The sequence below is a fragment of the Chelonia mydas genome, chromosome 2 (assembly GCF_015237465.2).
Source record: "Chelonia mydas isolate rCheMyd1 chromosome 2, rCheMyd1.pri.v2, whole genome shotgun sequence".
Lineage (NCBI taxonomy): Eukaryota > Metazoa > Chordata > Testudines > Cheloniidae > Chelonia > Chelonia mydas.
Window position 1 is genome coordinate 103,264,362 of NC_057850.1, and position 121,896 is coordinate 103,386,257.

General features: G+C 43.0%; 3 protein-coding genes across 12 annotated transcripts in view; 2 read left to right on the forward strand and 1 right to left on the reverse strand.

The window, feature by feature from the left end:
* The window catches only part of TDP2 (tyrosyl-DNA phosphodiesterase 2), a 12,724-nt gene extending 11,750 nt beyond the window's left edge, over positions 1-974 (forward strand). For all 5 annotated transcript variants that reach the window (XM_043540034.1, XM_043540035.1, XM_043540037.1 and 2 more), the window contains one exon: positions 307-974. In XM_043540034.1, the coding sequence (XP_043395969.1) occupies positions 307-588 (282 nt within the window). In that variant the 3' untranslated portion in view covers positions 589-974. The remainder of the gene's footprint in view (positions 1-306) is intronic.
* Positions 975-10,679: 9,705 nt separating this feature from the next.
* KIAA0319 (KIAA0319 ortholog) lies at positions 10,680-94,421 on the forward strand. Of its 5 annotated transcripts, XM_043540041.1 has the most exons (22): positions 10,680-11,038; positions 22,493-22,701; positions 26,886-27,050; positions 42,401-43,176; positions 44,505-44,700; positions 49,095-49,199; positions 51,814-51,911; positions 52,914-53,001; positions 54,109-54,201; positions 55,902-56,034; positions 58,300-58,528; positions 61,384-61,507; positions 63,135-63,285; positions 68,598-68,746; positions 70,339-70,490; positions 72,071-72,209; positions 74,929-75,088; positions 78,185-78,327; positions 79,984-80,106; positions 83,955-84,045; positions 86,489-86,580; positions 87,757-94,421. In XM_043540041.1, exons 3-22 carry the CDS (start codon positions 27,002-27,004, stop codon positions 87,933-87,935), a joined length of 3,270 nt encoding a protein of 1,089 aa, XP_043395976.1. In that variant the 5' UTR covers positions 10,680-11,038; positions 22,493-22,701; positions 26,886-27,001; the 3' UTR covers positions 87,936-94,421. The 5 variants fall into 5 exon arrangements, with proteins under 5 accessions (XP_043395976.1, XP_043395975.1, XP_043395977.1 ...); XM_043540040.1 differs by lacking the exon at positions 22,493-22,701; XM_043540042.1 differs by lacking the exon at positions 22,493-22,701 and having other exon boundaries at positions 86,492-86,580.
* Positions 94,422-97,069: 2,648 nt separating this feature from the next.
* On the reverse strand, positions 97,070-113,888 carry ALDH5A1 (aldehyde dehydrogenase 5 family member A1). 2 transcript variants are annotated; one of them, XM_037893043.2, is made up of 10 exons: positions 113,441-113,882; positions 110,952-111,035; positions 110,375-110,545; positions 109,547-109,663; positions 108,914-109,057; positions 107,798-107,941; positions 103,674-103,832; positions 101,230-101,399; positions 100,360-100,418; positions 97,070-100,163 (listed from the first exon to the last, which is right to left on the reverse strand). In XM_037893043.2, exons 1-10 carry the CDS (start codon positions 113,732-113,734, stop codon positions 99,958-99,960), a joined length of 1,548 nt encoding a protein of 515 aa, XP_037748971.1. In that variant the 5' UTR covers positions 113,735-113,882; the 3' UTR covers positions 97,070-99,957. The 2 variants fall into 2 exon arrangements, with proteins under 2 accessions (XP_037748971.1, XP_037748972.1); XM_037893044.2 differs by lacking the exon at positions 107,798-107,941 and having other exon boundaries at positions 113,441-113,888.
* Positions 113,889-121,896: the final 8,008 nt, after the last annotated feature.

Below are 121,896 nucleotides of genomic sequence, written 5' to 3' on the forward strand. Positions count from 1 at the left end.
TAGTCTTGCATGATCAGGTTCAATCACTTAAAAATGCAGTGGTTTCTTACACACACTTTGATTTGGGAAGTGCAACATGAACAGTCAGTCTTAGGTGGCTTATATTTTTATATATTTCTTAAATTCTTAAGGGGCTATCCTATTTTAAATAGTGTTTAAATATTTGTGATTTCCTGTTGTGGCTGGTGCTGTGCAGAAAAACAATGTGCTGTAATATCTAAATTCTAGGTTCAGCAAATGATTGTCATGCATATTACCTTAAAGGCATTAGTGGGTATAATGTTGTTCCATTTTTTCTCTCTTTAGGTTACTCAAGTAGGTGGCTTACCTAACAATATTTTGGACATATGGGAATTTTTGGGCAAACCAGGGCACTGCCGTTATACATGGGACACAAACTGCAATTCTAACCTGGATGCAAGTTACAAATGTAAGTTCCGATTTGATCGCATATTCTTCCGAACTGCAGCAGAAGGGGGACAAATTATTCCACGGAGTTTGGACTTAATTGGACTAGAAAAATTAGACTGTGGTAGATTTCCCAGCGATCACTGGGGTCTTCTGTGTGATTTTGATGTGATACTGTAAAGAAAACAAAGCTTTTAAAGTCTATGTATTGTTGGAAACGCTCTTAAATCTTTTAACCTTTGGATTTCACAAAAATTTAATTCTAAATTTACATAAGATTTATTTTACAATCCTAAGGAGTTACCCACTCATTTAACATTTGCTGGGATATCTGCAGAGTAAAAAGCCAAACCTTTTTATTTTCTTTGTATACATTCTATTAGACTTTTTAAAAATATATTTTAATGTAGCATAAAGCACAGAAATACAAAACAAAATCCATTTTTAAATGGAAGAGATAAAACAATCTCAAATATAATCCATCAAGAATTAAAACAGTCATTCACGCTCTTTTTCTTTTATCACTTTTTGTTGTAATAGTCTCAATAAATATTGATTGTAAATTTTTTTAGTGTAAATGTCTGTTTCTTTCTTTTGTGGCTAATGCCATAAACATTGTCTTATTTCTCACAAGGCACCTAATATCATCTCACATAACTCAGGACATTTCCATGTAATTCAGAGTTCAGTCTTAAAGAATAACATTGGTGTTTTCAAAAGGATGAATAGATGTTAACAAAACAAAAAAATAGTTCAATAAACAACTGAAATATTACACAGAATGGCTTTAAGAACTGAGGATATTGGATGATAAACTTCTTCAGTCATCCATCTTACAATAGACATAAGGAAGTTATGCTCTTGGGCTATTAAATAGCTCACTTTATCAATCTAGATATGAGGAAGAGCTGCATGTTTTAAAACATGAGAACAAATGTTGGTAACTTTTGAAAATTATCTGTTGTAAGATTTCTTAAATCCCTGGAGTGAATTTACCTTTCTGAGCATTCCTCCTTCATCTAGTGCACTTCTGGTGCCACATTTTCATCAACAGAATGTTCTCTTCTATGTAAAGCTGGAGCAGTCAGAAAGTGTAATTGAATTTTATTTCATGCTCTCCAAAAAGAGTAAACAGAAGAGGTTTGTTTTGTTTTTAGGGTGTGAATAATTAACCTCTTGGAGGACATTTTATGGAAGTACAGCGTATTAAGTTGTGTGATAACTAAGGGCTAAAGTTCAGAATACTGAGTGAAGGTGGAGAACACTCGAGCTATGGAGTATGGTATAGAAGCCTTTTATTAAATAAGTTTAGCTGAACTTGTGGGTAATGTACATCATTCCAAAGATGAGGGAAACTTCAGAGGTGGCAAATACATGCAACACCTCAGAAAAGGGAATGTAAGGGAGTCTAAATTAGTGTTATGTACCATGCAGGGACAAGAAGCAAGGGCCAGATTTTCAAAGTTATTTAAGTGCCTATAGGCATAGATAGGGAGTTAGGAACCAAACAGGATTTTCAAAAGTACCTATGTCAAGGTTCCTTCCTCACTCCGAACTCTAGGGTACAGATGTGGAGACCTGCATGAAAAACCCCCTAAGCTTATTTTTACCAGCTTAGGTTAAAACTTCACCAAGGTACAAACTATTTTACCTTTTGCCCTTGGACTTTATTGCTGCCACCACCAAGCGTCTAACAAATATATAACAGGGAAAGAGCCCGCTTGGGAACAGCCCGCCTGGAAACGTCTTCCCCCCCGAAAAAAAATCCTCCCAAACCCTACACCCCCTTTCCTGGGGAAGACTTGATAAAAATCCTCACCAATTTGCATAGGTGAACACAGACCCAAACCCTTGGATCTTAAGAACAATGAAAAAGCAATCAGGATCTTAAAAGAAGAATTTTAATTGAAGAAAAAGTAAAAGAATCACCTCTGTAAAATCAGGATGGTAAATACCTTACAGAGTAATCAGATTCAAAACATAGAGAATCCTTCCAGGCAAAACCTTAAGTTACAAAAAGACACAAAAACAGGAATATACATTCCATTCAGCACAACTTATTTTATCAGCCATTTAAACAAAACAGACTCTCACGCATATCTAACTAGATTGCTTATTAGCCCTTTACAGGAGTTCTAACCTGCATTCCTGCTCTGGTCCCGGCAAAAGCAACACCCAGACAGAGAGAACCCTTTGTTTCCCCCCCCTCCAGCTTTGAAAGTATCTTGTCTCCTCATTGGTCCTTTTGGTCAGGTGCCAGCGAGGTTGTCTTAGCTTCTTAACCCTTTACAGGTGAAAGGGTTTTTCCTCTGGCCAGGAGGGATTTAAAGGTGTTTACCCTTCCCTTTATATTTGACAACCTATGTGCCTATCTGCATCTTTAGGCAACCAAATACTTGAAAAATCTGGCTGTCTCTCTTGTGTAAGCACATACATAGTCCCACTAAAATCAGTAGGATTACTCACATGCTTAGACCAAACACAGGTGTAAGTGTTTACAGGACTGGGACCTTAGTTTCTGCCCTGGATTTAACCCTTAATGTTCAGGACCCAGATTCTGTTTCTGTGAGGCTCATCCATGAGCTTTGAGGATATATCTATGCTGCAGTTAGACACCCCCAGCTGGCTGGAGTCAGCTGACTTGGACTCCTGGGGCTTGGGCTAAGAGGCTGTTTAACCATGTAGATCAGAGGTGGGCAAACTACGGCCTGCTGCCTGCCCGGCCCTTGAGTTCCCGGCCCCTCCCCTGCTGTCTTCCCTCCCCTGCAGCCTTAGCTCGCCATGCTGCCAGCACTCTGAGTGGCAGGGCTGCGAGCTCCTGCTGGGCAGCGCGGTGGCTCCAGCCGGGCACCGTGGCTGCCAGTGCTGCTTGTCTGAGCAGCATGGTAAAGGGGCAGGGGGTCCCGGGGGGCAGTCGGAGCAGGGGGCGGTTGGATGGGGGGGATGTGCGGTCAGGGGATGGGGAACGGGGGTTTGGATAGGGTTCGGGGCAGTCAGGGGACAGGGAGCAGGGTGGGGTCCCCGGGGTGGTGGTGGTTACGGGTGGGGGGGGTCCCAGGAGGGGCTGGTCAGGGGACAAGGAGCAGGGGGGGTTTGATAGGTCAGAGGTGAGGGGCCTGAGGGGGGCAGTCAGGGCAGGGGCCAGGCTGTTTGCAGAGGCACAGCCTTCCCTACCCAGCCCTCCAAACAGTTTTGGAACCCTGATGTGGCCCTCAGGCCAAAAAGTTTGCCCACCCCTGATGTAGATGTTTAGCCTTGGCCTGGAGCCTGGGTTCTAGGAACCTGTGAGGCACCTCAATTAAAGAGCCTGCATCAGCTGGTGTGGGCCAGCAGTGCGTGGCTAATTGTAAAGTAAACCTACCCTGAAAGGAGCAGGGCCTAATATCCTCAGTTTTTGCATATTCCATTGACTCCAGAGAAGCTGTAGGTGCCCATCACCTTAAAAAAAATCAGACTCTTAATACCTAAAGAAGGTGAGTGATGGAGCTATACTGCCCTAATTTCCTAGCGCAGACCAGGCCTAACACGCTTGAAACCATGTTAGCTGACCACATTGTAGCTTAAGGGGAGCCTAGGGTGAGAAACAGTCATGGTGAAGATGACCATATTAAGGAATCATATACACTACAGTTAAGGCTATGATTTTGTCACAGAGGTCACGGAATCCATGACTTCCAGAGACCTCAGTGACTTCAGCGTGCCCCTCTCCCACCCCCCGCCTGTGGAGGCTGGGAACTGTAGGGTCCCCCTGCTGCCTGAGCTGCTGCAGAGGAACCCTGCAGCTCTGGGCCCCCTTGGGGAGTGTGGGACCCTTGAGCTCTGAGTCGGGGCTTCTGCAGCTGCCCAGCTGCTGCAGGCGATGTGAGGACCCCCTACCTCCCCATTTTGTCACAGATATTTTTAGTAAAAGTCACAGACAGGTCACAGGCTTCTGTGAATTTTTCTTTCTTGCCCGTGACCTGTCCGTGACTTTTAGTAAAAATATCCGTGACAAAATCTTAGCCTTAAAAGTTTGCAGGTCAGGATAATAGCAGTGATAAACCTGCTAGCTTGTAATAAGTCTCTCGGGTTCACGCATTCGATTTGGAGGTCAACAGTCTATTGTTCAAAGCTCTCCTTTGTTAGAAATCATATCTAGAGATATGGAGCAGGATTGAAGACGAAGTGATGGCACAGTCTCCTTTTATACTTTTAGGCCAAGTGCATGGAATGTTAATGGCAAAAGATGGAGCCTTAGATCACATGTCCTTACATGCCTCACTGAATCATTGGGTGAGCTGATTGTCCTTAATGGACCATCAAGCAGGCTGGCTAGCCTTGATGCAAATCTGTCTTGGAGCATCATCCAAGAAAACATGTTTGAGATACAAACACACAGCCTATATTCATAACTTCAGATACAACAATGATACATGGATTTAAACAGGATAATAATACTTAGTAGTCTATAAAAACTTTCCATTGATACATACATGACATACTTTGTAGACGATTTATTGCAATTTTATAACAGTGACAACTGTATTAGGGTAATTAGTTATTTTCCTCTTTATACAGCATCACACCAATTATTTTGACTAAGGGGAAAAAAAACAAGTTATAATTATGTATCTGCCTTGAAGAAGGATAGTATGATTTTTATGGAAGGAATGTACTATGTCATTCTAACCTACTTGAAGCAGAACAGCAAGTAATCCCAGCAATCAAAACAAGGCAAGCTTGAAAAAGACAAAATAGACCACCTGAAATACTGCCATTGGCTTTCAAAAGTTTCTACAACCCCTGGAAAGTCAAAATAAGACTATATGAAATAATGTAAAAATTAACCCCCCAATACCCTCCCCTTAAAGTTCATGGGCACCTCTCCTGGCTGAGCCCAACAGATTATACAGAATGCAGAGATTTTTACCATCATTTTTGAGATATGGGGTTCTTAAAATTAATAAATTAAATAGAAATAGAACACTCTAACAAAAATAAAACACCTCTAAGTAATCAAACTGTCAGATCTCACAAACCGAGATACCTGATTACCCCCAAACTTTACAAAATCAATTCCTGGGTAGAGAAATCATAGGAGACATTTCAAGCTGGCTGGTTTAGTTGTGGCCAAATTGGGAGGAGAGTGACAAAATCAGACTTGTGACAAACTAAACTATGGAGAAGCTCCTCCCCTCTCCATTAGAAGAACCATAACCCATTAGAAAAAAAATCACATTTTCCCTAAATCAAAGCAACACAGCCCAGCAGTGCCAGTGTACCACTTAGTTGTGAGGAGAGGTGCACATTAGAATCAAGCTTCCAGAATAACTCTGAATGTTTTGCAGAGTGAACTGTACTGATGCCATATCCTGATTAAATTAAGTAATTAATTGTGGAGGACTGAGCACTGGTAACCTGACCAACTTCACATAGAATTTTACATTTTGAAGCTCTAGCAGTCCTCAGATACGATTACTGCATTCAGATCCTCTTATTTCATCACGGTTATGAAAGGCAGGACCTTGCTCAGCCAGGAAATGTCAACTCGACTTCTACCATCTTCATCAAAAATGCTTTTCAGTCCTGTTCTTCCAGTGCACAGCATTTCTGGAGCTACAAATTTTGACTGGGCAATAACTCTGTAATTGGATCTCTGCAATCAGGACTGTTTTCTCTGACACCTTTGAGTCTGAATGTGACCAGCTGCAACTTGTTCCTGTAATAGAGGGTGGGGGGGGAAACACTTTGTGGAAAAATTAAACACATTGAACCAGATTCTCCTCTGTGGAGAAAGAGAACACATAGCAGCAGGAAACTTCGGAATTTGCTTCTTTATTTTTTCATTAGGAGGGTGGGATTTGCCCCCTTGAAGGATGAGCAGAGTGTTTGTCCCCCTAATCCTGTGGATGTCTCGGGAGCACCAAGCACAGCTGCCTAGGCCATCCAGAAAGTGGTTGAGCATATAAGTGAAAATCTACTCACACAACAAGGCGGGATTTGTGCAAATACGTCTGCCGCGTTTATTAGAGGGTACACCAAGCTGTTTCAGGTGGTAAAGTCAGGTTTCCATAACAATGTAAAACAGCCAGACCAGTGTTTCTCAATCAATGTGTAGCAACACTTGTCTCTCCCCCAAGGCAATCAGGAGGGTCATGAGGCAGTGAAAATTTTGTTCTAAGCTAAAGCCAAGAAAATCTTATTTTTCCCCCCTTCGCCTCCCACACACACCCTTACCTTTCAAGGTCAATTATTCTATGTCAACCTCTTAAAATGCACAAATGATAAAGGCTTATCAGGGATAAAAAAAAAAAAATTCTTACTTTTACAGTAAATGTAAGGGGGTCATGATATTTTTTTTACTTAGAATAAGGGGCTGTCAAGCTGAAGAGTCTGGAAGAACACCGATCCAGACAGCCCATACAGAGAATCACAGAACTATGAAGCAAAACCAGCAGCACAACATATTTTGTATAGCTTTGTAATTTTATTTCTGTGAATGCTAATTGGTTAATCCCCTTAGGCCCCATTCAGATGTTTTTAACAATAATTCAATATTGCAGTTTGGAGACTTGTATTCCTAACTGTCTCACAGAGCAGACACCAGCCTTAGTTGGTCCTCTGGAAAAGTAGATATGAAGCCCCAGGAAATGGCATCTTCCCAGGACCAGCTTAAAGTTGGGAAAACTGAAAGGGAGGAGGTAAAAGGAAAGAAAAAAGACAGAAAACAATTTTCTGTACACTGAAAGATGAAAATGTTTGCCTTTTAGGGCACTCTTTTTAACTGTTATACAGTACTTACATAACAGTGAGCAGTTATAGGTGCCTTAGAGAAACTATAGCTATAGAACCAGGCAGAACAGAGGTAGGGAGGTAGAAGAGAGGGTTTGGCACGTAGGTGGGTTGGAGCAGAGTTATACAATATATTTATAATCAAATACTAGAAATTCAAGTCTCTTTGCACTGTGTTAATTGAAAGTGAAGCTACTTGCTTAAAATGTTGTTAAGGTGTGTGGATTTCTTTGAGCAAAACCAGGTCTATTTTCTGTGGGACCTGATGTTGAGCAGAAATGGACCTGTTTAAGAATGAAAATGGACCAACTATTTTGGAGTGATTCTGTGAAAATTCACATTTCTGCAGATTTTCAATGCAAACATGCCATAGCCATTGAGCTGAAAATGCAAATGAAGCAACATTTAGGGAGTGTGAAATCTCATGAAAAAAATGGTGACTATTTTAGTGAGAAACTCCGTAAAACAAAAAAATTGTGATTTTTACATAGGTATTAGTTGGAGGCACTTGTCCCTAGGACACAGGGATTTGTCTGCTGGGAGAGAACAGTCTCTAATCACTGGAGTTGGGAGAATTTTGGCAGCTGGTGCGGGAGGTTTGGATCGGGAGGGGGACATCCTTGAGGACTAAAAAGATTTGGGCCCCAAGTTCATCTTTCCGGGTGTGGGAGGTTGTAAGTGCATGCTAGAAGTCATACACTGACAGACTGGTCCTCAAAAGTCTTGGGCAGCAATATATGTGACCTCCATGTTGTGTTAGGTGGGATCCTAACTGACTCCCAAGCTATCTCTTGTTCTGGTAGGCTCAGCTGGAGATGTTGGATTTGACACCCTGGCACCTTTCCAGGTGGTCATGTCCATTTTTTTTCAATCTGTGGCAAAGTTAGGCTAATACCTCCCTCTTTCCCAACAGCCATATTGAGAATTTCAGTCAGATGCTGACTGATCCATTACTTCTATTCCAAATTCATAAATCTGAATCATTATTACAGGCTTAAAATTCAGAGGCTCAGTACCTTAAGATTTTTGCTGCATGTGCTTCCTGCTATTTTATCTGCAGCTGCAGAACCTGTGTCCAGTCAAGTCTGTGGAAAGATAAAACTCTTCTTATGATAATCCTATGTGGGATAAAATAACCAAGTTGAAGCTTGTCAGGGACCAGAGTATTATTGGTGCTGATCATTATATAATACTAAATGCAAAGACTCTATAATACTAAATTTTAACCCTCTGGTTTCTGCATTCCATCTTCCGTAGAAGCAAAAATTCAAATCCCACCAGCGTCAGCTTGAACCTTCGTCCTTTTTAGGTATGCATATGCACATTATCTAGCTATCTATGTGTGTGTGTCTTCCAAGCAGTTTACTGTGTCGTCTCTGGATGTGACCTTAAAACCAAAGTCCTGTCTGCTTTGGTGAACAAAGTTGACCCTAGTGTCCTTGGGTGAGATTTCTCTTACCACAGCTCTTTTCTGCAGGATACTGTGTGCCAGATGGCTGCCATGCTTTCCCCTAAAGTAGCTGCATTTCAGTGGTGTTGTATATATGGTTTATGAAGTGCTTTGGGATAAGATTTGCTATATTATTGGTTCTATTAATTATTTGATGTGACAATTTCAAGGGTTGCCATCTCTTGCAAATTTTATCACAAGTCTCGTGCTATCTGGTGGTTTTCTTAAAGCCCCAGCTTCTGGCGTCATGTTAATTTGTGAGAATTTCAGCTTTCATGTAATAGGAATAAGTAAGTTTCTTGCCCTCGTAATTGTGGAGAAAGGCTTGAAGGCAAACAAAAAGACCCCCCCCCCCCATGTATTTTTTAAAAATCTAATAATTGGGAGGGAGGGGCACTGGCTCCTGGCTTTTGCATGCCTGAGGTTGGCAATACTGCCTTTTACAGATGGCAGCTCCCAGAGTGCATTTTGCCCCACGTACATTATTGGACGGTGAAATAACTAATACTGTGTTAAGATTGAGATTTTACATGTACGAAACAGGGATTTCACATGGGGACCCATTCCCCCTTTTCCTCCCACTGTAGTTTCAGTTACCAGACAGAGCCACTGCCTTGCCCCTCCCCTACCTGCCTAGGATGCTTTCTGCCCCTTCCCCTGAAAAACCTATCTTCCCTGGACCTGTCAAAGGGCAGCGGGAGAGGAAGGCAATGTCCTCTTGTAGTTGTTGCTACACTAAGCAAACTGTGGGAACCCCTGGGGATTCCTGACAACTATGTTCTAGTTATCCCCTCCCTGGGCTTAGTGTAGTGTAGCAGTGCATTGCGGGAGGGAGAGAGTGTGTGTATAGGAACAAGGGGAGGTCAGGCCTTTTTCTCGTCCCCCTACTCCCCAGAAAATCCTGGGCATGGAGGAAGACATTGTTCTGCCTGGCTGACACTAGCAGAAGATACAAGGTGGAGGAACACAGCCACTAACCCCTCTCCCACTTCCTTCCCAGACCCTGAAGACCCAGGGAGGAGGCCTCCCTGTTCTCCTTGAAGGCAGCAGTGGTAAAGAGGTATTGCTAGGGCTGCTGTGGGGAAAGAGGATATAGAACTAAGGGTCCCCCTGAGCTTTGAGTCCCTTGTATTTAAGCTTCCCAGCAAACCAACAGTGTTCATTCCACTTCCACTTCTCCATGAACTGAAATCTGCAGGGTTGGCACCCCTCTACTCACACCACCCCTGGGATTATGGACCTGATCCCAGCTTGCAGATGGGGGATAATCACCATGACAGTTTCCCTTCCTTTCACCCCATACTGGCTTTGATGGTTGTCTGCTGCAGACTGAGCTCTGTTGCTTGCAAGCACCTTTTAAAAGCCATCTTTGTCACACCGACACTTCCATTTTGTGTCTTTCAGATAGAGCAGGGGACTGGGAAACCAGACTTCTGGGTACTACTCCCAGCTTTGCCTTGGTCATGCCATAGCACTGCCCTGTGCCTCAGTTTCCCCATCTGTAAAATGGGAAGAACAATAATATTTGTTCACTTTTGAAAGGGGGTTGAGCTCCCTGGAGGAAAAGTGCAACCTGACTGTTAGCCTAAGCGCAGTTTTAAGCCGAGGTGCCTCTGAATCAATATCCCAGCAGGTCTGAAGACCCAGGACTTGGAGGGATTTCTAGCTGCCCTCTTTCTCTTGGGTGGGACCAACTCCCCACCTTTGAGGAGCTGGGAATCTGCATCCATATCTGCTTCTTATTATCGACATTATTTTTAACCATCTGCTTTAATGCGTGAAACACCCTTCTTCCGCCCCCGCCCAGAGACCCTCCCCCTTCCCGCCCCTCCGCTTCTTGCACCGTGGACCCACCCACCCAAACCGTGCACCACGGCTAGACGCCCACCCGCTCTTTGCAGAGGTCGGTCTGGGCGGGAGCGTGACACGCGGCTGCGCGAGCCCGGGACAGGTTCCATCTTCTGCTCCCAGCGCCCCGCCTCCCCTGCTCTGGGCTCCCGGCAAAGGCTGGGCTGACTGTGCAACCTACAGCGCGCCCCGCCCCCCGCGGGCTGCCCGGCGCGGGGCTGGGATAAAGCGCTAGGGGGCGTCTCCGGGCGCTGCTGCTGCGTTAGCATCAGCAGCTGCAGCTGCTGGAAGGAGAACGGAGGAACAGCCCTTGCTGTCTCGCTCCTGCTCCTGCAGCCGCCGCGCTGGGGATCCGGGCAGCAGCAGCTCCCAGATTCAGCCGCAGGAAGAAGACATTAGGCATCTTGGCCTGGTGCCTTGCTACCGCTACCGCTCCCCCCCTCCGGCTCCAGCGCACACGCCTCTCCTCCCGCTTGGCTTCCGTTCCATGGATGGGGCAGCGAAGGATGCTGCCAGGCCCTGGGGAAGCGACAGCAGCAGCATCTCCATCAGCAGTCTCAGGTACGGTCGTCATACCTGCCCCGCTAGCCTATAGATGCTGGAGAGCGAGTTAACCCTGTATGCAACGCATGCCTCGCAGATGGCTATGTTATAGATACAACAAAGGATGCTGTAGATGCTAGCACTTGTTTGAGCTTGGGAGCCGGTGCGTTCAGTGTTGTTTGGGTCTGCGTTGGTGCTGTGCAATAAGTACCTCGTGCTGCACAAGCTAATTGTTGCATAGATCGGTTATTTATTTGAAAGGGTTAGGAAACTATGGAATTTCCCATCCCCATCCCCCTCTGGCTGTAAACATTCAATAACTTCCCAGCCAGAGAATGGATGTTCTCCCCTGCTCTATATATTGCCTGGAAATGTGCGTTACTTGTTAAATAGATTATGACAACCAGTCTACACTGATTGAGAGCTTTAAGTGATTTTATGGTCTTGCACCCTCCAAGAATTTCACAAATATATTACTGGTCTAGATCTTGAACACCAAGACTAATTGGCTGCACTTGTGCATCTCACAGCATCAAGGAAGGAAGGAAGGAAAATATATGCTCCTTAGCAAATATGTTTTCACTCTCTACTCTTAGGAAAATACCTCCCCCCTCTTGCTGAATTAGCACAATGCAATATAATGCCTATGTGTAAAGAAATACTGGACAAAGTGGTTTTATTATATGACTGTGATGGTCATTTGAAAAAATAAAGGAAATGCTATAGCAATTGTTCAGTGTTAGTAATGTTTTATTTCCATAATGTATTTGGCAAATGTGTACCACCTGTTGGATTAGGAAGAAAAACAATTAATATGGATTCACTGCTGTAGTGAGGGCATTTCTTTTCAATTTCCACTTAGGTTAAAAAGGGTCAAAAATGGAAAAGTCTCTTCCAAATGTTGCTTTGGAAGTATGCAGATGTGATGGAGCTAAGAAATCTCAATATTGCAAATGTTACAGTTACAGAGCCTATGGAAATTAGTAATTTGCTACTGAAGTGCATGCTTTTGTTGTAAACATGTATTTACGTTATGGTGAGCACTTATATATTTGCTAAGTGCAAAGTTTGATCCCATTGCAATCTAAGGAAAAATCATTATCGATAATTCCATTACTAGAAGAGTTTGGGTGCTATGTAAATACTAAGTGCTTTACAAACACAGAAAACATTTTTCTGCCCCAAAGAGCGTACAGTCTAAATCAACAACCTATAGATGAAAAGGTGAGTTGGAAATTAAATGCAACATAAGCCTATTTTTCTTCTTCTCCCAATCCATGTGTGTGTGCATTACTTATATTACAGTAGTGCTGACCAAGTCTCTTCTACTAGTTGCTGCACAAACACACATCTATCTAGATAGATAGATAGAGTCCCTGTCCCTGTCCTGAAGAATTTACAATCCAAGCCATTTATGGATTAAGCTCTCCAGGACAGAGACTGTGTCCTATCTCTGTTTGTACAGCATCTAGCACAAGAGGCCTGACCCTGAGCAGCATAACTGTAATCCGTATAATAAAAATCCAGGATTGTTACTCTGTGTGTCACTCTGGAGCCTATGATGTCTGTACAGTCAGCGTGAAGTGATGGAAACAACTACAAGCACGGCTGAGAGCAGCTTTTGTTCAGAGCATCATCAGACTGAACCATCACTCTGATTCACTATCATTTACTGTCCAACTTTTAAGTTCTCAGCCATTTTGATTTTACGGATTACCCCTGTGCATTTTTCAGCTACAGTAAGGCATGTATCTATGCGTGCCCAGAATCCTAGACCATTGTGATATCAGAGGTAATTTAACCAATCACAAGTGTTATTCTACAGCTAATTTACATGCAACCATTTCATTGGTTGTATGAGAGACTGCCCGGATGATGGATAACCTGGCCCAGCTGCCACACCCATGTGCCCAAATGCCACCTACGCAAATCTCCCAGCACAACCCCCCCAGACACAAATCAACACAGCCAGCAGACACAATAACCCCAAAGCCTAGAAGGTCTGTAGAGTCAGTGTTAATCAATGGAAGTAGCTACAAGCATAGAGGACAACTCGTTTTGTTTAGAATATTGCCATGATTCAATCATCACTGAGATCTATGGTCTGTTACTGTCCAGTTTTAAGTTCTCAGCCATTTTTGGCTTTTTTACACACAACTTTATGAATTACACCTGTGCAACAGCATAGGCTTTCAGCTACTAGCACAAATATATATATATAGTAGCACAAATATATTCCTCTTGTTTGCATAATGCCCATTCATTTTTATTAGCTTTTTCATTTGTGGGGTTGACTATTCAAGTGGATGTTCCATAATTTTTGACCTGCTTCAGGACAATTGTAATCTCTTATTAACCTTGTACCACACTCATCTTTCATACTCAATATTCCCTGTAAAAAGGGAAAGATTAATTTAGTATCTTAGACAATGTGTGCAGAGCTACACACCTCACAAAGGATGGGAGATGGGGCAAATTGTGTGAAAGGGGTAGTGTAAGTGAGAGGAATAGAGTATACACACAACGCCCTGGGTTGATGTGCTATCCCTGAGAGCAAAGGAAAGGACGACATAGTAAGGCCCTAATTCTACACCATTAAAGTCAATGGGAGCTTTGCCACAGACTTCAGTGAGTGTAGGATGAATCCTACAAGGGGTATGACCTAAGGAACAAGGGTGTATTCTCGAAAGCACCCTGGCAGTTTATCCTTCCCCACCCTCCCCCAACAATGAGTGTTGGACATGCAAGCAGTGAATAAAGCAACAGCCACTGGATGCCCTAATTTCCACAGGGAAAATGCCTGGATGCAATTCTGTTTTATGACTCTTGGTTGTGTGTGATTCCCTAATCAACTGCGTGGGACCCATGTCTACTGGTGACTTTATCAGTGCTACTTTGTGTGTCTTAATATTGCTATGTATCCAGTGGAGCTCTCATCATGCATGGCCTCTCTCGTCACGGGAGAGAAGCTGTCCATTTGGATAATGTGGCAGGCACAGCTGTTGGCTATGCTGGGCATTGCTGATGGTTCCATTGCATGGTTGCTGCCTGAGCATTGCTTATAGAATGTTATTTTCTGAAGGTATGTAACTTTACATGGTGTGGTGTGGTTGATTGTTTTGGTATTGTTACTACATGTCTGTCCTTATTAGGATCATAAGGATTGCCGTACTGGATCAGGACAACAGTCCAATATCCTGTGTCCTACAGTGTTCAGTACAAATGCTTTAGAGGAAGGTACAAAGCCCCCATAATAGACAATATGTCTATGCAAAAAGTTCCTTCCTCAACTGAGGCAGTTAGTGGTTGGCTTATTCCTTGATAATTTGTTTCCTTATCTATTTTTATGGCATATATTCCTGTTATTTTTACAAATGTCTAATCCCCTTCTGAACACAACTAAACTCTTTGCCCCAATTATATAAAGTAGCGGTGAGTTCCACAGGTTAATTGTGTTTTGAGTTTTAAAAAAAGTTCCTTTTTTAATCACTGCCAAGGGCACACCCAGCTCTGGTTATGGTGCTGTGTGATTTGTACCTGTGGATAGTTCTTCCTTTAGCTTCATTGTCTTCAAATAAACACTTTTGTTAATCCTGCATGCCTGTGGCTATTTATGATATGACTGCTGTTTTTGCTCCAGTTGATTGACTGTATGGATCAACTGCTTCCTTGCCTAATCTCTGAACACCCACATATTCTCCATTTTGCCCCTCAGAATGCTGTTGTGATATGCATCTCCTCCTGCCATGCAGCACCAGTGCCAGTGGAATCAAATTCATCTTCCAGCACCTCCCGAAACCCACTGGTATTTTACCACTTCTCTGAGGCCACTACTGGAACTGCTTATTACCTACATGTGGGGCACATCTTCTTTTGCTATGCTGTGTTGCTTATTGGTAGGGGCTGGTGCTTTATGTGTGGCCTGTCAATCAAGCCCTGGTCACCATGGATATCTTCATGTCCTCTGTCTTAGCCACTTGACCACGTTTATTATAGTTTTGCAGCCTTTTCATAAACTGCAAAATGTCCTAGGACCAGTAGGCTCCATGCCAATTGCCCACCCCTCTATTAACTGCACATGATGTGATTTACTCTTTCAGGCAATCTGATCATGGAGCACATTGCATATAACATTTTCCATACTAAAACAAAAGGTCAAGGTCAAGATGCATCCGATGAAGTGAGCTGTAGCTCACGAAAGCTTATGCTCAAATAAATTCGTTAGTCTCTAAGGTGCCACAAGTACTCCGATGAAGTGGGCTGTAGCTCACGAAAGCTTATGCTCAAATAAATTTATTAGTCTCTAAGGTGCGACAAGTACTCCTTTTCTTTTTGCGAATATAGACTAGCATCGCTGCTACTCTGAAACCTGTCACTTTCCACACTGTGTTTCATGTTCCAGATTTGGGATGATGGGGAATACTGTCCATCTTAGCTTTGAAAAACTGGCAGAAGATTTATTACCACAGGCATGAGATATACTCTCTAGCCTTTACCAGGATAACTGGCGATAATGAATATCATAGTGATATTTTACTTGCTTATAACAAAGAGAAACAAAACATACTTGCCCTGGTTGAGTGGGCAAATAAACTTTTTTGCCAAGGTAATGTATCTAATCTCTCTCCCTCTGTCCATACACAAACTCAGACTCAGAGCTCGAAAGGTATGTGTGAAATCCCTCTGAGACAGGAGTCATGTCTAAAAGTAGCTGCAAGGAACTATGGATAGAATAAGTATACACGTCTAAGTTACAGGATTTTGTTTTTGCTGATAGTGCCCTGCAATATCTAAGCAGTCCTGTACTGAGTCTTTTCTCCTCCAGATCATTTGACTCATTCTCCATCATTAGCTAGATCAGGGGTGGGCAAACTTTTTGTCCTGAGGGCCACATCTGGGTATGGAAATTGTAGGGCGGGCCATGAATGCTCACAAAATCAGGGGTAGGGGTGTGTGAGAGGGTGAGGGCTCCTGCTGGGGGTGTGGGCTTTGGGGTGGGGCCAGAAATGAGGAGTTCAGGGTACAGGAGGGGGCTCCAGGCTAAGGCAGGGGTTTTGGGGTATGGGGGGATGAGGGCTCCAGCAAGGGGTGTGGGCTGTGGGGTGGGGCTGGGGATGAGGGGTTTAGGGGTACAGGAGGTGGATCCAAGCAGGGATCAAGGGGTTCTGAGGGTGGGAGGGGGATCAGGGCTGGGGCAGGGGGTTGTGGGGCAGGGGGGGCAGGGGTGCAGGCTCCGGGCGGCACTTACTTCAAGCATCTCCCAGAAGCAGCGACATGTCTCCCCCAGCTCCTATGCAGAGGCATGGCCAGGGGGCTCTGTGCGCTGCCCTTTCCACAGGCACCGCCCCCTACAGCTCCCATTGGCTGGGAACCATGGCCAATGGGAGCTGCAGGGGCGGGGGTTGGGGTGGGGGTAGCATGCAGAGCCCCCGGCTGCCCTTTTGCGTAGGAGCTGGAGTGGGGACATACCGGCTGCTTCCCGGGAGCCACGACATGTGCACAGCGGGTCAAGCCCCTGACCCTGCTCCCCAGCTGGAACACAGGAACGGGGCAAACCTCCGACCCTGCTCCCCGGCGGGAGCTTCAGGGCCGAATTAAAAGGTCTGATGGGCTGGATATGGCCCATGGGCCATAGTTTGCCCACCGCTGGGCATATTTTTAGCGTCAAATATAATTAATCAGCTATGCGGGCAATAGGACGTAATCTAAACTTAGTCACATGAGCCTGTCTCAGCTAATCAGACTGTGACTGGCCATTGAAGGCTATAATAAATATGTATATTTAAGTACTTACGTAACTTCAGAGTCTGTATTTTACAACATGAATCCTTCAGTGCACTCCCTTAATATAAAAATATCAATTCCCTAAAATTAGGAGTATTCATTAGTTGACAGGTGCATATGGCCTTGAATACCAAAAAGCGACTTCTCATATTTGTTGAGCAAGCTCTATGTTGTCTGACATGTACTCAAATAATGAAAATGACATGAAACATCTTATGTTCATAAAAAGGGTAACCTCACTGTTATATTTAAAATGAGGTAATTGCCAGAAAACTTCTGCAGTAAAACTGAAATTTTAATGAGAAGTGTTTCATATGCAAACCCCATCAATGTGTGTAGTATTATTGCCAATACAATTTTAAAGTAAAAGCCAGAATTTTCTCAACTTGCTGACACTGCAGACTGAACCAGAAAATAGAGCTGTTTGCTTTTTGGTTTTGTGATCACTATCTCTCTGGCTAAAATGTTTTAAAGTGTGTGATTTTTAGATGCCTCAATTTTGGGGCACTCGCCCTCTGATTTTCTGGGTGCTCAGCGCTTCTGAAAATCAGGGTCTAGGAGTCTCAAATGGGGTGCTCACAAACTCAGGCATCCAAAATCGGTGACCACTTTTGAACGTTTTGGCCTTGACAGGTAATGGAGTGTCAGTCAAAAAGTAAGTTGCAGATAAGTAGTTGATTGGTATGATGCTTCCTCAGTGTGCCCAGTACTGTGAGTGACCTTATCACTCACTTGCCTTTGGTGAGAGGAAGTTTTGCTTGGGCTGAACTGGGTGTGAGCTCCCTGATACCACCAGTCAGTTAACTTGCACCCTAACAGTCTTCTCAGGGCTCTGCCAGACCTTACTTTACCTTGCTGGTTAACAATAGGTGCACCCCAGTCCTCAAATCCCTACATGTTCTGTCTGGACACTCACAGAAATTACCAGGTAAGCTGTCCCCAGAGGAATAGTGAACAGACCAGCTTTTATTATTCAAATGAGGATCAGCTCCAATATAACATCACAGCACTGAGATATATTTATAGTGAAAACAATTATCAGTTTATTATCAAAGGTTAAGATTTGAGAGATAGTGAGTAAGGATAGAAATGGAAACAGAAATGATTACATATAAAACAAAAAGTATAACACTGTTCCTAGAGTCTAAACTTAACATTAACAGAATAAACCTTTGTCTGAAGTAGTTTCTGTCACCTAAAGCAATCTCCCGGCGTCTCCAACCAACATGGCTGGGGATCCCCCTTTCATGAATGCAGAAAACGCTGTTCTTTTTGTTTCCTCAGTGAAGGATCAAGATGTGTTCTTTTGCGTTCTCCTTATATCCCCCACAGTTCATTGTTTTGTCCCCAGAGTCAGGATGGTTTATTTGTCGGTGTGCTGACTCCATGATGCCTTCACATCCTCATGTTAACGTCGTGCAAACAGTCTTCCGTTGTGTTGGCTTACAATGCCTATTTTACATATGACCCGAGGCACACAGGTGAATATACATCCTTAGTCTGGTCAAAACCTGCTTGACATCCCTGCTTTGATTCAGACTTTAAAACACATGTTCTGGTGTGTATATATACACAACTCCTTAAATAACATCCATCCATACATCTCATAACAATTAGGATTAGTATGATATTGTAAGTTTTTATTAGAGACTTTTCTTGACCCTCTTTGGATAAGTATTTCGAAAACAATGTGTTAGATGTGGTGAGTTTGTAAGGCCTGTCAATAGTTACTGTTACAGATCAGTGAACCCTTTGCCAATTAGCATTGAGGTGTTCTTTAGGTCATAATCAGACATTATATAACAGTATTGCCAGCCCTAAGTGTTCAAATGAGTCGGGCTCCAAAAATCATGACATTAGCTTAAAAATTATAGGTGAAATCCTGTCCTGTTGAAGTTGAATGGGACCAGGATTTCATCCCCTAGATTTTATTTTTAAAAGATACTAAGTATTGGTTCTTTTTATTTGCCTTCTAGATTTTGAGTCTTTAGGGGGTGTGTTTTCAAACTTTTCTCCGCAACCATGAGGACTAGAAACTTTCTTTTTCTTTTTTTCTTTCTTTTTTTAATGAAGGCTAAGATTCTCACATGATCTCTTGACTTCAGGAAATAGGACTTTAAGAAAAATAGCAAAAATCATGAGACTCATAATCAAATCATGAGAGTTGGCATAATTGAGTAACTTGTTTTTATTTTTAAGGTCTTAAAACTTGATTGTAAAAATATGATCTTCGCTGCAACTTAGTCTATGTCCCTAAGAGTGAAGTTTTCATTGCATTTAATAAAAATGTAAACCATTTTGACAATATAAAAGCACACCAAAAGAAATGCAAAAATAATCTAAACTAATCTGATCAGAGGTAGTGTTTATATATATATATACACACACACACACTAATCAAATACATATATTAAAACACTATTAAAATTAATAATCTGAGCTAATCTGATCAGAGGTAGTATTTTAATGTATAATATATGCAATATATAAATATATTATATATATTTTATATATCTATTAAAACACAACTTAATTCAGATTTTTATATATATATAAATGTGAATTATATAAACATATAATATATGTTTTCTCTTTATTTCAGTGCTCATGAAAGGTATCAGTCTTGGAGACTGATACTTTCTGTTCATGCACAGGATGGGAAGCAGCAGTGCAAGCTTCCCTTGCCCTGTCCCATCAATGTGTCCCCCCAGTCTGACCTGCAAGACCTCTGATATGAAAGGGTAGTTCACTCTCCATCCTCATTCCGACTTTGGCCTCGAAGATGAGGGAGGCAGCCAGTTGTGGCGATTGCTTTTTATGATGAGGACACATCCACTAGGAATTGGACTGAGACCATGTCCATGCAGCCTCATCACAGAGGCCACTGATCAGCCATCAGACAGTCGTGGCTTTCAGCACTGCAAATATGAGCTGGATTCATACCAGGATCTTTGAGGCTGTCTGTCCCATTAGCAATCCCTTGAAACCTGTTTTTTTCTCTTTAGTTTGATATTGACAACTGTATTCCCCTTCATAATGGATGTTCAGCAATGATACAGAGAACTAATAGGAAATACCATTTTCATACAAAAATCAAGAATGTGTGGAAACCAAAAGATCTCTTGATTACAGTCCCAGTTGATCACAACAATCCATCAGTTTTTGTCCTCAGGTGCCTCCCTTCTAAGACTAGGATTTATGCCAAGTGAGGATTCAAAGTGCTGAGATGTTTGGCATCTTTGAGTCTTTATTGATGCATTTATTGAGTGCAGCTCATATTTACCACATTGCATGAAGTACTCTGGCATGTGCATACACTAAGTGCTATGCAAATGATATCTGTATTGCAATTTAAGTGGCAGCAATCCTGAATGATTTTGACTTGTTTCCAGTCACTATATGTGTCACAGTGTGGTGTAAATTCTGACACTGATAATGGCACTTTAATTTTTCATTAGGGCAATTACACCGTTCATTGATTTTTTTTTTTTATTTTATTTTTTTAACTGTAAACTGCTCATGGTACTGTGTAACCTTTTTAAGTGTCTCATTGTTAGGAATTCCTTTGCTGTTCGCTGTATCTGCAGGAATCATAACAAAGTCATTTGTTATTCAGGTAGCTATCATATCTGCTTAAGTATTGTACAGTAAAATGACCCTTTAAATGAATCATTACTTTTCTGCTTTAGCTGTGTTACTTGCATTGGATAGCAGTGATGAGTGTTTGAGCATACCACACAGACAAGTGACCCTTCAGTACAATGTAATAGGGTATTTTTAACTGGGTAGGGAGGTTTTTTTTTTTTCCACATAATTATTTTTTGTAGGAGTTCTGAATTTGACTGACAAAATTGACTGGAATTAGGCTATAAAAACCTACAGCAGTTACTAAACAAGGCATACAGAACTCCATACAAATTGAACAGAGAAAGGATCAGAATCACAGATATGTACTGGAGTTGTAATAACGAAAGTTTTGTCTATAACCCATTTTCAAAACTGGGTGCCTATTATTAGGCATCTACATAAGGGAGCTGATTTGCAGAGGTTTTGAGCACCAGTAAATCTCACTGTCTTCAACAGCAGTTGTGGATAGTTTGAACATTAGCTCCTTTATTTAGATGCTTAATATTAGACACCTAAGTTTGGAAAGGTTTACCACTGTTACACCATCCTTTGGCATTAGAATTATGCCTGCTTGTTCCCCAGATAGTTTCCTTGTGATACTAGTGGTGAGTGCTGCTGTTGTGTTTTTTCTTCCCTTCTGTGTTAGTCAGAGATGCCAGGGGTTACTGTAATGGTGCAATTGGTGGAGCAGTTCTACTTGGGGTATCCCTTTTTTTTTTTGAAGGATTGTTTAATGCTGTATTTAATGGAAAGATTCAGTTTGAAATTGTTTTTTGTTAAAAAAATCAGGACAGTCTAATAAGTAGGAGGTTTCATTTACTGTATCTTCCTGTTTTGGAGAAGGGACATCATCAACATGAAATCTGGCTAGCTTAAAAAAAAGAGAAGAGTTTAAGATATTACTTCTACCTGTTCTTCTTCTGGCAGCATAACCCAAAGAATACAGGGTTCCTGGCAGTGGAAAATCCTCCCTGAGGTGATGTTTACTCCTGGGGGAATTCTGCATCACTGCATGTGCACAGAATTCATGTCCTCTGCAGATTTCTTTGCTTCCCCACAGAAAAATGACTTCTGACGGGGAAGCAAAGGGAAGCCGCAAGAGCGGTCATGCGCCCCTTTCCTGCAGCGCAGGTAGGTCCGTTCAGGCACCTGGGGCAGCCAGTAGAGACGTAAATTACTGCTGGGGGGACAGGGGGCTGGGCAGTCTTGCGTTTGAGAGAGAGAGAGACACTGTCCCTCTCGCTTGCTATTGCGGTACACTTGGTGTGGAGGGGCAGGGCTTTGGGGTGTTTCTGAGGAGGTAGGCATGGGGCAGGCTCTGTCCCCTTAGGCAGAGCAGAATGTGGCAGTCTGCCTGCTTAGTGAATTGTTCCCAGTGTCTTTGTGAATTCCCACCAGGAGTATAAAATAGGTGTAAAAGTTTTAAGGCTCCTTTACATTGCCAGAGTGGTGTAAAGGACAGAATGGCCTTATAAATGCTTATGGTGCTTTAGTGATTAGAACCTGTCTAAATTTTTGGAAAAAAATTCCTATCAAAATGTGCGCCATGAACTGTTTGCTACTGACCTTTCTGGAGATGGTCAGTAGCCAATATAAATTGTGTGTTTGATTGCCCAGCCCTCGTTTGCCCTTCAGTTGCCTATGATGTAACCCTGAGCATATGGCTGCATATCTTTGTTGACTAATAACTAGAAATAAAGGGTCAAACCTAGCTGCATTACTATTAGGCAAGAAGGTTTGGGGATTTTCGTCAGTACTCCCCACTTCCATTCTCCATCCATTGGATTATAGTTTAAATAAATTACCAAAATAATAGAAACTAGCATGATTATATTGTGTTGTTTTGACAAATTTTGCAGAATTTTGCAGAATTTTAAAATATTGACTGCAGAATTTTTAATTTTTTGGCTCAGAATTCCTCCAGGAGTAAAATTGTTGCTAACGAGCAAGGTATTCATAGTCCTGTCATTCCACTGGTGGTCAGTCTGCAGTTCTCCAGAGCTGCTCTGTGACTATCCTAACCACACACTCTTTCCAGTCTTTGATTATTTTACCTTGAAGGTGAAATGCATCAGCTGTGAGAACAAGTACCATCAGAACCAACAGTGAGCTACATTTGAAGATTCTGAGCTTTCCTGTATGGGCCTGACTGAGTCCAGTGGGAGTTTTGTCACTAATGTCAATGAGAGGAAGATAGAGCCTGGATATGCTGCCTTATGCTATATTCACCACTCTGCAGACCAAGGATTTAGATGTAGTCCCTTATCTAGGTAATCCAGTCTGTACAATTTTTTATTGTTCTAACCCTGGGGTAACTTTTATGTGCAGGGAATGTTAATGTGTTACTGCTTGGCTGGTCCCTTTCTCTCTCTAACAGGGAAAATGATTTTAGTCTATGTTAAAACCCCGGAGGATTGAAATACAGAGAAAGGTTCTGGGGGAAATTGAGTTGTTGTTGTTGTTGTTTTTTGTCCTCTGAACAGTCTGGTGCTGGGGGTCTGCCCCACTGCTGAGCATGTTAAAAATCATGAAGCAGAAATGTTTGTCTCGGGCTGCCAGATACAGAATTCCATTTGGCTCAAGCAAAGCTGAAAGCTGGCTCAGAAAAAAAAAAAAGTGGTTTTCAATGTAAGGCAATATATATTTTTACTGTCATATAAACTTGCATACAGTCCATTTTGAGCAGTTCTTCCTCTGAAATGTGAATAAGATTACAGGTCTGACTTAAGCCGATAAAAGCCAAGAAAATTCAAAGTTAATGCTGACAGCATTATCTTCTCTGTTCACATCATTATGAAAATAAAAAGGCTCAGTGATGTGTGAGTGCAGGATAGAGATTCAGCTATAATACCAGATCCCCTGGCTTTGTTGATTTAAACCAGACTTCTCATCCACATCATTTTTTTAAAAATATGCATTTATTGATTTATCTACATCAAGGTAAGCAAGCTCTGATGTAGTGTGTCTGATGTCACTTGTATGTAGACAATGTAATATCGTGGGGTAAATCAGAGGGGTGAAGGTACATGGCATTTCTGAGAAAGAAAATAGTTACATTTTAGTGGCACATGTCTGCAGAATTTGCTTAACCTCAGAATCCTTCCCCACAGCTACATCCTGCCTCCCTCTGGAGAGTGTTCATGGGCCCAGTTCTTTAGACATTTAAAGTCATTATTATTTTTAAAGAGGTTTTCTATTTTTTTAATGGAGAAAAGGCTGTACTCTTAATATTCGCATTATATACATTTTGGATCTGATATTGCTCCCATTGACATCAAAGGTAGTTTTGCAATTGACTTCAGTGGGAGCAGGCTTTGGCGATTTGTTACATAGAAGGTAAATAAAAATAGTTACCTGTCATCAGAAAAAAGCACTGAGTGAGGCAGGCGTCCTGTACAGTAAAAACAGTGTGTATCATAATGCATATGCAAGTTGGGTGAAATTAAGCTTGTCGCCTTCTTAATGCTTATCTTTGACACCTTACTTTCATACTTACAATGTAGGTTTATAAAAACCTCATTTTCTAGAAAAATACAAATTCTATTGTATAAATAACCTTGTTCCACAGGCATCATGAGTAGGGTTTGAACCCAAGAGATTCAACAGTGCAAATATACTAATAATTTTTGCTGAAGCAATATCTATATTAGTTGGCATCAGCATCAAGCTGTTCACCTCTGTGAACCAGCCACTAAAGGGGGAATATAGTACACTGAAACAATGGGTTATGTATACAGGAGGAGCTCCATTTTGAAGCCATCTTAGAACTGGCATATTATTTATGAGAGGCAGTGCAGCTAAGTGGCTAAGTCTTGGGTCTTCTGTATTAGAGACCGGAATTCTATTCCCAGTTCTGCCCGATATGACCTTGTGGAACCCTTACTTACTCCTTCTGTTAAATGAAGGAACTGATACTTGCCTCCTTTTGGGGGCAAGGGTATAAGGCCTTGCTTAATAACTCTGTATACTTCACAATCCTTATTATTAATGCCAGTCAGAAGAAGTGAAACTTGACCCTGTGATGTTTTGATTCCCAGCCCAATGCACCTTCCCCTAGGCCAGAGGAGCATATGTGTCCAGTCTATCCTAAAGAGACACATCTGATTTGTGGGACTGCTTCAGGAAATCTGTGAGGGGTGAAGAACATTTTTACTGGCACAGAAAAAGATCTCTCTCTGACTCTAGGAACCTATCCCTCTGCCAGATTTCAAGTTTCTGTTTCAAACCAGAGGGATAGGTTCCTAGAGTCAGAGAGATATCTTTTTCTGTGCCAGTAAAAATCCATCCAGAACTGGACAAGTCATAAGCCACAGAAAACTGCCATTTGCGCATGTGCAAAAGAACTTATTAGGAGCTTGATCCTAAAATCTAACATCTGGGCATGATACTTTGTTCTTAAGCAGCACCTTTTTCCAAAGGATCTCCGAACACTTACAAGCATTAGTTAATTCTCATAAGACACCTTCCAGCTCCCTGGGTTTTTTTTAAGTTGGAAAAATTGTTAAGGTTGGCAAAACTTCCTGTTTTTCCCTAATCTTATTCTCAAAAACAGCTGAAACATCCCAAAGAAATTAAACCTGAAACAGAGAGCAAACATGGAGAGTTTCAGTCCCAGTAGCTAAAGTTTGACAAAGTTATAAGGAGTTGAACTTTGGGGTTATAATGGGAAATGGTTGGCAACTTTAATAATAGGAGTCACTATCACTAGCTCCTAAAATGTAAAATGGATTTAATAATATTTGCTTAGCTTACAGGTGTCTTATGAGAATTAACTAATGCTTGTAAGTGTTTGGAGATCCTTTGGAAAAAGGTGCTGCTTAAGAACAAAGTATCATTATTTTCCTTCTCAGTTAAGCATACTGAACCAGATTAATTCCTAATGTAACTTCATTGCCCTATGTGGAGCTACACTTGTGTTGAATTTAGTCTATTTGAATAATGACAAAAACTCAAACACCCCAGCTTTGCACGAGCTTTTGCAGTGCTAGATTAAAATAAAGATTTTTTTGTTTAATAGTTGATGCCCAACAAAGGGTGGTCAGAGTGGGAAGAAGAAGTGGATTAATACATTTTCATCCTGTTTCTAGGAATTTCTTTTGGATGGGGAGCTGTAATTGCAAATTTCAAAACACTTTTAAGCATAAAGTAGTGCTGTTTTGTGACGGATAGTTGTTCTTTCCTTGGTTTTGTGTCATTTGAATAAATCATGATAACCATTTTGATGCTTGGTGCCATGGATTCTCTGTAATAGTGTGTCTCTCAAAAAGAAATTTTATTGCTTGTTTGGTAGAATTAGGCTTAAAAATGTCAAACTATATTTTAAAATGAGTGTTGGGCTTCTGAAAAGTGACTAACCTTCCACAGTTTTGCAGGCAGCTTGCCAAATTTATTGCTTTTCACATTTGGGACTTGAGATTCTCAGCAAAATATTTTTCTACTTTAACCTTCCCCTTCTCCAAAACTGCAGATTGTTTGTAGGGACCCTGGAGATTCTTCCTTTCCTAATGAATTGATGCTACATGGCTACTTGGACTGCATGTGGAGCAGATGAAGTCCATCTGGAATCTGGAGCTGTTTCAATATCTACCCTGTTTAGATCAGCCTGTGTAAAAAAAAAAAAAAAAAACATGTCAAAACAGCTCTCTTCTTCCTGTATTTCTCCTTGTTTTGTAGCAGGCCAGTCACTTGCCATATAAAAGGCCAAGTTTTAAGGGGCAAATCAGTAACCAGCTCAGTGACTGACTTGTAAAGGAAACAAACTCCAGTCATTCACTGACTATCAAAGGAAACTAGCTGTGATTCTCTGTACTGAAAGGGCTATACTCAAGCGAAAGGTTCAGCTCCCTTCCCTCAGGAGGTATGCCTCCGTATCCTTTGTATGCATAGTAGATTGTAGCTAAATAGCTGGCTAAATAAAACTTGTTTTTCCTTCTCAAATCGGATGTTGGAATTAGTTCTTCCCCATTAAACCCATATGTTAGTTGCTTAGGATTCCTGGAGGAACTTTGACTGTCCTGAGAAGAAATGTCTTCTTCCTGAAAATCCCAAAGAGGCCCTTGTTTGCCTTACTCACACAAGAAGTCCCATAAATTAACAGACTTATCTTTGAAGCCTGGAATTTTAATATTGAAGATGTTTTTTATGGTTGCATTTCACTTTCCACTTGAGCAGAAATAAACTCCCTTTGTTCAATAAGTGCATAGAGGGGTTTGTAGATACTGGTGCTTTGTAGATACAGGAACCCAGGAGTGTAGGCTATTTCTGTACCTTCAAAGCACAAGAGTTACAGGTAAGTAATTTGTTCTTTATCTTCATTTTGCCCAATCTCCTGTTTCATCCATCACACAGACGCTGGGGAAGTAATTGTCAAGCCTACATTTATCCTCTCTGCTTGTGCTGTGACAGTCTAAAATGCTAACGTCTGACCTATTTCTTCCTCTGCTGTCTATTACAGCCCTTCAAGGCTCCTGCTAGGTACTAAACAGTATTAGAGGAAACCTACACTAAGGTCATATATCATCTCCAAACAGCTGGCCAGAAGCCTGGTTGTCACTGCCTGCCCGGTGTAGAATGGCATTTGGGCTCAGCACTCTGTTCTTGTTGCTGTGGGCAATAACAGGTAGGAGTTTACTTCTTGTGTTAATGTCTGAATCGTGCACAGCGAATGAAGCAAACATTACCGATTTTTGTAATAAGAATAGGCTGAGGAAAGGAGACTGTTACTGTTCCTCACTAAGAAGAGTTCTTGTACATAACTCTATATCTGATAGCCTCTGTATAAAGTCCCCTTTTTGCTGTTCAAAACTGATTTCTGGCCGCTACAGATAGGGTGCAGGTGAGGGTGGAGGAAAGCTTCCAAGAAACCCTTCCCTATCTATTCTGGATCAGCCATAATTAGGTACAGGTGCTGGGGAGTGCAAAGGGAACGGAGCACTATAAGAGGCATATCTAGGGAGGGGCAGGGCCATATACACCAGCAGCACCGTGGTAGAGGAAAAGCACTGACTACATCTGTTGTTTAGATGGAGCAGGTCCTCACAGGTGCCTATGAAAGGCACAATGTTTTGAAGGATGAATGCTTCCAGGCCTCAGAGCTGAGGCCTGATCAAGCCACTAGTGCGGGGGTGGGCAACCGTTTTGGCCCAAGGGCTACATCAGGGTTGTGAAACAGTATGGAGGGCCAGGTAGGGAAGGCTGTGCCTCCGCAAACAGCCTGGCCCCTGCCCCCTATCCGCCCTCTCCCACTTCCCGTCCCCGACTGCCCCCCTCACAACCCCTGACCCATCCAACCCCCCCTGCTCCTTGTCCCCTGACGGCCCCCGCCCGGGACCCTCTGCCCCTAACCGCCCCACCCCCGGAACCCCAGCCCCTATCCAACCCCCCTGTCCCCTGACTGCCCCGACCCCTATCCACACCTCCACCCCCTGACAGGCCCCCCCGACCCATCCAACCCCCCCACTTCTTGTCCCTGACTGCCCCCTCCTGGGACCCCCATCCCTAACTGCCCCCCCAGGACCTCACCCCCTATCCAACCCCCCTGCTGCCTGTCTCCTGACCACGTGCCCCCCCCAACCTCTGTCCCATCCAACCACCTCCTGACTACCCCCCGGGACCTCCTGCCACTTATCCAACCCCCCCCCCCCGCCCCCTTACCATGCCGCTCACAGCAGCAGGACAGGCTTATTGGAAAGCCTGGGAGGTTGGCAGGCGCAAGCCATGCTGCCCACGCAGCAGCGTAACTGCGGGGGAGGGGGACAGTGGGGGAGGAGCCGGGGGCTAGCCTCCTCTGCCGGAAGCTCAGGAGCCAGGCAGGACGGTCCCGTGGGCAGGATGTGGCCCGCGGGCCATAGTTTGCCCACCTCTGCACTAGTGCATGGAAAATAAAACTGCATTTTTTTTTCAGGTAAGTAGAATTTCTTTTTGCAAAGACACAGTTTAGGGAAATGCTACCAATTCTCCCCCACCCCCAGCCACCACTGGTGACTTTTTTTTTTTTAGCTATAAGCAAACAAATGAAAAGTAGTATAGATTCTCAATACTACCACGTTATCATCCGTCATTTTATCTCAAACGTTGGCAGTGTTCGCACAGACGCTACAGAACAAAGGTGAAATGCTCATATAAGGTCTTTATTTTGCCAGAGGGCTAACAGTTTTTGGAATTGTGGCTGTGGAGATACTGGCAGAATCTACATTATTGGAATTCAATAAACGAATAGAGAAATTATTTGGACGCCAGCAAGTCTCTTGAGATACAAGCAGGATTAGCTGTTTAATAAGGGAGATTCTTGCTCGTATGCCTAGTTTTAATAAAACCGCTGAATTTGGGAATGAGATGGCATTAACTCCAGGATATTTTGGTGATAGTTCTAGAACCATCCTCTAGAACACTGTGACACTGTCATACTGTATCTCCACTGAGGGGAAGATGGGCCTGTTTTTGTATAGTAAACAGTGGATGCATGTGTCTACTCGTGTAGTCAATCCTATTTAAGCAGTATTTGAGGTCCTGCTATGTGGCCAACACTAGTATTCTCTGGTGAAGAAAATTTCAGTGGGAGCTCTTTGTGTGTAAGGAATAATGAATTTGACTCATTAAGAGTGTTACCAAATTATAGGAGTGTATAATAATGGTTCTAGTTACTTATTACTAGACTAAAAAGTCCTTCATGACATCTGAAAAGACTTGTTCATTGATTATGTCTTGTAACCATGTCTCAATTATTTTTCCAAATAACAGCAAACCTATTACCCATCTCTCACATCGTAGGGCAGAGGTTCTCAAAGTGTGGTCCGTGAGCTCCATTCAGGTGGTCCGTGGATAGTTCCCTCTAAGGTGTGCACCTGGGTGGCCACACACAAGAGAATAAAGGGCCATCCACCTAATTAGTAGAGCCGTGGAGGTGTGGCTCCACTAATTAAGTGCCTGAACCCAGGAGAAGATGCACATGTAAGGTGAGGTGGTGGCCTTGAGGGGAATAGGGGGTAGGTGGGAGGGGGCAGTAGGGTGAAAGAGGGGGTGGGGGGAATTTGGGATGTGCAGGGCTGTGGTGGCCAGAGAAAGAGGCAGCTTTCCCCAGCTCCAGGGCTGCGGCTGCTGGAAAGAGATGGCCCTCCTTCCCAGCCCCAGCTCGGGGGCTACCGCAGTGGGGGAGAGAGGGAGAGACCCCCCCCCTCCTTCCCATCCCTAGCTCGAGGGCTGCCGTGGCGGGGAGAGAGGGCACATCATTTCCCGCATTAGAAAGGTAAGACTACTGATATTAAAATAAGAGTTGTATGCTTTCATTTGTAGAACCAAAAAAAGTTGTTTATTATTAAGATTTTTTTTATATAGCGCTTTTATCCAAAACGCTTTACAATAGTTAGCTAACGGTACAAACAACATTTGGAAAGATCATTAAGTGGTCTGCTGAGACCCTCAGCAATTTTAGAGTGGACCGCGAAAAAAAAAGTTTGAGAAGCACTGTCATAGGGTATGTATTACAAGCTTCTCTCTGTCCCAGAGGCAATTGTTCCGAACAGTAAATTATGGGTTAACAAATGTTATCATATAGCCTTTTATGTTGATTGTGTCCCTTCCCTCCCCTGCACACTTCCATTTACTTTGGCAGAAAATTCAGGGGCATTATCCCTTTCAGTGCCCTGCCAAAACAGTTCAGTAAGGGTGTGGTTCTGTAAGGTGCCGTACACCCCAATTGAATTGGAGGGTGTTCAGCGTCTTCTAGAAGATGCTCATTTTAATAAGTCAATGTATGCTCACTCCGGTGCATGACAGTAACATTATCTGTGGCTCAAGAAGCTTGTTAGATGTTTGTGCTAAAGATTTTAGCTTTTCTGTCTCTGATTCTCTGAACTACTGATCCTTCTAAAGAATTGTGAAGTGTGTTGCATTTTCCTAACAGTCCTAAGCATGGATTTGTTAGGTCTTCCAGGGCTATTTTTTTTAGTCAAGTTGTTTGCTATTTGAGCTGACTCTTTCAGTAGCTCGCTTGACTTTGCATGGTAAGGGCTTGATGCAGTGTGCTTGAGAGAGAATAGTTGTAATTGGAAGGTGCTAAAAAAGAGGCAGAACAGTCCTCTCCTTTGTCAAAGGCTTTGAGCTGAGCTACCTTGACCTGTATGCTGAGATGGTTCTATTTGTGTTTTTATTAGTTGGCTGAATTAGTTTGGGGTGGCTGTTGTTTGCTGAGAGCATTTTTGGTTTTTGTAAAGAGAACATATAACAGCAGACACTGAGGTTGGTGGGTACTGACCCCTGCTGTTGACCTTATGTAACACTGACTCATGTGATGAGCTTTGAGCCAGGTGTGTCAATGAATATTGGTGTCTTACTATCACTGCTATGTATCATGCCTTAGCACTCAGCACCTCCCATGCTTGGGTCAACTGACTTCATGAAACTCTGGTTGCAACTTATAATTTCTCCTTGTGTCTCACTAAGGCTATGTCTGTACTACAGTCTTAAATTGACCTGTGTTAGGTCAACTTACAGCCATGGCATTAATTACTGTGATGGCTGATGTTCACAGTACCCTCCTCTGGTCAGTAGTGCTTACCAGGAGCACCTCTACCGACTGAAGAGGGGCAGTGTGGGGCACTGAGGGCCAGGGCTCTTGGCTCTGTGCAGCTCCCCACCAGGAGCCCAGCTGCCTCCCCCCACCTCCCCGCTCCCATCTGAGCTTTGGTCTCGCCTCCAGGGGAATGATCTGCACCCGGAGTCCGGTTGGCTGCCATGCTTCCAGTGGGAAGCCAGGATCCTGGTGTGCAGCAGGTCTCCTAGTGGGGAGCCCAAGCCGGGAGCGGAGGCCTGGCTGGGGAGCCAGGAGCCAGCTTTCTTGCCAGGAGCCATGAAATAGACAAGATTGATTGCCAACGACCAATGTAAGGAATGCAGTGTCTACAGAGACACTGCATCGCCTTAACTAAACCGACATAAGCCTTACGCCTCTTGTCAAAGTGGTTTTATTATGTCAGCATAAAGGAGAGTTACATCGGTGGGAGGAGCATTTCAGTGTGTGCACCTCCACTGTTTTGTTGATGAAAGCTGACTTGTGTAGACAAGGCTTTAATGTATGTATGAGTCTCTTATAATGTAGTCTATTGCCACTGATATAAATCCATTAATTGATCAAATTATTTTGTGTTGAATGAGGTCTAAATTATTCTGGCCATTCTAACTATCAAGAGTGGTTGTGCTAATGTATTCCAAAATTGATTTTATATTTATTTATATCTCATATAACTATAAAATGCCATTCCAGCTGAACTAAAGTGGGGAATGTACAGCTCTCTCATTGATAAAGACAGCATGCATTGGTTACCATCATAAACACAACTGTTTAGTTGACAGTGCTATAGGTTGGATTAAATTTAGTATGGCACACTTGCAGAGACATGCTTCAACCTGGCATCACAGTGATCTTACAAACTCATTTTATTGTAATTCATTTCTACTGGCGTAATAAAGCTCAGAGGTGTCATCATGCCTGACTCGCAATATTCAGCTACTGCATTTTCACACTGTGCTACTTTGTTCTGAGATTAGCCTTTATAACAAAATCACAAAGATAGTTTAGTGTGCAGTCACAATTACAGGTGGTGTAGAACTCCCATCTCCTTGCTCTGGGCAATGCAGCCCTGCATGCATAAAGCAACCTCCCAGTGCCATTTACAAAGACGCCATTCCCATTTCTCTGTTTAATAACACACTTCTCCTGAGATTCCTACAAGCTGTGAGTTCTCAGCACACTATTGCCAACCTTATGTGCTCAAAAATCAGGAGTCAAAATATCACAGTGAGACTAAAAATCATAAGACTAAAAATCTGGTTTCTTTCGATTTGCTTTCTGATTTTTAATGCTTTAGGGTTCATGTTTTTAAAACTTTTCTTCACAACCGCAGGGGCTGGAAACTTTTTTTTTTAAATGAAAGCCAGGATTTTCATGAAACACATGATTCCAAGAGCTGGGGTTTTAAGAAAAACTCCAAATATGCCAAGAGTCACAATAAAATCCTGAGAGTTGGCAACACCGTAAACAAATGTCATTCTCTTCTGATCAATTATTTTGCAAATATGGCACTTTGCACACACGAAGAAAGGAGATGTGTTGCAGAGGAAAGTCATAGCTGCTGACTCTAGTGAGTAAAGTATATTTTTATAGCTGTTAGCATTGTGGAGTCAACATAGCTTATTGAGAGGGGCCTAGAGTCTATTCCTTCTTGAGATCATCAACAGAATTGTTTACTGAGTTCCAGTCAGGTACAGCTGTGCAGGCCTACTGATTGCAGTGAGGTTTCACAAGTGTCACTGAGGGCATAATTTAATAATAGTGGGATTGTCCAGTACAACAGACAGTATAATTTGACCTGAAAGCAACAATTAAGAGTTTGATGATGCCTAAAGAGGAAAGAACCCAGCTTGACTTTCAGGGTCTAGATCAGGGGTGGGCAAACTTTTTGGCCTGAGATCCACGTCGGGGTTCCGAAACTGTATGGAGGGCCGGGTAGGGAAAGCTGTGACTCCCCAAACAGCCTGGCCCCTGTTGTCGGTAGCTACCGGTGTGGTGCTCCGCTCTTGTTCGATGATGATAACAGTCGGTTGTGTGTGTGTTCCCTCTATGTGCTGCCCCAGCTCTGCGCAGATAGCTAACACAGCAGACCCCGAGAGAACCCCCCAAAACCACAGACTCTAGTAAGGTACGAAGGAACCCGAGCCAGCTTTATTGTCAGACGAAGCACAGTAATAGTTCCCTGTAGACTCTACAGGGCATACTACGAATTTGTGCTCCCTGGCAATGGACACAGCTCAGTCAGTGGCAGGACACTCCACTGCCCCCTAGGCTGGACAAAGGTATGAGCTCTGGGACCTACTTTTATACCATTGCAGGACAGATTACTCATCATAGTTCAAACAAATCTATCCACCATGTTATCCTTTTGACCCTGTCTTTAAGATGCACCTGCCTGTTCCTTGTTATGTCTATGGAGTGTCTTGCTGCCATTTTGGCACAAGTTCCTCTCATTAGCACTTATGTGTGTGTGTGCACGTGCCTCTAACAACCTTTTCTTGCAGACTTCTATGAGTGGGACCTGCCTCTGGCTCACAGCCCAGCTTTGCTTATCGTTGCCTGGAAGTACTTTGGTTCAGGCTTTACTTTGGTTCAGGCTTCAGGCCTCAGATTGGGCCTCTGATACAAGAATTTATATTTCAGGGCCTTCTCTTACTACAGCCCCCACCCCCTATCCACTCCCTCCCACTTCCTGCCCCCTAACTGCCCCCTCAGAACTCCGGACCCATCTAACCCCCCCACCCCCGCTCCTTGTCCCCTGACCACCCCCTCCCGGGACCTTTGCTCCTAACCGCCCCCCCCGGGACCCCACCCCATATCCAACTCTCCTGTCCCCTGACTGCCCCAACCCCTATCCACATGCCCACCCCCTGACAGGCCCTCCGGGACTCCCACACCTATCCAACTGCTCCCTGGCCCTTGACTGCCCCCCGGAACCCCCTGCCCCTTATCCAACCTCCCTGCCCCCTTACCATGCCACTCAGAGCACCAGAACTGGCAGCTGCGCCGCCCGGCCGGAGCCTGCTGCACAGTCTAGAGCACTGGGGCAGGCTGGCGGTTCTCACAGCCGCGCTGCCCAGCAGGACCTCGCAGCCCCGCCGCCCAGAGCGCTGGTAGCACAGCGAGCTGAGGCAGCAGGGGAGGGGCTGGGGACTAGCCTCCCCAGCTGGGAGCTCAAGGGCCGGGCAGGACGGTCCCACGGGCCGGATGTGACCTGCAGGCTGTAGTTTGCCCACCTCTGGTCTAGATTGTACGTGCAGGGCTTGGAAAGACCAACTTTTTAGTTGTTTGATATTAAACTTATCAAGAGATAATAAAAGGTGAACACCACAATGCCAGTCACTTTTCAGACCAGAACTGCACGTGAAGCTCTTTCCTCCTCTGGATTTCATGGTGAGTCCTGTCTCTGCTGCGTCAGTCTTTTTAGGCTATAGGATTGCAGGGAGGGACTATCTTTGTCTATGGGCTTTGTACAGCACCTACCATATGGACATATGTTAAGTACATTTCAAATTGAATGAATTACTGACAATTGAAAAAAAAAAAAGGAGATTATATCTATTTAAGGTATTTATGTGGCCCCTGTTCTCTGAGCATCTCATAGTCTGTAATGTATTTACCTTCACAACACTCTGTGAGTTAGGGAAGTACCCTTATCCCCAGTTTTAGAGCTGAAAAACCAAAGCAAAGAGAGAGTGAGTGATTTACCCAGGTTCATACAAAAAATCAGTAGCAGAGCAGAGAACTGGATCTATGTCTCCCAAAATCCTGCCCAGTATTACATAGGGATACTGGGGACGAGGCAGGTAAGTAGCCTCTTCCTTCCCAGAGCATAAGCACAGCTGCAGGGAAAGATTCCCACCAAGTGCTCAAGAGAGTACTTGGGGAGAAATTGAATCCATCTGCTCTACCCACCAGTACTTCTTGATTTATCAGCAACAAACAGGGATCCTGGCAACCCGTGAAATGAAGATGAACCATCAAGTGAACCATCAGGATCAGTGAACCAATTAGAGAGGCTCAGCAGCTGATCCTGGGCCCTATAACAGAATTGTAAACATCCTGCAGACTGCTGCTCTAATTACTGTAAAAGCTTTGCAGCCCATTGTTTGTAAATCTAATTGCAATACTCTTGGTTTTGTCCCCATGTCAAGGATTTGCTTTTATGTAATTTAGCATTTTTCCCTATTTGCTTTTCCCCCCTCCCCCAGTGTTTAATCTGCAATTAGAATGGTCTCTGAAGCAAGAAACAGGCCTTCTGCTTTCCCTGAAGTATCTCTGTGTAAAAGCTTACAGGATTTCAGGGAGGGAGAGGCTCTAAATAACATGGAAGCAGCCTGTGGAGAGAGAATGAAGTCGTATTCCTTATGTACAGAGGTGTACGCCATCCCCTCAGAAACTGATGCAGTGACACTTCAGATTTTGATGAACTTCTGGCTAATCTGGCTTCTCTGGTTTTGAGGATAGTGATTTTTATAGGCCCCTGCTAAAGCTGCTGGAGTTAAGCCTTTGTCAGCATTTATGTTATAAATCCTATTCTTCAGAGGCTTATAACTCAGCTGTGAAAATTGGCTCTGGCTTGAAAGTTAGAATTAAAGTTCTCATCTTGGGAAACAACTATTTCTTTTTTTTTTTTTTCCAGAATCTCATCAAAAGTATCTCAGCCCTTTATAATGCTGAAGAAGGATAATAAAATTATAATAATTTTGCACTTCTGTTGCATGTTTTCTCTAAAGCTCCCAAAGCTCTGACCAAAATAAACGTACACATAACACCACTGAAATGCAGCCACCTCTGGATGTGGAAGCCAGCCCACAGCACAGTGGTGTGGGGACAGGAGATTTTGGGCCAGGATACTGAGGCAGACCCCATCCTACCCTGCCCTTATGAAAACTAACACTGGATCTTCCATGTTCATGTAGATTGTGCCCATGTGACCTTGGTTAAGGTCTGTATCAAAAGATGCTTATGTAGTAAACTACACGGAATTCAGTTTATCTACCTTGGAAGGATGGAAGAGCTGAGTCACTCCTTTGAGGATTTGAACTTGTGACTCCAGCAAGCCTAGGGATTGAAAACTAGCTATGGCTAGGAACAGCCCCTCAGCTAGAAATATATGTTTGCAGTTTCAGCTTGTTTTTCTTGGGCATTAGCAGGATTCCTGCCTACAGCTTTAAAATCTAGGTCTAGCCTGGCTGAGTAGTGGCAGCGTGGCCAAGCTTGGGCTTTGAGTCTGTCCCACGTTTCCCACAATGGCAGGAGCCAGGAGCGCTGTGTGTGTGTATGCTCGGTCTCCAGGAGATGGGACTGCTTTGAATTGTTCCCCTAAAATCTCCTCTGCCACAGCCAATTCTGACTGGCTATGGTGAGGCCAGGGCCAAGAATGCTGGAGAGGAAGTAAGTGGGATGGGGGGAATCTCAGAGCATCAGCTTGACAACTAATCAGTTTCTTAAAGGGACAGGGGTTAAAACTGACCCACTCTTCCTTATCAGTGGTTCCCCATTGCAGTCCTTAATGGCTGGATTAATTCCATCTGATATTTCTCACTTAGAACACAGAAAACCCTCCTGCTGCACAGCTTACTGTTAGATCCTATGACCAAACCAGTCCATGTGCACTGTCATCATAATCATGCAGGGCTTCCATCTGCCCTCTAAACAACCCTGATAACCCGCAATATATTACCGTGTGATCACCAGGCCAAACACAATTTGGTGCCTAGTAAATTACCACAATCTCCATGCCATTCATGCCTCAGTTGGCCTATGAAGCTGACAGTGAGAGAATAGGAAGCCTCAGTTAGTTTCTGCCAGAATCCTTCTGCCCCGTTCAGGCGTGCTGTCCCATGCTGCTCAGGCAGAAAGATCGTTGTTACGATTTCAGGCAGTGAGGGCAGAGAAATAAAGCAGGAAGTGTGTGGAGCAGGGGAACCTTGCAGCTCAAAGACGGGCTTGGGGGTTTTCTTATAAGGAATAAGAAAAGGAGTACTTGTGGCACCTTAGAGACTAACCAATTTATTTGAGCATAAGCTTTCGTGAGCTACAGCTGTAGCTCATGAAAGCTTATGCTCAAATAAATTGGTTAGTCTCTAAGGTGCCACAAGTACTCCTTTTCTTTTTGCCAATACAGACTAACACGGCTGTTACTCTGAAACCTGTCCTTATAAGGAATAACTTTACTTTACAAAGTGACTGTAAAAATGGTGCCTTCTTACTCAGCAGTTGTGCTCCCTGCATATGTATGAAGAGCTATGTCCGCAGACTTTAGTGGGGGAGGGGGGGAATTGTCTTTATTAATTTTTCCTAAAGTTAGCCCAAAACAGATCTGGGAGTGTGAGATTATTCTTTACTGGTTTACACATTACCAACAGAATTACTAACATCTGTGACAGGGCCACTTGTGCAACTCCATTATCTCCAAATTATGCCCTCAGTTATGCCTGTGCAAGCCTGCTGCAGGTATAAGGTAGCACAGATGTAGGTGTATTTGGCCTTCAGAACCTTTACTGCAGGTGATGCTGCATGAGCCAGAATGCTCCCAGCATGACTTTGCAGCGCTGGCAATTAGGAAAACCATCTTTTTAACTGTAAACTGAGCACACATAATCTGCAAGTCATTCAGGCATTATAAATGTGGAACTGCATGATGCTATTTTTGCACAGTCGCTTTTCTGAGTGGAGTGGCATGTTACTTTCTGACCACAATTGACTGTAGGCACAGTTTTTAAAAACTACTCTAATTTTATGCCTGCAGTCAATTGGGGTCAGTTTTGCAGGCACAAGTGTTAAAACGTGACCATCTAAGTAATGAATTTTCCGGCAAGTTTCTCACAAATCAGATAGACATCAAAATTCTCTTACTTGGGACCACCGTGGAGTGCAGATAGGAAAACTGGAGATCCAACTGAGTCCCCTTTGAAAGCCGGGCTTTCATATCCCAGCTGAAACCAACCAACAAAGAAATGTAGTATTGAGGCTGAAATTTCATCCTTGCATCATCCAACTGTGCCCAGTTATTGCTTCAGACTCTACAGTGGGCCAGTTGGTGCTCCCAGTGAAGCCGGTGGCAAAGCTTCCATTGACTTCATGGGGCTTTGGCTTAGGCCCAGTGGGCTCAATTGTTCCTTGTCAGGAGTAATGCATATCACTGTATCTCCTGAAAAATCTGCTACTGTGCATCCATATGGAAGGGCAGCAGCTGACTTTCCAAAACACTCAGGCCAGGTCTACACTATAAACTTACATGGGTATAACTGTGCCACTCACACCCATGAGCAACGCAAAACACCCATGAGCAAAATTCACACCCATGAGCAACGCAATTATACTGACCTAACCCCTGGCATGGACAGTGCTATGTCGACCAGGGGGCTTCTCCCGTCGATATAGCTACCGTCTCTCATGAAGGTGGGTTAACTGCTGCTGATGGGGGAAACATCTTCACTGTAGCGCTACAGTGGCACAGTCTGAACTGTTGCATCTTTTTAAGTGTAGAGCTTCCCTCGGTGATGTGTGTTGCTCAATGCTGGGCACCACTGAACTTCTTGAGCTGATTTTCAGATGGTCAGATTTGACACTGTTTTTTTGTTTTGTTGGCCAGATTTGACATCCGACAAAGCTATGGGTACTCGGCACATCTGAAGACTAAGTTACCTACCTATGCTGTAAAGCTTAGACATAACAGGGTGAATGCCTGCTTATGCAGGGGAAATTGTAAAAGATCTAAAACATAAGTGTTCAACCTGGGGGCTGTGAACAGGTCCAGGAGGGTCGTTGCTACTCTTCCTTTTTGAATGAATGGATGAGAAGGGGTCCTGAAACTCCTGCTTTTGTGACATAGAGACACAGTATAAAAAAGGTTGAGAATCACTGATCTGAAACAGCCGCTGCCCTCCGAGAGGCCCAGGGCTGGCTAGGGCATGGAGATTGAACTATAGTTCGGCAGGTAAAACTGATCCATTCTGTACCTGCTCTGTGGGTAAATGGAGGACTACAGTCTGTGGGAATATTGATCTACCACGTTGCATCGGCATGAAATTCACTTATAAAAAATATAGGCCACAGTTTTCAAAAGTATCTAATGATAGGAGAGGCTGTAGGGCCTAGTGGCTAGATCAATGGCCTGGGACTCAGGAGACCTGGATTCTGTTTTCAGCTCTGCCACTGATCTGCTGTGTGATGTCAGGTAAGTCATCTCACCTCTTTGTGCCTCAGTACCTCTACCTGTAAAGTGAGGGAAGTGATGCTGACCTCCTGGGTAAAATGCTGATGCCCAGTGCTATACAAGGGCTGGATGTCATTATTGTTGTTACTATTTTGGGTGCCTGAATATTTGGGTGCCCAGCTTGGGAAGCCTTCAAGGCACCTGATTCAGAGAAAGTGCTGAGCATCCAAATAACCAGTAGTTTTTGAAAGTCTGGGCTTTATACCTATTTTTAATGAAGGGTTGTTTGTTTATTATTGTACACAAACCTGAGGCACACTTTTGTGTTACCCTACAAGAGATTTTGTTGTTTTTCCAAGTTCCCATTTTATTATGCTTTTATCGATGTGGATAAATATGTCTAAATCACACAGCAGTTAAACTGGTTTCCTACCTCCCGGCCCTCTCCTTTAACCATGAGCTCCTGCAGCTGCCCTGTCAGAAGCTGGGTAGCACATTTAAAGTACTGATTTATGGTAAGTGTTTTCATAGGCCTCTGCAACAGCATCCCTGATATTCTCAGAGGTGAATGGGAATGTGGAGGAACTAATTATAGTATACTTGGTGTGGGAGAGAAGAATGAGGGTGCTGATAAGCTGAAGAATCGCACACTGTGGTACAGGAGCTGTTATTTTACGTTCATGTTCCCTTGAATAGAGGTCTAGCTGGAATACAAATACAGGCAAAAACAAAACCCCAGCCCTGTATTAAACTGTAGCTGTAGTCAGAAAAGTGCTGCTGTAAATATAGAATCAAAGAACTGGAAGGGACCTCGAGAGGTCATCTAGTCCAGTCCCCTGCACTCAAGGCAGGACTAAGTATTATCTAGACCGTCCCTGACAGGTGTTTGTTCAACCTGCTCTTAAACAGGGAGGCATTTATGCTCTATTAGTGCCTTATTAAATGTTGTCCATTTGCAAGTCAAAAGATTTTTTTTTTCTCCTCTCAAAGTGCGAGCACTGCAAACTCAGGGCAAAATCCTGCCTTACCATCTCTCTGTCATGCTGCGGGGGGGGAACAGTAGCAGTTGAGCAGAGAGTCTGTCTGACCAAGGATACCATACTCTGCAGTGCACCTTATCCTTACTCGTTCAGGTCCAGTTTGGGATCCCCTTACTCCCACTGAGCAGCACCTCGCTCCACAAGGAGTCTCAGTGAAGTCAATAGGGCTGCTCCTGGGATAAGGTGCTGTTTATCATAAATAAGGGTATCAGAATCAGGTGTAGAAAGAGTTGTGGGCAATTTTCCAGGCTGTTTCTGCCAATTGCAGTATGTTTTCATGAGGGATTGGGCCAGGGTGGATTAGATTTAAATGAAATTGATTTAAATCATGATTTAAATCGCTAGTCAGGAAGACTCAATTTAAATCATGGATTTCTACATAAAAGTGCATTCTTGTTGGTTGTTATAACCTTAATACATATTCTTCACAACTCAGAGATAGATGTAGGTTTCGTTTTTAGAAGGTACACACTATACATTTTTAAAGTGATATATTATGAAAACTTTTCAGGTTAGTTTTACAGCTATATCAGAAAATGAATGATTGTTTGGTTATTTCGTTTACCAAAGGTAATTGAAGCAGATAGTTCACCTCCCAATGACTTCATAAATATCTCCAATTCAACAGGTTAATCATTAATATTTGGAGGATTTTCTTGTCAGGCTGTATTAGGAGAAGAACATAACCAGACAGACATTTAAATTGTTTTATTTAACTAAAACAACGTTATGTATTTTGGATTTTTTTCTTCAACAGCAAACATATAATATTTTAACAAAACAAGCATATGAATTTTTGAATTTAGTTAAACATTCAAGTTTTTTAAAATCAGATTTGTTTTTGTTAAAATTGTTTTTAACTAAAATAGTTAAATGAAATATTACAAAAAAAATTGACTATGTCAGCCAGGTCAACATGAAAAACTTAAAATATTGGCTTCTACAGCTCACTCAGTCGTCTTCACCTTCATTTTACTGTTTGTTCATAATCTGCTTTTTCAGGTCTCAATTTGGAATGAATTAGTCCAAAGGAAGAAAATAATTCTTTCGACACCAGCAGAAGAAACCAGTTTGGGGTGCAGGGACACATGGGGATGGGGGTGGATGCAGGGCCACATCGGGAAGGGGAAGGAGATGCAGCTGAGTAGGGGTTCATGGACACATGGGAACAGGGGACAGGGGCTGCAGGGACTATTGTGGATGGGGATAGATGTGCCTGATTGAATGGGAGAGCCTAGGGGTCAGCCACGGTCTACATGGGTGAGGCTCCCAGACTCCCTAATAATTTCTCCCCCGCTTGCCGGGGAGCGATAAACACCACTTACTTATCACTAACATCACTTATCATGATAAACACCCATTTTTTCATGATTTGTGTGTATAAAAACAAACATCTTCTGTATTTTCCACAGTATGCGTCCGATGAAGTGAGCTGTAGCTCACGAAAGCTTATGCTCAGATAAATTGGTTAGTCTCTAAGGTGCCACAAATACTCCTTTTCTTTTTAGTTTTGATAGTCCTCCTTGATGGGTGGGTGAACCACTGCTCCTGCCTGGGTTCACAAGTTCAGAGCAGGCATTTTTACAGTTATAAAGCAAAAGTTACATATTACCTTACAGCATAGGATACAGACATTACAAGTAAAATTATTGCCTAAACACTGAACACATCTTACAAGTCTAACATCTGTCTTGAACAATACTAACATACATGTGAGCTGGTCTGGTTTCCAGCTCTGAATTTGTCAGTGCTCAGTTGATGACTACAGCCTTGGCAAAACCTGGCATCTGGTCTAGTAGTGTCACAATATGTATGTTGTGCCATCAGGGTTCTTATGTTCCCTGCCCTGCTACTAGCTTGCTGTAGGATGTTCGGCAAGTCATGTAACTTCTTTGCCTCAGCATCTGTATTTGTAAAATGGGATAAGAGATACTTTGCAAGAAGCTTTGAGACCATCAGATGAGAAATGCTACATGAGTGTAAAATATTACTCTTAATGCACACACATATCTTCAAGAATTAGCAAACCTTGTAAGAAAAATAATGGCAAAACTTGTGCATGGTAAAATGATTTATATTTAATCTTAATATTGTTTACATTTTTGCCCTTGAATGAAAAGTCCCTCCAAGGCATGATGGCAGCTTCTAAAGCTGTGTGATTGTAGTTCTCTGCCCAATGTCAGTGTATGTTGTTTCAGGGTATTTCTGTGAGCAGTGCACGGAAGGAGCCACGTATGCAGACGCAGTGATATCTCCTAATTTAGACACAACTAAAATCATGCGAGTTCCCCATGCCATGTCGATGTCAGACTGCACAGCGGCTTGCTGCGATCTTTCGGGTTGTGACTTGTCCTGGATGTTTGAACGGCGCTGCTACATTGTGAACTGCCAGCATAAAGAAAATTGTGAACCTAAGAAAATTGAAACAGTGAAGTCTTATCTTACGTTTGTACTTAGGCCTTCTCAGAGGCCAGGTGCATTGCTAGGGTATGGACAGGTGCTGCCAAATATGGTTCACTCTGTGGGACTACAGAGTGAGCCCTCTGAGGAAGTGAGTAACCTGAAGGAGCTTTCTTTGCTGAGCAAAGATCACAGCCTTGACGAGATACCTGAATACACTGATGACTACAGGGACTCGGAGAAGGACCCCTTTCAGCTGAGCATCAAGCACAAACAGAAAGAGAGCACTGATTACACGGACTGGGGCCTGGTGGTGACCAGTGAAAATGGCTTCAACCCTACATTAGCTGATACTGAAGACAACCATGAGGATTTGGCTGAAAAGCACAGGGAAGGCAGTAGACTGGAAAATCTCATGACTAAAAGTGGGTCCAGTTCAAACTCTGTTCCTATTGAACATGCCAAGGAGAAAATGCCATCTCTCACTGAGATGACACCATTCCCACTGGAGTCCACTGAAAGCAAAGCAGCTGGACAACCACCTGTAAAAGCCATTGACAACCTGGGGAAAGAGGTAGGGATGCCTCAAGGTTCCCAGAAGAAGTAGTGACGTGCGCACTGTAATGTTCTGCTTTATAGGTCCTTTTCAAATCAAAATAGATTAGTATAGTAGTCCCTAAGGAAATCAGTGTTTCATTGTCCACTACTGTCATGTAGGGTGACCAGATGACAAGACCAAAATATTGGGACACATGGGGGGCAGCCACAGGCTCACCCCCACACCAGGGCCAGCTCTAGGTTTTTTGCCACCCCAGGCAAAAAAAAAGCCGGGGTGCCGCCGAAGCAAAATGTCAGGACAAATGGCGTCCCGACCGTACATCGTTCAGGACACGGGACAAACAACTAAATATCGGGACAGTCCCGATTTTATCGGGACATCTGGTCACCCTACTGTATGTGACAGTATAAGAAAAGAGTGTGCTCTTTTAAAAAAACCCAGCCCTCCTGGCTAGTGTTTAATGCAATACAATGCTACTTGGATCAAGGCAAGGCACTCAGATATCTATCAGACAGTAAGGAGTAAAGCTTCTGGTAGTTGGGTATAGGGATCCCAGTTTAAACTTTCAGACTTGTGGACGTGGATCTGGGTTACAATGTGTCTGTATGGTATTCTGGCTTTCTGGCCTTCAAAATGCATCGTCCTTTAACAGCTCCCCATGCAACATGCATTCTAATGTGCACTAAGGCAATGTGGTCTACGGGAGTATGCACAGGGTCGGGACTCAGAAATTCCTTGCGTTTGAATCCAGGCTGTGGCACTGCGTCAGTGTGTGACCGTGGCCAAGTTATTTCAAATCCTGGCCTCTGTTCAATAAAATAAGTCAGTGTAATGGGGATAGTAATACTTTCCTATGTCCAAGGTGCGTTGTGATGATTTATTAGTATTTGTGTAGTGCTTTGAATATGTAAAGCACCATATAAATGCTAAGTATTATTAATGGACGTTACATGGTTACAGAAAACGCTGCTTTTCACCCTAGAAGGTCAGTGTTCAGGTACTTATCAGTAGATAAGGATCATTACCCAAAAAGGTGGAAATGCCCCCTGCCCTGAAAAGCTTAGTCTTAATTTAAGACTAGACACAAATCAATGTGACAAATTGTATGTTAATAGCCGTATTCTTGCATTGGTCTGCATGTGGAACTCCTGTTGAGGTTGAAAGCAGTTTCTTAAAAATATGATGGGAGAATGTGGGCCTTCATTGGTAATGTTTTTCTTCATGTTCAGGATATCCCAATGACACACATCGCTGGGCTCAGTTTATGCATTATAAATAATGTATATCTGACTAGGGAAAATGATTTATTCATAATAATTTTACCCTTACTGTTCCCCTTATAGGTTCTAAAGCCTTCTCATAACCCTCCTTCAGACAATCTGGAATCTACCCAAGCTATCGCAGAGAGAACCCAAATCCCAACAACAGCCCCCTGGAGTCTGACACAAGATGGGATCACACCACTTCCAGCTAGTTCTGTCATCTCTCAGGCCACTGTCATGCAGCAGGTCACATCTCCCACCACTGCTGACAAAGCGGGTAACTTTCTTCTTCAAGGCGGAACTTTTAAAAATAAAGCAGTTGAGAAATGTAGACTCCTCCTAAGGCAAATAGCCCTACTCCGCTGCCCAGACAGTGCTAACACTGAGCGCAATGTTGGTGGCGCTGGTCATTTCTGATTACCAACTTCAGTGGGACAGTGCAGGTTTTATACCAAAACACAGTGTATCAGCACTTTAAGGTGGTGACACAGGTTGCATGAAAAAAAGCCCTGAAAGCCAGAGTTCATTTTGGCAATGGATAGTATGGAAATGCTTAGAAGGTGCTCTCAGTTGAGAAGGACTGGCTGTGAAATGAGCTTCCAGAGGCGAGCAGGTTAATTTAGAGTCTCACTACTTTTACAGTGTGCTGCAAGCCTGGCCCCATTTGATAAAGCTTTCTCACTCTGGGTATATCTACACTGCACTCTGAGCTGGGTCCTGGGAGACCTAGGCTTGTTGACACAGTGTTTCCAAGCCCATGCTTCAGTGTCCACACTGCATTGTAAGCCTGGGCTTACAGTTGCTGGAACCGGGTCTCACAGCCATGCTATCACATCCATACTGCACTAGTCAGAACTTCTGACTTGGGTATGTGGCTTGAGCTGCATCCACACTGCAAAATGACAGGCTTGGACTGAAGTCACAGCGGAACTTGGGCTCTGACCCGCCCCCCCCAGGAGGCCCTAGGAACCAGTCCTGTTTTCTGACCTAAGTCAGATTGGTTTGCATGTGGGCAGCAGCGGGGCTTGGACTCAAACCTGAGTCAGAGCCCAGGCTTAGTATGCAGTGTAGACATTTACTCCCTACCTGCTATGGAGATGACGATGATAATATCAGTGTGCAAATATATTTCCAAAAGTCAGTGTTTTGCTCGACTGTTAGACAGTAAAACTCGAGTTCAGCATGGAGGAGAATGGGAAGAAGGGGAAAGCCTGAACGTGTGCAGTTTGCTCCACTCTGCTCATGGAGTGCCTGACAGAAGAGCCCTGCATATCTCAGTAGAACCATCAGGGCAGGGATTTTTGCAGAATTTCTCTCTTGAGCCAGGAGCAGCCAGCCTGGACCTAAACCCGCAGGAAAGCAGGACCCTGAAGCAGGTGTCAGTCCCCCCTACCATGACAAAAAGATACAAAGGGGGCCCCTGAGCAATGGGGTGAGCCCCAGCTCAGGCAATGGTGTGTGGCTGCAACCACAGGCCAGGCAGCTTTTTCCCTGCTCCCTCCTGCCTCTCCTCAGTAGCATCCAAGGGAGGAAGAGGGCTGAAGAGGACTCAAAATGGGACTTGGGAGAAGTCAAGGGGCAGGTAGCACTGAACCTCCCTCCCCCTGGTGTTTCCTCAGAGCTGCATCGTTACTTCATCCTTTTAAGATTAATCAAGTGCTGCCATGGAACCACAATGTGATTCTTAGTGCACTGACTCTGCATCCCTTTGAACCCCTCAGGAAGGTATCCCTGTATTTCCTCTCCACCAAGGATGGCTTCCTGATGGACATCACCTCTACCCAGAGAGTGTCAGAGCCTGGGGCTTCACCCATTGAGGAGCACTATAGCACATTCCACAATGAAAAGGTGGTTTTCATAAAGACGCAGCCTGTATCCCAAAAACTAACTCAGTTTTTCAGAACTAAAGAAATTGTGATCCTGTCCACCCAAGAGAGAAGCTCTAGCATACATTGGATGCTCGTGGAGACTTCAGCTCTAAATCAGTTGCATACAGGCCTTTTGCAAGTTCAGTGCTTGATCTGCTCTCTCTCATCCAAAGAAAAGAGAGCATCAAAATATTCTATTTCGAGAGGGTTGGATAGTGCATATATGAAGCCTTCCAGACAAGAATCTCTCCAGCAACCGGCATCAAAGCCCACTCGCTCGGAGTGGTACCAGCTTCCTGGGCTCAGAGATCTTCTGCCCCAGATGATGAGGTCTGCTGGGCTCAAAATGTACAAACTGGACATTTGGGCATCAGCAAATGCAGCCTCTGGTAGCAGGGTGTTCCAGGCTGTGGTCTCTCAGTAGTGGGGAAGGATTATAAAAAACCCTGGGTATATATAGTTCTGTTTGACTGAACCCTGCCTGAAAGTGCACGGCTGTGCAAATCCCAGTGGTTAAAGGATCTGAGGACCTTGTAGATGGAAGAGTGGTTTGATACTAAACTGGGAGGAGTGGTAGATACGCTGGAGGGGAGGGATAGGATACAGAAGGACCTAGACAAATTGGAGGATTGGGCCAAAAGAAATCTAATGAGGTTCAATAAGGATAAGTGCAGGGTCCTGCACTTAGGATGGAAGAATCCAATGCACCGCTACAGACTAGGGACCGAATGGCTAGGCAGCAGTTCTGCGGAAAAGGACCTAGGGGTGACAGTGGACGAGAAGCTGGATATGAGTCAGCAGTGTGCCCTTGTTGCCAAGAAGGCCAATGGCATTTTGGGATGTATAAGTAGGGGCATAGCGAGCAGATCGAGGGACGTGATCGTTCCCCTCTATTCGACACTGGTGAGGCCTCATCTGGAGTACTGTGTCCAGTTTTGGGCCCCACACTACAAGAAGGATGTGGATAAATTGGAAAGAGTCCAGCGAAGGGCAACAAAAATGATTAGGGGTCTAGAGCACATGACTTATGAGGAGAGGCTGAGGGAGCTGGGATTGTTTAGTCTGCAGAAGAGAAGAATGAGGGGGGATTTGATAGCTGCTTTCAACTACCTGAAAGGGGGTTCCAAAGAGGATGGCTCTAGACTGTTCTCAATGGTAGCAGATGACAGAACGAGGAGTAATGGTCTCAAGTTGCAATGGGGGAGGTTTAGATTGGATATTAGGAAAAACTTTTTCACTAAGAGGGTGGTGAAACACTGGAATGCGTTACCTAGGGAGGTGGTAGAATCTCCTTCCTTAGAGGTTTTTAAGGTCAGGCTTGACAAAGCCCTGGCTGGGATGATTTAACTGGGACTTGGTCCTGCTTTGAGCAGGGGGTTGGACTAGATGACCTTCTGGGGTCCCTTCCAACCCTGATATTCTATGATTCTATGATTCTATGAAGGAAGAGAGGAAGGACTCTTTGTGGCCAAGAAGTAGAAGGCTGTTCCCAGCAGGAGGGCAGCATGAAATAAGATGCAAAGCATACCGTCACCTTTTAGCCAAGCTGTTTTTTCCATGTTCTCCTGCTGTTTTTATGGACGTTGAAAATGTGACGCTATGAATAGCATATTAATCATGTCAATGGCAGCATCATGCTAATGTATAAACAGTACACAGTTGGTGGAAAAGCGAGCTCCTATTGCATTAGTAAGTGTTATGTTACTTTATTTGGTGTAATCTCTTTTAGTTCTGACTCGGCTGGTTGTGATTTCTTTGGAATGCTTCCAAGAACAAAGCCATTAGAAACTGTTCAGAAGCCTGTCATCAGAATCCCTGAGAGTTGTTTGACTGATTCAAGAACACATGTGATTGAATTTAGGGCTGAATTGTGCCTTTAAGCACAACGGACACAGTTGGGTTTGGTAGTCTGGGTAGAGCTATCAAAGCAGAGCAGATACAATCTGTGGCATCCTGCAGAAAAAGAGAGTGCCTCAGGGCCTGCTAGGGAGAGTGCATGAAGCAGTAGCACTTACCTGTAAAAAGAGTCGGCACTGACCTCCGGGTGCTAGCAGGTCTGCAGGAACTGACTGCTCCGAGTCTGCCTGGCTATGCCTTTCTTGAGATTTAGACTGCTTCTTACTTTGCTAACTGGTTCCTGGTCTGTACTTGGGGAACGTGAGCAGTGGCTTTCTGGAAGTATCATGTATGGGGGTTTGGAGGCTGGAGGAGGCTTCCTTTACTCTCTTCTTTCTCTAGTGCACATTTACAGGGTTAGCCAAAATGTGGCCCTTAGACAGCAAACTATGTCTCCTCTATAGGTATCTGATGGAAATGGAAAACTAGCGACTGGGAAACTTGAGAAAAACTACATAGAGATTGAATGCAGACATGCTCCGGTTCTCATACAAGTCCTTTCTAATTCAGCACTTTTACCCTTTAGTCTCCCAAATTTCCATACTTTTATTAAGGAAAAACACATTGGCTCTGTGGTGGGGAATTATGATTTTTAGGTGTTCAAAGCAAAATGAATATACACGGTGTACGGAAAAATCACAAACATTGATTTAAAACAAAAATGAGTTAATTTTGATTTCAGTTTCAGGGGGAGCCATTCTCAAGTGTAGGCTGGTGAGAGAAGATTAATCTGTAATTATGATTATTCTTGATAATTTATCAAGAAAATGTAATTCTCCCCCATCTTTCCCCAAAAAGTTGCCAGATAATGTACAATAAATATGCAATCCCTATTACAATTTGTTTTTCAAATCCGTTTCCCCTTTATTCTGTTTTTTTTAAAATGTAATGCTTTTATCTTCTTCAGATACAGTAAAAGAACTTGTGGTGTCAGCTGGAGATAACTTACAGGTGACTCTACCAAAAAATGAAGTTGAACTGAATGCCTTTGTTGTGCCACCACCCCGCACAGGTGAATTTAACAATCTTTTCAAACAGGGAGACATAAAATATTGACACATGAACACAGATTGGCTTTGAGGCTGTATGTACAGCCACAACTAGGAGGGGATCCAGGGGGCAGAACTTCCCCTTCTTATCTGCGGAGACAGTTCTCTGTGGCACCAGCTGCAGAGGGGCATTTCAAAGGGGGTTTTAGAGATTAGTGGGTGTGGTTTTTGTCTTCAGCATGCAAATTAATTAACCAGCTCCTCCTCTGGTGCTACACACATTTACGCTAGGGAGGATCTGGACTAATGTGTCCACTTACACTATCTGCTAAAAACAAACTTAGGCTGCGAACGCTAAGATGAACTTTTCTTAATGCTGTCGTCGCCTGGTGCAAAGAATGAATTCTTTGTGCATAAGTGTTTAGCACCAGGACAGTTCAGCAACTGGTGTCAGTGATGGGGAGGAGAGTAAGTACTCATGCTAAAGTACCTGCAGAGTCCATTAATTTGCATCCCTCTTCCCCCACCACCGTTCATATCACTGAGTTACAGCATGTTGCAGCAACTTGACGCATACTATATGGAGCAGTGATTCAGATCACAGACTCAAACATCAGAAGTTTTCACAGGGGAGAGAAGTAAATAGCAAGGTCCCAGACTGATTTGAGCTGGTACCAGTGCTGTTCAACATATTCATAAATGATCTGGAAAAAGGGGTAAGCAGTGAGGTGTCAAAATTTGCACATGATACTGTGACTGGTTGGGTGACAGGTACTCCCTCAAGACTGTCACTAGATGTGCTGGGATACCACTGGGAAAAAACCCCTATGCCAGAGAAGGCTTCCCTCCACTCCCGTCTTGCTGAGCTAGACACTCCAGTCGTCTACAGCACAGACCAAGAGGTTGGGCCACGCCTCCTGCAGTGCACAGAAACTAAGATTCACTTAGTCCAGGGGTTTTTCAGGTAACAAGGACTTTCCCAGCACCCAGTATTCAGTCTTTCTGGGAGTTTAAACCCCAAATAAATCCATTTTACTCTGTATAAAGTTTATACAGGGTAAACTCATAAGTTGTCCGTCCTCTGTAGCACTGATAGAGAGATATGCACAGCTGTTTTCTCTCCCAGGTATTAATTACTTACTCTCGGTTAGTTAATAAGCACAAGTGATTTTATTAGGTATAAAAAGTAGGATGTAAGTGGTTCCAAGTAATAACAGACAGAACAAAGTAAGTTACCAAGCAAAGTAAGACAAAACACACGAGTCTAAACCTAATACATTAGGAAACTGAATACAGGTAAATCTCACCCTTAGAGATGTCCCAGTAAACTTCTTTCATAGACTATACGCCTTCCTAATCTGGGCCCAATCCTTTTCAGACCAACATTGTGGCTTATGGCCTGGGTCCAGTAGTCACTCACACCCCGTAGTTACAGACCTTTGTTCCAGTTTCTTTCATGCATCTCTTTGGGGTGGAGAGACCATCTCTTGAGCCAGCTGAAGACAAAATGGAGAGGCTTCCAGGGCCTTTTATATTCTTTCTCTTGTGGGCAGAAATCCCTTTGTTCTTCTGTGCAAAATCACAGCAACAAGATGGAGTTTGTAGGCACCTGGACAAGTCATATGTCCATGAATGATTCAGCTTTTTGCAGGTTGACGCCATTGTTTACATGTTAGTTTGAACGTTCCCAGGAGAGCTCAGATGTGGACTGGCGTCTCCCAAAGTCCATTGTCAGTTAAGTGTTTCTTGGTTGGGCACTTACTCAGAATAGTCCTTTCTCAAGAAGCTGACCAAATGCTTCACTGATGCTACTTAGAATCAAACACATTGCGATACAAGTACATATCATACATTCATAACTTCAAATACAAAAATGATGCACACATACAGACAGCATAGTCATAACTAGCAAATGACAACCTTTTGTAAAGGCAACAAAATTGATTAGGGGCATGGAACAGCTTCCATATGAGGTGAAGTAAAAAAGACTGGGACCGTTCAGCTCAGAAAGAGACAACTAAAGGGGGATATGGGAGAGGCCTATAGCATCGTGACTGGAGGGGAGAAAGCGAATAGGGAAGTGTTATTTATCCCCTTTACATAACACAAGAACCAGGGGTCACTCAATGAAATTAATAGGCATCAGGTTTAAAACAAAAGGAAGTATTTCTTCGTGCAACACACAGTCAACCTGTGAAACTCGTTGCCAGGGGATGTTGTGAAGTCCAAAAGCATAACTGAGTTCAAAAAAGAGCTAGATAAGTTCATGGAGGAGAGGTCCATCCATGGCTATTAGCTAAGATGGTCAGGGATGCAGCCCCATGCTCTGGGTGCCCCTGTGCCTCTGAGTTCCAGAAGCTGGGATAGGATGACAGTGGATGGATCTCTCGATAATTGCCCCGTTCGGTTCATAACCTCTGAAGCATCTGGCATTGGCCACCGTCTGAAGACAGAATATTGGGCTAAGTGGATCATTGATCTGACCCAGTATGGTCGTTCTTATATTTTTATTAAGTCATTGTTTCTGACTATTTTGCTTGTAGACATTCAGCCTCATTTCATTTTTCCCCATGTGTCTGTATAGTTGTTTATATTGAAGGCAAGGCTAATAATTACTGTACAATTTTTCACTCCCAGAAACAGCCTACAGCTATGAGTGGAGCTTGATCAGTCACCCTGCTGACTATGAGGGTGAAATGGAGCGAAAGCGTACACGGACACTGAAACTCTCTCAAGTAAGCAAGACGTAATTTAGTCCCACTACACTCTCATAATTGCTGCATGACATTTTGCGGTCTGCACTGGAGGCATCTTTGATTTGTTACGAATACTTCAGTTGTGCTTCCCTCAGCATGTTATCAGATCGGCTCTGGGATTGTTGGTTTATAAATCAATTCTATCTGCTAGCTAAAAGGCTACATCCTCAGCTAATGTGAATCAGCAGAGCTCTGCTGAAGACCGTGTAGCTGTTACGTGTTCAGTTTACATTAGCTGAGGATCTGTCCTAACGTTCCTGAACAGAAAGAAAAAGTTGGTGAGCTATAGCGTTAGAGTGGACCTGCGGTCCTTCTAATTTATATGTTATGCATCACAGAGAAGTTTATTCCTGTTTTACTGACTGTCAAGGCTCCCTTGTTTCCTCTGCCCGTGTCAGTGTCTTCACTAGGCATATCAAGTTTTTCAGAGGAGTCTGATGATTTTTTAGGACGGGTTCTCAACCTTTTTCTTTCTGAGGCCACCCCAGCATGCTGTTAAAAACACATGGCGCACTTGTGCCACAACGGCTGGTTTTCTGCATATCAAAGCCAGGGCCAGCATTAGGAAGTAGCAAGCAGGGCAACTGTCTTGGACCCTACACCACAAGGGGCCCTGTGAAGCTAAATTGTGCAGGCTTTGGCTTCAGCCCTGGATGGCGGGGCTTTGGCTTTCTGCCCTGGATCTCAAAGAGTCTAATTCCGGTGCTGCATGGCGGACCCCTTGAAATCTGCTCGTGGGCCCCCAGAAGCCCTCGGACCCTGGTTGAGAACTGCTTTTTAGGCAAAATAAATGTGTCTTAAGTGGCTTCTTCTCAATCCCCACCACTGGGCAATGACCATTACGCTTTGTGCATGCCGTTATAGATGGAGCCCTGGATTTCAAGTTGCTTGTTTACAGTCTGACAGGCAAATCTTTAAATGTTCAGATGATCTCTGTGAAATTCCTGCCTGTAACTGGAAACACTCTTTTCTGTGCTTCAGCTCTCAGTAGGCCTCTATGCCTTCAAAGTGACTGTTTCTGGTGAAAACGGATTTGGAGAAGGATTTGTAAATGTCACTGTCAAACCAGGTAAATCAGTTTGCCGGAATAGTAGCTAAATTTTTCAACACAAGGGCTCGTTCACCACCTTTTTTTAAAGCTTCATTAGTGGTTTAAAAGAATAACTAGTCGCCTAACCACACACACACATTTGTATTCAGTACCACACATTTCGTCAGGGAATTTTTTCTAAATTAAATTAAGTGCAGTGTGCGGAATCCCAAGCTGTTCCAGAGCTCCATGCACCTATGGGGAGGGGCAATATTTCACCTGTCTGTCTCCCTGTACACAACCTTCCCCCCAATAGTGAGCTGTTCGGTGCTGAACTGGCCCCTTTCACAAGTTAAAGCAGCCACAGCACTGATTGAACTTAGGCCATTTGGAAGAGTCTCCAGCCTAGGACTGCTGGAGCACAGTGCACTCTGACCTAACATCCTTTCCCCTGCCCTGCCCTACCGTGCCCCAGAACGTACAGCTGGTTTTCAAGAGCTGCCTGTGCTAGCTTTATGTCACTAGGGCATTCCCCAACATCAGGGAAATTCCTAGATACTCCAATGGGGTGGCCTTAAATCCACTTTGTGTTGCTAGAGTGGCACAAAGGGGACTTCGCCTGGGCTAAGGATCTGGACCAGTAGTGGTATTTGAGCATATCATTCTTTCTCCCTAATCACTCGCACTCTGGATCCTAAATTTAAGGTTAGAGGGACTATTGTTTTACAGACCTGCAATGTGGCTCCAAAACTGCATGGATTACTTCATGTATCTAGCTAACTGCATTGCAGCTCTCAAACTTTGCAGGAAATCAATTTTCTGGTAGTGTTAGACAATATATTGAGCAAAGCTGAGCAGTTTCCTTCTGTTTAATTATCTAGCTCATAGTTCTTTAAGAAAACACCATTTTAAGTGCTGTTCTTTAGCTTCTTACCATAGAAAATAATAGAAACTTTCCACCTAACAATCTATCTGATTTCACACACAACCTCCATTATTTTCCCCACTGCCTAAGCATTAATCTTGCTGCTCACTGGTTGGATGTTGATTTGTCTATCGTTCTGGCAGATAGCCCTCTCAGCAGAATAGAGTTCTATGCACAGGTCTTCTTTAAACAAGAGTTTTCTGTTCCTCTTTTTCACACAGCAGTCAGAGTAAACCAACCACCCGTAGCAGTTGCTTCCCCCAACGCACAGGAGGTGTCTTTGCCTACAACTTCTACCTTCATTGATGGCAGTCGTATGTACTGGACAACTCTTTGTTTTTATGCTATAATCCTTATATAGAATTGTAATGTTGTTTCGTATGGATGGTACATTTAATTTATTACCACCATCTCCTACTTATCATATAAGAGCCTCGGTACTATATGTTTATAACATTACATCCCCTATCTGTGTCCTATTGATGAAGCAACACTTGGTTATGATGTTTGTCAGGAAATTTGAGCCCCATCGTTTCCGTTCTAGTGTTTGTTTACCTTTTTATTTTTTTAAATATGAAAGCTTCTCTCTCTGGATCCATTTTCAAGTGGAAAGCAACATGGCCATATAGTTTGGCCTTGATTCTCCACCACTTTGCAGTCATTTATGCCTGGGAATGCGAGTGGGGAATGCTATCAAGTCACTCTTCCTGGTGGTAGTGTTTTACGTTCGCTTTGCACAGGGATAAGCTCCTGATTCACCTAGGTATGTAAGACATGCCCAACTTCAAGCATGTGAATGATCCCACTGAAGTCGATGGAACTACTCGTGTGGTTAAAGTTAGGCATGTGTTTAAGTACCTTGCTGAATCAGGGCATGTATGTCTAAACAAGGAGCATGCCAGGAGATAATCAGGCTGAATGTGTATAAAATGTGAGTCTGAATGAAGTTCGTTATGGAATAATCCATTCTTGAGCTCTCACTCTTTTTCTTTCCTTCTACTCTCTTCACCTACAGAAAGCTCAGTCAATCAAACTTCACATAATCAAGTTGTATGGGGAGGTTGGGAAGATGAAAGTCATCCTCCAATTTGGGGCCAGGGTGCAGGGCTCTGGTGCAGCCCCCTCAGCTGCTTCTCCACTTGAGCAGTGTGTTGGGGGCCATTGGATCCACAGACATGCTAATCTCATAGCCTGTCCTTCCTCCAGTTCCCATTGTCATCCTTCATGCCAACCTGTTCAGGGCCAGTATGGAAATCTCTCCATGTGACATAGGCGATGCTGAGACCTCTTCTACAACCGCTTTTCTAGCTGTTCCTACTCTTCACAGCTGTAGTATTGAGTTAAGCTTTCTGAAGGCTCCTGCCTGCCTTTGTTAATTCTGCTTTGTCTCTGTTTTGTGTTGAATATCACTCTTCTTCATCATCATCTGAGCTGTTCTTTCTGTTTTTATTGGTGTTATTTAATCGCCAACCCTTGGGCCCCAATCATGCAAACACTTACAGATGTGCTTAACTTTACTTGCACAAGTAGTCTCATTGAACACAAAAAAACACTTGAACTACTCACATATTTTAAAATTAAGCATGATTGAGGTCTAAATAGATAGCTACCTTAAGTGCTGGAGTGGAATTACCTATGGTCTTTTGGTATAATATATCCTTTCATGATTTTTTCCTTTTTAAAATGGAATAAGGAAGCTAAATATACCCCCTTCTCAATGTAATTGCCATATTATACAATTACATATTTATAGACTTGCTGCCATTTAAAAAAATCAACATTTACCTCAACATAACCAGGAGTTATCTTTATCTAAGTATAGGGAAATACTGCTGTGGGTCAGATGTTGTGGTTTAATACCTGTCAGCAAATTGAGATTGCTCGGTGTATTCGTGTGTGTGAACATGTCTGAAAAGATAAATATAGAAAACCAATTAAAGTTTCTTAGTATGAGAGGTTTTTAATATTCATGGTGTTAATACCAGACTCTGGTATTTTTCTTTACTTGATATAGAAAGTAGAGATGACACTAAGATACTGAGTTACCACTGGGAGGAAATTAAAGGTCCCTTGCGAGAACAAAAGGCATCAGCTGACACGCCTGTTTTGCACTTGTCTAACCTTGTTCCTGGAAATTACACTTTCCGGTAAGTGAGGTGCTTTCCCTCCTCCTGTGTTTCAAGCCTCACATCATGATTTCAATTCAAGATTTTTTTTCTTTTTGTATGTCCTTTGGAGCAGGGACCATCTTTTTGTTCTGTTTGTACAGTGCCTGGCACACTGGGTTTCTGGTCCATGACTAGAGCTCTCAGGTGCTATGGTAATACACATAAACAATAATCTTTGTGTTGATGTTTGCCTCCTCAAACAGAGGGCTATGGCTTTGGCAAATTGTACCCCTAAGTTTAGCTTGTTGCAGAATCTGAGGGAGTAGGATAATGCAGAAACACTTACATGGATTTCACAAGACTGACATGTTGCAGCAAATCAAAATTTGTTTTGCAGCGTGGTGTTATGTAAAATGATATATCAGAATCTCAACCCCAAACCCCAACCCCAGCAATGTTTTCTATAATTGAGGAGAGACTATTTTCATTTCATTATTTTTCATTCCACAAGTTGGAAAAGTGTCCTTGGTATCCGTATGTAGTCAACTGTTGTAGTCATGCTCTAGAACTAACTGTAGACAGGATGGGATTAGGAGACTGATCACTGCAAAGCACTCTGGTGAGTCAATATTGCAAGAATCATTAACTTCTTCAGTAAAACCTTTTCATTGTTACCATTTGACTCCCAGCATAGCCTGCTGAAACTGGAGTCAATCCAGGTTTCTGTGCAAAAGCAGAGATTGCCGTTGTAATTCTGAGTGCTTGTTCAGTATGATAAATTCTCCATTTTCTAGCAACTTTCAGTTTAGGACCCAATCTTGCACGCCCTTTATAGGCAGGACTGTCACAGACTTCAACAGGTGATTTGCCTGCTAAAGTGAGTCCTAAATTTGATATAAAATCAATTGTTATGAAATTGCTTAATAACATAACATCATTGAGGTGTTGGAACTTAGAGTTCACATACATGTGTGTAAAGTGTGGTGCTCTGTGCGAGCGTTGTGTGCTAATACTTGCTTTGACATATAGGTCCATATTGTGTTCTCAGTTATACAGATGTAAGTCTTGAGCAGCTCTAATGACTTCATGAGTTACTCCATATTCACAATGGTGTAAATGAGGCTGAAAATTGACCCGTTGCCCATATCGGGGATGCTTCTAGAATGCCTTCCAAGGAAGGATCTTAAAGTGCTCTTCATACAATAATGAATTAAGTCTCAAAAGACCTATGTCAGGTGACCATTTATTATACCCATGTACAGGTAGGGAAACTGAAGTTCAGAGACATTAAAGTGACTTGTCCAAGGTTACAAAGGCAATCTGTCGCAAAACTGGGAATGGAACTCCGAGCACCTACCTTCCAGTCCTTTTGCTTTCACTGCAAAACTATCCTTCCCCTTATGATAAAATTGCTTTATACTGGTTTGCCGAATTTTGTGGAAAGCTTCAAAGTGCACTCCCTCCAAGTGTTTCGTTATGTACATTAGGCACAACTGAGCTCAGTTAAAGATGTGTTCTGATACCACAATGAGGAGCACAGTATAAATACCTAAACCAGGTAACTTTCCCTCAGAATTTCATTCACTTGTAGATTTATATCTCAATCTTAATTTAAAGTATAATGGGATTTCCATTTTGTTTATTGTTAGCAGTAATATAACTTCATTGTTTTGGTATTGTGACTTAGCCTCCATTGACATTGTCTTCAAAAATTTTGGATGCTGCTAAATCCCACTAAAGTAAATAATTTTAGTTCCGCAAAGGAAAAAGAGGACACTATGAATGTTAATTACTTCACCTCTGCTGAGTCTGGTATCTAATTTCAGAACTTCTCAAACAATCTTTTCTTCAGTTATTAACAGGAATTAATACATTTCAGATGGAGAGCTAAATTGTTGGGTTCTTACTCAGTAAGTGTTGTTAGGAATTTGGGACTTGGGATGAAATATTGGCTCTGTTGAAGTCAATGGGAGCTTTGCCATTGATTTAAATGGAGTTAAAATTTCACCTGTAGCCAGAATGGGGAGAGTTTAAAAATTTCAGGTATATTGTCAGTATCGTGCAAGGCAGTGTTTGGAAATCGTTTCCTTATCATTTTCCTGAGACCTGAGTATAGGAATCTGGATTTCCTTTGTAACAGTTCATCACATTAGAAACACTTTACCTCAGGGTAGGAAAGTGCTCTTGACTTTGCTTTGTTTTAGGTGTTATTTTTGCCATCTCCTGTTGCAGGAGAAACATGGGCATCTGAACTTGGCAGAAATCCAAATTAATGGATTTTCAATATCCTCCTTCCTCCTGTAGGTTAACAGTAATTGATTCAGATGGAGCAGTGAACTCCACAATTGCATCTCTGACAGTCAACAAACCAGTGGATTACCCACCCATTGCCAACACAGGACCAAATCAGGCAATAACTTTGCCCCAAAACTTCATCACACTGAATGGAAACCAGAGCAGTGATGATCATGAGATTGTCAGCTACGAGTGGTCGCTTAGCTCCAAAAGTAAAGGCAAAGTAGTAGCAATGCAGGTAAGCTTACTTCTTGTTTAATATCAAAAGCTTGTTTTATCTTTTGTTTCTAATTTGAGCAAATAAATACCTAGAAATTGTCACCACATTTGCTAGTTGTTATTTAAAATGTATGGTTACCCCTTTTGACCTATGCAAAGTATGCAGTTCTTGTATTAAATTCTTTTTAGAGTCTGTAGATCTTGTTTTCATTCCCTTTGGTGGTGTTTTAATTTATTTTGGCCAACTTTGATTTCTGTGAGCAGCTTCATTATTTGTTCCCTCTTGGTTGAACAGGAATACCAGCTCCCAGTTTCTCTCCTTGGATCCAGCGGTTAACAGCAGCATTATCCCTTCTGACTCAAGCATTCAAAGTTTTGCAAGTTGTTTCCATTAAGAGGAGAAATTGATGGTGTGGTCAAGTATTTCTTTGACTCAATCCCGTTTATGTACAAAGAATATACACAAAATCCTGTTTCCCTGAACACAATAGGAACAGATCACAGAGGGCAGTTTCTTTGTTCACATTTCCAAACCTCTTTCCAGCCAGCACTCTGCCCCAAAAGCTCTCACTTGGCTTTCTTTCAGGGCCACATTGTAAGGTGATGAGTCATCGCTGAACTAGAGTCTGATTAAGCCACATGCACTGATGAGTCATTCTGTTGCTCGGCTCCAGCTAGTCCACAAGCCAGGAACTGGCCTGGTGACTTTCAGGGCAGGTATATATGCCTCAGAGGAGGAACAGTAGCTCAGTCTGCTCAATGTCACTCAAGGGTTTAGAACTCTCCCCTACCTGCCTTAGCCTGCTCCAGCCATTGTCTTGCTCCAGCCCTGTTGCTAGTCCTGCTCCAGCCATGGTCTTGCTCCATCCCCATCATGGTTTCTGACACACATTACCAGTGCTTCCCTGACTGGCTGCTTCTCCCACAGAGAGAAAGGGCAATACCCAAACAATACCCAGCCCCCTATGTTTTCATTCAGTCCCCAGTGAAATCCCTCCACCTAGATAGATCAGCTTCTGACCAGCCTGATATGCCTATCATTTGGGTGGTGGCTCCTGTTTTTCCCCTCTTTTACTCCAAAAAGCAGCTTAACTGCTTATTACATTTGTCATGAATGGAAGGCAGCTTTTAGATCCATCAGCTTCAGTCCTCAACATTCATCATAACAGTATCTTCCGCTCTCAGTAAAATTGTGCAGTCATATTAAAGTTAAGCCAATTTACTCTATTAATTTTTATGGCTGTTTTCCCTTTTAAGAACTCACTTTAATGAATATTATCCAGGGCTTTTTGCACTCTGCAAGGCCTCAGATCTTAACTCTGCAGTGAGTTGACTTAATTAATTCCCAGATCATCTGAACCACAGAAGCCACTTTTGTAGGATAGATGTGTTTGTCCATGTTGAAAATGAGGATGTTTCAGAGCTTGCCTACACTCGTTTTGTACCACTATAATTATATTAGTTTAGAAACGGATTATAATTAAATTGGTACAGACCCTTAACATGGACTGAGTTATTCCCATTCATATAAGCAGCTTTCTACTGCTGTAACTGTTCATAATAGAAGGTTGCACTGATTTTAGCGATATTGATTTCTAAATTGATACAGTGGTACAGAAACTGTGCTGACAAGCTCGAAGTCTGAGAAAGCAGGTGTCTGCACAACTTGGAACTATAGGTCTGGGAGTTATTACAGCCCAAAGCAACTCCCCTGTGTGAATGGGACCCTGGCTCAATATGTCTAATGGGCTCATCAATTATCTGATGCTGAAATGCAATGGCATGTTACAATTTCTGCTCAAGAACTGGGAATAGTCTTCATGGCTACGAAGCTGAGGATGTGAGGACTGTTGCATTTGCCAGTAGCTGATTTTTAGTACAGAAATGAGCTCTGGTTAATTAATAATAAAAATTACACTTTAGATAGTTTTAAATGATATCTTTATTCATTTAAAGGTGATGTGTTGCATCATAATTTGCTACAGCGTGCACTGTTACGATGCCACAAATGATCACTTATTAATATGGTGGTTGGGACGTGGGCTATAATGGGCCCTTTACACATTTATATTTAAATATCAGATTACCACGCTATTAATTGTGTGATGGGCATTATGAGAGAGTACCTGATGGGCAATTTGTGGGATCAGGATTTCGTCCTAGAGGTAAAGTCAGTGACATAACTTATTATGATATTAGTGATATTAACTTCAGTGGGCCCAGGATTTGGTCCTTCTGTATATTTTCTTTATTGACATTTTCACTAGAAGACAATGTACAATACACAATATAATGTTATAAGATGTCTTATTGATATAAAATAGATGCCCTCATAAACCTATATTATCTTCCCAATATGAATGCAATCAGATCGGTTTTTTCATTTTAATGACATTTTAGTTCAACTACGTGTTCATATTAACTGAAGGAAGCTGTTCTTTTTACAAATACTACATTTAAACAGCTTTGCTGTGTTTAAATAAAAAGACATATCATCAAGGAAACGAAAGAAGTTATAATAATGATGATCATTTTACTTGTTAGTTATGAATGTAAATATGCTGCACAAGAAATTGTTGTTCATTGTTATTGTTTTTAAAATAATCAGCAATTATAGCAAAATAAGAAATTTAAATTTGACTACAAAGGAAAGACTAGTCTGTTTGCTTAAGAGAGTCTGAATAGTGTATCTGAAATTTGCTTTTAAATCTATTTTTCCCTTGAGACACATTTGAGCAGACGAAATGTTTGTTGTTGTTATGAATTAAAACTGTTAGTTGGCTACTATACCAAATTGTATTGCTTAGACCATTTTGTACCTTTTGATTTTTCTTTCTTCATCTCCTATAATCTTCTGTTTTACCTCATGACTAGGGAGTGCGGACTCCATACCTCCAGTTGTCTGCAATGCAGGAAGGAGATTATACATTTCAGCTGACTATTACAGACTCAGCGAGACAGCGGTCCACAGCTGAGGTCACCGTGATTGTACAGCCTGGTAGGTAGACTGGAAACAGCTTTAGCTTTGTAGCTGATACATCGGCATCATAATTACAGCTGTTCTTGAAGGCCCTGCTTACCTGAGTTGCTTCTGCACTGAATCTCTCAGCTGGCAGACAGAGTATCCAATGGTGGCTGCATCAGAGACTCTCTTGCTATTTCTTTTAAAGGTGAACAGCAAAGTAAAAAATAAAAATAGACTACAGCACGTCTGTGCTGAAAGCTCCCACTAAGCAGACTGCATGAGGCATTCAGCACAGAGGTACATTTTAACTGATTTTTGGAAAGTTGAAATGCAGTTCTGTGCTGAATTTCTTGCACAGCCAGCCCGCTTAGCGAGGTCATTCGGCACATAAATCAGCGCTTCATTCAATTTTTGTTTTGCTCTGCAGTTCACCTTCAGGATTCCTTTTGTGGTTTGAATTCTCAATAGGCTTGCTTGATAAGTGTTGCTGGAAAATTGCACTATGAATTTTCAAAGATTTCCCCTTTCAAATTATCTTCTGGATTTGAAGCTGACTGATGGACACTCCAAATGGTCTAGGTCTCATCAGATTTTCATGAAGGTTTTCTCTGGGTAATGAGTTTGCCAGACTCTAGGCCCCAGCGAGGTGGGAGGGTACCAGAGTCTGGGCTGTAGCCCGAGCCCAGATGTTGGCACCAGAATTAAACAGCCCTATAGACTGAGCCACGTGAGCCCTAGCTGGCTGGCACAGGCCAGCCGCAGGTTTTTAATTGCCATGTAGACATACCGTGAGAGTACAGAGTTCTATGCAGATGACCATGCTGCAGTAAAGCTCTACTATAGCTGTTTACTGCAGTGATCAGGAACACAAATCCCAAATGCAGCCCATGTCTGTGCCTTTAAAATTGAGGACAGCATGACACTATGAAAATTTTGCTCATGAAATGTGGTCTAAGGATGAGCCAATATCCTGGGAAATGGGATCATGACTGTGATCTAACTGTAACAGCAAGGATTGAAAGAAGAATCCTAGGAAACATATTTCCTTATTAAATCCTCAGCTGGCGTAAATTGGCATAACTCCATTGAAGTCAATAGCATTTTGCTGATTAAGATCTGGCTCAAGATTCTTTCTTTTATGATCAAGGGCCATATTCATGTTGGTGGAAGTCGGTGGATTTCCACAGGGCTGGATGAATCTGACCCCACGTGCCCACTAGGAGCATATTTAAGTGGAACACAGATAAAGTAGGAAAAAATACCCCGATGCTGATGGGGCAAAGCATTTTTGAATGTTGTGTATGAGAAGATGCAAAAGCTCTTTAAGTGTGATTGTGCCAGAAAAAGTGACTATAAAGAAGACACTGGGGGGTGGGAGAGATCTCCACATGCCCTGCCCCATTCTGTACACCCCCTTAAATGCCAGACAGAATCTGTCCCACTGTAGGGTTTCTGCAGAACTACTTACTAACACCCTAGAGGATCTTGCAGACTCTTTTATAAACCAGACCCGTGGGATCCTTGCTTTCATATTCTTTGAGCAAATGTGCGCAGCTTATCATATAAAATCTAAATCTCTGTATTCATTAAAAATGGCCCCAGTGATTGATAACCTCCACAAGTGACTGATTAGTTGAATTTTTAAATATGATTTTTACAGAAAATAACAGTCCTCCAGTAGCGGTGGCTGGTCCAGATAAAGAATTAACATTTCCAGTAGAAAGCACTACACTGGACGGAAGCAAAAGTCATGATGACCAAGGCATTGTTTTCTATCACTGGGAAAATATCAGGTATCTAGTAAAAATGAGGTTAGTCCAATTGCTTGGCTGAAAGAGTATCCAACCCTATTATAAAGGAGACGCAAGACCAAGAATAACTTTGGGAAACATGCTGCTTTGCTTGGTGGAGGATGGGATGGAAACTTTATGGCAGTGAGAATATGTAAAAGGTTTAAACAGAGCAAACTAATGCCCCACAATGTTGATTGGAAAACCCTTCAGACTGTTTCTTTCACTGTAAACCAGCCGTGATCCTACAAACATTTACAAATTTGAGTAGCTTTTCTCACAAAAAGTACCACCGTTTGTACACAGCCAGGAAGAAAATGGGAAGAAAGGAAGGATCTCATTTGGATACTGGGTCCCTTTGCCTCCCCACCTCCAACCAAAATATGAAAGCAAAAAGGTGTTGGATTTCCTGGTGCCATGTTATGCTGTTGCATCTAAGTGCCATTTTGCTAAGGGGGATTAGCAGCATGTCTGGTAGTGATCTACAGGAATGTCAGATTCAACTTGAAAGCCTGTGAGATTTCTGCCTATGTCTTGTAATGAGTCATGGCAGATTAGTACAAACAAAGGTTTGTAAAAAGAATGGCAGGAACTCTCACGTCTCCCATTAAAAAGTGAACAAGAGGCTTGCACATCAGTAATGTACACAGTTACCCCTGTATGTTCCTAGACTTCTCAGTGAATACAGTGGACTGAATGATAGCTTAAATCCCCAATATGTTTGAGTCCAGGCTTTCATCAACAGACTGGACTGGACAGTTTTTATGTTTAAGTATTTTAACTTTAACATCTTTTGACAGTGATTTACAAAATTTTGTAATTGCATTTGTCTGTAGCAAGTGACCAAATACTTAATAAAAAGTAACAGATACGAACCCATTCAGCTATCACACTTGTGACGCAGCAGACACATGGTTTGCTGGCACTCAGTATATTTAGTGACAGTGTGGAACTCCTATGATTACAGCAAATGTGGCCGTAAGTGTTGCTGAAATATTAGAGCAGGAGAGTGGGAATCAGTATTCCTGGATTCTTTTCCTGCTCGTGACTTGATGTGTGACCATGGGCACCTCTGCATGCCTTAGGCCTGGTCTACAGTACGCTGTTATTTCGGAATTAGCCAAGTTACCTTGAAATAAAACTGGTTCTGTCCACACGACCAAACCAATTTTTTCGATTTAAAGGGCTCTTTACTCTGATTTCTGTACTCCACCTCGGCAAGTGGAGTAGCGCTAAAATTGAGATCGTAGTTCCGGGTTACAGGTACTGTGGATGCAATTCAACGATATTGGCCTCCGGGAGCTATCCCAGAATGCTCCCTTGTGACCGCTCTGGACAACACTCTGAACTCCAGTGCACTAGCCAGGTGGGCAGTAAAAGCCCTGGGAACTTTTGAATTTCCTGTTTGGTCACCATCAGCACAGGTGACCATCAGCACAGTCCACCATCACAGGCGATCATGCAGAGTCCACCATCACAGGCGATCATGCAGAGTCCACCATCACAGGCAACCATGCAGAGTCCACCATCTCAAGAGACCACACAGTCCTGGATTCGCAGACAAGCTCCAGCATGGTCCAAACGGGAGGCACTGGATCTCATCGCATGTTGGGGAGATGAATCTGTTATGGCAGTACTAAGTTCCAAAAAAAGGAACAGAAATACGTATGCTAAAGTCTCCAGGGCCATGACAGAAAGAGGCTACTCCATGGACACAGAACAGTGTCATACAAAAATCAAGGAGCTCAGGCAAGCATACCAAAAAGCCAGGGAGGTGAACAGGTGCTCTGGGTCACAGCCCCATACATGCTGCTTCTACCATGAGCTGCATGCAATTATGGGGGGTGACGACACCACTACCCCACCACTGTCCGTGGACACCTGCAAGGGGGGAGTTGCACAGAGCGAGGAGGATGAGTTATTGGAGGACGAAGAGGAGGAGGAGGAGGACCGTGCACAGGTGGCAAGTGGGGAATCTGTTTTTCCTCCCTAGCCAGAAACTCTTCTTAACGCTGGAGCCAACAGCCTCCCCCTACTCCCAAAGCATGCTCCCAGACCATGACCCTGGAGGCACTTCTGGTGAGTGAGAGCTTGATCGGAACCACGCGGTTGGGGATGGGGGGAAACCCAGCCGCGCTGGGCTGTTTGCGTTTCGTTTAAAGGACTCATCCCTTCTCAGAACCTCATCGGAGCCACACTGGGCTGTTCACGTTTAGTTTAAAGGGCTCCTCCCTGCTCAGAGCTTCATCGGAGCCCCGCAGTGTGTGTGTGTGTGTGGGGGGGGGGGTGTTGTGTGAAGCGATCATCCCAGACAGCCTGCAGGCTGCCTGCAAGCTGAATTCTGTTGCCTGGCCGCTGCCTGCAAGCTGAATTCTGTTGCCTGGCTGCATGTGATGGCTTACTCACTCCAAAGTGGCAGGCACTTCAATATAAGAGGCAAAATGAGACCTTGTACAGAAAGAATATGTGCTGTGTGCTATGAATTGCCTGTTTCACTGAGAAACAGTGTTCCCTTTGTTCTCTAAAATGTATCTTTTAAAATACTACCCTCCATTTTTCTCCTCCTGCAGCAGGTGCAAATGTTTCAACGCAGCCCCTATCTACTCCGTCCCAGAGGCTGGTCCAGATTAGAAGGCGGAAAAAACGAACTCGGGACGACATGTTTGCCGAGCTCATGCAGTCCTCCCGCACTGATAGGGCCCAGTTGAATGCGTGGAGGCAAACAATTGCGGAGTCATGTAAAGCGTTACATGAATACGAAGAGAGGAGGGATGTGCGCGATGACAGCAGGCAGGATGCTATGGTCAAGCTCATGGGGGAGCAAACTGACATGCTCCGCTGTATGGTGGATCTAATGCGGGAAAGGCAGCAAGACCACAGACTACTGTCGCAGCCCCTGAATAACCGCCCTCCCTCCTCCCCAAGTTCCATAGCATCCTCACCCAGATGCCCAAGAACATGGGGTGGGAAGGCTACGGGGACCCACACAGTCAACCCCAGAGGATTGCACAAGCAGCAGAAAGCTGGCATATCCTAAATTTTGATTTCATTTCTGGACTTGTCCTTCCTTCCTCCTCCACCTCCCTAACCTAATACCCCCCTTCCCCTGTCTAGCTTCTGATTTCTCTCAATGTTTTGTGCCACAAATAATATAGAATGGTTTTTAAACAATTGTGACTTTATTTCCTTTAATATATATATATATATAGGGGGCAGGTAACTTTAAGAGAAACAAACACAACTCTCACACCGTACCCTGGCCAGTCATGAAACTGGCTTTCAAAGCTTCTCTGATGCGCAGCGCGCCCTGCTGTGCTCTTCTAATCACCCTGTTGTCTGGCTGTGCGAAACTGGCCGCAAGGCGAGTTGCCTCAACCTCCCACCCTGCCATAAACATCTCCCCCTTACTCTCACAGATATTGTGGAGCACACAACAAGCAGCAATTACAATTGGAATACTGGTTGTGCTGAGATCTAACTGAGTCAGTAAACTGCGCCAGCGCGCTTTCAAACGTCCAAACGCACAGTCTACCACCATTCTGCACTTGTTCAGCCTATAGTTGAACTGCTCCTTACTACTGTCCAGGGTGCCTCTGTACGGCTTCATGAGCCATGGCATTAAGGGGTAGGCTGGGTCCCCGAGGATAACTATAGGCATTTCAATAACCCCAACAGTAATTTTCTGATCTGGGAAGTAAGTTCCTTCCTGCAGCTTTTGAAACAGACCAGAGTTCCTGAAGATGTGAGAGTCATGCACCTTTCCCGGCCATCCCACGTTGATGTTGGTGAAACGTCCCTTGTGATCCACCAGTGCTTCCAGCACCATGGAAAAGTACCCATTGCGGTTTATGTACTGGCCGCCCCGGTGTTCCCGGGCCAAGATAGGGATATGCATTCTGTCTATCGCCCCGCCGCAGTTAGGGAACCCCAGCGCATTAAAGCCATCCACAATGGTCTGCACATTTCCCAGAGTCACTACCCTTGATAGCAGCTGGTCAATGATTGTGTTGGCTACTTGCAGCACAGCAGCCCCCACAGTAGATTTGCCCACTCCAAGCTGATTCCCGACTGACCGGTAGCTGTCGGGCGTTGCAAGCTTCCACAGGGATATCACCACTCACTTCTCAACTGTCAGGGCAGCTCTCATCTTGGTATTCCTGTGCTTCAGGGCAGGGGAAAGCAACTCACAAAGTTCCATGAAAGTGGCCTTACGCATGCGAAAGCTTTGCAGCCACTGGGAATCGTCCCAGACCTGCAACACTATGCGGTCCCACCAGTCTGTGCTTGTTTCCTGGGCCCACAATCAGCGTTCCACAGCATGAACCTGGCCCAACAGCACCATGATCTCCCTATCGCCACATGCCGTGCTGTCTGTGTCCATGTCCTCATCACTATAGTAATTGCGCTGTTGTCGCTTCATCGCCTGGTTTTGCAGGTACTGCACATACTGCTGGATAACACGCGAGGTATTTACAATGGTCAAAACTGCAGCGGAGATCTGATCGGGCTCCATGGCTATGGCGCCTGCACAGATAATCCTGGAAAAAGGGCGCGAAATGTAGGAGAGCAGAATGGCAGCGGAAGCTGTGCTGTTTGGTTCACGGTAGCCAAACAACAGTGGAAAATGGTTGTCTTCTGTGGCTTTCACGGAGGTGGGAGCCCAGGAGAGACAACATGGAGAAGCTCAGAAGCGTGGCAATAGCAGGAGAGCAGAGTTGGCAGCAGAAGCTGTGCTGCTCGGTTCACGATGGCCAAGTAGAGTTGAGTTGGAGAGGTGGATTCATAGTAGCAGAAGAGCAGCGGTGTACTGTCTGCTGAAAGCAGTATGGTGTCTGCACGCCAAAAAGGCGCGAAACGATTGTCTACCTTAGCTTTCTGATGGCACACACCCAGAAACACCCGCGAGAATGTTTTTACGCCACCATGCACTGGGAGCTTAACCCAGAATTCCAATGGGCGGCAGGGACTGCAGGAACTGTGGGATAGCTACCCACAGTGCACCGCTCCGACATTTGATGCTAGCCTTGGTACTGTGGACGCAATCTGCCGAATTCATGTGCTTTAGTGGGGACACAGAAGACCGAATGTATAAAATAGCTTCCGAAAATTCAAATAGAATAATTTCGAGATAATTTCGTACTGTAGATGTACCCTTAGTTTATCTCTAAAACAGATATAAAAATTCAAATTCTGTGAGCCAAATTCATGCCTGGTGTAATTCCAGTACAGTCAGTGCTTAGACACTGTGATTACAAATACAAATAGACTGAATGACGGAGGGACACGAAGGGGAGAATTTGTCCTGATTATTTTCCTGTGGTGTTTTGTTTCAGTGGTCCAACCACTGTGCAAATGGTGAACATTGACAAAGCAGTGGCAACTGTAACTGGTTTACAGGTTGGTACCTATCACTTCCGACTGACAGTGAAAGATTATCAGGAATTAAGCAGCACAGCTACACTCTCTGTTACAGTTAAGGAAGGTAAGCCAAATCACCCCTTCATGTGCAAAGCAATGTGACTTATGCTGATCATTTAGAAAATGGGAGGAAATTAGTACAGAACTAGATTACAGATTTGGTTTCAAGGGAACTCAGAGAAACCTACTGGACTAAAACCAATATCTAATCAAGAGATATTGTTTCTTATATGACTGTAATATTGTTACTTCTAGGACTTTCTTTAAGGTAATTACATATGCAAATATATTTATTAATTGTTTAATAAATGTCCATGGGAATGTGTTAACCTCAGCATGTATCCTTCGTGAATAGAATAATATTGCACTCTCACAAAGTTAGCAGCAGCTGCCTGTGTGGTTAAAATAATGTTCAAACACAGGCTCAGTTTCCAGCTAAAATCTCACAGTAATTATGTGTTTGTTCATCTGTAGGACAGAGGCAGAGAAACAGTGTTTTGCCCCACATTCATCCCGCAGAAAGCCCTGCTGTAGTTACAATGCTGTTTTTCTGCTGTCCTGCACTATATAACAGGAGTGACCAAAGTACAACTCTGGAGAAAAATGCAATCTACACTTCACCTTGCACTTTACATTCATCTTTAATAGGGAGATGCAGAGGGCGGGGGTGGCCAATCCCAGCATCCCCTCTTGGTCTGAATATTTAGGGGCCGATTATCTCCATGGGCTTGCATCCCTTTGTTAAAGATGCTGTGTTCTATTGCATGCAAATCAGCTGAGGCCCTTATCACAAAATTTGTTTGTGCGTATTCTGCCAAGTTATTTGTTTGTAGCCTTACCTGCCATTCCACTCTGTAAATATGGCACCTTCTTACTCAACAGAGCTGGCTTTAGTAACAAAAATGTGTGTTTAATGCTTTTTGCTCTGGTTAGCACTGCAGCACCAGCACAGCTGGGGGAAAGATCTGGTCTCTATTCCTTCATGTGCATCATCAACAGAACTGTTTACCAAATTCCAATTACACATCCAATCGGTGACACCTGTGCAAACCCACTGAAGGCAAAGGAGCTGCACAGGTATTGCTGAGGGCATAGTTTGAAGACAACATGGCTGCACCGGTGCCCCTGAGGGCCTCATCTGAGCTCTGGAAGGCTGTACAAGTAGTGATGACCAAGAAGAGAAGAACCCAGTTTGACTTTCAGATCCCAAGTTGAGTTTATGAGGCTAGGACTTGTGAAAAAAAATCTTTTTCTTTGTAAACTGAGAAAATCTAATCTGGAAATTGAGAGAGAATAAATATAGAACCCCAGAGTGCCGTATTTACAGGGTCACTTTTCAAAGTGGGAGCACCCTTCAATAGTAATCCTGTCAGTAATGTAGCTCTTTTTCTAGACTCTAGTAATCCTGGGGTCAAATTCAGCCCTGCCGTAACTGCTTCATTGACTTCAGGAGAATCGTAGGCCTCCTCTCACTGGGGCTGAATTTCACCTACTCCCTTGCTGACACTTTTGAACAGAATTATTTTCCTTGTCTTTGGCTGTCTGAAACGCAGAGTATTATACTATGGAGAGGCTGTGTGCGTTTGCACTTGTGTATCATTTACATCTTGCACCTTTTGAGAGAAAACTCTCCTGCTTTACTGTCTTTGTGGTTAGAAAACAACAGTCCTCCCCGGGCTCATGCAGGAGGCAAACACATTCTTGTGCTTCCTAATACCTCTATTACATTGGATGGCTCACGGTCTACTGACAACCAAGGGATTGTATCATATCTGTGGATTCGGGATGGCCAGAGCCCAGCAGCTGGTGTAAGTATTTTGAAAGTATTTAACTGGAGACAAAATCTGCCCTCGCTTGCATGCATGCAAGCCCTCTGACTTCAATGTACCATGCTGGCAGATGTGCCCCGTCAGTCGCTATAGGGATTGGTGTTACATCTGGTTTTATTTCACAACTCTATATTAATAAACTGGTACAAGGGGTCAATGGCACTTTAAGTACATTTGCAGAGTATACTCTGTTTGGAGGGCCAAAGCAGTCAGGACAGAGATGCCAAAGACACTAGATAGAGAGCTTAGAAATATGGCCATGTGATAGTAAAATGAGACTCATCTGGGGAAAATACAAGCTAATGCGCCTGAGGGAAAATAGCGTGAAACCCAGATATTCAAAAAGGAGGAAGATCATTGTAAAGCAAAAGTGCTGATAAAGCCTGAAGAATGAGGGCAGGCAGCAAATCTGATAGGAACTTGCAATGTGAGATGATGACAAAGAAACCAGTCTTGTTTTATCATAGACCAAAGAGCTGATGATCTAGCTCAATAGGACACTGGTGGAACTACCCCCAGAATGTTGAGTGTGGGTCAGAGCTCTTTGGCGTCAGAAAGATGGTGACAAATTGGCAGGAACTGAGGTGGGAGGAGCAAAATGATTATGGATCTGAAGGGAGTGATTTATGTGAGAATATTAAAAGAACTAAATAGGCTTCGCATAATAACAACAGAGAGTGATGACAACAGTCTGCATATAAAGGGCATAAACACCAAGGAAGGAGAGGAATTGTTTAGAGTCCAAGGAGATAGAATTAAGAATATTGGGATAAAATTTAAAAACAAAAATGTAGACTGAGTCTTATATTTTCAAACAGATGTGCATCTAAGTACTACTGTATGTCAGCCTTGAACACACAATATCCTTTTACGAGCTTTATCGAAGGTGTCCACGCTGCATGGGCATGTACACAGCACTAAGGCTACGTCTGTGCTGCAACTGGAGGTGTAATTTGCAGTTTCTGTAGACATACCGTACCTGGGCTATCTCTAATCTACTTAGCTTGCTAAAAATAGCAGTGAGGAGGTGCAGTGGTGTGGCTTGTACAGTCCATGCTGAAACCCACTGTGCTGTGTCCTCACTGCTAATTTGAGAGAGCTAACTAGATTAAAACTAGCATGGGTATGTCTATACAAACTGCAATTACACCTCCAGTTGCACTGTAGACATAGCCTGATTTAACACCTCCAAAACTTGCACTGGTCCATTGTAAACCCTGAGAATTCTGGGAAGGATTCTTTCAGGGTGGTCCCTTTGTTGTTTGTTTTGAAGGTCTGAGGGCAAGCTTTGTGGTGGATTTTCCATTGCAGACAACTGTTAAATCAGGATTTGATGTTTTTCTAAAAGATTCTGCTCTAAGAATTATTTTGGAGAAGCTCAATAGCCTGTGTTATACAGGAGCCCAGACTAGATAATCACAGTGGTCCCTTCTGGCCTGGAATCTATGAATTCACATTCTGCAGCTAGACGGATGTACAGCTTGCAAGCCTCTGTCCTCTCAAGGAGTATGACCCTCTGCTGCTATCTCTTTTTTTTTTTTTTTTTTTTTTTTTTGCAGGATGTGATACATGGCTCAGACCATGAGGCAGTTCTGCAGCTAACCAATCTTGTGGAAGGACTCTATACTTTTCACTTGAAAGTCACAGATGCTAAAGGAGATTCAGCTATTGACACTGCTACTGTTGAAGTGCGGCCTGGTATGATCATTAAAAGGTCATCTATAAGCTGTGTATACCTCCACATCTCTTCTTTCCTGCTGGCAAGATACTGTCGGGTTATAAATCATGGCTCTGATTCACCACCGCCTTGCATTGTTATTTACAACGGTTTAAAGTGGATGTAAAATACTGTCACCTGAATTCTCCCTTTACATTGTGACAGGGTCGGGCTAGATGGCTATAGGAGAGTAGTAGAAGGCAGATATATTAGCCCCAGGCTAAGTAGGTCCCTTTTCCCTGGGTAAGGTAACAGGGAAGGTTCCAGAACAATCAGGAACCTTATGGAGACAATTAAGACAGGCTGATTAGAACACCTGCAGCCAATCAAGAAGCTGCTAGAATCCATTAAGGCAGGCTAATCAGGGCACCTGGGTTTTAAAAAGGAGCTCACTTCAGTTTGCGGTGTGCATGTGAGGAGCTGGGAACAAGAGGCGCTAGGAGCTGAGAGTGAGAACGCGGACTGTTGGAGGACTGAGGAGTACAAGCATTATCGGACACCAGGAGGAAGGTCCTATGGTGAGGATAAAGAAGGTGTTGGGAGGAGGCCATGGGGAAGTAGCCCTGGGAGTTGTAGCTGTCGCACAGCTATTCCAGGAGGCACTCTAGACAGCTGCATTCCACAGGGCCCTGGGCTGGAACCCGGAGTAGAGGGCGGGCCCGGGTTCCCCTCAAATCCTCCCAACTCCTGGTTAGACACAGGAGGAGTCGACCTGGACTGTGAATTAAGAAGAACGGCCAGGCTGAGGGCTGCCGTGAAGCTCCAAGGCAAGCACATCCGCCAATAAGCACAAGACCCACCAAGGTAGAGCAGGAACTTTGTCACAACGTGCATTGGTGATACTGTTGTACGTCCACTTTGCACAGGTATAAATGCTTGCATCCTTTTCAGTCAGTGGAGAATCAGGCCCCATAGTTTAAAAAAAGTTGCCTTATTGATTATATTACAGGTAACAGGTTTTGTTTTTTAAAACTGAAAGACGTATCTATATTACTTATTTTCCATTATTTGTTTCAGTTTTGCATTTCAATCATTTTGGACAATGCAAAGAGACCATTCACTTTTATTTTTAGTCACTTACCACTCAGTTACACTTCCTGGTTCTAATGTCCAGTTGCAATGTTTGGGTGAAAAAATGCTTCCACGGAATCTTCATTTGCTTAAATAAGATTTCATTTCTATTGGAATGTTTCCTCTTGGTTTTAAGATGACAGGTTTCAGAGTAGCAGCCACGTTAGTCTCTATTTGCAAAAAGAAAAGTATTCCTTTTCTTCTTGGTTTTAAGTTTTTTGTAAAACTTATTTGGGAATGGATAGTTTTGTGATGAAGGCCTGGGGCGGATATTTGGGAGATCTTAATTCTAATCCTGGTTCTGCCACGGATTTCCTGTGTGATTGTGGCCAAGTCACTTAGCCTCTATGCCATGTGTTCTTCATCTGTACAATCAGGATAATACTTATGTCCCTGGGTTGCTGTGAGGCTTGTGATGTTTGTAAAGCCCCATAGAAGGGCAAAATATTATTACCTATTTTGTTCATTTCCTCTGGGGCACCTGGCATTGGCCGCTGTCGGAAGACAGGATACTGGGCTAGATGGAGCTTTGGTCTGATCCAGTATGGTCGTTCTTATGTTGTTATTATATTTAACAAAACCTACAATTACCGAGTTAAATTTGCCTCAAAAATGTGTCTAACTTTTCTGTCCCAAGTTTATATTCTTCATTTAGATTCACTTGAACACATGCTGTCCCAGTAGTGATGGATTTAAGCACATGCTTAATTGCTTTTCCTGACTCTAGGCCTTAAAGACTGATAAAACCCTCCCTAAATGTGGTCTCAGGAGAAGGTGACATCAGGGTTTTTTTTACATGGATGACATATAAATGAGTGTGAGTTCACTCTCATGTTTTAAAGCATTGAACTCAAGCACTGTGACTTAACTCAGTGACTTTCAACCTTTCCAGACTACTGTACCCCTTTCAGGAGTCTGATTTGTCTTGCCTACCCCAAGTTTCACCTCGCTTACAAACTACTTACTTATAAAATCAGACATAAGAATACAAAAGTGTCACTATTAATGAAAAATTGCTGACTTTCTCGTGTTTACCATATAATTATAAAATAAATCAATTGGAATATAAATATTGTCCTTACATTTCAATGTATAATATATACAGCAGTATAAACAAGTATATAGTATATAGAGCAGTATAAACAAGTCACTGTCTGCATGAAATTTTAGTTTGTACTGACTTCGCTAGTGCTTTTTATGTAGCCTGTTGTAAAACTGGGCAAATACTTAGATGAGTTGATGTACCGCCTGGAAGACCTCTGCTTACCCCTAGGGCTACACGTACCCCTGGTTGAGAACCACTGACTTAACTGACTGGGTCTGGTCTCTTTATACATGAGCAACCCCTGCAGGACAGCTGGTGAAGAGACTTGGCATTAGCTGTAAAGGTTTGTTGATTCTCATTCCTGTATGTAGAAACAGTGCTGGATTGTAACCAACTGGAGTAGAGGGTAATGAGATAGAAACTTAGATATTCTGGTATGTTTCAAAATTAACTAAGTACCCTTCCAAATTACCTTCTCTTATAGAGATCAAGGGTAGGGGAACCTGGGTTACTAATCACACCTTTCAGTCCATACTGAAATATTTGCCTGTCTCTGAAAAAACAGTGTTTTTTTGTTTTCTCAGACCCTAAAAAAAATGGTCTGGTGGAGTTGATTTTGCAAGTGGGAGCTGGCCAGCTGACTGAGCAACAAAAGGACACCCTGGTGAGACAGCTAGCAGTGCTGCTGAACGTCTTGGATTCAGACATCAAAGTTCAGAAGATACAAGCCTATTCAGATTTAAGGTATTCAGATATCAGGATGTGTGGGATTATGGAGGTGACAGCTCCCCTGTGACATCCTAAAAGAAAAGTTAAAATATTGTGATAGATGCTAACGGGTTGCGTGTTAGGGGTCACTTGTGTATAGGTACCTAGGGAAACTCTACAGTAACTGCACCCAGAAAGTCATTAAAGGATACTGTGCAGCTTAAAGCACTCTTCTTTGTCTGGGCTGTTAGACCTTTCTCAGTTTCTTTTGCGTTGCAGAGAAGCCGCACAAAATTGTCACATCATCTTTTCCAAATCTTGCAGTCCAAGGGGGAGTATTGGACTAGGGGCTTCCCAAGTGAAAAGTGATGAGGCTGAGGGAGGGAAAGGAGCACTAGTGAGAGAGGCAGCCCAATGTAAAAAGAAAAGGAGTACTTGTGGCACCTTAGAGACTAACCAGTTTATTTGAGCATGAGCTTTCGTGAGCTACAGCTCACTTCATCAGATGCATGGATCCGATGAAGTGAGCTGTAGCTCACGAAAGCTCATGCTCAAATAAACTGGTTAGTCTCTAAGGTGCCACAAGTACTCCTTTTCTTTTTACGAATACAGACTAACACGGCTGTTACTCTGAAGCCCAATGTAGTTGCTTCTTGGGACAGGGCAGTTGAGCTTTATGTGAGCTTTTTGCAAAAGCGAGATGTCTGTATGCCATTTTTTACTACCTCTGTGCAAGGAAATAGGACTTGTATACATTTTATAAATAAATAAGCTACACTGAGGCCAGATCTACATTAGAAACTTTTGCTAATTAAGCCATGTCAGTTAGGGGTATGATCTTTTTTGTGTGTGAGAACATTTCTATACCAGCAAAAGCCTTACTATAGGTGCAGTTATGCTGGCATAAAAGTGCTTTTGCCAGTATAACTTATTTTGCTTGAAGAACTGATATAAGTTATACCAGCAAAATACTATAAGCAGATTTTCCTTTCAAGATGGCTTTTTAACTGACAGTATTTTGTGGGGCTGCAGGATGGCAGCAGTTAGATTTTAAAAGACAATTTTTACTTTTCAAAACTAGTAAATGAGCTTTGTGATTCTTCTTGGCTCTGCCAAAGCTCATAATTAGTAGCTTTTTGTGCAGCTGCATGGAAGAGTAAAGAGAAGTTGAGATAGATTTCCCTGGAGCATATGCTTTAGCAATATTAGTTCTTCTACGGGTGGTAAAATCCCTGAAGTAGGAATCTGGAACTCGAGAACCTCATTTTAAAAAACCTCCCTGCAGACACTTCTTTCACATCTTTCGCTCTATTTCAAAGAGACTGCATTTATTTATCTTGATGTCTTTGTTTCATTTACTGTCTTTGTCCTTCCAAAGGCTAGGTGGAGTGAGACAGAGAGACTGTCACAATAAGCAAATGTTTCATTAAGCAAATGTACTTATCTGGGCCAGGTCTGTGTGATCAAAGCTTCTTTTTGTTTCCCCTCTCAAATGTTTGATGCCCCAGGTGCTTTAGATGCTTTTTCACAATCAGTACTGGGGACCCCTGGGTAAGTGATGAGCAGAAGGTCACTGAGCATGCTCAGCAGTCTACCTGGCTTCTGAGTAGTATGGAGAAGTGTGTATATAGGGCCCTACCAAATTCACGGTCATAGGATTTTTAAAATAATAAATTTCATGATTTCAGCTATTTAAATCTGAAATTTCAGTGTTGTAAGTGTAGGGGTCCCGACCCAAAAAGGAGCTGTGGGGGGGTCACAAGGTTATTGTAGGGAGGATTGCAGGACTGCTACCCTTATTTCTGCACTGCTGCTGGCAGTGGCGGCTGCCTTCAGAGCTGGGCAGCTGGAGAGCGGCGGCTGCTGGCCGGGAGCCCAGCTCTGAAGGCAGAGCCGCCGCCAGCAGCAGCACAGAAGTAAGGATGGCAGGATATGGTACTGTCACCCTGACTTCCGCACTACTGCCTGCAGAGCTGGGCCCTCAGTCAGCAGCCGCCACTCACTGGCTGCCCAGCTCTGAAGGCAGCAGCGCAGAAGTAAGGATGGCCTGGGTATGGTATTGCCACCCTTACTTCTGTGCTGCTGCTGGCAGGGCACTGCCTTCAGAGCTGGGTGCCCAACTGTGAAGGCAGCACAGAAGTAAGGGTGGCAATACCACGAGCCTCCTAAAATAACCTTGCGATTCCCTCAGCAACTCCCTTTGGGTCAGGACCCCCAGTTTGAGAAACACTGGTCTCCTCCGTGAAATCTGTACAGTATAGGGTAAAAGCACACACAAGACCAGATTTCACAGTCTGTGACGCGTTTTTCATGGCCATGAATTTGGCACGACTCTACGTATATACAATGGATGCATTTGAGTGGCAGATTCAGAGCAAAAAGACTGGAAATGGTTGCACACAGCCGAGCCTACCACAGATTTCTGTGTAGCTTGCACATCTACTGAGACCTGACAATGCAGTTGATGGAATCTATTCAGATGACTAGTCTTTCAACTATCTTCCTAAATTAACTAATTGATTTTTTTTTAAATAATTTTTGGCATCTATTCAGAGCTCTGTGCACCTCCCAAAATTTAAAAATACACTATTAGAAAATGTAATACCATCACTACAATATTTCAAATCCCAATGACTAATTTCCAATTAAAAGACTCTCCCCCCCGCAAAAGAAAACCCCAAAGCATCCCATCAAATGCAACATAACATGACATAATGATTTTAGATGGACTCTCTCTTAATTGCCAGTCCCCCAGTGCCCTGATCCAGTCTTCTCATTGACTGCAGCAGGTGTTGGATCAGACCTTAGATGCTTGTGGGAAAGGGGGTGGGGGCTTTGCGGTGGGCCTGGAAGTTTAACAAATGGGAGGACAAGGGAAGGAAGAGTGTGTCCCCCTCTCCTCCGCTTTCTCCCATGAAGCTGAGGAGCTAGAGAACTGTTACTGCTCCTGAACTGCATGGTAGTGCAATGGCCATGTCACTGGGAAGAATTTGGTTAACCCAGTGGCAGATTAAATAATATCTATACACCAAACTTCTAATTTCCAGAGTATGGGCTCTTACAATCAAATTGAAAAATATTAGCTCCTTGGACAACATCAATCTTAATTTTGTTTGTGCGTTTTCTCTGCAGCACAGTGGTTGTCTTCTATGTGCAGAATGGGCACCCTTTCAAAGTAATAAAGGCTTCAGATGTCGCACGGATGCTGCATGTGCAGCTGCGAAAGGAGAAGGCTGACTTCCTGCTTTTTAAAGTTCTGCGGGTTGACACAGCTGGTATGTTCTGCCTGCTGCTTCCTATTTCGTGAGTTTTACAGCCATCAGAATATTAATTAGCATAGGCAACATGGAACAGTGTGCAGGAGCTTCCTCTCTGCACAGTTTTGCATTTGGTTTTCTGAATGATGAGGCTGATAATGCCTGAAATATCTGGTTATCTAGGGCAGATTTTTGCCCGTTACTTGCTTTCCTTTTAAAGATACAAGTGGCAAAGAGTATGATGGCTGTCAATCATTTTGTAAACTAAGGCTCATTGCTGTATACTAGGAAATGTACCATGTTGGGAAACTATGTTGTAACACTATACTATCCCAGCTGTGATATAACACTGTTTGTTCTTACTCTGTGGATGGGACAAACCGTGCTGTAACCGTAATATAGAATTTGTGTTATATCCCTGGTTCCTTTGAGGTTATTACACTGTTCCCCAACAGGATTATAATATGATTCGTTTCTACCTCCCCAGGCAAAATGGTCAGGCCATCATTGTATTATAACCCAGTCCCCTAATGTGGTAAATAGTCTAGTGTAGACAGGCCTCTCGTATTTCTTCATAATGAGAGATCTTTTCATAATGATGGTTGGGCTTTCAAGTCAAGTTTTAATCTGCTGTAAAGTTGCAGTGCTGCTGGGAATTAGAACACTTCATGACACTGGGGCATTACAGATCTGAATTTGTTATAATTTATAGCCAAAGGGGAGTTTTTTGCTGAGGATCAGAATTCAAGGGGAGAGATACAAGCTGTAGCTCTAAAATAGTCATTTATTAATAGGGTTTATTTTTGAATTTACTCCCTGAGGAAAAAACTACAGCTGTTATACTGTAAAAATTAAATGTTTTTTTTTTCACTTTGAAATAGAAGAAAACTGAAGGTATAATTTTCAAATTTGCAGTCACTTACTTTTTATTCACATAGCAGGTTTTAAGGCAAAAGAAAGCCGCTGCAAGTTTTATGTATTTTTTTGGAAAGTAATTTATTTTGACTGTTCTACATTTTGATAAAATGCACACAACCCACTACCTCTTGGTGCATTTACAATGATTAAAACTTAAGTATGTGAATGCTGTACCCTAAGGAGTTCTGATGCTACATTTATTTCAGGTATTTGTATGATGATCATTATGGTGGTATCTGGGAACATTAATATTTCTCAAGTACTCCGGTATTCTGGAGAATATACACCATAGAAATACCAAGAAATAAAACATAAACAAATAAAACTGAACTCCTTGACTCAGGTCGATCTCCAGGTCTAGTATCAGTAAATTAACTTTGGCTCGCTGGCTGGCTATTCAGTTGGATAATATATTTTCATCTTTCCAATCTCGCCCACCAGGCTGTGCCTTTAAAGTAATCTTCCTAACTCAGACCACCCCGCAAATGACTGGAAGATTAGGAACCAGCAGTGGTTCAGTTTATTAATAAAAGCAACGGTTTGGGGTACATATGTCTACCAATGATTCATGGAAACACATCAGTGTAATTTCCACTGTTCGATTTCTAAGTGACCTTTTCATTTGTCAGTCTCTGCACTGGAGTAGTGGGCCAGGAAATGCACCATGCACCACTCCCACGTTAGTGCCTCAACAGAGTGTGCATTACAAGTTGCCCTTTTACACTGTAATTATCTTGACCTTTATTTTATTCTTAGTCTGCCTTTTAAAATGCTCTGGACATGGTCACTGTGACCCCATCACAAAGCGTTGTATTTGCTATCAGCTGTGGATGGAGAACTTGATACAGCGTTACCTAAATGATGGAGAGAGTAATTGTGGTGAGTTTGGATGGCATTGTGTGGTATGTTCCAAGAATGATTTCCCTTTCCTGTGTGTAGCAGTTCTGTAAACATATCTATGAATATTATGCATGCTGAAAGTCAATTAACAATACACACAACTGTTCTTCCAGAACCAACCAACCAACCAACCAAGGAAATGCAGTCATATGACATGAAAGAAGCAAGTGTGTATGAGCTTCATCCTGCACGTTGCCAAGCACTCTAGCCCAGTGGCTCTCAACCTTTCCAGTCTACTGTACCCCTTTTAGGAGTTTGATTTGTCTTGCGTACCCCCAACCCCAAGTTTCACCTCACTTAAAAACTTCTTGCATATAAAATCAGACACAAAAATATAGAAGTGTCACAGCACACTATTACTGAAAACTTGCTCACTTTCTCATTGCCATATAATTATAAAATAAATCAATTGGAATATAAATATTGTACTTACATTTCAGTGTATAGTATATAGAGTAGTATAAACAAGTCATTGTATGAAATTTCAGGTTGTACTGACTTCGCGAGTGCTTTTTATGTAGCCTGTTGTAAAACTAGGCAAATATCTAGACCTCTGCGAACCCCCAGGGATACAGGTACCCCTGCTAGAGAACCACTGCTCTAGCCTGATCCATCAAAACACTTAGGGGCCTGCTTAACTTGAAGCACACGAACAATCTCATTGACATCAGTAGGACTTCTCATGTGCTTAACTGAAAGCATGTGCCTAATTGCCAGATGGGACCAGAGTGCTCACCACCTTGCAGGATTGACCTTGATGTAACCACTTTTTTAAAGGGGAAATTATTTTTATGTAACAGGCTAAGCCTAGAAAAAAAAGACAGAGGTAAAGCTAGTATAAACCTTTGTTACCTGGTAAAACTGTTGCTAATGTATATCGGAGAAAGGAGACCAATTTTTCTGGAATTATTTTCCCTCTTGACTGTTTACTAACATTTTTTTTCCCCCAAAAAGTTTGTCAGAGTTCCATTTGGTAACGTGCTGAACACCTCACTACCACTAACTGCAGTCAGAGTTGAGGGCACTCAGCAACTTGCAGGACATCTCACAGGCCTGACACCTCCATGTGTGTGCTGTGACCCCATTACTGGCATTAGCAGTTACATGCACAGAAGGAAGGAAGAATACGCCTCACAGTTGGAGTTGTATTGCTTGTGGAAATGGAGAAAATTAGGAAATGAATAATGAAAGAAAATTAGGGGACTCTCTGGCTGTCCAGCCCCGCAATATTACCCTGTGGAAGATATGCATGAGAGTTTAAAGTGATTGAGAATCTTCTAAGTCAGGGGTCCTCAATGTAGTAGTGCCTGCGGGTGCCATGGCGCCCACCGGGACATTTTTGTGTGCCTGCAGGACACCGCGCTGCTGAAATGCCGCCGCCGAGTGCGGGCGCCGGAGAACCACCCGCCAAAATGCTGCCGAGATGCATTGCCATTTCTCAGCGGCATTTCGGCGGCGATGCTTCTTGCCGCTGCCGCTTCTCGATGGCATTTCGGTGGTGCCGTGTCCGGCACCCCCCACAGTCTTCTGGGAGTAGCAATATGCTATTCCCACAGAAAGGTTGGGCACCACTGTTCTAAGTAATACTAGACGTTGTCATTTTAAAACATTTTTTTTCAAATTTTGCATAAGGGTTTTAGGAGAAAAATATAAAAATAGCTAAACGTTACTTCTCACACTTTGAAATTATTTTGGTCCAGATGGATGTTTCCGTAGATAACCCTTGTACTGAACCTGCTATTGCTTGGGAGTTTTTGATTTTTTGCTCAGGTTAAGAGGAACAACACAGAGATAACACCCCACAGGTCTCTTGCGGATGTGTTTTGTGCATCATGTTTTAATACGGTGACCTAGATAGTTGTAGCAGTAGCTACGAAATGCATGTGTCTTATACGAAACAGCCTTGTCAGTTTTTGGCTTGGCTTTTTTATTTGACCACTTTCACCATTTTCTTAATTGTCTTTATCTCACCTGTATTACAGTTACCTCTGGAAAATACAGTTTAATTGTCACTGGTTTACGTTTTATTGTTTGACAGGACTGTCACTTCTCTGTTAGGCATACGCACGGCATACCCCTTTGACATCCCATTTGAAATCTCCTCTACTGTACTTAGTTTTCATAGCCTTAATTTAATTAAAATTTTCTAATAGCATCAGTTTAGCCAAAATACAATTCAATTCTCTGCATGGGACAGAGTCTCCTTCTTTTATGTTGAGAAATACATTACTCCTCAAGTAGTCTGATTGATGGATTAATTTCTATAAGATCACTCGAGGAATAAGATACTATTCCCCATGAGCAAAGGTATCAGAATCTGGACCCATGTGTTTGTACATAGAGTTGCCAACTGTCTAATCACACAAACCCAAACACCCTTGCACTGCCGTTTGCCCTGCCCCTTCTCTGAGGCCGTGCCCACTCCATCCCCCCCTCACTCACTTTCACTGGTCTAGGGCAGAGGTTTGGGGTCTGGGCTCTGTGCTGGGGCCGAGGGATTCGGAGTGTGGGAGGGGGGCTGAGCCCGGGGCAGGGAGTTGGGGTGCAGGAGGGGATGTGGGGTGCAAACTCTGGGAGGGAGTTTGGGTCCTGGAGAGGGCTTAGGGCTGGGATGGGGGTTGGGCTGCAGGAGGGGGTGAGGGGTGCAGGCTCAGGGAGGGAGTTTGGGTACAGGAGGAGGGTTCGGGCAGGGCATTGGGGTGCAGGAGGGGGTGCGGGGTGCAAGCTCCAACCAGAAGGTGCTTACCTCTGGAGGCTCCCAGTCAGCGGTGTAGTGGGGGCTAAGGCAGGCTCCCTGCCTTCCCTGGCCCCGCACAGCTCCCGGAAGTGGCCACCATGTCCAGCCCCTGTGTGTGTGTGTGGGGAGAGGACAGGGGGTTCTACACGCTGCCTGTGCTGCACGCGCTGCCTGTGCTGCACGCGCTGCCCCCCGCAGCTCCCATTGGCAGCAGTTCCCAGCCGATGGGAGCTGCAGAGTTGGCGCTCGGGGTGCGGGCAGCGAGTGGAGACCCCCTGCCCTCCTCAGGGGCCGCAGGGACATGCCTGTCACTTCTGGGAGCGGTGCAGGGCCAGGGCAGGCAGGAAGCCTGCCTTAGCCCCACTGCGCCACTGGACTTTTAGCACCTAAAATCTCCTGGTTTGGCTTCACTAGCCTCTGGGAGATAGGCCCTGATTCCAGAAGACTCCCTGCAAAATTGGGAGGGTTGGCAACTCTATTCGTACATCGTCTATCAGAAATCCAAATAAATAAAATTAGCACAAAAATTTCCCCACAAAAATAGCACTGATCCTTAGTGCTACTTGAGTTCCAATGATAATAAATATAAATACCCTAGAGAGTGGCTGTAAAGATGGGATCCTGGGGTTTCATATTTGTTTTGTCTCCCTGATCCCATATGATATTTTCTCAGTTTCTTCATATGAAGGAATTCTTTTTCTAACGGCACGCTATCATCAATCATGTGCCCTATCAGAGCTGTACTGAACCAAAGGTACATAAAGGTACACACCTCACCTTGGTGAAATGCCCAAGCTGAAAAGAACCCAGTCTGACTTTCAGATCTCAGGCTGAATTTGCTGGGCTGGCAGGAGAAAAAATATATTTTACTTACAAATTGTGACTATTTGATCTGGAAGCCTACGTCTCAGCAATGATAAATAGGGACGCTGATGATGTCATTTTTACAGATTCCCTTTTAAGAGAACAACTCTCAAGTTCCAGTCAATCTTAATGAAAAATGAAGTCACACTTCACTTCATGGGATCAGTTATTGAGACAGTTTCATTCATGATACCTTTGCATATCACTCTCTTGTTTTATTTTCTAGAATGGAGCATACTCTACGTGACGGTATCCACTTTAATTTTGGTTGTGCTCATGGTAAGCTTGGCGTGGCTCTGCATCTGCTGCTGCAAGAGGTATGTGTGTTATATTGTTTTCACTGCGGTATGTGTTTATCATTGTCACTGCACCCTGTCCAACCCATATAGTCAGCTTCTCAGCATTAAACCACACTGCTCTTCTCAAACACACTACTGTCCTCTGTAGAGATTTCTTTCTGTCTTTTGGGTTAGATACTTATCCCATTGAGAAGTAGGACCTGTCCTTTGCCTGAGGTGCTCCTTGACACACTTTAAAAATAGTTATAAAAAGAGACCATTGCTGGAACCACCCACCACCTCTCCACCTAATAATTCATGTATGTCCTAGCCCAGCGGCTGAAAATATATTTAAGATCATTACAATCTTCCCACTAGAATCTTCTCAGTCTCTCACACCAAGATAAAGCCATATGTCCTGGAGGTCACTTAACTACGGCTGTTTTGGACCGGGAGGAGGGAAGGAAACTCTAAAGCAGAGGGTACCTCATGGAGAATGGCCATAGCTTGGCAGGTTGGGTCTGGCTTAGGTCCAGGGAAACTAGTCTATACAAAGTATGCTAACGCTGTCTATCCCAGGAGTTCCTCCCCGCTTCCAGCTCTTTTTTTTGTCTGGCTTGTTAATATGCTTTTTCTGATCTCATTATCAGTCTCAGGTTTGGCTACACTAGAGAGACTACACTGATTTAGCTACATCAGCATCACTATGCCAGCATAATCCCATAGTGTAAAGCAGCCTACTCTGATGGAATGGATATTTTTCCCATTCATATAGGAACTGCAGTAGCTATGAATGAGAGTAGTTATGGGCAAAGAAGCATTCTTCTGTCGACATATCTGCATCTGCCCTGGGGGTTAGGTTAGCATAGCTATGGTGGTCCAGGGTGTGATGTTTTGGGTTTTTTTCTCGCCCCTCACCGACATAGCTATGTCAAACTAACCTTTAAGCGTAAATCACATCAGCAAGACAATCAGTAATTCTCTCCCAACTAACATATTTGTGTATTTGGTCCTTGCTGGTGTGAGTCATTGGTGTGAATGTTTTGTTGCTTATCAAACCGCCCAGTAGAGAGACAGTTTGTTTTGATGAAACAAAAAATGATTTGTCTGGGTGTTTAGTCTTCCCCACAATGACATTTTGGTGAGACTTACCAAATATTATATTTTTTGAAAAGCTGTCCCCCTTGGACTGCTTTCTCTGACACTGGGTGGGCTGGCGTTGGACCTCCCAGACTGGCATGTGGCCGGGACTGGTGGAACTCCTGCACGGAACTGGGGCTCAGCTGCCTCTGTGACTCTGTCCTCACTTGCCTCAGACTCTGCAGAGGGTATCTGACTGGTCCTAAAATCGACGTGGAGAGAAGGGGCAGGGACTGTGGAGTGGGGCGCGGGGACAGAGGTAGGAGATATCCTTGGCCCCGTGGAGTTTATAAGAAAATGATGGCATGGCTTCCAGGGACTGGATTGTTTTTTAGATACCTTTATCGACATCTCAGATTAAATCAACCTGTCTGGAGAGTGCAGAGTTCAAGTTATTTTTATTACTATTTATTTATTTAGATTGCAGTAGTGCCCACCATGTGCTACACGCTTATCAAACAGGGGAGATCGGTCCCTGCCCTGAAGAGCTTATAGTATAAAAAAGACAGACAGCAGAAAGGTGTGGGAAAAGGATACAGCATACAAGCAAAGTGATCAGTGATAGTAATGCACTTACTGTTAGATATGTCCCTGATTGTACATGCTAAAATCCCCTCCCCATTCCTCTTTCTACCATTCAACCCCCTCAGCTTCCCCCAGGCAGCAGTTCTCCACTTCCCTTCTAGTGTTCTTACTCTTCTCTCTGACATTCAGCCCCTTCCCTCCATGTGAACAAGCAAGTAATTTTGAGGATAAATACCTTACATAAATTCATAGGGGATATAGTTTCTGTAGGCATTGTGGGAGAAGTGAACCTTGAGGAAGGATTTAAATGAGGAGACAGTTGTCTTTGCAGACCAAAGCAATAGGGGGATTCCATGCCTAAGGGGAAATCTCCATTTTGATTGGTTATGGTTAGCGATGGGCCCAAACCAAACTTGGTGAAAATCCAGATCTGAAATCTTCTCTCTGTAAGGGCTAAACCAAAATGCTGGGTTTGGACACACCCCTAAGCTTTGGGAAAGTTTTGTCCTGAAGCCAAACTGTGTGCCTGAGGCCCATTTCTAGGTAGTATAGAAGTCTGTTCCCTAGTTAAGCAGGCCCAATTTTGTCCACTTTCTGCATATGAAAGAAAGACTTGTACTCAGTGGTGCAGATTCTGCTCCCATTTACATCAGTATAAATCAGGAATGACTCTTGGAATCAGTGGAGTTATATCTGCATAGAATTGGTGTGAGGAAAATTGGCCTCTCTGGAACAAATTGTCCCTGTTCAGTGTATGTGTGTGAATTTATTTACTGTGCATGAGAACTTGATTTACTGGTGGTAACTTTCCTTTTAGCAGAAAGAGGACAAAGATAAGAAAGAAAACCAAATACACTATCCTAGATAACATAGATGACCAGGAGAGGATGGAGCTAAGCCCCAAATATGGTAAGATTTATTTTTTAATTGGGACCCTTTTTAGCAGTGGATCATTAAACTCCTATGTTTGTCTTAATTTTTGTTAAAGTTGTTTACTACTTCTCATAACTCAAGAACTAGGGGTCACCAAATGAAATTAATAGGCAGGAGGTTTAAAACAAAAGGAAGTATTTCTTCACACAATGCACAGTCAACCTGTGGAACTCCTTGCCAGAGGATGTTGTGAACGCCAAGACCATAACAGGGTTCAAAAAAGAACTAGATAAATTCATGGAGGATAGGCCCATCAATGGCTATTAGCCAGGATGGACAGGAATGGTGTCCCTAGCCTCTGTTTGCCAGAAGCTGGGAATGAGCGACGGGATGGATCACTTGATGATTGCCTGTTCTGTTCATTCCCTCTGGGGCACCTGGCATTGGCCACTGGGCTAGATGGACCTTTGGTCTGACCCAGTAGAGCCATTCTTATGTTCTTAATTTGATGGCAGTTACAAAGTTCTCTTCCATACATATTTTCTTCATTTTAAAAGAAAACATGAAAACAGCATTTTTTTTTTTTTACGTTACAAAGTTAAAACTGCTTTTCCTAATACATAGTAATGTTGCATGTCCCAGATATGTCCCATTTAACTTCAGTGGGCTTTGGAGCATGCCCCTAGTTAACAGCTTCCCTTCACAATGAAAGGACTTTAATTTTGATTTCCCTCAGTCTAATGGGGAGAAACTTTAAGTGCAGCGGAGGAAAACCTCCTGAACAATAGACATCCTAAAAAGTAATACATTCACTCAGAAGCACAGACTTTTCATGATCAATCTTAGAACTGTATGTGCGGATAGATTTAATGGATTGGTTCAAGCTGTTAGAAAGGACTGTGGTGCGTGATGAGATGCTTTCAATGAATTGTGAACAACTGTAGCAAAATAGAGGCAGAACAAGGCACACGGCGCCAGCTGCTCAGGTGGTATCAGTAGGTGAATCTCCATTGCGGTCACTGGAGTATCTGTCCCCCAATATTTAGTGTTTCTTTGTCTAATCTTTAATATGGATGGTGGTCTGAGTAATTACTCTTAGAGGTAGTGCAGCACAGCATCACTGACTTTGCACAACACGACACAGGGGAGAGGTTACTAAATTTAAAAGTAAAACTTTCCGGAGACTCTTTTTACTGCTTGATTTACTTTCAGGTATAAAACACAGAAGTACAGAACACAATTCCAGTCTGATGGTTTCAGAGTCTGAGTTTGACAGCGACCAGGACACTATCTTCAGCAGAGAAAAGGTTGAAAGAGAGAATCCTAAGAACATCATGAATGGTTCTGTCAAAAATGGAGTTTCCTTCAGCTACAGCTCGAAAGACAGATAATTGAATGAGTGTAAAATGAAAGGACGTGCTGATTTGACACCCCAAGAAAGTGTTGATCCACCTTTTGTTTTTCAGAATCAAAAGCTTCCTAAAATTTATCCTAACAGCAGATGAAGTAAAATTCCAGTGCAGTGGAGGGGGGATTAAACAAACAACTAACTCTTGTCATTGGTGTCAGAAGCACATTTAATTCCTCGTTTGCTCTTTACTGAACATTTATGCATAAATGTCAGCAGACATTTTTCCTATAGTAGACCAATGAATCACTGCTATGACCCCAGCCAGGAGTGTTCTCTTACTAACAAAGGTGACTGTCTGAGGCTATATACAGGCTGTGTCTTTACTCTGTTTCCGTCACTCGGAGGAGCACTGTTTTATGTTATGTTATGTAGCTAATGTAAAACAGTAAAAGCCAACATTCAGAGTTTCTAGCTGCAAAGAGCAAAGTTAGGCTACAAGCTCCATCTTCATATACAGTTTTTAAGTTGGATACAGAAAGGGGAGGTCCGTAGCTAGCATTTTTAATACATAGTATTTACCTCTAAGCTCTGCTTTATGACTGTGGTTTTTAGGGCAGCATGCCTAAGGTGAAAATGCCTCTGTCTTTAAGGACATTTGCTATCTAGCAGTTTCACTTAATCAGCTGCAAGCTAATGTGATACGTTTGTATCCTGTACAAAGCACATGCCCCCTATATTTACGTCAAAAAAATGACGGCAGCGGAGGAATCCTGCCTTTTATTCTCTTCCGTTATGATGACTGAGGCATGTATTTCTGTTCCCTGTGGGGCCTGAAGACCCAAGCGAGGGGTATGTAATAAAGAGGAGAGAGGGGCCGGGAGGACTTAGCACCTGTATGCCTCCTGCTATGTGTTGAGCACCCTAAACTTCCTTTGGCTTAAATTGGAGTTTAAGGTGCTCAGGACCTTGTAAGATTGGACCCTTAATGCACTTAAATGGAGATGGACACTAGAATATGTCAGGCAGGGAGGTTTGTAATAGAGTTAGAATGTGTCAAGGCTGTTACTGAGCAAAGGCTTTTAACAAAGAGCCATATAGGAAGCAGGAGCTTTGATCGCACAGTAAGGGTTAGTTAGGGCTGACTGAAACTTTTGCTTGAATATTAGAGGGTTTTTTTGTTTACTCTTTGCTAGGGGGTTGGCTGTCTTGGGTCAGGAAGAAGGGCAAGACTGTCTGGGTTTTAGCTCACTGTTGTTCATAATTATTGTTCAGCACCCAGGTATAATTCAGGGGTGCCAAATTAGAAGCACCCCATCACGTCCTTGAGATCTGTGTAAGGAGAACCCAGGTGATATGTGGACTTCATTTGTTCATGGCTACGGTGGTGAGGGATACAGACCAGTCAGCTTAACTTCAGTATCCAGGAAATTCATTGAGCAAATAATTAAGCAATCAGTTTGTGAAGACCTAGAAGATAATAAGGTGGTAAGTAATAGTATGGATTTGTCAAGAACAAATCATGTCAAACCAATTCAGTAGCTTTCTTTGACAGGGTAACAAGCCTTGTGAATGGGGCAAGCAGTAGATGTGGTATGTCTTGACTCTAGTAAGGCTTTTGATACTGTCTCGCATGACCTTCTCATAAATAAGCTAGGGAAATACAACCTAGATGGAGCTACTATAAAGTGGGTGCAGAACTGGTTGGAAAATCGTTCCCAGAGAATAATTATCAGTGGTTCGTTCACAGTAAAGCTGGAAGGGCATAACGAGTGTGGTCCTACAGGTATCAGTTCAGGGTCCAGTTTGGTTCAATATCTTCATCAGTGATTTAGATAATGGCATAGAGAGTACACTTATAAAGTTTGCGGGCGATTATCAAGCTGGGAGGGGTTGTAAGTACTTTGAAGGATAGCATTAAAATTCAAAATGATCTGGACAAACTGGAGAAATGGTCTGAAGCAAATAGGATGAAATTCAATAAGGACAAATGCAAAGTACTCCACTTAGGAAGGAACAGTCAGTTGAACACATGCAAAATGGGAAATGACTACCTAGGAAGAAGTACTGCGGAAAGGAGTCTGGGGGTCAGAGTGGATCACAAGCTAAACAGGAGTCAACAACAGTGTAACGCTGTTGCAAAAAAATCAAACATCATGCTGGGATGTATTAGCAGAAGTGTTTTAAGCAAGACGTGAGAAATAATTGTTCTGCTCTACTCTGCACTGATTAAGCCTCAGCTGGAGTATTGTGTCCAGTTCTGGGCGCCACATTTCAGGAAAGATGTGGACAAATTGGAATAAGTCCAGAAGAGAGCAACAAAAATGACTAAAGGTCTAGAAAACATGACCTATGAGGGAAGGTTGAAAAAATTTGTGTTTTTTTTTCTTTCTTGAGTGGTAACAGCTAATTTACAACCCTTCATTATACATGTCTAGTTGGGATTATATTTTCCAATGTGCATTATTTTGCTCTTATCAATGTTGAATTTCATCTGCCATTTTGTTGTAATTCTTTGCAGTCAGCTTTGGATTTAATTATATTGAATAATTTTGTATCATCTGCAAACTTTGCCACTTCACTGTTCACTCCCTTTTCCAGATCATTAATGAATATGTCAAACAGCACAGGTCCCAGTACAGATCTTTGGGGGACCCTGCCGTTTACCTCTCTCCATTGTGAAAACTGGCTATTTATTCCGACCTTTTGTTTCTGATCCTTTAACCCAGGGTTGGGCAAACCTTTTCGCCTGAGGGCCACATCGGGTTTCTGAAATTTGTATGAGGGCCAGTTAGGGGAGGCTGTGCCCCCCCTCTCCCGCTTCTCGCCCCCTGACAGCCCTTCCCAGGACTCCTGCCCCATCCACACACACACACCCTTGCTCCCTGTCCCCTGACTGCCCCCCCGGGGACCCCTGCCCCATCCAATCACCCCTTCTCCCTGACTGCCCCTAGAACCCCTGCCCCTTATCGCCTCCCGCTGCCCCATCCAACCCCCCCCTCCTTCCTGACTGCCCCCCCAGGGACCCCTGCCCCCACTCAACCCACCTGTTCCCTGCCCTCTGACCGCCCCGACCCCTGTCCACACCCTCACCCCTGACCACCACCCCGAACTCCCCTGCCCTCTATCCAACCCCCCCGCTCCCTGTCCCCTTACTGCGCTGCCTGGAGCACTGGTGGCTGGCAGCACTACAGCCGCGCTGCCCAGAGCACCAGGACAGGCAGCCGTGCTGCCGGGCTGGAGCTAGCCACACCACCACGCAGCAAGAGCCCCGCCGCCTGGAGCATTGCGCTGGCAGTGCAGTGAGCTGAGGCTGCGGGGGAGGGGGAAAAGCGGGGGAGGGGCCGGGGGCTAGCCTCCCGGGCCAAGAGCTCAAGGGCCAGGCAGGAGGGTCCCAGGGGCCGGATGTGGCCCACGGGCTGTAGTTTGCCCACCTCTGCTTAAACCAGTTACTGATCCATGAGAGGACTGTCCCTCTTATAAGAGCCTTGGTGAGGGACCTTGTCAAAGGCTTTCTGAAAATCCAAGTACACTATATCCAGTGGCTCTCCCCTATTCACGTGCTTGTTGATGCCCTCAGAATTCTAATAGATTGGTGGAGGCATGACTTGCCTTTACAAAAGTCTGTTGTCTCTTCCATAACAAATCGTGTTTATTTATGTGCTTGATCATTCTTTTTTTCACCACAGTTTCTACCAATTTGCCTGGTAGTGACATAGGCTCACTGGTCACGATCTCCTTGGGTGCCCTTTTTAAATATCAGTGTTAAATTAGCTACAATCCTGTCAGCTGGTACAGAGTTTCAATGATAGGTTACATACTACAGTTAGTAATTTTGCAGTTTCATATTTGAGTTTCTTGGGTGAAGACCATCTGGTCCTGGTGACTTATTACTGTTTAATCTTCTATTGACACATCAGTGTGGGATAGTACTTCAGATTTTGTGGTTAAAAAAAAATAGCTCTGAAGTCCGTATCGCCCCCACATCCTCTGCAGTGAAAATCGATGCAAAGAATTCATTTAACTTTTCTGCAATGGCCTTATCTTTCCTGAGTGCTCCTTTAGCATCTTGGTATTCTAGTGGTCCCCGTGTCTGTTTAGGAGGCTTCCTGCTTCTGATGTACTTCAAAAAATTCTTACTGTTAGTTTTTGTGTCTTTAGCAAGTTGCTTCTCAAATTCTTTTGTGGCCTGCCTGATACTTGAACACGTAACCTGTCAGAGTTTGCGGCACCTTCCTATAATCTTCACTAGGATTAGACTTTCAAATGGTAAAGGATGCCTTTTTGCCGCTAATGGCCTCCACGGCTCTGCTGTTTAGCGATGGTGGCATTCTTTCTGTCCTCTTATTATTTTTTCTGATTTGTGGTGTAGATTTAGTCTGAGCCTCTGTTACGGTGTTTTTAAATAGTCCTCATTCTGCTTGCAGGCATTTGACCCTTGTGACATCTCCTTTTGATTTCCATCTAACAAGCATGCTCATTTTTGCGTAGTTCCCCCTTTTAAACTTAAATATTAATACCTTTCTGGCTCTGAGAATTTGCGATATCAAATGTTAATATCATCAGTGGTCCTTAAGGCTAGCATGACTTTTTTGTCAGGCATTCAGGACTGAATATAACAAGCCCTGGACTTTGGATCAGTGTAATTTTTATTTCTAAGAATGCTGAATTCCTGGAGTCTCTGCGCAGGCAATTCCCAGAACTGGGAGGGCAAGGCTATTAACTGGTAGGGTTAAAATGCATTGGTGGAACTGAGTGGGGAAGTCTGCCTATTTTTATGGACTGTGCTGGACTTGAAGCACTCAAGATCCACTCTGACAGACAAAATAAAAATATTAAAAATGCCCCAGGGTGCTGGGAACTACTCAGAAAATTCCCACACCTACTATACAAGCAGCGGAGGGTTGCGATGCTAACGCTGTACACGAAAGCATCAATACGTTAATAAGGACAAGCATGGCAACTATATTCTTGCCAGCATCCCTTCAAAGTTAAGCCCTGAGTGCAGCTGATATATTGAAGATGCTCTCACTCATTACTATAAGAGGCATTTAATAAGTCCACACACTAATTGTTGCGCATGGGAGCATCCATACTTACAGAACATAAAACTCCACCACTCTAAGCAAGCTAAAACCTCTTTTTACCATGGCAGACAAAGTGCTTCTGCAGTATGAGGTGAAATTTAGCTGGACATATCTGACAAGAACAGTAAAAGCAAAGCCTCTGTCTTCTAATTCAACCCCTGGATTAACGGAGCTGTTGCTGATAGTGTTAACTGTTGTCTGACGGTCATGACTAAGTTACATTTGACGAGGCCAGTTATCTCATTTCTTGTTTCGCACTTGTCAGATATATTTCCAACTACCTTCTGGGAGGACAAAAGGAACTTTATCAGCCTCATTGTCAAGTGCACCAGATACAGCTGTAGTTCAGGGACCCCTCCCACGCCCACACTGCCGTGTTGCCAAACATGCTTGCCTATGCGATGCTAATTTTATTTTATTCAGCAGATTGTCTTGAGGAAATGGAAGTGCACACGCTCATGCAGGGGGGTTCATCTGCAGGGGCTTTAACAACACAGTATGTCTTGTCTCCATTCTTTATTCTACCCCTTCAAACCTGAGAGCAGCTCAAAAATGCTAGAGCTTAACATTCCTCAGACAGCTCTGGCCTTCTTCAAACAATCACAGGCCAAAACCGTCAGGCCCCCCCCATTCAAGCAAAATTCTTGTCCAAGTTTGTGGGTGTATTGCCTGTATAACAAGTGTGGGTTTTGATCTTTGCTATGTTGAGATGATAAGGGAATAAGTTGTAGTGACCTTGAGTTTTGGGTGGTGATGGAGCAGAGAAAATGACAATTGTCACCTGCTGGACAATGTATGGAAGATTGGTCTGAGAAATAGAGATGAATGATGAGTATCCCTCTAGGACAGTGGATCTCAAACTTTTTACTGGTGGTCCCTTTCACATTGCAAGCCTCTGAGTCTGACCCCCCTAATAAATTAAACACACAGTTTAATATATTTAACACCATTATAAATGCTCGAGGTGAGGTTTGGCGTGGAGGTTGACACCTCGCGACCCCCTGAGGGGTCCCAACCCCCAGTGTAAGAACCCCTGCTCGAGGAGAAGGATGAGTGGGATAAGAAAGTGGGGATGGGAGGTCCTAAAGCATAAGGGAGAGTTGTACTTTAGGATTCCGAACACAGCTCAGTGTCAGATCCAGGTGTAGCAAGGGAGAAAAAAGCCCAAAGGTTTGAAACTGATAGTACTTTAAATGAAAATACATTTCCCTGTAGCATAGGCAATGAATTAAGTGAAGGTCAGCCACAAGTCAGTACTTTGCCTCTGTACAGACGCATGGTGCCCCCTGTGTGGGTGAGCTACTGCAGACTTTCTAATAGGAATCTGTCTCTAGAAAGTGTTATATATTGCAAATGATAATATATTATAACTGGAACCATTTCTGAAGTGATACTATTACATTTATGTAGCCCTCCTAATAAAGATCTGTCTTTTCCTTTAAGAGGCTCGGTCATGTGTCCTTGTGGCTGTTGCATTCTTCTGTATCTGAGGTTCAATTCTGAGATCAGAGCAGTATAGTAAAAACAATTACATGCTTTAACTTTTCAGTTCATACATCAAACCATAGGAGTTAAATTGTTTTTGACCCTTCTTTGTGCTGAGTGGCAAAGAAAATATGAGAGGTAGGAATGAGTTCAGTATATTGAAGAAGAGGACAAAGAAACCAGAAACTCAGATTATAACTGCAGCTCTCAGAGAGGGGCTGTCTGTCCTAGAGCTGTGCAAATAACTGATTTTGTTGGTTTGCTGGCAACTACATAAAAAATCAGGGGACAAAATGTTTTGAGTCAATCTGACAACAAAATGTTTCAAAGTTTTCAGTGAATTGAAATAAAAATATTTCATTTTGTGAGACTGAATGTTTTTGGGGGGGGGGTTACAGTGTTTATTATTGTCTTTAATAAAATTGACAGACACTTCAAATCAAAATGTTTTGCTAGCTGTTTAAATAAAGCCTGCTTTCTTTTTCACGAGCTAAGTATCGTTATGACAGAGTGCCCTTTTCAGATAAATGGAATAGCCCAATTCTGTCATCCCTCTGGACATGTGGGTACAAGTGGCAGCTCCATGCCATGCTACAGGTAAGAGGATGGAGTAGTTATGATTCTTAAGTGTTCTGTACGTGGCATGGCCTGTAGCCTTCTGTATAACACTTAAGCCAGCATAATCCTGCTTCTCCCTTTCCTCAAATACTAGGCATTTCCAACTCGGCCAGAAATTCTGCAGTAGGGCCAGCTGCAACAAGTTTTGTCTATCCTAGCGTTGAAAAGTGACTTTGCTAAACAATGAAAACATAAGATTCCCTATTTTTGCCTCAATTACAGATCAGATTTGTTTATAAGTAAAATGTCCTAATTGCCAGCTGTGCAAGCTCAGGCTGAGATCTGAAAACCAAGTCAATTCTCCTTTTCCATGTGCTGTTGGCCACATTCTGCATTCATTTACACAAGTTCATCTCCATTGTTTTCAAGAGGATACACATGTAGTTAATTGTCTTCCAAAGGGTTGCCTTTGATCATATATCTGTAACTTAATTAACAATTCTGCTGATGAACAGAAAGGAATAAGACCCTGTATAGCTTCCCCCCCAGATGCTGTGTCTCTGTAATACTAAAAGGAGTAAATAAATCCCCCACTCTTTTCATCCATCACTACAGCAGCCAGTTATGATGCTGAATACACCCTAGGAACAGAACTGCTCAGTAAGAAGGAACTACTTTTACAGTCACAATTCAGAGTGAAACTACTTTGAGGTAGGAATATGCTCAGGTGATCAAGACAGCATGACCAGATCCAGTTGTTTGGAGACAAATGCTGCCTCAAAGTTTCCTAGGGAAAGGGGTCTTGGATAGGAGATGCTACTGACAACAGCTAAACTTTAGCCTCTGAGTTGTGTATGCCATACTTAATTCTCTATAAAGTTTGTCTTCCAGACATCTCAGCAGTGGGAGAAAGAGAATGCACCTCATGTCAAATTGTAGGGCGAGGGCCAAAGTCATTTCCTAGGGCTACCGCAAATGAAAATGGCCATTATAAGATGGAAGGATATCCTAGTGCCAAATCAGTGATTACTGAGAGCTCCTTACTCACGGGATTGCAAAATTTCCTGCATGGAGCACCTGCATGATACAATGAAGAAACATACCAGTTATTTCAGAGGTAGCCTAGCAGACATGCCCAATGGCGAGTTTCACAGTACTAAATTGTAGAAACTGAAATGTGTGTCTATGAAGAGGGCAGATTTTCCAAGTTTTCCTCAGGAAGTGAATATGCAGCAGAGTGCAAGCTAGTTGGCTCGTGTAAGATACTTGTTAGACTTTTACACCTCACTGTCAAATCAAAGTGCAGCACAACATGCTCGCTACTTTCTCCAAGCAGAATTCAAGTTCTGACAGATACCAGGCAAATTTTACACATTAAGTACTGCAAATGCGTCTACTATTATAATCATGCTGAATGCCACACAATATGGCAATGCACTTATTGCCTCTGCGGGAGCAACTTTCTGGGAAGCCTTAGGATCAAGAGCCGCCTCCACTTATTTTGCTCAATTGAACAAAGTTGGTCAAGGCAGCATGTTGGTGGGGAAATGCGTTACGTAAGGTAACTTACTGAAAAAGCATTCCTATGGTGGTCAGAAATGGTGTTGGGCCTACTTGGGAGAAAAAACAGTGCAGACCTAAAAAGCTACTGGGTGTAAACTATCTATTGTGAAAGGTCCACCATCCTGATTTAAGAAGGCTTGATGTATTATTAGTTCCCAACACTTGGGCTATTCAGAATCTTTAGTATTTGTAAAATGCTTGAAGATGCTCAGATGAAAGACAAATGTGCACATCATTGCCTATCAAACAGTTACATCACTTTGAAAAATACAAGAGATTGCCATGTGGTGGTCTAAACTCTGACACTTACAAAACAGCCTCTTTTGAATGTACACAGCATGCATTTCTTCCACTGTTTGGCTTATCTGAAATAAATGAAAACTAATGCAAATATATGGCACCTGGACTTAAACAGCAACTGAGTCTTAAACAGCCTAATTAACAATCAATTTAACACAGAAAAGTGAATGCCCACAATATCCAGTGTTTTCACAGGTGTTAGATATTTATTTCTTGAAAACAGTTCAGTTTCTTTGCTAAATAGCATGCGTTCTTTGAACACACATTACATTAGAAAAAAGCTAGACAATCACAAACTAAATCGAACTGAAACGTAAGAATTCAAAGTCTATGTTTTCTTAAAGGATCACAGTTTTTGATAAGAGTACAACATTTGTAAGAAAGATCAATTTGTGCTATTTGACGTAGACATTGCCTAGAAAACCATACAGATTCAAACACTGGAGTCCAGGCTATGGAGGAAACCTTGACAAAGAATTTTTTTTTAAAGTTAATCTAAGATACTGTTAAAGTTATGACAGGTTTCAGAGTAGCAGCCGTGTTAATCTGTATTCTCAAAAAGAAAAGGAGTACTTGTGGCACCTTAGCGACTAACATTTATTTGGGCATAAGCTGTAGCTCATGAAAGCTTATGCCCAAATAAATTTGGTAGTCTCTAAGGTGCCACAAGTACTCCTTTTCTTTTTGTTAAAGTTATGTAACAAAAGGTTTGTGCTTCCTGTTGTCAGACACAGTTTAAAGATATCTTGTGCTGGGTAAAGAGTAAAAATTTACTCAAGTTTCATTTAATTCTATTCAGAGAAGAAAATCCAGCCTCATAAAACAAGACACCAAAATTTTAAGACAACCAACAGTGTTGCACCTGACATAGAGGCAACTGATGAGAGCAGTGCAATTTGAGTGCCTGGCTGAAGTGACGGATGAGTCCATCTGTCTAAGGTACTTATAAAACTGCCTGTGTGCTTGCCGTATTTAAGCTATAGTACTTTGGGATGTAGCAAGTACTGGCTGTATTTTTGTGCAGCACCTTCTGCTGAATAAGAAATGGATGACTAAGATACCTTGTTCTAGCTGCCCTACTTTCATACATGCCATAACACAATGCTCTCAAAAAATCAGGGTACTCTGTATGCTCATCTACAAGAGTTTAAAAGTGGTTAATATGAACAGGTACATCTGTCTTCTCCTTATTAACTCCAAAAGCATACACTGCAGGTGATAAAGCCTCAGTGCCTTCATTTTTATATGTATTGCATTAGGGACTTCTGTAAGGGCAATGAGTGTCCTTTCCAAACCCTGTTTGTAGCATCAATTCAGCACAATGCACTCATGCATTTTACAGACTGTAAGGAATGAGCTCCAGCCACACCCAGTGTAATATAAAAATAATCTAAATAACATTTAAAATGTTGAGTAGCAATCAATACTCCTCCGTGTTCGCTTGCGAAAGCTCTGTGAAGCTCTGCTCCACCTTGCTTTTCTGTTAAACGTAAGTGTCATTCCAAAAATAATTTCCCCCTACCTTGGTTTAATTGAATACCATTGTCTATTTGACACGGTACATTCATCTAGAGAGCCGTCCGCTCACTTTCATTCTGTAATTAAATGTAAAAGTCTGGCTAAACAGCAGTTAGCCAAAAATGAAAACACACAACTTCTACTCCCCAGCCTCTGAAAAGCCAGTTTAAAATTTTCTATAGGATCTTCTGAGGAAGTTTAGTTTGGTGAATAAAGTGCTTATTTTAAGTCAAAACACCATTATTTGCGTCACATTAAGGAACTTTTACATCACCTTTCAATGATGCTTTCAGTTGAGGCTACATAGACTAAGCAGATGACATACAAAGTCTGCCTCTGAAGACCTATATAATCCTTATTAGGTTGTAAGTTAGATGAGTTTGGGGTTTTGTCCCACTCCGCGATGGACATCTGCCCATGTGACAAGGAGCCCAGTCCAGGGCCTGGTAGCATTTAAGGCACAAAGCCGCAGGAGCAGTACCACCTGCTGAGGCTCTGTAGTTGAGCAAGCTGAAGTGGCTCTTTGAAGGAGTGGGAGGAAAGCACTCCTTAAAAAGTTGGTTGGCAACATTTATGTTGACCATCCTCTTCCCTTTCCCAGGTGGGGTCATACTGGTCTTGCACAGGGGAATGAATGGATATATATTGTCATGTGGAGCTCATTTACATAAATCTCTTCCCCCCACACACCCGAACAGCTCAGCAGAGTGTCCCTGCAACATGCATACAGTCCTCTCATTCCTCTACTACACACTAAGCTAGCCATCCCCCAAGCTCCACTGACTCATTAGGCAACCAGTTTATACACACTACTGCGACTTACAGCCCTTGTTTACGTGGTAGCACAGGTTGTGTATCTGTTGCTGAAACTCTTAGGCATAAGTTAGGATGTCTGCTCTGGAGAGGGCAAAGCTGCAACAGCAGGTGGTATTGCAATTAGCAGTGATGTGTACTGACACAGCTGCACACTAGCCTATAAGAATGCCTGGCTCCAGCCATTACTACTAATTCCTCCCCTTCACAAGCACCAAGTTCTCCTGCAAACGTTAATAAAAGTAAGCAATCTGAAAAAGTTCTACAACAGCGTTAGCAAGTTGAGAATTAAGTGCATATTTGGCACAAAACCATGAAGGACAGGCTACCCTCCCCAACACTTCTCCACTCCCTACACAGATGCGTGAATATTCTGAAGGAAAAAAAATTGCTTATGTCCTCCAGAACAGAAATTATGATCTTCATTATGCACAAATCTCCAAATTCTTCCTATTTACATAAGGTAACCCAAATAACAGAAACTATTCCTCCCTCATCCCCCATCTAAGAGGCACTGTCATTCAACTATTGGGTATTACTACTAAATCTATGTAACTAGTAATATTTGTGTTTTACAAGTGTCAGCACAGAGCTACATGAAACATCTCTCTCTACATGTAGTCACACAACAGCATTACTTGGATTTGAAGAGGGTAACAGTCACATTAATATACAGACAGTCCACCCCAAACAGGCCATTATTTTCCAGGCCTTTGTGGATTGTGTCATTTTTGCAAATTATTATAAGCCTCCAAAACAGACATACTTTATTTCTAGGTACTCATCAATACCATATTTTGAACCTTCTCGTCCTAAGCCAGACTGTTTCACACCACCGAAAGGGCACGCCACTGAGGAAATTATTCCTTCATTAACACCAACTATTCCAACCTCCAGCTGCTCTGCAACTCTCCAGATCTGGGCTGGGTCTTGAGAATAGAAATATCCTGTCACATGAATGTAAAAATATATTGTTAACATAGAACAAAAATCAAAAGGACATGGCAGCAGAAGGTTTTGGGGAAGGTGCTTATTAGCAAACAGAAATAATCAAAATCAAATTCTTCATCTCACACCACTGCAACACTAAGCTCAAGTTTGTAGCTGCACAGTGGTGTATCTGTCTGAAAAGGGAGAACGTACCTGCTAAACCCACATTGGCTGAATTTGCTATAGCAACAGCTTCTGCTTCAGTATCAAACCTGTCAATATAAAGAAACAGAGAACCAGTGAGACCTGCAATCAACATAGCGGGGTGGAAAAGGAAGTAATCCTTACTGCCTTCCTGGTCTCTGGATACTGAGAAGCAGCCTCACTGCAAATGGGACAAAGTGAATCTAGGTTTGTTCTCCTTGGTATATTTCTATTGTTTTATTATTTAATTTTCAGCCTCAAGCCAGGGTGCTTTTGCCATTTCCCTTGAGTTACATTAAATTTTAAAATGTGTTAACACTTGTCAACTAATGTGGTTTAAACCCGCCACTCACTTTCCCTGTCTTGACAAGATCTCACACCTGAGAAAGATTCGTAAATCTTCCCCCCACTGAGTCCTACCAGGTTCAATCATACTGGGGAGGGGGGAAAAAAAAAAACCCTCATAGAAAAAAAGACTGCTAGAGAGGGAAAATTGTCCAAAGGGTACTTTGGATCAGAGAAACACAGAACTATTAGGTCATGTGACAAAATGCAAAAGCTCTCAGGTCCCTTAAAGGAGCATGAAGATTGATGGTCTTTACTGTTATCCTCCCTCGTTAAACTGCAGGTGCCATTTAAAAAATAAAAAACCTCACTGAAAAAAAGTTTACAGGTCAAAATTACAGGTACAGTTTTAATAAGTAAAAATCCGAGAGAGAGAGAGAGAAAAGTAATCTCATCAGAAGCCCCCCCCAAAAAAAAATCTGTGGAAGAATAATAATAATTATGCAGATTGTATACTTATTCACATGAAATAAAATACTTTTTTGAAGTTTACTAAACTTTCTCTATGTTAATCTGAAGAATGGATTATCTTACTTGATAACTGGTGCTAAGGGACCAAATGTCTCTTCTTGCGTGCAAAGCATGTTTGTTGTGACGTTGCTGAGCAGAGTAGGCTCAAAGAAATTCTTTCCAAAACTGTGTCGTTTCCCTCCTGTCACAATGGATGCTCCTTGAGAAACCGCATCGCTAATGTGTCTCTCCACCTGAGATGAGCAAAATAAGAGATACTCAAGCTAGCATTTAGCAGTAAAGGTTTGGTCTTCTTTTCTTTGAATACACAACAAGATTCCCCAAGATTAAACAGGGCATTAGACAAAAAGGGTTTATTCTGCTCCTTATTTAGAGGACTGAGACACTGCTTAAAACCTCCCTTTTTGCTGAATTTTCATCTCTCCTCCTGAACATAACCTGAATTTCAGATTTACAGACCAGGATCACTTGCAATGCAGGGCTGCAATTCAGTAAAGATTTACATAAATGCTTAACTTTACGGACGCTTATTAGTCCTGCTGAAGTCAAGAAAAGTTAAGCACATCTGTAAGTCTTTGCAGGATCAGGGCCACACATTCATGGTCAGCGTTGTCAGAGAGAGATACAAAAGACCATGCAGTGCTTACCTACTGACAGAAGAAAACTATCCTATCTCAGGGCTTGTCTACACTGGCAATTTACAGCGCTGCAACTTTCTTGCTCAGGGGTGTGAAAAGCACCAGTGTAGACAGTGCACCAACGCTGGTAGCTGCGCTCCCATTGCTGGTAGCTATGCCCTTCGTGGAGATGGTTTTTTTAAGAGCGCTGGGAGAGCTCTCTGCCATGACCACACAAGCCACGTTAAAGCGCTGCCAGTGTAGACTAGCCCACAATAGCAAGTCTTCAAGGTGGTATTGGAGAGACAATATCTCCATCTATTCTCTAACGTGAACAGAACACACATTAAACTAACTTCTATGAACACCAGCCCGGGTGGACAAAAAATGGATTTTTAAAGATATAAAATCAGATTTTTATTTTTAAAAACAAGACCTTAAAATTAAATTTGAATTTATGGTAACCTACGGTAAAGGCCTAAACTTACTACAATCTATTCAAATCATTTTTAAAAAATGAATTAAAAAAAACCTACTTTATACCAGTGAGTCATCTGCAAATTTTTGTAAGTTAAAGAGTGCTACTTTTTAAATGTAAACAGAATTGGGGCGGGGAGGAGAACCTTTAACTGTTGAGGTCAATTCAAGCTTTATAAATATGTCAATGTCATATGGTGCATTAAATATCTATATTATTTTCATTCTTTACAACAGAGTGAATGGTGGTATTGACATTTTTCCTAATGCAAGTACTTTCAGTTCTTGTTGCACAGAAAAGCTTTTTCCTTAATTTTACTTTTGTATTCAATTTAGCCAGCTGGTGCAGAGAATATATTTTCTTCTTTTGGATCATCCAAATTAAGAAACCAACTGGGAGTTGAAAAAGTAGGAGAGCTTGTGTTCCTCTTCCAATCTATGAATTATAATACAAAAAAACCCAGGTGGGAGAAGGTGAACTCTACTAATTCTAGAAATTTAAAGGAGAGGGGCCAGATTTTCAAAGATATTTATGCACCTAAAGATGCTGATAGGCACCTAGGGGGCTGTAGCATCTTCACACAAATTAGGAATAAAAAATCATCATCTAATAAATAAATGCAATGCCACTCCTCATTTTCCATATAATGAAAAAATGTAAAAAATGAAGAATCTGAATAAATGTATGTGAAGAAATATAACTATTTATATAAACGAAAATGCACCTTTCTTTAGGAAAATACCTAAAACGTACAAATGCAAAACAAAATTAAAAGTCGCCCTGCACATTCAGAGCCCCCAAGAGTTTTAGCCTTAATTTATTTTTCTGCTTAGTTTTGATACACAAAAACAGACTGTTCAAAACAAAAACTGTCATGCTACCTAGAGACATGAATATACCCAATACAACTCCCACAGTCTGTTAAGCCTTTACAAATGTTCTCCAAAAAAATACCAATCAGAATAAAATTAGGAAAAAAGGCTTGCTCTTGGTAGATTATTCCCTTTTCTTTTCCTAGTTTAACAAGGCAATGATCACTGTAATTACTCCTGTTCACATCACTGTGGGCTTTGAGGAGAGAATACTTTCTGCAAATATTGAGAGACAAAGCGGATGAGGTAATATCTTTTGTTGATGAGACAGACAAGCTTTTGAGCCACACAGAGCTCTTCTTGAGATCTGGAAAAGGTACTCCCAGCATCACCGCAAAATGAAAGGCGGAACAGATTAAGTAAATAGCATATACTGTAAGGGACCATTCCAGGTAGAGTGGCAAATATAGTCTTATAAAACAGGTATTAGACAAAACTGGGTATACAATGTGTTTAATACTTCCTAAAAATATAAATTACAATTTCAAAAGTGAAATCAGTATATTTTGATTTTATATATATATACACACACACATATACCTTTCCCACTGCTTTTTCATTAATTAATGGCCCTTGGGTAGTTCCTTCATCAAATCCATTTCCTACACGTAGCTCTCTTTCAATGGCTTTGGCAAATTTTTCCACAAATGCATCATGGACCTTTTTTTGCACCAAAAACCGGTTTGTGCAAACACATGTCTGAAAACAAACATGAAAGAATAACAAAAGACAAAGCTTAGTGCTTTTACCATTTTTTACAGCACAGTAACTAGTTACCATTACACTTCCTTCCATGCCTTCTCTTCACCCACATAGGCTGTTACTAAGGTTTGCCCTTCTCTCATTACAACACTCTGAAAATCAAACACTAACAAGCTGTAAGTGTTTCCCTGAAACACCGTCACCCTGTTAGCAGGTGTGGATCCTGCTAGGAAAGAGTTAAGTGGGGGTCACGGATTCTCTGATATATGTATCTACCAGGATACAAGGGAGGTGTGGTGGGAATTATCCTCTAACCAAAGAGATACAGGATGTGGGTTAAGTAGCAGACTCGGCATCTAAGCAAAAGTAGGAGCTGATATTTCTGTTATCTTATTGTTGTCTGTGTTAAGTCAGCCAAATCCCACATGAAGGAGGGTCTGAATTTTACAAGTTGGATTTGTAGGTTTGGGGAAGGAACACCTGCTCACTCTGACCCTTTGTTCTGTCTACACCCTCCTCTCCTCCTGCCTTGATTACTACAAGCTTTTGCTTGATGTTCTCCAATACATAACTGCTAAAATAATGTTCCTTTGCAAGTCAGGCTACATTATCCCCCTTTGAAAACTTTCTATATCAAGTCTAAATTCCTTACCCTTGCATATAAGATCCTACATGGCTCTGTCTTGGTTTATATCTTGGGTCTTGTTTCATGTTGTCATGTCCCCATTCACCACTTTTGTTCTACCAAAGATTCCAGCCTCATTACTATCCTCATTTCCTTCTCCCAGGCCAGTCTTTGCATTTTCTCTCATGCTGTCCCCTCACTTTGACTAGTGAAATTATTTCATGCTAATCAGGTTCTTTTCAAAATCCACCTAAAACTTGCTTCTTCTGCAAGGTTAATGACTACTAACCCACATCAGTCATGTGCCTTCTCCACATCTTCTAGGCAGTATGCACCTCAGAACAATGATTGTCTTTAATAGTGCCAAGCGCACTGAACTCCAATATAAATGCCAATTACCCTGAAAAGTAACTCTAAAATCGGCAGATAGGTTTTTACCATATTTGTTTGTCTCATAACTATTTTCATAATCAAACATGCTCCATATATAAGCAGAGATGCATTTTTGAACTGCCAGCCTTGCGCAAATAACCTGCACACAGAACACCATTCACTGTTTTCCCAAGATGCTGCTGATTTAATTAACACTTAAAGCAACGTAGACGCGGGGGGGAGGTGGGGTTGTTGGTTTGGGGTTTTTTGCTTGACTAAGATCTTGCAGGATTGGCTCTAAACCAACTTAGTGAGCTGTACACACTCTGTTTTAGGTGTTAATGATAGCAACTGTGTCTGCGGAGAAACACCGAATCTTGACAAGTAAAGGAGGAATTCTTTCCACCTCTTTATCTTAAACTGCTTGTATCATTTATAAACTGAGCCTGAACACACACACACAGATAACGGTTAAGGATAGTGAACCTGATTTAAAAAAAAAATTCCATCTAGTTAAACACTTTCACCATGCGCTATTGCTCATCCTTCCCTCATTTACATTTTGTACATATCTAACTCAGGTTTGGGACCTGACTTGGTTAGAAGCGTGGTTCCTAACCACTGGCACTCAAGACTCGTGACTGGTATTCAGGCTAGCGGCTGCCACTGAAATCTCTGTCTTGGGCCTGCCTGTACCTTATTCAACTATCTGAATTTTAAGCTACAACACAGTTCAATCCTCTGGGAAACGGGGTTTGAACAACCGTCAATTCCAATGCAAGTTTGATTATACACAACTGAACAAGGGGCAGCTGGTGCCAGAACAGAGACTGGATTTCAGGTTTATCATTAAGGTAGGGGACAAAGAAGCTATTGGCTCCAGGAAAAGGGATATGGGGATGTGTCACTATTGAAAATGACTTCTCCTGCACACCCTCAACTACCACTAACTTCACTGGGCATCCTAGGGGCACAAGGAATACAGGATTAGGTGAAAAAAGAAAAGGAGTACTTGTGGCACCTTAGAGACTAACAAATTTATTTGAGCATAAGCTTTTGTGAGCTACAGCTCACTTCATCGGATGCATTCAGTGGGGAGATTTATATACATAGAGAACATGAAGCAATGGGTGTTACCATACACACTGTAACAACAGTGATCCTTAAGGTGAGCTGTTACCAGCAGGAGAGCGGGGGGGGGGGGGGGGGGGGCACCTTCTGTAATGATAATCAAGGTGGGCCATTTCCAGCAGTTGACAAGAACGTCTGAGGAACAGTGAGGGGTGGAGGTGGGGAATAAACATGGGGAAATAGTTTTACTTTGTGTAATGACTCATCCACTCCCAGTCTCTATTCAAGCCTAAGTCAAATTGTATCCAGTTTGCAAATTAATTCCAATTCAGCACTCTCTTGTTGGAGTCTGTTTTTGAAGTTTTTTTGTTGAAGAATTGCCACTTTTAGGTCTGTAATTGAGTGACCAAAGAGACTGAAGTGTTTTCTGACTGGTTTTTGAATGTTATAATTCTTGACGTCTGATTTGTGTCCATTTATTCTTTTACGTAGAGACTATCCAGTTTGACCAATGTACATGGCAGAGGGGCATTGCTGGCACATGATGGCATATATCACATTGGTAGATGTGCAGGTGAATGAGCCTCTGATAGCATGGCTGATGTGATTAGGCCCTGTGATGGTGTCTCCTGAATAGATATGTAGACACAGTTGGCAACGGGCTTTGTTGCAAGGATAGGTTCCTGGGTTAAGTGGTTGTGTGGTGTGTGGTTGCTGGTGAGTATTTGCTTCAGGTTGGGGGGCTGTCTGTAAGCAAGGACTCGCCTGTCTCCCAAGATCTGTGAGAATGATGGGTCGTCCTTCAGGATAGCTTGTAGATCCTTGATGATGCGTTGGAGAGGTTGAAGGTGATGGCTAGTGGCATTCTGTTATTTTCTTTGTTGGGCCTGTCCCGTAGTAGGTGACTTCTGGGTACTCTTCTGGCTCTGTCAATCTGTTTCTTCACTTCAGCAGGTGGGTATTGTAGTTGTAAGAATGCTTGATAGAGATCTTGTAGGTGTTTGTCTCTGTCTGAGGGGCTGGAGCAAATGCAGTTGTATCGTAGAGCTTGGCTGTAGACAATGGATCGTGTGGTGTGGTCTGGATGAAAGCTGGAGGCACGTAGGTAGGAACAGCAGTCAGTAGGTTTCTGGTATAGGGTGGTGTTTATGTGACCATCGCTTATTAGCACCATAGTGTCCAGGAAGTGCATCTCTTGTGTGGACTGGTCCAGGCTGAGGTTGATGGTGGGATGGAAATTGTTGAACTCATGGTGGAATTCCTCAAGGGCTTCTTTTCCATGGGTCCAGATGATGAAGATGTCATCAATGTAGCTCAAGTAAAGTAGGGGCATTCGGGGACGAGAGCTGAGGAAGCGTTGTTCTAAGTCAGCCATAAAAATGTTGGCATACTGTGGTGCCATGCGGGTACCCATAGCAGTGCTGCTGATTTGAAGGTATACATTGTCCCCAAATGTGAAATAGTTATGGGTGAGGACAAAGTCACAAAGTTCAGCCACCAGGTTTGCCATGACATTATCGGGGATACTGTTCCTGACAAACATCCTTACAAACAGGTTTGGTTGCCCAAAAACTGTGAGCCACTGATTTAAAGCAGAGCTAAATACACTTTGTAGTGTCTACTTTAATGGCCTGAAATGAGAGTTGTCTTCAGGAATTCACGTGAGTTTATTGCTTGTGAAATGTCCATATGACAAAATCATCTGAAACTGATACCCTTGTTGGCAGTTTCAGCAGAGAGGCACTGAACTGGCATTGTAGACTCATCTTCTCAATCCAGCATATTTCCTTTCCCAAGCAAATAAAGTTAGGCAAAAATAGCTTAATCACAAAAAATAGGGCTCTTTCATTCTCCAAAACGTGAAATAGGCAAGGTAGAAAAATAATTCTCTCACCTGCCCCGAGTTTCTGTATTTAGAAGCCAGAGCTCCTGCAACAGCTCGGTCCACATCAGCGCTGTCAAACACTATAAATGGAGCATGCCCCCCAAGCTCCATGGAAACCCGCTTCACAGTGCCAGCAGCATGATGCAGCAGAATCTACAAGTATACAGCAGACACCAAACAGGATAAGTGTGTAAATAATCAGTTCACTAACAAATCAGAATTTAGAGGCGGGGGAACTAACTCTGGTGGGGATTGAACTCCCATAATGAACCTACAAATTCGCCACAGAGTCAATAGTCCATCTTTCCCATTCCCTTGCCAAAGCAGGCAATCTGATCCTACATTGAAGTCTCCAGTGGAAAAACTCCCATTGACATTAATAGGGCCAAGATTTCACCCAATTACTTTGTCCAGCCTTTATTTAACTAGAACTCAGGGAAGAGCTGCTTCTACTTTCCCTTGCAAGATCATTCCACATTGTAATAAAACTTGCTGTTAAGATTTTTCTCCTGATATCCAGTTTAAATTTTACCCTTCCCGCTGTCATCCCATTCCTCCTCAGACCATTTTAGAAAATGCCCCTTTCTTGTTAAGAGAAAGATTCTACCATCTTAACCCCCCACACTAGTATTTTATTCCTCAAATAGTCCTAATGATTTCCATGAGACTACTCGCAGAGTAAAGGGAGTAGAATCTAGCCTTAAGTAAAGATTTTACCTCATGACCCTTGCCTTCTTTCAGTAATGCACTACATTACTGAACAGCACATTCTGAGGTGTTCCCATTAGAGTCAAGTCATCACGTAACCTGAAATAGCAGTTTCTGGAGCTGAACTTTCCTGAGTAACTGCTGTGCATCATTCCAGTTTGTAATTTGATGAAGATTACCATTGTTCTAAAAAGCTAACAGATACCAGATTAAATGGACAGTAATTCAAGGAAAAGTACTTAACAGGCTCAGGGATTTGTGTGAAGCCCTCAACAACCAGAAACGAAGAAAGTTTGTTGCAGTGTGGGGAAGAACCACCCCAAAGGAAAATGTTATATATACACCTTTCTCCCCTCAAAACACTTCCCCTTGCTTTTCAGTAAAAACCCTTCAGACATTCACGGTCTTGTCATGTACCTTTCCTGTAGCAGTGGACCCAGTAAAAGATATTTTTGCTACCAAAGGATCAGTGCACAGGGCCTCCCCAACAGCTGGAGTTTGTTGTTGGGAACAGGGGACAACATTATATACTCCTGCTGGAATTCCAGCCTGGTTTGCAAGCTGCAATGAGAAACAGTGAATATGCAGTTACAAAATAACATACTTTGTATAAGGATCAGGTAGGTAATATTTTTATATTCATATATGTATTTGTAAATTTGCTCTGAAGACATAAGCACTGAGTCAATGAGAGCTGAGGGTGCTCAGCAATTCACAATATTGGGCCCCATAAACATTACATGTTGGCATTGCTATAGGCTGTTGCTGACATCAACTAAAGCAAAGATATTTAAAGTTAAAGCTGACTTTTGCAAAGCTAGGCCAATGCTGGAAGATACTCCTAATATGCCCATAATATATTCCAACGTTTTTATTTATTTTAAAAGTAACTATTAAATCTAAACCACCATCTTAACAGAATAAATTTGTACTCTCTCTGTGTGAGACTGTAGCCAAGAGTTATGTTTGAATGCCACTTCACTTTCTGTTTACATACTGCTACTGTAAGATACAATCCATTGCTAATGTAATACCAGCGCAAAAGCTCACCTCAGCAAGTGCTAATGCTGATAATGGTGTGTCTTCCGCAGGCTTCACCACCACAGTACAGCCTGCTGCCAGAGCTGCACCAACTTTTCGTGTAATCATAGCGCTGGGGAAATTCCACTAGGTGGAGAGAAATATACAATGAAAAATCAGAAAAGCTGCATACTTCCCTCCCTCCCAAATAACTAGCTATTTTTGCAACTTCTAGGAAGAATCAAAACAAATCTTGTATAAGAATGAGACTTTGCTTTACTTTCACATTTAAATACTTTTCAAAAATCGAAAAGGGGAGAAGAGGCAGCATTTATAAAATACCGTGTATATAATGCCACTACCAATTTTCTTATGCTCTAAAAATTCGACTAATTAAATGGCAGAGAGATTTCTACATCTGTGAGAAACTGGTCCTACCTATATTAACTCAAAAACTTCAACCTTTTGGGGGTGCACCTGCTGGTAAGAGTAGGTGGAGAAAAAAGATATGAGGAAACAAATCCGTATCCCTAGGAACATGAAAACCAAAAACATGACACGTATTTTCAGTATGAAAAAGCCATTATTTGGCTCATGATACGTAACTCAATGTAGAAACGCATCCAGACCAATGCTCTAACTTTCTCATATCTTATCTAGAGCCTGTGCTCTGTCCTACTTGGCCATGCAGGGGAGTAAAGTCCACCCAGAACAAATGAGAGGGGAGCAGAAAAAGGCCAGGGGGGATTCAGGGGGGTTTCTCCTGGGCCGTGGCGGTATATGCTACCCCATTCTCAGAGCTGAGCCAAAAGCCCTAAGTTAGTCCTTAATCAGTCTGACAGATCCAGCTGCACTTACGGGGGTGATAATGGCTGCCACTCCAACAGGCTGTTTCAGCACCAAGATCCTTCTATCTTTCACTGAAGGTGGAATGATGTCACCATAAATGCGACAAGCTTCTTCTGCAAACCATTCCAGGAAGGAGGCAGAATAAAGAATTTCACCTTCTGCCTCTTTCAGAGGCTTCCCCTATGATTAAATCACAATGCAGAAATACTTCAAAGAGACCAAAGTGATTGAAAAAAGTCACTTAGGTCATTATTTTTACTCTTATTATTATTTGTGTAACCATGGCACTTAGGAGCCCTCGTCATTGTGCTAGGCACAGTAAATGGCACTTTGATTCCAGGTTACGTACATTTCGGACAGAGTCTGGGCTAAGGATTTATAGGAGTCTTTCCATTTCTTCAACAGGCTTTAGATCAGGCCCTACATGGTAAATTCTATAGCTAATGTGCCTTTCTTGCTTAAGGCCTGGGAGTTGTGGGTACATACCACCACTCAGGATAAGACCCTTTGTTACCAAAGGGGTCCTTTGCTGGCAAAGAGGCCTGAAAGATGCTGAAATTAGTACATTTTTATATGTAAAACTTACATTCTCTGCTGTAATTATCTTAGCAAGGTCATCTTTATTCTCCATCATCAAATTGTACCATTTGCGAAGTAACACACTTCTCTCCTAGGCAAGGAAAAAAAATACCTCCTTACAGTGTGTATGATAACACCCATTGTTTCATGTTCTCTGTGTATATAAATCTCCCCACTGTATTTTCCACTGAATGCATCCGATGAAGTGAGCTGTAGCTCACAAAAGCTTATGCTCAAATAAATTTGTTAGTCTCTAAGGTGCCACTAGTCCTCCTTTTCTTTTTATATTAAAAAAAAAGAAAGATAAGAATGTTACTATACTGAATTAACTTCATACTTTATGTATAAATGAATGTGTGCTGTTCAAATAGAAAAAAGATAACGGAGTAAGGATGACATGAATTCAAAATTGTATTGGAGGGCTAGTGATGCCACTATAGACTATGGTCCTTTCAGTCAGTCAACTTCTTTCAGACAGTACCAAGTGTTTCAGAGGAAAATCCGTCTGTGTGTACTCATATATATATTCTCCCCACTGTTACTATTTGTATACAGGTCTACCTCTTTTGAAACTAATAAGCCCTTGGCCTCAATATCTTGTGGCAGTCAGTTTCACATGCTTTAGATGTATATAAAGGACTACTTGCTTATAAACAGTTAATGAGAAAAGGAGGATATGCTTTTGAAAAAAACAAAAACAAAAAAACACTTTTTCTAAGGCAGCAGCTCTCAACCTTTCCAGATTACTGTACCCCTTTCAGAAGTCTGATTTGTCTTGTGTACCCCAAGTTTCAGCTCACCTAAAAACTACTTGCTTACAAAATCAGATATAAAAATTAGGGCTGTCAATTAACCACAGTTAACTTACGCGATTAACAGTGCTATTAAAACTGCGATTAATCACGATTAATTTTTGAGTTAAACTATAGCAATTGAAATTTATTAAATATTTTTGGATGTTTTTCTACATTTTCAAATATATTGATTTCAATTACAACACAGTATACAAACTGAACAGTGCTCACTTCATATTATTTTTGATTAAATATCTGCACTGTAAAAACAAACAAAATAGTATTTTTCAATTCACCTCATACATGTAGTGCAATCTCTTTACCGTGAAAGTGCAACTTATAAATGCAGATTTTGTTTTTTTGTTTTTGTTTTTTTTTGGTTACATAACTGCACTGAAAAACAAAACAATGTAAAATTTTAGAGCCTACAAGTCCACTCAGTCCTACTTTTTGTGCAGCCAATCGCTAAGACAAACAAGTTTGTTTACGTTTATAGGAGATAATGCTGCCCACTTATTATTTGCAATGTCACCAGAAAGTGAGAACAGGCGTTGGCACGGGACTTTTGTAGCTGGCATTGCAAGGTATTTACATGCCAGATATGCTAAACATTCATGTCCCTTCATGCCTCAGCCACTATTCCAGAGAACATGCTTCCATGCTGCTGATGCTTGTTAAAAAAATAATGGTTTAATTAAATTTGTGACTGAACTCTTTGGGGGAGAATTGTATGTCTCCAGCTCTGTTTTACCTGCATTCTGCCATATATTTCATGTTATAGTAGTCTCGGATGCTGGCTCAGCACATGTTGTTCATTTTAAGAACACTTTCGCTGCAGATTTCATAAAACAGGAAGAAGGTACCAATGTGAGATTTCTAAAGACAGCTACAGTACTCGACCCAAGCTTTAAGAATCTGAAGTGCCTTCCAAAATCTGAGAGGGACGAGGCGTGGAGCATGCATTCAGAAGTTTTGAAAGAGCAACACTCTGTATACAGAGCTGCATAAACAAGTTATTCTACGAAATTTTAGTCTGTACTGACTTCCCTAGGCAAATAACCAGATGAGTTGATGTACCCCAAGGAAGACCTCTGTGTACCCCCCTGCCCTCTGAGGTGTACCTGTACCGCTGGTTGCAAACCACTGTTCTAAGGTATGTGTAAGATGACTTGTGGCCTTCAAGCCAGCTTTTAAATTTAAAGCACCACCACCTAACTGGGCCCACTAACCCCTCATATTAATGACAGACCTATTAGTAGCTGTCCCTAGAGGCCTGTCAGACCCTCCCTGCTGCTACACATCACCAGTCCCTGCCCCAAAGCGCTTCCAGGCGTAGTATGGGATTAAATACACCACACACAAGAACAGAGGCAGCTGAATCAAGCCCACTGGAGCTCTTTAAGCCCCCAACCCTGCCCTGGGCTCTGCCCGCCAAGGGGGCAGCCGGCCTGGCTCTCCTGCGGGGGGGGTCACAGCCGCAGAGGCGGGCATGCTGTGGGCGCACCTAGAGAGTACATCACACTCTCCCAAGGTCCTGCCGTGCCCCGCTCACCCCCGGGTGGGGGGAGCTGACTGCAGCCCGGGACACCCTCCCTCAAAGCTCCCGCCTGTGGGTCCCTGTCCCCCAGAGCGCGGGGGGGGGCTCCCTGGGCCCGGCTTTCCGCTCAACCCCCCCCGCGTCTGCCTCCCCCGGGGCTCTCACCTTGGCGGGGGCCGCGCTCCAGCCGGGCCCGGCCTCCCATGCGGCTCTCACCGCGGCCCGGGCCTCGGCCACGCCGCAGTCCGCCACCCGCCCCAGCTCGGCGCCGCTGGCCGGGTCCAGCACGGGGAAGGCGGCGGCCGCCTGCACCCAGCGGCCTCCCACGAAGCCGCCCGAGCGCGCCAGGGGGCCGGGCAGCCGCGGCGGGGCCGGGCCGGAGCCGCTGCGCCGGAGCGGGGCCGGGAGCAGGCGCTGGGCCGCCCGCAGCCGGGTCCAGGGGAGCCGCCAGCTCGCCATGGCCGCGCGGCGGCGGGGAGCGAGGGGCGGGCGGGGCAGCGGGAGCCGGATCCCCGGGCCCCAGCCGCTCCCCAGTCGGCAGGCCTGGCCCTGGGCTCTTTGTGCGCCCGCTGGTGGCCTGGAAACGGCTTCCTGTAGAAATGTACTGCCTGCAGCGGGCTGTAAGAAACTACTGTTGCAAAAAAACTGCTGCCTCATGCCGCAAAGTCCTACAGGTAGCGGTTTGCCCCCTGCACTCATGCCAGGACAAAGTATTAACTAGACCATTCCTGCTGTGTGTTTGTCCAACCCGCTCTTAAAAATCTCCACGGATGGAGATTCCCTTCCCTTGGCAACTTATTCCAGTGCTTAATCACCTTGACAGGAAGTTTTTCCTAATGTCCAACCTACACCTCCCTTGCTCTTGGCCTATCCTCAGAGGTCAAGGAGAACAATTCTTCTCACTCCTCCTTGTAACAACCGTATATGTACTTGAAAACTGTTATCATGTTTCAGTCTTTCCTCATAGGTCCTGTTTTCTAGACCTTTCATCATTTTTGTTGCTCTTCTGTGGATTTTCTACAGTTTGTCCACCTATTTCCTGAAATATGGTGCCCTGAACTGAACAAAATACTCCAATTGAGGCCTAATCAGCGCAGAGTAGAGCAGAATTACTTCTCTTGTCTTGCTTAGGACACTCCTGCTAGTACATCCCAGAATGACGTTCCGTTTTTTGGGGGTTTTTTTGTTTTTTTTTTTGCAGCAGTGTTACACTGTTGACTCATATTTAGCTTATTCCACTATGACGCCCAGACCCATTTCTGCAGTACTCCTTCCTAGGCAGTCATTTCCCATTTTATATGTGTGCAACTGATTGATTGTTCCTTCCTAAATGGAGTACTTTGCATTTGTCCTTATTGAATTTCATTCTATTTACTTCAGACCATTTCTCCAGTTTGTCCAGATCATTTTGAATTTTAACCCTATCCTCCAAAGCACTTGCAACCCCTCCCAGCTTAGTATCGTCCACAAACTTTATAAGTGTACTCTCTATGCCATTATCTAAATCACTGATGAAGATATTGAACAGAAACTTATCCAGAACTGATCCCTACAGGACCCCACTTGTTATGCCCTTCCAGCATGACTGTGAACCACTGATAACTACTCTCTGGGAGTGGTTTTCCAACCAGTTATGCACCCACCTTATTGTAGCTCCATCTAGGTTGCATTTCCCTAGTTTATGAGAAGGTCATGCAACACAATATCAAAAACTTTAGTAAAGTCAAGATCTACTAGGATAACCACTTCCCCCCACATCCACAAGGCTTGTTACCCTGTCAAAGAAAGCTATCAGGTTGGTCTGACACAGTTTGTTCTTGACAAATCCATGCTGACTGTTACTTATCACCTTATTTTCTTCTAGGTGTTTGCAAACTGATTGATTAATTATTTGCTCCATTATCTTTCTGGGTACATAAATTAAGCTGACTCGTCTGTAATTCCCAGGATTGTCCTTATTCCCTTTCTATAGATTGGCACTATAATTGCCCCTTTCTAGTCTTCTGGAATCTCTCCTATCTCCCATGACTTTTCAAAGATAATTGCTAATGGCTCAGATATCTTCTCAGTAAGCTCCTTGAGTATTCTAGGAATCATTTCATCAGGCCCTGGTGACTTGAAGACATCTAATTTGTCTAAGTAATTTTTAACTTGTTGCTTCCTCATTTTCATTGGTATTCACTATGTTAGATGTCCAATCACCACCAACTTTCTTGGTGAAAAGCGAAACAAAGAAGTCATTAAGCACATCTTCCATTTCCACATTTTCTGTTATTGTTTTTCCCCCTCATTGAGTAACGGGCCTACTCTGTCCTTGGTCTTCCTCTTGTTCCTAATGTATTTGTAGAATGTTTTCTTGTTACCCTTTATGTCTCTAGCTAGTTTGATCTTATTTTGTGCCTTGGCCTTTCTAATTTTGTCCCTACATACTTGTGTTATTTGTTTATATTCATCCTTTGTAATTTGACCGAGTTTCCACTTTTTGTGGGACTCTTTCTTGATTTTTAGATCATTGAAGATCTCCTGGTTAAGACAGGGTAGTCTCTTGCCATACTGCCTATCTTTCCTACGCAGTGGGATAGTTTGCTCTTGCGCCCTTAATAATGCCTCTTTGAAAAACTGCCAGCTGTCTTCTCATGGGATCTTACCTACAACTCCCTGAGTTTGCTAAAGTCTGTCGTCTTGAAATCCATTATCTTTATTTTGCTGTTCTCCCTCCTACCACTCTTTAGAATCATGAACTCTATCATTTCATGTATCAGAGGAGTAGCCGTGTTAGTCTGTATCCACAAAAACAACGAGGGGTCTAGTGGCGCCTTAAAGGCTAACAGATTTATTTGGGCATAAGCTTTCGTGGGTAAAACCATTGGTACCACTGCTCTCTGTAGGAATTAGCTATATCAGATTGCAGTTTTTAGCAAAGTAGGACCTGTCAGGGCTACAGGTAGCACGTTCCTACAGATAGCAGTTTCTTACACCATAGGGTGTGTGAAACTGCTATCTGTAAGAATTTGCTACCCAAGGGAGAGGTAGTGAATTGTTACTATTAGCAGTTACTGATACATATGGTTGTTCTTATGTGCTGACTTGTCCTAATTTGCTAAAACTTGACAGTGGTGTGGAATGGAAGCATAAAGTGTTCAGCTTCCAAACGACCCAGCCTGGATTCATTGTAGTGGGACGCGGGACATGTGGAGGATAATTTAAAATCTTAATTTCCTTAGGGTTGACCTTCAATATACTTCTATGCTGGTGCTATCTTTGACTATTAATCAACTCAGCAGGCAGGCACAGGCAGCAAGTCACTTGTCTTGTGGTCTTGAGTGAGAAAGGTTTCTGATCAAAGGGAGCATAGAATCCAGCAAGCTCCTGGGGTAATATTTCATTGGAGATAAAAGGGCTTGTTCAGAAATAGATTTTGAAGTCTATAGGGTAAAGATGAGCCAGATGGGCTTGTCTCCATGCTGCTATATTGTGTTCTCTGGGGGTGGTAGAAAGGAGAGAGCAGTATTTTGGATTTCCTCTTTCCCTTACTGAGGACCGTCTATGCTCACCTGAAATTTTTCCTGGCAGAAGCAGTTCCTATTTACTTATTACAGGGTCAAAATATGGCTGCCATCACACAGAGGCATTAGTGGTGGTAGATGTGAGAAGAGGGCCAAAAAGTCCTTTTCCCTCCCGCAAACACTCCCATGCATGTGGAAGCCATAATGTTGCGGCTGCCTAAATACCCTGATGGCAAACAGGTAGGGGCAGAAGGCACTGCCAGCTATAGTGAGCACCCCCGAGGAGCCATGCCCTTTGTGGACTGTATGCTGCTACACCTATTCTATACTGGTGAGGGCAAGCCTCACTCCGCAGTACTCCTGGTGGCCCAGGGCTTCCTTTGGCTTCCACCAGCACAAACACCATTCCTACCACCACTGCTTGAAGATGCACTACCTTCTCTTCCTCCACCCCATTGCTCAAGCTTTAGAGTCATAACTGAGCCTGCAGTTGGTAAAGTGCTCATGATCTCTAGAAAACATGACATAGGATGATTATAACTGTTGCTACTGATGATCTCAAACTCAGACAAACCTTAGTGGAGAGGCAAAGAGTTCTATTGGAAAAACTGACATGGTGTTTTTGGTGATGTGAATAGCTCTTTAGAGATTCAGGCTTCTCCCATGAACAAATGAGCCAGAGAAGCAGCCTAGCAAAATAAATAAACCTACCCTGCTATTTACATTAGGAGGATAATTGATACTGAATCCTGCAGCTGACAGAATGTGATATAAAAAAGTATCACAGAAAAAATATTTCACTGCAGTGTTTTCCACAGAATGTGAGATTAGGGTGTGTGTTCAGAAATACAGGGGGAAGGGTGAGGAGTGATGAGGTGTGAGACTGTTAGGGCAAAGGTGGGCTGTATGGCACCATAGTAAAAACTGAAAAATGTTTCACGATCATTTTATTAGATTTAACTCACGTTTTTAAATCATCACACAAATTAAAGTTGGCTTTCCAAGCCAACTATGAAGCACTGTATCTACATCTTTCTTGTTGTAATTTTGTACAACTCTTAATTAACTTCTCGAATGCAGTGCATTCATTTTTGGTGGCTGCTCGTGTGTCAGATACTTCCAGTCCTTCATGATATGCTCATGATCAGGCAGAAGGCGACTTCTTTCAGGACACAAAATTCTATTCAATGAGGAAAAAGAACGCTCAACTGTAGCTGTTGTGATTGGAAGCAGAAATTGATGAATTCCTACTTCTTTCATCCCAGGAAACCTAGCACAAAATTTGGATCGAACAATAGTGATGATAAAAAAGAAGTTGAAATCAAATCTACATTCGTTCATCATATGATATTCTACTCTGTGTTCAAATTCTCTATTCAGTCCTGATCACATGGTAGCCCCATTGCTGGTAGTGCCTCACTCCACTCAATGGTTGGTGTTTTTAAGACAGGCATCTGTAAAACCTACGTAGAGGTTGATGGAATCCAAAAGTTGTTGTAGAGATGTAAGAATCAAGTCAGTGTACTTTACTTTTTCAGCTGGCTTAACAAACACTTCTTGTTTTCTTCTTTTAAGGAGTTAATATAAGTGTCCTAATTAGTCAACTGCTGAACTGAAGTCTTTGCTTCTTCCAGTATGTTTTCAATGGATATCTCTCTGATTGAGCCAAGTGTAGCTTCCATTGCTGGAGAGAGATCTATTCCTGTTCTAGCAGATGCCTGGATGGTTGACCCAAGTGGTTTTAACAGTAGACTTACAAGAGAGAATGGTGATTGTGTTCTCTGAACTTAGTAGCAAAAGTAGTCCACCAGCCTCACTACTTAGATCCATCCCATCTTGGTAGCTACTTTCCAAAGCCAATAATAATGGTTACAGTAATTTTAAGACAACAGCCAAGGATCGTTCATGAGAAAGCCAGTGGATTTTCCCAGGTTGAACTAATCTGAACTTCTGTCCCAATATATCTTCTATATTTTCCAAGACATTCAGTCCTTTTAGACTCTTGCTGAAAAAGAGTATAATGAAGACATTAAATTTATAGCTTTTAAAACGCCTTTTGAAGATTGTGCAGCTTGTATTAGTGCTAGTTGGAGTAGATGGCCTCAGTAGTGTGTATTGGAGAGATCAGAGTTACACTATTTCTCTGAGCAAAGCTTGTACTCCACTGTGTCTTCCAGAGAAGTTTGCAGCTCCATCAAATACACATGCAGCCATCTGTTTGGGGTTCAACTGACAAGCATTTAACTCTTCTAAGATGTGGGTTGTCAGAGATGCAGCTGAAGTGTATTCTATAAACTGAACATTTAGAAATTCATCTATTGATCTACCACTGATATCAAGATAATGTAGACAGTGACTTAATACTTGACACCCATTTGCATCAGTGCATTCATCAGCCATGTATGCACATTTTCTGAATGCGGTGAGAGAGTTCTTCACTTTTTCAACTGCTGAGTCTTTCACTGTTGCCCTGCATGCTTCGAACCAGTCAGCTGAGTTTCTTGAGGAAAGATAGCGAGCATTTGCTGGTCTTGGTCGGAACCAGTGTCCAACTTCCGGAATTAACAAATGACAATGCACTTAACGTTGGCCTCCAGTCTGTAGTGTGTGGTATCTCTTGCTTAAAGAGAAAGCATGATGTGACAGCCATGTTTGTTCGTATAAACTGTGTTAAGTATCAGAGGGGTAGCCGTGTTAGTCTGGATCTGTAAAAGCGGCAAAGAGTCTTGTGGCACCTTATAGACTAACAGACATATTGGAGCATAAGCTTTCATGGGTGAATACCCACTTCGTTGGATGCATGTGGAAATTTCCAGAGGTAGGTATAAATATGTAAGCAACTGTGTTGTGTCTCCAGCATTCTTAACAGTCTCATTAAGTACTTCTAAAATTGGCTTTGACAATGACTGGCTTATAAGGCTTTCTGCACGTTGATGCAGTCCAGAGGATTGGTGTTTTTCAGCCTTTTCACATAGTTTGTCTGCATTGGCTTTGCTGATCAGTCTGGCAAAAGCTCCTCCACTTTTACTATATAAATCATGGTATGCTCACGTCTTGAATACTGTGTGCAGTCCTGGTCACCCCATCTCAAAAAAGATATATTGGAGTTGGAAAAGGTACAGAGAAGGGCAACTAAAATGATTAGGCGTATAGAACAGTTTCCATATGAGGAGAGATTTAAAAAGACTGGGGGACTTTCTGGCTTGGAAAAGAGACTGTTGGGGTAGGGGAAGGGGGAGGGAGGAGAAGTCTATAAAATCTTGACTGGTGTGGAGAAAGTGAAAAGCTCCCTCACATAACACAAGAACTAGGGGTCACTCAATGACATTAATAGGCAGCAGGTTTAAAACCATGCTCTGAGAGCCTCTGTTTTCCCAAAGCTGGGAGTGGACAACAGGGAATGGATCACTCAATAATTGCCCTGTTCTGTTAATTCCCTTTGAAGCACCTGGCATTGGCCACTGTCAGAAGATAGAGTACTGGGCTAGATGAACCATTGGTCTGACCCAATATGGCCATTCTTATGTTCTTATGTAAAAATTAATTATAATATAATAAAAATGTTTAGTACAGAAACTCCCAAAACACCAGCCAAAATTGATCGCTCGGGCAACACAGCTCTGTCTGCTGGATACCTAGGCAGAGTAGGTGAGTTCATGTAAATACAGTCTGGTCCTGAAGCCTTCCCCCCAACCCTGGCTCCTCATTAGCTGTCAGGGAAGAGCTCATTCAGACCTTGCTTACAAATCATAATTTTAAATTATAAGGTTGGCCAACATTGCCAAAACGAATGCGCCAGCAATCAGAAAAAACAACAGCTGTGTGAGGAAGCTAGTCTTTGTTCATGCTTTTCAAACCTATTATACTTTTTCAGGTACAAGTATTTGATCATACATTGTATATGCTTTTAAAGTGTGTATTAATGTTTCAATTTCAGTTCAAATTTCCAACCAATGACAAAATTGGCAACACTGTTGTAACTAGTTGACTAGTTTGACTAACTAGTTGACTAACTAGCTTGGGGAAATCCAGGGAAGGTGTATAGCCCCCTGCGGGGGATGTAGGAAAGGCCTGGTTTCACTGAATTAAGTAAGTCTCCTGCCGCAGCACCTCAGTAGGTTACATCAAAGAGGAGCTGCAGTGACTAGGCATTTGGATGCCTGTGCCTTTAAGAACACAGGCCTGGGAAGCCCATGCTGAGAGGTAGTCTGTGGAAGGGGAAATAAAAAAGCCCCTCTGCTCTCCCCACCCTATTTTTTGGCCAAACACTAGTGTCTCAGTCCACCGGGGTAACTGTTTGGTCCTCTGCCCCTGCTTGTGCTGGGGTTTTGCCCTCTGTCACACTCTGGCAGTTCCTCACCCCTAGGCTTAACTGTTTCCTTCCCCCACCCCATCCCTGATTTTGCTTTCAGCCCCTATCCTATCCCTGCTTCCAGCTGCTTGACCCCCCGGCCAGTCAATTTTCAACCCCTGCTCAGACCCTGGCCACCTCCCTCCTCCGATTTGCCCCCCTTTGCCCCTTTTTAACTTCTGTAAAAAACAGTCAGCAGAATCTTATGGCTAATAAGGTCCGGGTGAAGGGCAGTGGCTTCAGAAGATGTTACTAATCATGCTCAGTTTGTGTGAACATGCAAAAAAGCCCTTCTGATCAAATAAAAAGGCCCCTCTGCCTGGCCACCCTATTTTTTTGGCCAAACACTGGTGTCTCAGTCCAGTGGTGTAACTGTTGCCTGCTCTGCCCCTTCCTTTGCTGAGGTTTTACCCTCTGCCTCCCTCTGGCAGTGCCTCACCCCGGGCTTAACTCTATCTTCTCCCCCCCCATCCCTGATTTTGCCTTCAGCCCCTATCCTAACCCTGCTTCCAGCTGCTTGACCCTTCTGACCAGTCAATTTTTGGAGGGGGGGTTGTGTGTGACCAGGGGTCAATTTACCCCCTTTTAGCCTCTGTAAAAAGCAGTCAGCAGAATCTTATGGCTAATAAGGGCAGGGTGAAAGGAAGTGGCTTCAGTAGATGATACTGAGCATGCTCAGTTTTTGTGAGCATGCTCACTACACCCTAAATAGCACATTCCTACAAAGAGCAGTTTCCTACACTACATCTGTGCTGTTCCCAAAA

Bases quoted from the DNA above. Each gene is read 5' to 3' on its own strand.
- KIAA0319 (XM_043540041.1), top strand. From the start codon at position 27,002: ATGGCATTTGGGCTCAGCACTCTGTTCTTGTTGCTGTGGGCAATAACA. The intron at 68,747-70,338 runs GTAAGCCAAATC...CTTTGTGGTTAG, and splicing joins CTCTGTTACAGTTAAGGAAG to AAAACAACAGTCCTCCCCGG. The intron at 80,107-83,954 runs GTGAGTTTGGAT...TTTATTTTCTAG, and splicing joins TGATGGAGAGAGTAATTGTG to AATGGAGCATACTCTACGTG.
- ALDH5A1 (XM_037893043.2), bottom strand. From the start codon at position 113,734: ATGGCGAGCTGGCGGCTCCCCTGGACCCGGCTGCGGGCGGCCCAGCGC. The intron at 109,058-109,546 runs GTGAGCTTTTGC...TTCTCATTGCAG, and splicing joins CAGCATTAGCACTTGCTGAG to CTTGCAAACCAGGCTGGAAT. The intron at 100,419-101,229 runs GTAAGATAATCC...TTATATTGACAG, and splicing joins CCCTTAGCACCAGTTATCAA to GTTTGATACTGAAGCAGAAG.